The sequence below is a fragment of the Malaclemys terrapin genome, chromosome 8 (assembly GCF_027887155.1).
Source record: "Malaclemys terrapin pileata isolate rMalTer1 chromosome 8, rMalTer1.hap1, whole genome shotgun sequence".
Lineage (NCBI taxonomy): Eukaryota > Metazoa > Chordata > Testudines > Emydidae > Malaclemys > Malaclemys terrapin.
In genome coordinates this window covers 27514867-27659045 of record NC_071512.1, presented here as the reverse complement: position 1 = coordinate 27659045, position 144179 = coordinate 27514867, and the positions used below count along the sequence as shown (strand labels likewise).

Below are 144179 nucleotides of genomic sequence, written 5' to 3'. Positions count from 1 at the left end.
ATTCCTGATTTTGCAAATGGCACTCCCCAGAGATGTAAGATGCCACCTACACATATCTCTTTGCAGTACCAAAATAGCTTTACACAATTAACTGCATATTTATATAAAATACCCTGACCTATTAATCCACAGCTAGGGTGCCATAATGCGTTAATCATATGAGCAGCACCACAATTTTTTTTTCCACGAAATCTAAAAATACTCCATTTTATTTGAAATCATTGAAAGAATTGTCTAAAAGCTTTCATGGAGCTTTAAACAAGCAATACAACTGTAGAAAAAAATAAAATGTGCATATGTATACATGAATGCAATTATGATATATAGTGTCACTACTAAAACATTTTAGATTACATTTTTTACTAATATAAATTAGCATATTCATATATATGCATTATAATTAATTAGCATATTAACATATTATACATTGATGATGTGCTGTTCCTTTCCTTTTTCAAAATTAAAAAATAAAACCAAATTATAAGCACAAAGAAATAGAAGAAAATTGTTTGCATTCCTTTGTCTTGATATAAGTAATAATGACTGTTGTATTATTTAAATATCTTCTCATCTTATTGCTTTTGTTGGTTTATTTTTGAAAAATTAATAAAGAATTTTTTAAAGATGCATATACTCCATTTACCATATTTGTAAAGACTCTTAATTTGTTAGGGGGAAAAACTCAAAAGAATAAAATAATTAAAAGCATCCAAGGACTTGATCAAAAGCTATTATAGTCAAGGTGAGTTTGACTTAAATGGACTTTGGATCAATCCCTGACCCAACAGTTGTCCAATTTCTGGAAATTTTCATCATACAACCTTTACCATGTACAACAGTTAATTTAGACCTTAATATTATTAAAAAACAATAAACTATATATATATATTATTCAATGGTCTACAATATTATTCTCAATTTTGTCATGAAAACGTTATAATTTCAGCACCTTCCTTTGTACAATGTCTCACAAATTCCCTCTGAAATGTTCAGGAACATTCAAACATGTTTTCTATAATATACCATTTTTCTTCTTTTTAATATAAGATTTTGTCCCTGTCACCCACAGTCTTCTTCAATGCTTAGTTGAAGGGACGGCTGTAGCGATCGTTCACCATTTGGTCCATTCCTGTGCGGACGCAAGGGCTCAACGGGCCGAGAGTCCAACATCGGAACAGACATGATGCATCCATGTGACTGGAATCTATTTCATGGACTGCCTCCATCCCTTCATTGCTGGAATTTTATCCCGCATGTCACAAGCCACCTGCAGAATGGCATTCACCAAAACGTCTTCTGGCATTCTTGTAACATGTCTGCAGACAGTGGCCCCAGTAATCTGTAGACCAGAGTGACCATTTTGTGCACAATATACAACGTTGGCATTCTGTGCAGAAAGCCAGCCTGAGCGGCATAGCTTCTCTGTTTCACAACTGTACAGCAGTACGGAGAGGATACAGCTTGAATAGATCTGGAACTTGGTGGTTGTGCTGAGATTATGTTAATTTCATATTCATTGTAGACAACCCCTGGCAGATGCTGCATTGCCAATCTGGTGGAGAACCTCCACGTGAGAGTTGGAAGAAATGGTGAGTATAGAACCCAAATAGCAAAAGCTGGAGACTACTTCGACAGTTTCATTATTCAAAGAGATTGGGGTTGAGGGTGGACCTCCTCCATTTGCTGGAGTGCCTTGTGAAACTTATCAGGGCTCTGTACTAGAAGAACAATGTCATCTGCATAATCAAGGTGTGAGAGCAAGAGATCACTGATCTTAATGACTATGGATCTGATGGAATGCTGCATTATGAAATCAATTGCCGAATAAAACAGTGCAGGGCCAAGACACAGCCCTGCCTGACACCAGATACTGATTTAAAAGGTGATGACATCCGATTCCCAAGACATACAAGGGGCAGTGGTTCCGTTATGCAGCTTGCTAATCAAGTCCAGCAGAGTGGTTGGGACACCTACACCCTTTAAAACCTTCCATAGCATGACTTGGTCAATTGAATCAAATGCAGCCCTAAGATAGACATGTGACACATTCAGGGGCTTCTTGAACTCATAATGAATTTCCGACAACAAGCAGAGGGCAAAAATGACCTCTAATGTGGATCTGTTCCTCGTAAAGCCTGACTGTTGGGGGTGATGCTTCTAATGCAGCAGGAGCTTCAAATGCACCAGCAGAACACGTGCAAACACCTTTTCTGACACAGACAACAAGGTGATCGGCCTGTAGCTCTTACATTCGCTTCATGGTCCCTTGCCCTTATAAAGTGAGATCACAGTATTGTCCTTCCAGGTGGCTGGCAAGGTTCCTGTTCTCCACACCAGGTGAAAGATGGCCAGAAATTATTCCACTACAGGATCAAAAGCGCATTATAGCAGCTCTGGGGGAATGCCATCAGCGCCAGCTGCACGTCCATTTTTCAGTTTGGAGATGGTGTGCTTCACTTCATCAACATTGGTGTATCAGTACAAGTGTCTGAGTCCAAAACAACAGTGGCTGCCAAATCATCCAGCTCTGAGAAAGCAGCAGCTTTAGGCTGGTTCAGGGCACTGTGATAATATTCCACCCAGCATAAGAGAATGTTGTCATTTGATTTACATGGTTATAATATGCTTCATGATCGCAGGGCATTGAACTTTCGCTTCAGCTGATTACAAGTGAGCTTATCACTGAGCTGGTGAGCTTGTGGCCTTCAATTTAATTGTCTGGGAGGCCTCCTCTGATAGCCATAGTCGAAGTGGTGGGCACCCATAGCCAATTGTCTGCTCAGCGGTTTGGCAGAGGATGAAGCTGAACAGAGACCAGGCAATCTTGACGTTGCCTCGCAGATGGACTAGGGCCGATAGTCTATTGCTGATGTTGATACTAAACCTGTTGACTAAACCCAACATGTGGAGAAGTTCATCAATGTCAAACTTTTTCATTGCAGAGGACTTACTTGTTCATTGAAGTGTCAGCACCATGCAGGCAACCACTAAGTGATGATCCGTGTCCAGTGGTGATCCATGACTGTGGTACATTCCGCAATGCAATATACTCTGCAGGAGGTGGAGAAACACCTGTCATGTGTAATGATATGGTTCAACTCCTGAGTGACGCCGACGTGAGAGATCCAGGACATCCGGTGTATGCATCACCACTTAAACCATGACATGAGACTGGAATACCCTAAAAATCTATAACAGTTATTTTCAAAGTCCTCCATTAATATTACAGTAACTAAAACTTAAGAGACCAGGAGTCAAAATACATTTTCAACAGAAAGATGGATCAAATACAAAGCTATATTGTACCAGTTTGCCACAACTCTGCATTGGGCAGAATCCCTCCCAGACCTCTTCCTGGTCAGCAGGAGAGCACACAAACTGCTACAGTTCTTTAAGGGTGCAGTTTATTTTCCACTGCACATCTGGCTTATATAGGAGCCTCACTCCTCCCTACCAATTTCAGATGCTGTGCTTCTGAGGTGGGGGTGGGTTGGAATCTTGGTAGAAAATCATATACGCCTCCAAATTCAGGGGTTGAAACTATGTTCAACATTGATATAGGCCATATAAGAGAGATGAGGCTCCTTCCTCACTTCAACCTCATGGCATGATCACGTAGGGGCCAAGAAGAATCTACACAAATACCTAATATTTACACTCACAGATATTATTAATGTATTATTAGTAGTATTGCAGTAGCACTACTAAGAGCCTCAGTGCTAGACCAGAACCGCATTGTGCTAGGCACTGTGGAAACACTGAACAAAAGGGTGGGGATTGATATCACATTATCCGTGGGTTTTCATCAGATACAAAGTGGCATTACCACAAATACTTATCAGGGGTTACAAAGGATGATAACTGCAGTGTATTGATTCTAATTTAGTTTAAAACCCATACCAAGAAAGCTGTAAGGGTCATGCCAGGATGATCCATAACATGAAAAGAGCAACTATTCAAAGTTTAATTAAATGAATGTGATTATCATGCCCAGTTAAGGACTTCCTTGCATACTCTGCGCATCACCCTTTCATACAAGAGAAAGAGTCACAAGTTGGAGAGGGTTCAGAGATAAGCTAATAATAATACCTAGCCCTAAGATCTGGAAAATTAAAAAAAAAAACAATAATATACCTAGGTGACAAACTTGACTTGTTCAGTGCAGGGAAGCAAAAGCCACTTCATGGAATGGAACTCACATAATGAAGACAGTGAATGTAATGTTTATCATGACATTAGATTGGTATGTGATGCTTCTGAAGTGCTATAACTCAGTGTCAAGATATAACAACTCTCCTCTTGCTTCTGAGTAGGCGTGATTCTTAGTTTGCAAATTTGTTTGCAAACAAGTCATTGTGTTTATGATATGTGAAATCCCACCTCTTTTGACTGGGATGACTCTGCTCATAACTGGTGAAGTGTAATGTTTAGAATCGAGTTTATGGTGCGAATGCTCAAATTTACGAACTCTGAATGAGTTTTAAATAGGTCATGCAAGAAACTTCGAACCATCTATATTGTTCTTAGACCTGTGAGAAACTGATGGCAGAATTGAAACAGCAGACCTCTTCTGAATTACTGGGATATGTGGTGAAGAAAGAAATAGAGGAAGAATTTTTTTGAATCCTGAACTAGTTTGATGGAGGCAGCAAGTAAGGGAAAACAGATATTTTTGCAAAACTGAAATAAAAATGCTGGATTGCACTGTTTGAGTCACAAGAAATTCTGGCCCCACAAAAGTTAATGGAAGGTTTTAGTTCAAAGCCTGGAACTAACAGTAGGTAATGCAGTAAGGACATCAAGAATGGCAAACCAGTTCAAAACCTTCAGAAACAAACTGCATGCTGTATACAGTATTCCACCCCAAAACGAGAGAGAAATTGAAGTCAGCTGGCAGTGGAGCATCACAGCTAAAAAAAGGGTGGAAAGCCTTCTTACTATAAGTGGATTGCTTTTGATTTGCCATCAGTTAATGCTGTTTCTATAGAATCATAGAACTGAAAGGGACCTCAAGAGAGCATCTAGTCCAGTCCCCCGCACTCATGGCAGGACTAAGTATTACTTAGACCATCCTTCAAAGTTGTTTGTCTAACCTGCTCTTAAAAATCTCCAATGATGGAGATTCCACAACCTCCCCAGGCAATTTATTCCAGTGCTTAACCACCCTGAAAGTTCCTAATGTCTAACCTAAACCTCCCTTGCTGCAATTTAAGCCCATTGTTTCTTGTCCTATCCTCAGAGGTTAAAGAGAACAATTTTTCTCCCTCCTCCTTGTAACAACCTTTTATGTACTTTAAAACTTATCATGTCCCCTCTCAGTTTTCTCTTTTCCAGACTAAACAAACCCAGTTTTTTCAATCTTCCCTCATAGGTCATGTTTTCTAGACCTTTAATAATTTTTGTTGCTCTTCTCCAATTTGTCCACATCACAATGTGGCACCCAGAACTTGACACAATTCTCTAGTTGAAGCTTAATCAGTGCAGAGTAGAGCAGAAGAATTACTTCTCGTGTCTTGCTTACAACACTCCTGCTAATACATCTCAGAATGATGTTCACTTTTTTTCCCCATGATCTCTCTTATCACATTGACAAAGCCAATAGAAATAGAGAAGAGACAGATTCAAAAGAACGATCTCTCTGCTGGAATGACAACAACAACGAAATCATCCACTGAGTAACCCTTGTTTTAATGTTGGGTGGATATCCTGGATATAAGGAAGGTGGAAATAGCTCTTTGGGCAGAGAAGTCTCTTCTGGGAAATCCTAGGAACAGACAAGCATGGAGTGAAATTTTAGGCTGAAGTTTACAGTTTTGTTATTTCAATTACCAGTAAAGCTAGAACTCAGGAAGAGGGCATGTTTTGAATAAAAAGAATATGCAGAGTCTGTTCAGAGTAGGGTAGGAACTTTGCTTGATTATATGTTCCAAATGCAGCAGTGAGGATTTGTGTGATGTCAACACTGAGCTGCCAAGAAGTGGACAGAGACACATAGTTGTGGTCTAATGGTTAGAAATGGGTACAAGAGCCAGGACTTCTTTTTCTAGCTCTATATTTCACTGTGTTATCTTGGGCAAGTCACTCGCTCTTCCAAGACCTTGGTTTACATCGGGTGTTTAACATTTAATTAAATAAAATAAATTACTTCGAGACCTTTGGATGAAAGCTCACATACACACACAAAAATTATTATTATTGAACAGACAGCAAAATATTTGCCACAAAGGTTTCCCATAATGGAGTCAAGATTAAAGATTAACTTAACTGCACTGACCCTGTTAAAGGCAGTAAACTCTTTCTTTGATGTTAAGAAATATCTAAGGAGTTGAGACTTGGACTACACTCTGTTAAGCCCAGCCAGAGTAAGAATTGCACAAGGAGGGCAATCTTATGTTTATTCATCACTGGCAGATGCTAATACATTTCTGGACCAACATTTGGCAGAAATATAAACCAACACAGAGAATTCACAATCAGGTATTGAGTTATAATGCTGAATACTACTGATGGATTGATTATGTTTTTGAGCTATTTAGATAATTGGACATACTAAGTATAAAGCTTTTTTTTTTGTAATGATAATGGATCAGTTCTGTTGTGGTCTATTTAGCAAACACTTTGACTTTTTTTATCTTTAAAAGCTTGTTTACCTTCCTGTACATCCTGACTTCATCGATATTCTGTCCTTTGAATTATAGTGTCACGCTAGCGATGTTATAGAAATAATTCAGAGGGCACTTACATTATAAACCTCTGTTTTTAGAGGGCTGATACAGTAAATCAGCAAAACACAATAATTCTTTAAGTCCTTCCAAGCTCGAATAATGACATACTGGGCTAAATTCTGCCTTCAGTTACACACATGCAACACCATAAACTCTATGGCCTCAAATCTAACAAAACACTTGAGCACATGTTTAAGATTAAAATTATACGGATTTATTCATGCCCATAACAATAAGCATGTACTTGAGTGCTTTGCTGCGCTAGACCTCATATATCCAGATGTTCATACTATGTTCTTAGAAAAGTATCTGAGCACCTGATTTGCCCAAGTATAACAGAGGAAGAATTTAACCCACTTTGGTCTCAGTTCTGCAAGGTATCTATGCATAAGCATAACTTTAAACAAGAGTAGTTCTAATGAAGTTAGGCACATTCCTGAATTAAGTCCATAGGACCCAATCCTGTTCCCATTGAAGTCACTGGAAAAATGTCCACTGACTTCAATGGTGTAATATCAAGGGCACGTCATCACTACCCGCCGGATCGACGGGTAGCAATCGATTTATTGGGGATCGACTTATCGCATCTAGTGAAGACGCGATAAAATCAATCCCGATGGCTCTGCCGTTGACTCTGGAAATCCACCGCGGCAAGAGGCAGAAGCGGAGTCGATGGCAGTGCGGCAGCAGTCAACTCGCCGCCGTCCTCACAGCCAGGTAAGTCGACCTAAAATACGCAACTTCAGCTACGCTATTCACAAAGTTGAAGTTGCGTATCTTAGGTCGACCCCCCCCCTTCCCCCCGTAGTGTAGACCTAGCCCAAAACTTTAGTCTCAGCACTGGTCTACACTATGAGTTTAGGTCGAATTTAGCAGCGTTAGATCGATTTAACCCTGCACCCATCCACACAACAAAGCCATTTTTGTCAACTTAAAGGGCTCTTAAAATTGATTTCTGTACTCCTCCCGACGAGGGGATTAGCACTGAAATCAACATCGCCGGGTTGAATTTGGGGTAGTATGGACGCAATTCGATGGTATTGGCCTCCAGGAGCTATCCCAGAGTGCTCCATTGTGACTGCTCTGGACAGCACTTTTAACTCAGATGCCCTAGCCAGGTACACAGGAAAAGCCCTGGGAACTTTTGAATTTCATTTCCTGTTTGTCCAGCGTGGCAAACTCAGCAGCACTCAGCAACACAGGTGACCATGCAGTCCCCCCAGAATGTTTCTACGTTCCCCCCTATCATCTCCATCCCTGAGGTTATCGCAGATTAGAAAGTAAAAAAAAACGCACTCGCGATGACATGTTTTCTGAGCTCATGCAGTCCTCCCGCACTGATAGGGCACAGCGTAATGCATGGAGGCATTCAGTGGCAGAGGCCAGGAAAGAATTGCTGTGTTTGCTTAACAGCAAAAGTATCATGCCTCGCTAGCGATCCTGCCCAAGCCAGGTCGCTGTATCACATGCACTCCGCGCTGTGTCAGCCTTGGGTGAGGGCATGACCACTTTGTGAGCAGGAAGGCCATAAATATAGACATTGCATTTGGTAGCTTCTGTAGCTAGAGAAAACATTTCTGTGTATTTGGCAAAGTCTGTGGCCAAAAAAGAGAAGCTCTGTAGTGTAGTGGTATTCATGTTCCCCTAACATGTGAAACATCCCCGGTTCAAAACCACGCGGAAACAGGTCACTGTTCCTTTTTCTGACTCCCCTCCTGCAGTTTTAGTCTTGGAACAGACTGCGCTGTGAAATTTTACTTTGAATTATATCAATTATGAATTAAATAATATGGAAGCTCTCTCTAAGTTATAGTCCCGGGTTCCTTACCCTGTCAGCTGCTCTGATAAATTAACATTTTTGTTAGGGGCGGGGGGAAATTTTCATGAAGCCTTTTATAGGGAAATGCTATCTAGGACTCTGAAATAATCTTAACGTGGCCCATAGAGTGCAATCCTTTGTTCTGTATTTGTCATTCCACAAGTTGAACTGCTCCTTACTACTGTCCAGGCTTCATGAGCCATGGGAACAAGGAGCAGGCTGTGGTAGATGCGACCGCACGGTGCTGCCGGCTGGGACAGCAGCCTGAGGCAGAAGCCTCCAGCTCGCATGATATTCCAGGCAGGACTGAATCTCCATGAGACAAAACTTAAAGAAGAGAATGACCTGGAGTCACTCCCATTCGGTGCTCGAAGAGGATAGCAATGTCTGTCCAGGCACCTCTGATCGACCTCACCGAGGTCTGCCAGCTGAGTGGGGCTGAGTGGGACACCGCCTGGCAGGAGCCGGCGGACGGAGCCCCAAACCGGCAGCGGGCTGGGGCTCTGTCCGTCGGCCCCGCTCAGCCCACTGCCTGCCTGGGGTACCAATCATCCAGGCAGGCAAGCGGGCTGAGCGGGTCCGGTGGATGGGACCCCGGAAAAAAGGCGCAAAACGATTGTCTGCCATTGCTTTCGTGGAAGGAGGGAGGGAGGGGAGCCTGACGACGTACCCAAAACCACCCGCGACAAAGTTTTTGCCCCATCAGGCATTGGGAGCGTAACCCAGAATTCCAGTGGGTAGCGGAGACTGCGGGAACTGTGGGATAGCTACCTACAGTGCACCGCTCTGTAAGTTGATTCTAGCCACGGTAGTGAGGACGTACTCCACCTACTTAATGCGCTTAGTGTGGACATACGCAATAGATTGTATAAAATCGAATTCTGAAAAATTGACTTGTATAAAATCAACCTAATATCATAGTGTAGACATACCCTCAGACTTGCAGCTAATTTTCATCAAGGGCAGGATCCTGTAAGGTGCTGGTCACTCTTAACTCCCACTATAGTCTGAGTTGAGGACATTCTGTACCTCATGTAATCAGACCCCCCAAAATGGGATTAATCTGGGCTTTTTTATATTTGCCAAACACTCAGTTACAAGTATCTGTATACTTTCAGCAAAAACAACGAGGAGTACTTGTGGCACCTTAGAGACTAACAAATTTATTTGGGCATAAGCTTTCGTGTGCTAAAACCCACTTCATCAGATGCATGGAGTGGAAAATACAGTAGGCAGAATATATATATATATATATATATATATATATATATACACAGTACATAAAAAGATGGGAGTTGCCTTACCAAGTGGGGGGTCAGTTCTAATGAGATAATCCAATTAAAGTGGAAGTTGTAATCAAGGTGGCCCATTTCAAACAGTTGACAAGAAGGTGTTAATAGCAGTAGGGGGAAATTAGCATGGGGAAATTAGTTTCTGTAATGCCCCATCCACTCCCAGTCTTTATTCAGGCCTAATTTGATGGTGTCCAGTTTGCAAATTAATTCCAGTTCTGCAGTTTCTCGTTGGAGTCTGTTTTTGAAGTTCTTTTGTCACTTTTAAGTCTGTTCTTGAGTGTCCAAAGAGATTGAAGTGTTCTCTGACTGGTTTACTAACACGGCTACCACTTTGAAACCTGTATGGTTTCAGACTCTTTGGGGCTCATACAAAATCTTTGTTTAAAAATCAATCAGAACTATCCGTATACTAAGGTGTAAGTGCCATTGAAATCCTATAAAATACAAATACAAGTATTTTTAATTATTCAAGTCGATAGTTGTCTTTTTGGGGTAAGAATTAAAAGTAATAGTTCAATTTCAAAAAAACCCAACTATGTTTTCTTAAATAATTATTCATCACAAAGCTATAATGTATATAGTATACCATCAAATTTCAAGACATGAGCTTATCGGTCACATATGACACAGAGGAAAAGAATCAAAATACAGAAAGGCAACATACCACATTATCAAACATTTCTTTTTCCCTTCTGAGTACAATTACTTACATTCTGCAAATTCATTATGCAAACTAATGTTAAAACAGATTCTGCATTTTACCTTTGGGGTCATACAATATTCAAGAAAAGTTTTTCTTAAAGAAATTAATTTAGGATAAAAACCAAACATTTCGGAAAGGAGATTATTTTATATCATCTTCAAAAAATGAGTCTAAATGGAGACTTGAAAAAGAAGATGTTCGTATATTGTAGGCCTATTTTAAATCAGTGCTTGTCATGTATAAACAGTTTCTCAAATCCTGTAAATATGAACCACTTTCTCAATTTGTTAAAAAAATGGCTCTGTCTGGATTCTCAGTCAAATACATTCTAAGAACATACATAAGATCCCCGAATACTGTATGACTTTAACATCTGAGTTTTATGAGCATTATATTTCCAATGTTGCAATTATGTGGGTTGGAAAGGATTATACAATACTGAATCACCTTATGTAAGCAAGTTTTTAGATGAATTTCCATTGTGTGTTTTATTTTATAATCCCGAGATATAAAATTACATCAGATGCCTCATCTTTTCAAAATCGTTTTCTTTATTATTATTAATCCCTCATGCAAATCAGAAAACAAAGTTTAAAAAAAAATCATCTAAAGCAGCTTTGCTGATTTATTTATGTGGTTTATGGTTTAGTCTCTATACAATTTATTTGAACAGAGGATTCATATTCTTGGTCCATAACTCTATTTTGCTTCTTAAAGTAATGATTCTATTAGGTATAGTCTGTAGACACTGATGGTTTATTTCTATTTTGTTCAGGTTCCTTATTAAAAGAGTCTTTCTTCAATTGTAATCAGCCTGAAGCCCGCACCCCAACCCCAGCCCTGCGCTCCCTCTCGCACCCAAACTCCCTCCCGGAACATACACCCCACATCCCCTCCTGTACCCCAGCCCTGAGTCTGCTCACGGACTTCGAACCCCTCGGCTCCAGCCCAGAGCCCCCTCCTGCACCTCATCCCCAGTCCCACCCCAGAGCCTGCACCCCCAGCCAAAGTCCTCACTCCCTCCCACACACCAACCCTCTGTCCTAGCCCAATGGAAGTGAGTGCAGGTGGGGAAGAACAAGCAATGGAGAGGGGATGGAGTGAGTGGTGTGGGGCCTCAGAGAAGGGGTGGGGCAGGACCTCAGGGTAGGGACGGGCAGGAGGTGGAGCAGGGTGTTTGGTTTTGTGCAATTAGAAAGTTGGCAACCCTATCCCTCACTGTTTGGAGCCTCTTGGACACAGTGGATCTGATGAACTGGGGGATTACCATGCTGAGATCACACGCGGGGGTCCTCACTGCATGCATGAAGTGGAGCTGTGCATGGCAGAAGCTATAATGTGCAGTGGTTTTGGAAGTGGGCTGGATGTGGAACAGGCCTGGTGCATCCACAGCTATGAAGATCCACGCTAAAGAGAGGGGATCAGGAGCTAAGGCAGCTACTATAGCCATGAAGATGAAGCAGTGGCTGGGATGATTTATTTGCTTTCAAAGAACATCCCAGTGTACAGCCAGTTTTCTGGGCTGTGCACTGGCACCAGTGTGTGCCCCTAAATGAATAAGCATCTGCTAAATTAAAAAAACAAACAAAACCCTTATTGTTTACTAGAGAAGAATTCTTGCTTGCTCCTACCAGCAGAGTTGCTCATCTCAAATTAAATGAATTTGTTCAACTCAACCTCTATTCAACAATAATTCATATCACAGAACTGTCCTGGAGCATGGCAAAAGTATATATGTGCTGTTCAAAGGTGTCCAAGGCTCACTGGCAATGGAAAATTGGGTAATCTTTATGCCCTAGGTCCAGATGTCTCTAACTGAAATGCATTAAAAAAGAAAAGGCAAGTTTATTACTGCTTATAACTTGCACTGTGACACTTTGCTTTATAACATCCTGAATTTTTCACCTCCCAAGAACAATGAACTTCAGAAAAGAATGAGGAGAAATTCTCTGTTGCTTTAACAAAAATAATTTGAGAAATGATTCTCTGAAAATAGTGTTGAATAAAAAAAGTTTGGATAAAAGATAAAAAGTGCTATTCTATGTGCTTTGTACAGATTTTGATTTAAACCCTATGTAAACCTGAGACATTTCTGGGGGGAACGGGGTGGTAAGTGTAATGAATGGGTTGTCAAAATGATATAACAATGCTTAAAGCCTAGCTGTTTTTTATGATGCAGACTACTGTGCATAGCAAGAAGACGCTCCTTATCTGCCACGGGTATGTAACTCCTACTAAAGAAAAACTGCTACAGTTGTTAGCAATATTTTTTTGCATTTCGTTCAAATTCTTTTAATCAGCGAATTCATCCATATGTTTTATGAAACCAAATCCAGATAAATCTTCTGTCGCACAAACATCTAGTAGAGAGGACAAACCTGATTAACTGAAGTTTTCACTGTTATTGAATTCAACCAGCAAGCTACTTAACTTCAGCAGGTTTTTCTCTGAGCTTTCTTAATAGCCGATGGGACTTATAGTTTGCTTTCCCTCAAACTCCTGAATACAAAAAAGAACTTAATCAAAATTCAGAAGCTCACCTCTCAACACCAGAACAAAGCATTGACCTGAACATCAGTGCTATGCGGGACTCCTTAGGAACAGAGGGGCTAATAGACTACAGCATTACTCCACTGAGCCAATGTGCTGTTTCCATAAATTGATTATTAAGAGCCTAATAAATGTTCGAACTGAGAGTCTGTCACATTACTTTAAATAAGCCGCATCTCCTTTTCCCCCTCCTCTCTCTTTGCCTATCACAATTAAATAATTAATTGAATTTGGAAAATACTCAAGCACTAAAAAATGCAGTAGACATGCTTCTTCCTTGTAATGTATACCAGGAAACAGCTAGCCAAAACTGGGATGGGGGATGAGGTAGGGCTGGACTGACTCTGATGGTTTTAAGGGACCAAGTTGCACATAGCAATGCAATTACCACATTACGCAATACAAGATGTGACATAAAACAGCCTGTAAAAACCGTGGTTGTGACTAGCTAAAATCAGCCAAATGATCATGTGTGTTAACAGAATTGCATACTTTCTCTGATATTATTCTACCTTTGTAGTTGGGTTTGGGAGGCAGATTCTGGGTCCTTCACTGAAGGCCCGATTTTGCAAAACAGTTAAGTAAATATATAATTTCTAGCACATGAAAAATCCCATTCCTGAGCACGTATTTAAGTGCTTTGCTGAAAAATATTATGTTTAAATTTAATCCCACGCTTAAGAGCTTTGCTGTAGTGGGACCACTGTGAAAGGATCAAACAAGACCAGAACAAAAGGATCTTCAAGTTCTCCTTTCAATGACAAGCTCAGCTAGAAAAAATAATCTTTTCTTATTTTCAAGTGTTTCTCCTTAAAATGTTAATATTTTTAATTTACATTATAAATTATTTGGGGGTATTCTCATTCTTATTTTTTTCCATTTTAGATACATTTACTCTTAGTTCCCATTTTTCATGTTTTTTCTCCCTTTGGAAACATTGTTAGTCTGACTTAAATGCTTCAGAAAACAGGCTGGGGTATTGTAACAACATGCCATGGTATAAACACTGCGTGATGATGTAGGTCCTGACCATGCAAACACTTACGCATGTCAGCAGCTTTACACATGTGAGTAGCCCTTTGGAATTCAATAGAGCTACTTAACATGCACAAGTGTTGGTCAGATGAGTATTTAGGCCTTGATCCAAAACCCACTGAATCAACAGAAAGAGTCTTGTAGACTTCAGTGAGCTTTGGATCAGGCTCCTAGACCCTGTTGTGTTAATTTAGATGGAATATACAAGCCCAAAGAGCCAAAGGTGTTAACATAACCTGATCACTGTCCAACAATAAACGGTATTTTAGATTATATTAAAGATGGGAATAACTGTCCTTTCGGGGGAAAACAGTTAGTTGAGATGGGCTGGTGCTGTGGCTGTTGTTGTTAAAGTTCAATCCTGTTTCCTTGAAGACAAAACAAGATAAACACACATGCAAGGGGAGGGGAAAAAAGAATAGCAAAGGTAAACAATGCAGCTTTTGTCTCTGGTGTTGACTTCCATGTGCAACTTCACTGCGGGAAAACCACAGGCACAACACACAGTTTTATCAGCCACTCCGACACCTGGCAATCCTATACCAGTATCGGGAATTGCTTTTAGCTGCCTCTTTCTAGTCACAGGTTACAGCAATGTTGCAAAATATGCAGCCTTGGCTGGCTAAGCCAGATTCTTATTAGATAGAAGGAAAAAAGGAGAGAGAGTCTGTCGAGGTGGCAGTGTCATCTGGATCCCTCTCTCTGGCCCAGTGTTATCTGGGTCCCTCTGTCAGGCCATCTCTCACGGTTAGGATGAAGAAGATTCAGGGTCACAGGAGATGGTGGGCATGGTAGCTTGCTCCAATAGCTAATTTTTCTTCTCCAAGTCTCTTTCGTTAAGGACAGCAAAAGGGAATGATGGGTAGAATAGCTCATCTTTATTTGCTAAGAGGCCAATTCTGAGGACTTTATGTTGGCACAACTCCTCTCCTTTGAAATCAATAGAAGTTTTACCTGAAAAAAAGACTAAGGATTTAGCCTTGGCTTTTAATTTGTTAATCGCCTGTTAAGTATGCAGGCAGCTTTTTCTTTGCTTTACACAAAAACTCTCAAATATAGAATTAAAATAGTTCCCTCTAAAGCATTCATGTGACTGTTCAAAATTGCCACCATCTGATAAGAAGTGAAATGGAGAGCTAGATTTTCTTCTGAAGTCCCTATTGTAACAGATGATAGAAAACTCACACAGAGAATTGTGATTCTAGTTCCTTCCAACTTTTGTTTTGGTATTAAATGGCAAAGGTGAAAACCATTCAATCTTCACTAGATTTATAATTTGTTTTAGGAAGAGGTGGACTGGGTGTCTGCTTTAGTAGATAAAGTGCTAATCCTTTCACCTCTAGGACATCTATTTTTGTCTAACATAAGTTACTAAATAAACAGAATTTGGTGTTCTGTTCACAGATAGTAGTTTATATCAGAAAACCAATCGCCACACGAATTTCAGTACAATTGGCAGTCTTTGGCAAAGTAAGGCTCCGGATTAAGCTTGCAAAGGGACTGAATCATTTGTTATCCCTAGAAAGGGTGCAATCTTCAGTGCACGGTTGAGGTCAATAGCAAAGCTATGTGTTGAAAGCATACATTTATGGCAAGTTGCACTATATCTGGTGTATGAATAAAAAGTACTTCCCCGGTACTACCATTCTCCTGACTTTCAATGAGCACAATCATTCGGGGTGGGGGAAGAAGCAGTAAAAAGGAGGGGGGGGGGAGAAAAGAAAATTAAAATGTTAAAAACTCTATTATACTTTCATACATGACCTTTAAAAAATTAGACTTGAAAATATTGGGCCAGGTTGCATATAACTAGGTCTGACAGCTGTAAAGTTATAGATTTTTTTTACGCCTTTCTACCAAAATTTTAAACAATAAGCAGTCTCTGTGAGTTTCAAACTGGCTGTCAGTCAAAGAAAATTCAGAATTTTGATCAGTGCTTAAGTATTTGAAGAAATACACTCTGAGAAACAGAACATCCTCTGTTCTGTAAGCTATTTGCCCTGTCAATGAGTGAGTTCCTGCTAATAAGTCATGCAAAATGATGCAGATTGAAGTTATGCAAAGAAAATCAGCTTTTTTGAAACTACTATGTTAGCTTATTTGCCTACTTATCATGTTGTGACAGCCTCAGGATCTTGAAACTATCTACAGATATACACAAACCATTAAAAACTCCAAGAAAAGCTGCATTTGAAATAACAGCAAGTGTCAATATATCCAGGAAAACATAGGGCACTAAAATATTAATAACAAAACAGCTGTTTAACAGCAGCCTACCAAACATTTACAACATGTTGATGCTATTTATAAAAGAAAAGAGGGTTCATTATATTTGGAAAAATGATGGCCTATGGTTTCCAGGATGTTTTTAAAGCACAGATCAGAAGTAAAACATATGGTACTTAACCACATTTAAATTTTACCACTGTAGTAAGGAAAGTGACATCCCACTTAGATAAAAAGCTCTCAGTGTACACTGATTCTACCTTTGACAGCCTTCAGCAAAACAAATACTAGCTAATGCTGTTTATTCTAACATTAACATTTTTGTTACCGGTCTATGGATTGTGTGGTGGTTTTTTTTAAACAACCAACCAACCAAACACACAAAAGCAGCCAAAAAGACCCTATAATTCATTCAGGTTGATTGAGCTTAAGCGGATATATCTGACCTCTAGGCTTAAGAAGAGACTAAAAGTAATTTGAAATAATAAATTGGGATGATACAATGAATATTTACAATACCATGCATAATGAAAGGTCACTAAAAATTAATGTGAAACATACAATGCACTGAAAAAGAGATTTTGCAACAGAAACTTAATGGGGTTGCATTTTCAGATGAGCTGAGACCCCGTCCTTTCTGTTTGTGGACATAACTTGCACGTATGAAAATTGTGCAGAGAATCTGATAGTGAGAAAAGCAATCACTCAGATTGGAGCCTGCAACTGAAGAACTGTAGGAGGCAGAGGATAGCTGCCAATATGAAAATGTACTCCATAAAGTCTTTATAATCTGATTTTCTGGACTCTTTATATAAGAAACAGAATCTTTATTAGGTTGTAGGGGTTTTGTTTTGGTTTGTTTGTATTTTAGATTGCTGTTTTCTTAATGAGAAATTGATGGATGATGACATCTGGAAGAAGAAAAAAATCATATGGTTTAACTAGCTGTTTCTACAGAGGTTAACATTGGCTTTGCAATTTTCTCTGGTTGCCATTATGACTGACAGATCATCAAATAAATCACTGACTTTTCTCCCCTTCAGTTCTGATACTCTGTATCATCGAAGACACTAGGGGGTAAATTTGCACTGTGGCTCATGAGGAATTAGACACGCAAGGCCAATTAACATAAATGGGATTTGTGCACCTAATTCCCCACACATCATGTTGAAAATCTACCAGTAGTTTGTAATATTCATGTTTTCTTCTTCATTCTATTTATAATTTTTAATTATTAATTTCAAATATAATTAGTTTCTCTAAAGGTATGAAATGCCTGGTAAGTTATCTAAAATATTGTTTGAGAGCCTTTGAGCTTGATGCTTTAGAGGACAAGAGAAAGTATATGTATGTGAAACAAAGGAAATAGGACAAAGAAGAGGTTTTACATGGATGCGCTAATAATACATTGAAATCTGCCCTTCTTTTCTTAATAGCTACCAATATCACCCATGGGCTACTGTACCTGCCTTGCTTCCTTCCGCCAAAATTTAACCAAAATATATAAGTATTTATCAGCATATTCTAATTAAATAAGAAAAATGTGTAACAGTTTTAAACACATTTTAGGGCCAAATGCTTCCCTCTGCCTTTTTTGGTAAGAAGAAACCCTGACACAGGGGAATGGAATGAGAGGTGCTGCTTGCATGTCATTCTATTCTCTTATCCCTCAGACCTGCTGCACCTGCAGGTTGAGCAGTGGAATTTGTGACCAGGGGATAGACCAGGAGGTGGGTGGGGCTGATCACACAATACTGCATTCTCTTCCTCCAACTCCATGGGACAAACTAGCACAAGTCCCATCTCCCCTGTGATGTGAATACCAGCCCCACTATGTAATTGTAGGTAAACATAACGCCCATGAAGTTTGTCAGATTAAGAGCTGTGGTGAAGTCCTTCCTTTATGTAAAGGGGAAAAAATGGTTATTGACCTTTTTAACAGATGTTTTCGAGATGTGTTGCACATGTGCATTCCACTCTTGGTGTGTGTGTGCCCCACACACAATCACCAGAAACTTTTTCCCTCACTGGTACCTGTCAGGGCGCCTCAAGGATCCTCTGCTGCCATGCACCCCTGGCATCAGTATAAAGGGTCCAGCCAACCCTGAGCCCCCTTAGTAGTAGGGCAGGTTGTGGAATGGACATGTGCAACACCTCTTGAACAACAGTTATGAAAGGTTAGTAACTGTTTTTAATTCTTCGAGAGATTCCACATGTGAATTCCATTCGTGGTGACTCCCAAGCAGTTAAATGAGAGGAGAGATCTGAATTCATGTACATTCAGACTGCAGTACAGCTTGACCAAATCTGGGATCATCTCTTGAATACTGAGGGATGGTTTAATAGGAGGAGATAGTGTGCACCAATGACTAGGTTGCTGCTTTGCAAATGGACAGGGATCTGTGCTAAGAATGCAGTTGAGGATGGCTTGTGATCTTGTGGAGTGAGCAGTCAGCTTTTCTGCAGCAGAGACTCCTGCCAGATCATAACACGTGCACAAACAAGTTATCCCAGATGAAATTTTCTGTATGGAGATTGGAAGACCTTTCATATTGTCTACTATAGTTGTGAACAGTTCAGAGGACTGCCAAAATGGTTTGGTCTATGTAGAATGCCAGTGCTTGTCTAACGTCCAATGTGTGTAGCCGCTGCTCATCCCTATTTGTGTCTGGTTTGGGGTAAAATCCAGGCAAGTAAATTGATTGATTAATATGAAAATTTGAAACTACTGTAGAGAGAAACCTTAGATGAGGATGTAAATACAGCTTATCTTTAAAGAAGATTGTGTATGATGGTTTGGATGTGAGGGCGGGCAGTTCAGAGACCCTTCTGGCAGGACTGATAGCAATTAGGAACCTTGATAGAGGAAATCACTTAGCCTTGGTGTTTCAGGTGCAACAGATAGTTGAGTATTTGTTGGATGGACAAATGCATTGGTGAGACTCCTATTTGATAAACCCAGATAGAGAACCTCTTCCATTTTGACAGGTAGGTGGCCCTGGTGGAGGACTTGCTGATACATAGCAAGACCTAGCCAACTTGCTCTGAGCAAGTCTGCTCTTTGGGGTTTAACAATGGAGCTTCCAGGCTAATAAATGAAAGGATTATAGGTTGGATGAAGCAGCCCAACATGGTACTGAGAGATCAAATTTGCATGCAATGGGAGTGAGATTGGAGTCACCACTGAGTGGTCCAATAGAGTGAAGAACCATTGTTGGCAGGGAAAGCTGGGACTATTAATATAACTATTCATATAATTAATATGGTCCCACTTGATCTTTAGTAGCATGCAGTATAAGAGTGGGATGGGGGGGGGAGCATAATAAAGCTTTCCCATCCAGGGTAGCAGGAAAGCATCTGTGATGAAGCCTGGATGGTGGCCCTGTAGGGAGCAGAATTGGTGACATTTTCTGTTATACTTGATCACAAATAAATCTATTTGTGGAGTCCCCCACTGCTGGAAAATGCATTTGGCTGCATCTGGTGAAGAGACAACTCATGGTGACTGGAGAAAACGTGCTCAAGTGATCTGCCAGCTGGTTCCACACCCCTCAAAAGTAAGAGGCTTCGAGGTTGGTTGAAGGGGTTATGTAAAATGTCCATAGGTGTGTTGCTTCCTGACACAGAAAGGATGGCCAAGTTCCTCCCTGCCTTTGAGGAAAAACATCACTGCAATGTTGACCATAAGTAAAAATGAGTTTCTCCCCAATATGAGGTAGGAAAGCCTGACAGGCAAAACAAATCACCCTTAGCTCTCTGACATTGATATGAAGAGTGAGCTCAGTCGAGGACCAAACACCCTAAGTTCAGAAGGGTCCTAAGTGAGATCCCCACCTGGAGCCGATGCATCTGAGACCAGAGTCATCAGCAGTTGAGGACAGAAGAATGGAACACCTGAACAAATGTTGAGAGGATCCAGCCACCAATTCAGCTAAATTAGAACCTGTGAAGGTACTGTGAGCACAGTGTCCAGGTGGAGACATCTTGGTGAGTACACTGAGGCCAGACATATCTGAAGGGGTCTGAGGCGCAACCTTGCGTGTTGTACTCCATACGTGCATGAGGCCACATGCCCTTGGAGCCTCAGACAGTTTGGGGCTGTTGTGATTGGATGAATCTTAAGGTCTGTCACGATCAACTCTGGAAGGACATGCTCGGGTCTGGGTAGAGTCCAACACAGCCTGTATAAACTCTATTCTCTGCACTGGGCAAAGGTTAGACTTGTCTGCATTGACACTAAGGCCTTGACAACTGGCCAAATAAGATGAACGTTGGATATAACCTGAGCTTTTGACATACCCTTGACTAGCCAGTTGTCCAGATAAGGGTAGACCTGCACTCCTACTTTCCTGAGGAATGCTACTACCATGGACATATATTTTGTGAACACCTAAGGAGCTGCAGATAGCTAAATGGAAGTACCGTGAACTGGTAAAGTGAGTACTTCACTACAAATCTGAGGAACTTTCTAGGCCCTTGGTGTATCGACATGCTGCTTTATCCCCTTCAGGCAGGAGCGGGGTGACCACCCCCCTACACACCCTCCTTCTTAAGAATGCACAGTGTGGGGGGGTCCCTATCATCCCAGTGCCCCTCGCAACTGGGTTCACAGGGAATCCCTCTCCTGCTGCAGGCTCTCCACTATGTGGAGCACCTGCTTCCCTCTATAACAGTCTGGGTCCCCACTGTAGCCCTCTCAGCTCCTGCGTGGGTTCCCCTCTCTGTTTGAGATCCCACCGTAGCCCTTCTGGATCCCGTGTGGTTCCCTGGTTCAGCTGGGGCCTCCTTGCCTCAGACAGTTCTGGGTTTGGGGCTCCAGCCTTCCCTGTCCCTCCAACCTGGTCAGGCTCAGGGTGGGCCCCTTGTTTGGTGCTCCCCCTCTTTCTCAGGGGACAGGGCCTTTTTACATGGCCCCTGGTGTGGCAGTGGAAGCACCCCCTGCACTTTCCCTGTGCCATGGCCCTCCCATGGTTTGTACATGGCTTAGCCCTCACTTAGGGCTAGCCTGGGCCCTGCAAGTCCCCTGAGGGCACTCCCTCCATAGGTGCCTGGGCTTCTTGCAGGCCCAACAACTTTGGAGCCCCCTGTTGACATCAAAGGGGGTGCTCTCCCAGTTCCTGCTTTTTCTGGGTGGGGCCTCTGTGCTCCATCCCAGTAGGGACACCTCCTTTCATAGTGTCCCACTCGCCCACAGGTGAAACAGTTTTTAGGCCCCGGCACCGGCCTCCAGCCCCAGGTGCCTGGCACCTGATGAGGTTCATGTGACCTCCCCCGCAGCAGCTGAAGTAGTCTCCCTTGCTGCTCGGTGAGCCAGCCCACACAGGCTCTCCAGTATAGTCCATCTTCTTTCTCTCCACTTTTGGTCGCTCAAGTCTCTGATCCGGGCAATAGTCCCACAGTCCCTGCCCTGTCTCTTGTATTAGGGCGGACCACGTGCCCGCATTCTCCACCACTTGTGGCAGGGTGACAACTCACCACTGCGGTGCCCCCTGCTGGTTGCCCAGGGAATTAGCTCCCCAGCTTCTGGAGCACCCTCTGCAGGCCGGTGTCTCACCTGCCGCTGGCCCCGTGTCCTTCCCAGACCACAGTGCCCGTTACCCAGGGGTTCTGCCCACCGCAGTACCCCCTCACTCTGGGTCTCCCCTCCGAGGGGAATCCCCAACCCCCGATCCCCCCTTGCCTCAGTGGCTACTGCCAGTCTCCAATTAGCCCCTGCTCACTGGGGCAGACGTCACTCTGTAAACCACTCATCATCGGCAAGGGGGGTTAGACCAGCTGCCTCTGCTTATCTCTGGGCTGCCCCTCTGCAGCCCCAGTACCCTTTGTGGACCCTTAACTCGGCCTGCAGCCTGGGGCTTTTCTAGGCTGGAGCTCCACAGCTCCCTCTGCCCTTCCCCAACACTGCTCCACCCTAGGTACCCTCCTCAGCTTCCCAGGCAGCCAGGTCCTTCTCTCTCTGAGAAGCTAGAGAGAGTGTTTCTTTCTTCTGGCCCATAGCCCTCTTATAAGGGCCAGCTGGGCCCTGATTAAGCTGACCACAGCTGTGGCTGCTTTCCCAATCAGCCTAGCTTTCCCTGCTGCAGCCCTCTCCAGGGCTACTTTATCCTCTTCAGGCAGGGGTAGAAATAAATTGGACGGTCTATCCAACTTCTACAGTGCTCAACACCCAACAGTCCATGGTGATACGGGATCAAACACTGAGGAAATGGGAAAGGTGATTTGCAAACAACAGGGTCAGGAGGTCCCTGGCAGCCGCAAATGCCTCCGCAATGGTCGGCACCAAGACAGTTTTGGTATGGTGCAATGCTGCAGATGTGGAAGGAGCTTTCTGACTCCAGACTTCACAGAACCTGCCTAAGTGCTGGAATCAACTGTACCATCTTTTGCAGTACCAAATCAGAGGAGTGCTTGAGCATTCTACTCTTATCCCCATGCATAGCAGACTTTAGTGCCAGGGATCTCCCCCTTTACATGGTCTGCTTCTTATGCCTCTTCTTAGACACTGGGGATGGTGAGCAGTGTTGGGATTCAAGCACACAACGTTGAGGCATTCAGTGCTGAGTTTGACTGACTTGGCTCAGATGCAGGTCTCAAGGCTGATTCCATGAATAGAAACTTTAGCTTGGCTTCACGATCCTTCTTTGTCTGAGGCTTAAAGTCCCTTCAAATTTGGCAATGCTCTCCAATATGAGATTCCCCGAGGCACTTCAAGCAACTTGAGTGTGGGTTGCTCAGGAGCATAGCCTTATTGCAGAGCTTGAAACCCAGTGACTGAGGCATCCCTTGGCACCAGGAGCTGACCAAAACATTGAGATGGTAAAAAAAAATCTAACTAAATACTAATAACCGTAATAACAGTAACTATTTACAAGACAAGGCAACACAGTCCACTGAGAGATCTTGCGCATACAAGAAGAGCAGTTCCAGCAACCATCACAGATGGTAAGAAGGAACTGAGGTGGCTTGGGGTCAGCTGGGCCCTTTATACCGATGCCAACGGTACATGGCAGCAGAGGGTACTCGAGTCACACCGATGGATACCACTGTGGGGGGCAAAAATCTGGTAATTGTGTGCATGCACACCAAGAGTGGAATGCACATGTGTAATTACTCAAAAAACAACTCCAGAGTTCAAAAGGTAGCTGAGTCTCCATGACAATTCTGCCATTTGCACCCCTCTTTTGGCAAGAGTGATGATGGTGTTTATGATGTGGACTATCAGCTCCTTTTACACATGCCATGGAACAACCAGTACTGGATTTGAACCTTTGACTATGTGATGAAATGCTTAGATTCCAACAACTAATGCTACAATCACCCCAGTCATAAAAGGTTTCCTTCCATTAATTTTAAATCTACTCTCTCCTTTAATTTCATCGCCTGTCTTTTTCTTCTTGTTCTGTCTCTTCTTCTTTTTTTGTTATGGGATAGGATTAAAAAAATGGAGAACATGAGCAATTGTTATACCTGAATACTATCGGGCTAAATAATTCTAGACATTGCAGTCTCTCATCATACATAAATCCTATTACAAAGCAACAGAGGGTCCTGTGGCACTTTTAAGACTAACAGATGTATTGGAGCATAATGCCCTGACGAAGTGGGCATTCACCCACGAAAGCTTATGCTCCAATACAGCTATTAGTCTTAAATGTGGCACAGGACCCTCTGTTGCTTTTTACAGATCTAGACTAACAAGGCTAGCCCTCTGATACCATAAATCCTATTGTAACTCAAACCTTCTTTGTTTCCCTTTCTGGAGCTTTCTTAGTAACGTGTATAAGGATGAGGCAACCAAAAATGGTTTCACTGGTACAAGGGACAAATCATTCAATGCAATAAGGCAGTTTTGCACCACTTACTCTGGACAAACATTCCCTAAAGCCAACCTAGCCACCAACTGCATTATAGGTTGATCTTCAGGGTAGGGCAGAGCTACTGTAGCACTTTTCATGCCATATGCATTCCTGCAGTCAGTGCTGGAGGTATGGCTATAGCCAGGAGGGAAGGGGAACATGGTCAGGTCTTCCTTGTGACATTTACTGCCATAGCAGCCCAGTGGGGACACTGGCATTGGGTGCCTAAAGGAGTCTGGGGAGTGGACAAAAGTGCTGAGCAGCTCTGTGACTGTGGGATCACAAAGAGGGTCTTTAAGCCACCTTTGCCCTTCCAACCTCCTGTCTTGCACTAAGTGCTCCTTGGTTGGCCTCAGGCACCAAATGAGAGTGGGTCTTTGTTTGATATTGTGTCGCTAGTTTATATTATTTCAACTCTATTCTTTTCCTGATGCATCCCAGCTCCCTATTGACCTTTTAAAAAAACTGTTACTGTGCAGCGAGCTCTGTGTAGTAGGTTGACATAATGACTCCTAAACTTTTTCCTTCAAAAGGTCCTCCTAAACTCAGAATATATGAGAACTGTTGTTTATTTTTGCCTATGTGAACTATTCTCTCTCTATATAATTATATTACATTGCACTAACACAGTCCTCCACTATGCTTAAATCCACCTGGAGTTGCTTTAATCCTTCATAGATTTTATAAAACCAAAATAATTTAGTGTCAGTGGGAAAAAAAATCACCTCACTCTAAATCATTAATATAATAAACACCATTGGTCCAAAACTACTAGCCCTTGAGTACCCTCAGTATTATTGTTTCTGCACTCTGAGGAGCAGCTGTTCACCATAAGTTTTATTTATCCTCCATTAACCAGTTTTGAATCTATGCCTGGACTTTACCTGTTACCCCATATTTTATTTTTTCCATTAATAGGCTCTGTGGAGAATTAGATACAAAGATACAAAGAAAACATCAGGAGTACTCCCTGCTTATAGGTAAACAAAGGACAAAGACTGTGTATGTTGCTTCTGCCTAGTCAAATGGATTTGTTAGTACAATGGGAACAGATAAGAGTGGTTACAGTATTACTCAAAAGCACACTTTAAGATTGCATCAACCCCTATCTCAAGGCAAGTCAAGCAACCAGGCAGGAGAGGTGAAGAGGCTTGGCGGGAAGGTATACAATGCTAAAAGGCCAAAGAAATGCCTGTCCCTGACTGCAGCACAACCTAACTCCTTACCCCTCCCATGGGGTACAAAAGGGGTGGGACTGTAGGCAGACATTGCAGGTATATTTGGGCCTGCTAAGAAGGAGGAGGGGGGAATGAGAATGGAGAACGGGGACACAGGCAAGGCTCTGCAGCATCAGAGCTGGGAAGGGGAACACGGGTGAACACTCTGCAGTGTCAGAGCTGGGAACAGAACACTGGGAAACAGACTCTGCTGGTGTGTAGAGCTATGGATATGCTTGTTTGGAACTAACCCCAATAAACGTCGCATTGCCTGCACTTTGGACTTCTGGTCTTCTGCTTTCTGTCTGTGTGACAAGAACCAGGGGAGAGGATGAAGGGAAAGCCCTCTAACAGCCACATGGACCCAATATTCTAGAAGCCTGATATCTGAACTTAACTTGCATATTAAATTAATATAATTATTATTCAGTACAAATACACAGAACCATAACATGTTTTTTATCCAGGTCTTCTTTGATAGATGGCTAGAGACTGAAAACAAATGTACAGTTGCTCCAGGTATAATGCGATAATGGTCAGAGGTTGACCATTTTAAGAATCCACAAATAGCTCCATTTGGGCAGCAATATGTCCATGCCGATTTCACAAATAAATTGTTCTGTGTTTGTACAGCACAATAGGGTCCTGCTCAATGAGTGGTAGTCATAGCACAACCACAACATAAACAATAATACTGACTTTAAAATTAAAAATAGGGACCTGTTCCGCCCTGCGACACTTGGTGAAATCACAACCAGCTAAAGCAGGCATATTATCTGCATTCCTGATTCACTCCATTTTCAATGCCTATGATGTCATCTTTTCCAAGGGACCTCTGAATTCACATCCAGGCAGGTTATTGTTAAATCCATATATTTATTCTGCTCCTGATGGGGTTCTTAATTTTAAAATATATCTACAAAACCCTTTTCATTCTGCTTTAAGGACTAGCTCATCTTCATAAAATTTGACATAAGACGATTCATCTGAAAGAACCAAATACCCAGGCAGCACCAAAATTAACCCCAATTCTTCTACAGTATTTACTAGTTGTTATAACACCATTTTTCTATATCACTCCTGCAATTACTGGTACTCAAAGAAAGTATTTTCTAGAGATGGGTCTGAACTAAATCTTTGGCTCCAGATATTCATTTCCCCATGCTCCAATGACCCTGGGGAGACAGAGAGCCAAACCTAGACCTATTTTTTTTTCAGTTGGTCTCCATTTTTATAAACAGGCTGAACCAAGATCTTTTATCCAGACTTTAGAGGACTAAAACCTGGATCTGAATTTTGTGACTTGAGATCATCTTCAAAATTCTTCAGAATAAGCTCAACACACTAACTAACCATTACTGGTCAACACTAATTCTACTATATATGCTCCCAACAAAGTGAGAGAAACATGAGCATGATTGAAGAGGAAAGGTGCATGTCTGGCTTTGAGGCACTAGTGTTAATTCTGGGAGAGGGAGCCCCCAACAACTGCCATCTTCTCTGAAAGCTGAATTGACTCACAATACCCATCTAATAGAGGAGGGAAAGTTGAAGTTCCCTCAAGCATTCTGCCAGAGGAGGGTAGTTTTAAATTCCATTAAAAGCTCAACAGGAGCTCCACTAGTGAAGGAGGCTGTTGCACAGATATGCTAATTTGACAATTCCATAGCTGCCCTTGCCGTTGCTACTTTCCGGGACAGCGCTGACTCATAGAAATTGAGAAACTGTTGCTGCTTTCCACTGTCCTGGTAGATTTTCTGCCATTTGGCCTCTAGCATGTATACTGAGACACTTTTTTGCAGAGTTATAACCATGTCAGTCCCAGCATACGAGAGAGTCAAGATAGATGAAGTAATATATTTTATAAGACCAAAACTGTAATATCTGAATTATCTAATATCACACTTGCCTTGCTACTGCACCTCAAAATCAATAGACACACTAAAGTAGGCCCATTTCTAGTCCCATTGAAGTCAATGTCAAAACCCCAACAGAGTTACAAAGCGACTGAATCAATGGAGACCAAAACTTGGAAATTCATTTTACATTCATTTTACATTTGCTTTAAAAAATGTTAGTGATCCAGAATTGTCTTGCTATATATTTATCCAAAGTTTGTTCTTATGAAAGTTCCAAAAGGTAACAACTACTATATTCCCATTCTATGCATCAATTTACACTTGAGAAATATTGCCTCCTGCTGCTCATAAGAGTTGTTCCTCTAATTTAGATCATTAGACACATGTTGATATCTAAAATGAGTGATCCTGCTATAATTTGTACATGTATGAAATCTACCTTTCCTTAGTTGTGGTTTTCATTTATCTAATTTTGCCCAAGACCAAGAGTAATGGAAGCTGCCTACAAAGTGTAACATTATTTGTATTTCTAATCATTTTTAAACAGTGCAGAAAAAGATGAAGACAGTCCAGGCAGTCCAAGCATACACATGTGTATACAATTCCCAGTATTTACCTAAACATAAACTGAACCACAGTTAGAAAATCTAGACCATGAAACAGTGTGCTACTATAGCTACAGAAGCAGTAGCATACAGCATCACAGGCAGCAACTATGACTTGTGGCAGAGAGTGTAGCCATGAATTGACTCATAGGGCTCTATTCCCTTGTGGTCATGCATTTTTTACTGTAATGAGGACGTAGTATGACCTTCTGCCCATTAATGGGGGCCAGCTTGGACAGCTGTTAACAGCGAATAAGGAAGGGGTATTAGCCTTTTCTGTATCCGACAGGCTGTTCAGGGTTTGTAGTGAGACCTCAGATCATTCTATAGGGAAAGAAGGCAGTGGGGAGAGAAAGCATTCTCCTACCACCAGAATAATTTGATTTTTGGATGATAATCTTTTGGATTTTTACCTGACTCCAGCCCCGCTCCTATAGCTATTTTGATAGGATGGGGGATCTGGCACTGAGAGGGGAAAAGAAGAGACACAATGAAGAAAAAAGCAACATCCCACAACCACCACACGTACACACATTTTAATGAAAAACAGAACTTTCCACACATGATTTTGACACTCAGCTCCTTGTGACTTTCAAGCATCTTTTTCATTTCTCCAAAAATGAACTATGGAAGTTAGAGATAGAAAAAACGAACACTATCCATTCAGTCAACTTCCCGCTGCTGTATGAATTGGGCTCCAAGTCATTTTCTAGTGTCTTGCCCAGCCTAGTTAAAAAATCCCAAATGACTGGATTTCTGAAACTATCTCTGAGAGTCTGGTTCACTGCCTAATCTATCTCAGTGACAGAAGGCTTTTCCTGATACATGGTTTATATTTTTCCTTTCTTACTTTCATCATAATTTCCAATATGCCTCCATGTAGTTCCCTAAATAATTGATTCCACCTTTTGCTATTTATTTTTAGGGTGTTATGTTGTTCCCCCTTACTTGATGCTTAGCCATGCTATATATAGCTAGCTCTTTTAATATTTCCTTAGAAGAAATGTATAATTCATAACAAATAATGTAACAAATTTAGCTGCTTTTTTCTTGTCACAGAAAAACTGAGCAGATTGTCATTCCCTTAATTTTATTTGTAATTTAAAATTATTCAGATGTTTTTTATGATCTTTTTGGTAACCTATGAATTGCTCACAAACAGTAATCTGTCATGATTTGAGTTGCTAGGTGGAATTGGTCAGAAAAGTCACAAGGTAGGGGCTAGCCTGGTATTCAGGAGACCTGGGTTCAGTTCCTGATCTGCCACAGATTACCTTTATGACCTGAGACAATGCACTTAGGGCCAGATTTGTAAAGTATTGAGGTGCTTAATGGGATTTTTGAAAGCACCTAGGCACCTAACTGTCCTTGAAAGCAATAAGTGCCTAAGCATTTTTGAAAATCCCATGAGGTGTCTGTTTGCATCTTTAGGCATCAAAATACCTTTAAAAATCTGACCCTGTGTGTCTCAGTTCCTCCTCTGGAAAAGGAAAATGATAGTATTGTCTTAACCGCATAGAGGTATTTTGAGGATTAATGCATTAAAGAATGTGAGGCGGTTACATACTGTGGAATGATATAAGTACTTAACATGGATAGATGGTTTGTGTTCCCTGAACATAGAGGTGTATAAACATTTTCTGGCACAGAAGAGTGTCTGGTTTTCCCAAATTAATTTGTAAGAATATTCATGCACCTAACTGATGTTTTTTTAAGTGTGAAATCCATATCTGTGAAACTTGATATCTTGAAAGTTTGCAGAAAGTAAATGAAAAATAGGTGTTAGTATGGCTGAAGCCAATTCATTTAGGCCCAGATTTTCAAAAGTATTTAGGTATCTAAAGATGAAGATAGGTTCCTAGTGGGATTCAAAGGACCTAAGCAGGTTAGGTGCCGAAGTCCTATCAAAATCAAGGTAAATAACCTGCTTAATGATTTTTGAAAATCACACAGGCATTTATCAGCATCTTTAGGTACCTAAATACTTTTGAAAAATCTGACCCCTAGGGTCTTGAGCTGGAACCACTCAAGTCCACAGGAACTTTGCAATCAAGTTCACATGGTGAAGAAACAAGCCCTTAAAAATTTCAGCGAAGAGCTGTGAAACTTTCCCTCCAGTATTTGCCTAGTCCTAGCTGTAATCTAAATCATTCCCTCCAGCTCCCTGATCATGTTTCTTGCTTTTCTTCAAGTGCTCTCTAATTTATCAATATTTTACTGGCAATGTGGTGTCCTGAAATGAATGCAATATTTCATGTGACTTATAAAATGGAACTATTATTTTCCTGTTCTGAAATGGGATGCTTTTGCATATGCAGTGCAGAATAACATTGGCCATTTTTGCAGCCATTTCCCTTTCCAGATTCATATTTAATTTACTTTCTATTAGCATCCCAAGGTCATTCCCAGCATTATCACTTCACAATAATTTCTCTCAGTTGTATTAGCCTGCATTTTCCCATGATGAACAACATTTTCTAATCTCTTTTTTGTAACATACCCAGTTTCCTCAGGAGTGTTTGCAACTCCACCCAAAGCAGTATCCTCTGTGAATTTTGCTTGTGTTTTCTTCACTCACCCTTGCAGGTCAATAATGAAGATATTAAATGAGTCCTAATAGTGATCCCTGTGATCAGGGCCGGTGCAAGGATGTTTCGCACGCTAGGCAAAACTTCCACCTTGCGCCCTCCCCGCTCCCCGAGCCCTGCGGCAGCTCCCCACCCCCACCCCGCCCTGAGGCACCTCCCCCGTGGCAGCTCCTGCCCCCCCGCCCGGGGAGCCGGGCGGCAGCTCCCCACCCCAGCTCACCTCTGCTCCGCCTCCTCCTCAAGCACGCTGTTGCTGCTCCACTTCTCCCACCTCCCAGGCTTGCGGCGTCCATCAGCTGTTTGGCGCCGCAAGCCTGGGAGGGAGAGAAGCAGAGCGGGGTGGCGTGCTCAGGGGAGGAGGCAGAGCAGAGGTGAGCTGGGGCGGGGAGTTCCCCTGCGTGCCGCCCCCCCCCTTACTTGCTGCAGGCAGCCCTCCCCGTGCCCCCCTACCCCAGCTCGCTCCGCCTAAATGCCGACAACAACCGGGGTGGCTGAAGATCCTGCTGCCGCGGTCGCTGACGAAGAAAATTCCGCCCCCCCAAATGCTAGTGCCCTAGGCGACCGCCTAGGTTGCCTAATAGGTTGTACCAGTCCTGCCTGTGATATTTCACTACATATCTCCCCTAATGTGATACATTGCCATATTTCATTACCCATTGTTTACTGTCTTGTAGACAATTTTCAGTCCTCATGACAGCATTTTTACTCCATCTTAATTAATTTTTCAATTAAGATTTCCTGAGACACAGTATGAAATCTATTAATAAAACGAAAAATCTATTACATCTGCTTCATTCCCTTCATTCCCAATTTTGTAATTCTATTTAAAAAAAGAAAGCAATTGATGCCAGAAACAAGACAGTAAGTTTGTCTTGTTTTATTTTACTTTACAAAAACTAATTAAGCTGAGCTCTGAGCTGGGAGAGCCCACACACCATCACCTAAAGTCCTCTGAAATAATCATACCCCCTAGGTTTCAGATAAAGGGAGCTATATATTTATAAATCAATAGATTAATTTTAGAAGTAGTTACATAGATATCAGCAGGGTAAAATTGTTTTCTTCATTTATTTTGATAAACTACATAAAAGCTGAATAGCTAGAGTGATTTGAAGCCCATACAACTGCCTGAGGGTGTGTAGGAGAATTTCTTTTTATACTCATTCAAGCATGAACAAGCTAAAAAAGATAATTTCTTGGTTGGTCAGCATAATTCTGGATCCACATTTAACTTCACACACTAGCTGCAACCTCCACTCCAAAAGGAAACATAATGGGCCAAATTCATTCCTGATATAACTCAGTTAAGAGTCAGTCATCAAAATTATTGACTTATATAGCATCATAGGTCTGTGTGGCGCTTTACAATACAGATGAACAGGTATCCCTTCCCTGAAGACTTTACATTCTAATAGCCCAAACACTCAACGTCAAAAGGTCTACCCGCATAAGAAAAGTTACTCAAATGGGTAAATTGTTCAGGGTCAGGTCCTAATAAACTATGACTAGCTAAAGCAGTCCCCATTAGTGTAGAAGTTCAGTTCCCTTGTTCTGACATGGGTTAATACTTTTTTCAAGCCAAGTGCCTTCTTCATGTACATAGTGTAGCACAGTAGTTTTTGTTACAAATATCAAGCTGTGATAGTTGCTGCAGAAAGTGTTATTACTCCTGGACCCTTTCAGGGTTGCCCAAGGTATACAGGGTGAATCATACCACCTGCTTATAGTGCTAGGGAGTGCTGTCTCTGCTCATGGGGGAAAACTCCCCCAAAACTACTGGCGGCTGGCGACACCAAGCACCCTGCTCCAGAGTCCATAATCCCCGCTCTTTCCATCTGCAGGCTAGCAATTTTTACACCCCAGACTTTAGGCTCCCTAAGGGAGTCCCTGTGGCAGTGCAAAGTGTACCTGTGGTTAAATCTCTGGAGATAGTAAGCCCACAAAATTCTGCTTTGGTCCCAGGGCACAGGTCCCTCCAACCTGTCTGTACATCCCAATTTGTTACACTTCAGTACCCAGTCCCTCGACACCTGCAATGCACACAGAGTTGCAGCCTCCATGGAAGCAGTGCCCCCCATTCACAAGCCTCATCTCAGTTCAAAACTCTCCTTAGCACACAGCTCTTAGTCATGTCTATAGTAAAACCAAATAGCAGTTATTAGACAAACCTTAAGATAAAGATTCAGATAAAAGCCAATATAAGAAGTGGAAACATATGGTTAGAAATAATAGAAAAATATAAAATGCAGTCTAGAGCCTATACTTATTATTCCTTTCCTGTTTAATTCATTTTTTCTCACCCAATAGTCAATCTGCACAGCGCTTGTCCTGTTGAGAGAGCTGGGATTCACTTTTCATGAGACTCTCACACTGGCAATGTTGCCTCAGTAAAGGCCTCCTTTTTGATAGTTCCAGACCTTTTGTCTCTTTCAGAACTAGGGTGTTTTGTTAACTTCAGTCCACCCCAAGTTCCCCCTTTTCAAGGTCTTTTTCTTGGTCTCTTTTGTGTTTTGTAAAGGCCCCCAAGCCTGCACCTTGTCTAGACTGTAAACACTTGGCAGGGCTGTGTTGAAAAATGTCAATTGATCTCATTCTTCATTGAGTTAGCACTGAGGATCACCCCACCCCCGGCAACCAGTTTCACTTCCAGCAGCTTTGGAACACTATATTCTATATATTACATAATTCTTAAAATATCATCCATTCATGTATCCTGCAATAACCATGCCAACTAGCGAGTTCTTATCTTTTAGCAGAGAACACACATGGTCCCCTCTGTGAAATAGTGTGAAGACGGAGATCACAGGGAAAACATGCCCATCTTGGCATGTCTAGGGAAGTCCATGGATATAGACTCATTAATGTGTACCCTCCATCTGTTGCTAACATGTGGTATCTGGGTCATAACCCCCTTCCCCAAAATATCTTTTAACAATTGATACTTTCTACAAATCTTTAAAAAATATCCCAGCCATCCATGTACTAATGGGACAAAGCTGAGTAAGGCTTAAAGTCTTTGCAAATTTGGTAGTGAACTCAAATATGATCTTCCCCCCAAAATGTAAAGCAGCTTGAATGTGGATCACTCACTGGCATCGGCAAAGAACAAGAGACTCAGGACTTGACGCCTGGTGACCGAGGTGACTAGATAACTATTTCCAAAAAATGTACAAGCACACTGACAGCATTTACTAAGGCAACCCAAGCAATTTCAATGACTGTCATGGGTGGCACGAAGTAACTGAGGGAGCTTTGGGGCAGCTGGGCCCTTTATACCAGCCCACAGTGGCAAGCAATAGTAGAGGGATGTCAAGCAGTCCCATGGGCACCACTGAGGGAAAAATTTCTGATGACCATGCATGGGACATGTACATATCAAGAGTGGAATGCATGTGTACAATCTCTTGAAGAAGAAAATTCAGCTAGCACACAGCACAGTCATGTGGAATTTGCTCACCTACAACGATTGCACAAAAGCAGCTTCTCTGGGGCTGTTTTTATTTTTTAAAGTATTTTTAAAAAACATTTATATATATATATATTCTTTTAGCTTCACTCCAAATTATCATCATATTTCACCAGCAAGTACACAGAAGATGTACAGTGTATGGTTATTTTTTTATTTGATAGTCATTAAATTGATCAACTTAAAAATAGACAAGTCAATTGTGTGGATATGTAGAATAGTTATCAAATATATTAAAAACAGTAATTGTAATAATTGCCTGACTATAAATTGATTTGTAAAGGTTAGATATCTTGGTTAACTGTCTGTCTTTGATTTAGCATGCTTTGTTTCCATGCTAAATCATCTCAAGTTTGAACAGACTGATATGCAAGCAGACAAAAACCTTTCTAACTTTTTCAACATATAATATATAATTTTAAGATCATCATCAAGTTTCTGGTTTAAAGTATTAGTATTATATCAAACAAAGCCAGAAATTTAGGTGTTATAAAAATAAGAACAATACAAATATTTCCAGATTTTTTTTCAAATTTAATTTCCATACAGTTGTTTTAAAATAATTACTTCCCTGCACCATTTGCAAAGCCAAAATTGCAGCAATGTGCTAATGTCATCAAATGAGGATCTGTTCAGTTATTTTTAACTATCATTTTAAAAAGAAATGTGAGATTAGCTTCACCTACCTTGAAAGAAAACTGGTGTGACTAGACACAAGGACAAAAATGTTTAGTGAATATGAATATGTAGTTAAAAAGGAATTTAAAATAATAATTATAATTAAAAGACACTATTTCCCCATTCCTTTAGCTGTGAATGGTAACAGTGTGAATGTGAGTGGTCTCTGCCAAACAGTCCATTAGTACTGATACTTTCTAGCAGTGTTACCAGGGTTTTCTGAATCCGAATCTATGGTAATTAGTTTTTGTTTTCCAAGGCAGTTTCAAGACATAAATTAATGGGGACACAGCTCCTCCATCTGATAAATGATTGGTGCACACAAGACTGCTTTCACCTCCAAATCCTTGTTTTTACTGATTCTAAAGCACACATCCAAAATAACAATAGTTTAGCGCACTCCAGGTACAGTTACTCAAAGTCTGAGATGGTGTCTAGTGATCAGCAGCAGGTTTCTGGTGTCCAGCCTTCCTCCTCAGTGCTGGGGAGCTGGATGTCAGTCTCCTAGTTTCTCGAAAACCTCTCCAAACTTCTCCAAATTGTACATTCTAACTAATCTCTTTTATAGGTCTTTCAAAACAAAGCACATAAACTCATAGTAACCCCAAGTGGACTAAAAATTTCCCTAACAATAGCATAGAGCTCATAATTCTACTTAGTAGCAAAGCAATTCCCAGCAAAAACCCATGGTCACAGACACTAAATTCAAGGTCAGCTATCCTCACACTCTGACATTTTCATGAATATGTCACTTTATTTTTGTTAGTAACACTACTGCAGTGCAGCTGTTTTGTCTGCTTAGGGAAAGGCAAAATTATTCCTGACTATGTGGTATTCTCACATACATTTAATGGTGTCTGAGTACACAAAATGGCTGCAGTTATGTCAAGTCAGTTCTCTCGTAACAGCAGTGCCTCCAGTCTGAAAATATAGGTTATGATTTGGTATGATAAATCCTACTTTCCTAAAGAGTGCCAAAACCCTGCCCTTACATCATTGTCTTCACATGGCCCTGAGCTCCCCAACTCCCATTGCCAGGAGCACAGCTGTCACCCTTTCTGTGCTGCAGTTTGCTCTGGACCACAAGCTGACTTTTGTGAGCCTTCTTATAGTGCACACAAGGTCTAAAATGCAGGTTAATGCTGATTGAGTCAGCTCTAATTTGCACAGAAAATTTGGCTGTAATTTATTTTGTATTTTCAGGAGAAGGAGCACAGCACACTGGTTGTTCCCTAACTCCTTACTTTCCAGGATAGCCAAGACAGCATACTGTGGTCCTCATGGACTTGAACATTCTGATATAAGGGGCCTGAAGATGGCTGCCTAATAGGATAATAGCTACATATTGATTTGTATGGCCTTCTACAGCTCGTTTTTTCCATTCCTTACATGCAAATGCCTCCCTCTGCACTGTGTAATGGAGGATGAATCCAGTAATTAATGGAGGACCTACATGATCCCCCACCCCCAGGCACAGCGGTGGAGTGGCAGATGTAAGTGTGAATTATGTGTCTTCAGATCATAAATGTAATTTGTCTTTCAGTATTCTAGTGGTGGAATGACATATACTAAATGACCCACTTCCACTGACAACTGCTGGGGTATATATGAATGTCATACAGAACTGCAATAATATCCGTGGAGAAACAGCATTCAACCTGAACTGGAAATAGCAAATGTATGGGGCACTTCCACTGACCTTATGTAGGCTTCACAGCAGGACCAAAGAGGGATGAACATACCTTAAATACTGGTTCCAAATGAAAAATTCCATTCAGATAATCTGATGTAAGCACTGGCCTCCTGTGGCTACATAGCACTTAACCAACTTTAATCTTGCCCATAATGGATGGAGAGATGAACACAATGCTTTATTTGCATGTGTCATTAAACTCTTTAAAGGTAACTTGCCCAGAAATAACACATTTCATATAATTACTTGTATTTTGCTATAGTTTGACACTGCTTCAAAGCTCTAAACAATGGGTTGCATGAGTCAACAATCTACACATATTTGTAGGAAATAAGGCTAATAGAGCATCAATGCACAGCAATAATAGGTTCTGATGAGAACTAGTTGAAAATTGTAATTTTGCAATCATTTTAATTGAAACTGTAAACCTCTGTCAAAATTTGAATTTTTTCTTTAAAATTTCACTTAAGAGGGAAATTTCAAAAAATTTCAACTAGCACTGGCTCGTAAAGGGCCATTTTGAAATATTTATGGTGGATGCTTTAACTTGAACACAAGGCTGGTAGTCAGGTAAGCTGAGTGCTATCCACACTTCCACAACTGATTCAATGTCACTTTCGGCCAGTCCCTTAACCTGTCTATGTTCCATCTATAAAATGTGGAAAATAATCCCTATTCATCTTTGTAACAAACATGTTGAGAACTGTATGTAAAATACAGATCCAAAGTCCACTGAAGTCAGCAGGATTCTTTCTATTGATTTGAATGGGGTTCAGAACAGGTCCTAAAGGTGCAGAGTGTTATTTTTATCTTTTATTATCTGAATTGCTTGTTGAAAATTATATTCATGATTTTATATTTCCACATACAAAAAGCAAAACGTACTTTGAATCTAATTAATTTTATTTTAGATTAAGAAAAACAATAGGAGCAAAAATAAAAACTCCTTAACAGTAGAGAGAGTGAGAGAGAGAGAGAAAGAGTGTGTGTGTCTTTTCTGTTCTCAGTATCCAAACAAAATGGAGGATGAACATTACATACAGTGAGATTTATTAAAAGTTTATGGTTGCAGATCAATGTCACAGCTACATACAACGTGTCAGAAAGAATAAAATTAATGGAAATGTTGAAACAAAAACTAATTTTGAACCCAAAACATTTCTAAAACATTGAAACAAAATGTTTTAATTTTTTTTAATGTTTAGGTATTTTGTGGAAAAAAAATATTGGCAACATTGAAATGAATTTGTGAAACATTTTGGTGTCACTTAATCTGCATTTTTCTCAAAAAAAGTTTTGAGCAAAAAGTTTCACACAGCTATAATGGCAAGCATGCAGAAAGTTAGTTTGATGACTTTTACTTATTGTATTATCTATATTACAGAAACCAATTTTAGAGGGGGGCTTTTGTGGGGAGGGAGTGGGGCCATTTGCAATTGAAGTGGGGGACAGGAAAGGACTGTTCAGTATAAGAAAGAGGAATGGGTAAATGAAAGAAATGGAGGGAAGAGGGCAGTAGGAAGGAGAAAAGAGAGGAATGGGGAAAAAAGGAGAGAGAGAAGCATAACAGGAATGGAAAGAAAATTTGGGGAGCTGAACGCTTGAACTGGTAGGAAAGAATGATAGACAGAAGTTGCCTTTGAATTGCTGCCTTTTAGGATTCTCTGTACTGACTGCACTGAGATTTCTAGATACTTAAAACCTCTTTCTTCACAATTTAGAACCAAGGGAGTGTAGAATGATTTTTCTAAGAGCAGATCCAGCAAGGAAAGCAAGTCCCACTACATGTAAAAGGAAATATCAAACTTTCTGGCATTTAAAAGAAGAGAGGGTTAGATTATTTTAAATTAAATTTTAAATGCAGGTGAAATTCATAATTTGTGGTACAGCTGCTGACATTTTTGCTTTTCCCAAGACCCATGTAGAAGCTAGATGATTGTATCTTGATTGAGAAGGAGGGAGGGAGGGAGATAGTTAGAAACTTCCTGGTAAACTAATGTATGAGTAAAAATATTCAGCTTGCTGCATCTCTTGGTTTTGATCTTAATCTTAGCCTTTTAATCAGCAGAGCTCACTGTCAATAAAGGGAAGATTCTGAAAGGGGAGAAAGGTCACACAGGCATCTGTGGACAAAAAAAAATCAAAAGGAAACTGTCACCTTTCTACAAAGGAGTCAGATTTCTAGACAAACCAATTACTATTCTGCTAGTACTACCCAGTGGAGCCTCACCTTGTGTAATCATTGTACCATAGGAAAGTCAGTGCAAAACACTTAAACATTCTGATTTGGGAGCATTTTACATTCTGCACTGGGGAAAATGGTTGTACAAGGCAATAGATATCCAGGCCATCAGTCTCTCTGTCTACAGAAAGAACGAAGCAGGAGGCTTTGTCATCCTCAGACCTTCTTTGCCTTCCAACTACTGTAGATCTTATTGCTGTTGCCATTCTTCTTTTTTAGGCTTTTCTTGTTATTTCTTCACTAAAAACCCAAATGCGTGCTAGGAGCGATCCAGCCAAATAATGAAAAAAAGAGATGGTCCCCATCTTGAAGAGTTTACAATCTAAGCATAGATGAGGAGTCCAGGAAAAGGGCAAAGTTTACAGAGATAAAATGTGGTTATTTACGTTTGTTTTGCATGTGTTCTGGTAATTTAAAGAAAATACAATGGTTATGCTGTTAAGAGTCTAAAATGATGTTAATGGTTGCTGCATGGTTATTCAGTTAATGCAGTATTTCAACATCTGAAGATGTGTAATCTGAAGATGTTGAAATGATTCAGCAGTACCCTAGAATGCAGAATTAACTGGAAAGAACAAGCGGCTATTAGACCTATGCAAAACATTCACTTCAAAGCTCAGATCTGTTTAAACTTAAAACGGGGCTTGAAAATTGTCACATTTGTGAGATCCTCAGCAAATGGTCACAACTGTTTACCCCAAATGGACTGGGATTGTTTGAATTAGTTTTTTTCATTGCAGACTCTCACATTCACTCCCCCACTGTCTGAGACCTTTCAATGTCTTTGGATGATCTGGCTCACACACAGATCCAACTCCATCTGGGGGGCTCCCTACTTGGTCCTTATGGACAGGGCCGGCTCTAGGTTTTTTGCTGCCCCAAGCAAAAAAATGTTTGGCTGCCCCCTCCCCCGCCAGCCCTGGTCTCTCTCTCTCTCTCTCTCTTCCTCCCCCTCCCCCCGCACCCTCCTGCCACCCCAGCCCTGGGTCACTGGTAACTCGCTCCCAGGGCGGGTCATTCAGCAGGAATTTTGGATGTGCACAGAACACAGACAGGATTGGTTCCCATATGGTTATAGAACTGCAGTAAAGTGGAACAATTTTCAGCTTGTGTGATTGAAGAATATCTGGATGCATATTATAAGACTGTCTTACATAAATGAGGAAAAGTTGAGGTGCCTTTATTATTCTTTTACTGTCCTCCTTTTAAACAAATAAAACTAAAACTAAAAAAAAAAAAAAAAAGCAATGGCTGTTGAAAATAGCAATTCCAGTCCTAATAACCACTGGGAAGCATTTCTTGCTCAATTTATTCTACTTTTTCTACAGCAAGTTACAGTGGATCAGTATATTTGATTTGGGAGAAATGAAGTAACAGCTGCTCAAATTGAGCTTGAGCACTCCTGAATTTTGAGGGTGTTCAAATCTGGAAGGCAGGTGCTAGATTCCCTTTCTGAATATTAGCTAAATCTGGAAAAGAAAAGTCAATTTCTGCTTCCACGGCTCAGAAGTGGAAATCTTCCTACGTGCCTGGTACTGTATCTAAAGCTGCCCAGGTCCTAGTAGAGCCTCCTCTCCCTTACTTTTCATTTTAAATTCTAGTGGGATCCACGTACCCCCCTTGCTAGGCTTCAGATAGAGAGGTGCACTGTCCATGTAGTCCACCCAATTCTTTCTTTGGGGGACTGCCCAGGGCTGGGGCGGCAAGAGGTGCAGGGGAGGAGAGGGGGAGCACAGGGCTGGGGCAGCAGGAGGTGCAGGTGGGGGCCAGAGCTGGGGTGGCAGGGGGTGTGGGGGAGGGGGGAGAAGAGCCCAGGGCTGGGGTGGCAGGGGGTGTGGGTGGGGGTCAGAGCTGGGGCGGCAGGGGGTGCAGGTGCAGGGGGAGGGGGGAGAAGAGCCCAGGGCTGGGGTGGCAGGAGATGCGGGTGGGGGGAGAGCCCAGGGCTGGGGCAGCAGGGGGGTGCAGGTGGGGGCCAGAGCTGGGGCAGCAGGGGGTGTGGGTGGGGGAGAGTCCAGGGCTGGGGCAACACAGGGGTGTGGGCAGGGGAAAGTCCAGGGCTGGGGTGGGGTCAGCAAAAAACCTAGAGCTGACTTCGTCCCTACTGTTCACAGCAAGCTGCAGTATGAGGTTTCAGTTCCACACTCCTTCCCTCTCCCTTTCCTGTTAATTGCGGCCAAGGGAATGCTGGGAAATGTAGTTCTTTCCCTGCTCCAGGGCTGGCTCTATAAGCAGGGAGCTAACAAAGAAACTATAGCTCCCAGGGCCCCCTGTTGGTTCTCCGCTCCCATGCTGGATTCTTGCACCCCTGCAAATTTGCCGCCCCAAGCAACTGCTTGCTTTGCTGGTGCCTAGAGCCGGCCCTGCTTATGGATAGTTTGTGAGTGCTTTTGTTCTGATACAAACACTTCCGAAAAACAGTGCCCCCTCCCCGTTGGTGCTGCATTTAATACTCTCAGCTCTGGTCCTTAATAGCCAGGTAGCAGACAATCATACTTAAAAGGCTGAATCAATTTCAGCACTTTGAGGAGACATGGGAACCTATTTTAAAAAAATATATAAAATGGTCAGACAACACATTTTGTCTGGTAAGCCGGAAGACATCCTGATGATCATATACCATCTAAAATGAAGGGGAAACATTCTGTCCAGAGCCCTTGTTGCACTTAGTCTCTGCCAAAAGGTTGAGGGCCCAATTCAACTCCCAATTAGGTCACTGGGAGTATTTCCACTGATGTAAATGAGAGCTGGAATGGACTGCAAACAACTTACTACAGCTTAACCCATAATCTCAAAACACTGATCTTTAGTGACCAATAGAGTCACATCTCTTATACCGATGTTACTCTTTGAAAAGGTGCCCCAGAGAGTAGCAGTCTATGTATTCATAAACCTTGATTTATGTTTACTGTATCACAGAAATCCATACAAATAAATAATTCAAGATAAAATAAAAATAGGCAGATACTGCAAATTTGCCTAAGAGTCTGAAGATATTGTTCCCCATTAAATTCAGGATCATGGCTGTACCTATAGTTATAGTTCCACTTCTGTATAGCAAAGTTGCTTCAGGGAAATTGTTTGCTAACTTTGAAATGTGTACAAAGATAGAGAGTAATGGGAGAGGTTTACAAAGTGCAATTGTAAAAAGGGACAAAGAGAGGAAAATAAAAACAGTTGCCAAAGGAAAGAACTGAAAACCAAGAAAGCACAATATTGGCTAGGTGAAGGAGAGGAACTAATGAGGAGAGGAACTAAAGAGATGAGGAAGGAACTAATCCCCAAAATTGTGGTTATTGAGACAGAAGCACATGTCTAAATGGCATTCATGCAGACATCTCTTCCTTGCCATTCATCCAAACGTGCCATTAAAGGCTTAGAACAGACCTAGTGCTGCAGGATTCCCTACTCTTCATCTTCATCTAAGTAAGACTCTGAACAGGACATAAATGCACTGGAGATTGCTTAGGATTTCATAAACATTACTGATTAATGCACCAACCTTGCAAAGGGATCATAGAAGTGGATCCTTACATCAGCCATCTCTACTGCATGGTGGCAGATGATGAAAAAATTGGTGAAGGTAAACAATGACAGGTCAGTTCCACGGTGTGATCTGGATCTCACTGGGAGAATGGCAGTGAGCATTCATCATACATCAGGTTGTTTTGTGCTTAATATAATGGAGCTCTTTTTACCCTTAACCTATAAATAATTATATGGCAGCAGTTTGACTCAGGTGTCTTATTGTAAGAAACTAAATATTCTAATAAAAATGTGTTTTGTACACTATTGAAACACCCCTACAGTGCTCGCTATCTATTCTGTGTTCCTTTTTGGCTTTCACTTACAACATGTGGATGGGAAAATGAGGAAACCCCAGCTTTTAATCTCCATTATAAGCCAGATCCAAAGCCATGGAGGTCCATGAAAAGACTCCTGATATTTCTCATTCTCTAACAACCGATAACGGTTTCAAAAGCTGTTGACTTTTTTTTTAAACTGGATTTCACACATATAAAACCAAATCAACTGTAAGAGGCTAGAATAGCTTAAAAAGAATTCAACTCAAAGAACCATGTACCTGTAAGGGTTCCTGGTGGGACTTGGCTTTTGTTGTGGTGGTTATTTATTGTTTGCACGATAGTGGTGCCTTGGAGCCCCAATCATAAGATAGGACCCCACTGTGCTACACGCTGTACAAAAACAGCTCCCTGAGGAGCTTACAATCTAAGTATAAGACAAGGGAGAGATAGATACAATAGACAGAAAGTGGGAGAACAAAGTAACAATGAGACAGAACTGGCCAGCATTAAAAGCAAGCAGCTGTAGCACACTGGCTGCCTAACCACTGTCAAGTTTTTGAAGGCATCACAACAGAGGAGTTTTCAGGAGGGATTTGAAGGAGGACAATAAGGTGGCTTGGAAGGTATTTACGGGGAGCTCCTCCCCTGTATGAGGGGTTGCATGGGAGAAAGTGAAAGGGTGTTTGTTTTAAAATTTAACAAATGGGCAATGAATGCAGGCACAGTTGGGAGAGCTGAGGCAGGAATTGAAACCTAAATAAACCTAAAGAGATGATAAGTAGGGTGAGGATAGGCTGTGAAGGGCCTTAAAAATGAAGATGACTAGTTTGTATTTGTTGTAGTGGATAAGAAGAAGCCACTGGCAGACCACATAAAGAGGGATGATGTTGTTATAATGAAAAGCCATAAAAATCATCAGGAAGGCTTGCATAATCCAGCATAAAATTGAAAACTATTTAAAAATCTGAAAATTCACCTAAAATCCAAGTTTTGCCATGAATGGAACAGAGATTTTTCAGCTGAAAATGGAGATTAGCCTGTCTTCTTTTGAGACAAACACATTTTGGTGTTTGGCTGCTGCTCTAAAGAGGATCTGAGCATGCTTTTTTTTTTGTAGGGAGGGGGGAGGGCAGTACTGTCTACCTGTTTTCAGATGTCACCAATAGACAATAGATATTTTGCCTACTTTCCCCGACAGGACACAGTCTTCAAAAAAAACCTGCCCTCTTTCCCCAGTGCAAAACTCTACATTCTTGTTCTGGGGGCAAGTGGGACAGAAGGGCTGAGTTTTACACTTGGGAAGAAATATTAACAGATGCAGAAGGGCCAAGAAGAGCCCAATATGCAGCAATAACGCTACAGTTGTGCTTGCAAGATGCACGGGGAACAGGCTACTGAGAGGCTTCCTAAGGGGACTCAGAAATTTGTGCAGATTGTGGAGCTGAGCTCCATAGTGGCCCATCCATTAAAGCAGGAAGGGGCTGTGAGCTGTTCAAGGGAAAGGCCAGTGAGTCTGTGAACTGCAGAAAATCCTCAGCTGCAAAGCCCACATAGGGGAGAGTATTCTGGAGCCCAGTTGCTACTCAAATTCACAAGCTGTGAACCAGCTGTGTGGGTGCATTGTGCTCTGATTCTGGTTTGGAGAGAGAGGATTCTGTATTCTTCACAGCTACGTTACCTTCTGTCCCCAATAGAGAGCCCAGTTAGTTAAAATCTGACAGAAGAAGGATGCAAATTTAATCGTTGTTTGAGGATTAAGAAATTCACTGCCACAATCTGAAGGAACTCCTGTCCCAACCCATTAAAATAAAAACTAAATAGCATTGCCTTTCACAGCTACCGCATACTGCTCAGTAGCATGTTAAACCATGAACTGAACTATTGGGATCAGCATTTGAATCAGGATTAGATATAAAAGGAATGCATCAATTTACCAAACCTCATGGGGGAAGGGGTTGCCTGTTAGAACATTTTCTTCCACAAAAAAGCATGACTAATACATCAGAGAGGAAAAACAAAGAACAGAAGGCAACCCCAGACTTTTAAAACAGGGGCATTGTGTTGTGGTTAATGACTAACACTAGAAAGTGTCTAGAAAAGCTGCAGTAATAAGCATAAGGGAAACTGAAGTAATAGCAAAATCCATTCACAGTTATGAAATCTCTCTCTGGTATCTTTGGCAAGGAGGCTCAGCTGAAAAGGGCGGATACATGAAGGCTGCAGCAGCAGCAAACAAAATGCTGCACTGATTGAGTTATCATATAATTGGAGTGCCCTTGAGCCACTGGGGCACAACCAAAAATGACCACCAACTGAAGGGGAATAGTTCCCTCTGGCCTAAAGTGAAAACTCAAAGGGAGTTGGCATCAAGTTTGAGAAAGCCGTGATGACATGAAGTACATTAGCCCCCATAACTAGATGGAATTATGGGCTCTGTTTGAGAGCAGCCTGGTGTCTGTAGGTGGCATTTTGAAAAGGATAAGCCCTTTAAAGAAATTACAAGCACGAAAGGGAAGCAGTGACATAATAACTAATGCCGAACACATGGGAACTTTTACCAAGTAAGGACTGAGCAAGATCTTCAATCTTTGGCCCATTGGGGATGAACACAGATGAAAACTGTACACACCAAAGTAGCAGCCTTTTCTATATTCCCTCCTAACCATGATCTTTTCCTACAATTACCTTGCTGTAATTAGGAATCTAGTCAGAATAACAGAGACAAATGCTGCTCTGCAAACACTTCCATGTATACCGTCTGACTGCTGTGATCACCATTACAATGGCAGCATCTACCAAACAGTGCAATCTGACATCCTACTGTTCTTCCCTGCACTTAAAATGGGAAGGAACTTTGGTATCTGTGGGTAAATATTTACTTTTAATGGTGATCACTGTACCCATCTTTCTTGAGGAGCCTCTGTTTATTCTTTCAGGGATCCCCTTCTCTACCTCCTCTCAGATGTAAAGGTAGTATCCAAATATAAGGCTTTATTTTGTAAGAAAAAGGATAAAGCCAGAGGAATAGCCTTTGCTTTCAGCAACACAAATCTGGACAAAGTGAACAGATATGTTGGTTTACAGGACATTGCATAGTGCACCAAAATGAACGGAAGGGCACATTTATTGCATAGAAGGGGTATACTGCAGGCAGGGCAATACATCACTGGGTGACTTGACACAGTCAAGTCAGCTAGAATTCTCAATGGAGCATTTTGTGCCTCAGACTTTTTTCCCCATTCCCAGCAGCCCCTCCACCCCTTACCTACTTCAACTTGTTTGGCAAAGCACCTTCTAAAGTACAGCGAGAAATATCTCCTATATACTAGGGGGATAATTTCATCAGCATAATCTCCTTCACAAGACTGTTGAAAACTGTACGATGAAAGGGGAACTGTGGTGATTTACCTACTAATTAGTTGCTCTTATTAAGAAGAGTAAGATAATTGATTTTAGGATGCACTACCCCTTATTAAGACCTAATTAAGCTGTATATCAAAGACTAATTAAGTGGCATTATTCCATCTCACTGATGAGTTTTGATGCTTGATGAATAGATTTGGGTGGAAGATGAACACATTGGCATAGATTTCTAAACCAGACAAATAAATATAGAATAAGAAGCTAAGTAAAAGGAATTCTGGATTATCTAAACCTAACACACTTATTGGTATTTCTTCACTTTGAAGTGGCACAAAACAAAATATTTTATACTGGCTCAGCTTTGTAGAGAAGGGAAAAGGCAGTGCAAGTGTTCACTCTTTAAATTGCATATTTAAACTCTTCAGTAATTTCATTGGCATCAAGTATTGAGTTTGTGAAAAGGGGTGCATTTTTATAGCATATTTCTCAGTTTATTCTGAAGATCTGTGCAGCTCTTATCATTTGAGATTCCATGATAAGAGATACAATTTCAGGAGTAGGCAACCTATGGCACACATGCCGAAGGCGGCACGCGAGCTGATTTTCAGTAAAAAGAAGAACAGGAGTACTTGTGGCACCTTAGAGACTAACAAATTTATTAGAGCATAAGCTTTCGTGGACTACAGCCCACTTCTTCGGATGCATATAGAATGGAACATATAATGAGGAGATATATATACACACATACAGAGAGCATAAACAGGTGGGAGTTGTCTTACCAACTCTGAGAGGCCAATTAATTAAGAGGAAAAAAAAAAAAAAAACTTTTGAAGTGATAATCAAGCTAGCCGAGTACAGACAGTGTGATAAGAAGTGTGAGAGTACTTACAAGGGGAGATAGTCAACGTTTGTAATGGCTCAGCCATTCCCAGTCCTTATTCAAACCGGAGTTGATTGTGTCTAGTTTGCATATCAATTCTAGCTCTGCAGTCTCTCTTTGGAGTCTGTTTTTGAAGTTTTTCTGTTGTAATATAGCCACCCGCAGGTCTGTCACTGAATGACCAGACAGGTTAAAGTGTTCTCCCACTGGTTTTTGAGTATTTTGATTCCTGATGTCAGATTTGTGTCCATTAATTCTTTTGCGTAGAGACTGTCCGGTTTGGCCAATGTACATGGCAGAGGGGCATTGCTGGCACATGATGGCATATATCACATTGGTAGATGTGCAGGTGAACGAGCCCCTGATGGTATGGCTGATGTGATTAGGTCCTATGATGTCGTCACTTGAATGGATATGTGGACAGAGTTGGCATCGGGGTTTGTTACAAGGATAGGTTCCTGGGTTAGTGGTTTTGTTCAGTGATGTGTGGTTGCTGGTGAGTATTTGCTTTAGGTTGGGGGGTTGTCTGTAAGCGAGGACAGGTCTGTCTCCCAAGATCTGTGAGAGTAAAGGATCATCTTTCAGGATAGGTTGTAGATCTCTGATGATGCGCTGGAGAGGTTTTAGTTGGGGGCTGAAGGTGACAGCTAGTGGTGTTCTGTTATTTTCTTTGTTGGGCCTGTCTTGTAGGAGGTGACTTCTGGGTACTCGCCTGGCTCTGTCAATCTGTTTTTTCACTTCAGCAGGTGGGTATTGTAGTTTTAAGAATGCTTGCTAGAGATCTTGTAGGTGTTTGTCTCTATCCGAGGGATTGGAGCAAATGCGGTTATATCTTAGAGCTTGGCTGTAGACAATGGATCGTGTGGTGTGTCCTGGATGGAAGCTGGAGGCATGTAGGTAAGTGTAGCGGTCAGTAGGTTTCCGGTATAGGGTGGTATTGATGTGACCATCGCTTATTAGCACAGTAGTGTCCAGGAAATGGACCGCTTGTGTGGATTGATCTAGGCTGAGGTTGATGGTGGGATGGAAATTATTAAAATCATGGTGAAATTCCTCAAGGGCTTCTTTTCCATGGGTCCAGATGATGAAGATGTCATCAATGTAGCGCAAGTAGAGTAGGGGCGTTAGGGGACGAGAGCTAAGGAAGCGTTGTTCTAAGTCAGCCATAAAAATGTTGGCATATTGTGGGGCCATGCGGGTACCCATAGCAGTGCCGCTGACTTGAAGGTATATATTGTCCCCAAATGTGAAATAGTTGTGGGTGAGGACAAAATCACAAAGTTCAGCCACCAGGTTAGCTGTGACATTATCAGGGATACTGTTCCTGATAGCTTGTAGTCCATCTTTGTGTGGAATATTGGTGTAGAGGGCTTCTACGTCCATAGTGGCCAGGATGGTGTTTTCTGGAAGATCACCGATGGATTGTAGTTTCCTCAGGAAGTCAGTGGTGTCTCGAAGATAGCTGGGAGTGCTGGTAGCGTAGGGTCTTAGGACAGAGTCTACATAACCAGACAAGCCTGATGTTAGGGTGCCAATGCCTGAGATGATGGGGCGTCCAGGATATCCAGGTTTATGGATCTTGGGTAGCAAATAGAATACCCCTGGTCGGGGTTCTAGGCTGTCTGTCTGTATCTGTACGAGTTTTTTCATGAGGTTGATGGATTTCCATTCCATACGGCTAAATGCAGTGCCTTGCATAATGACAAGTTTCAGAGTAACAGCTGTGTTAGTCTGTATCCGCAAAAAGAAGAACAGGAGTACTTGTGGCACCTTAGAGACTAACAAATTTATTAGAGCATAAGCTTTTGTGGACTACAGCCCACTTCTTCGGATGCATATAGAATGGAACATATAATGAGGAGATATATATACACACATACAGAGAGCATAAACAGGTGGGAGTTGTCTTACCAACTCTGAGAGGCCAATTAATTAAGAGGAAAAAAAAAAAAAAACTGAACACAACGCCATCTACAGCCTCAGAAACAACCCTGACATCATAATCAAAAAGGCTGACAAAGGAGGTGCTGTCGTCATCATGAATAAATTGGAATATGACCAGGAGGCTGCTAGACAGCTCTCTAACACCACATTCTACAGGCCATTATCCTCTGATCCCACTGAGGATTACCTAAAGAAACTACACCATCTGCTAAAAAAACTCCCTGACAAAGCACAGGAACAAATCCGTACAGACACATGCTTCAAAAACAGACTCCAAAGAGAGACTGCAGAGCTAGAATTGATATGCAAACTAGACACAATCAACTCCGGTTTGAATAAGGACTGGGAATGGCTGAGCCATTACAAACGTTGACTATCTCCCCTTGTAAGTACTCTCACACTTCTTATCACACTGTCTGTACTCGGCTAGCTTGATTATCACTTCAAAAGTTTTTTTTTTTTTTTTTTTTTTTTTCCTCTTAATTAATTGGCCTCTCAGAGTTGGTAAGACAACTCCCACCTGTTTATGCTCTCTGTATGTGTGTATATATATCTCCTCATTATATGTTCCATTCTATATGCATCCGAAGAAGTGGGCTGTAGTCCACGAAAGCTTATGCTCTAATAAATTTGTTAGTCTCTAAGGTGCCACAAGTACTCCTGTTCTTCTTTTTGCGGATACAGACTAACACGGCTGTTACTCTGAAACTTGATTTTCAGTGGCACTCACACTGCCTGGGTCCTGGCCAGCGGTCTGGGGGGCTCTGCATTTTAATTTAATTTTAAATGAAGCTTCTTAAACATTTTAAAAACCTTATTTACTTTACATACAACAATAGTTTAGTTATATATTATAGACTTATAGAAAGAGACCTTCTAAAAATGTTAAAATGTATTACTGGCACGCTAAACCTTAAATTAGAGTGAATAAATGAAGACTCAGCACACCACTTCTGAAAGGTTGCCGACCCCTGTACTATTTAGTTGTGCTGTTTCTAAAAAACATTATAAGAAAACAAAACAATCATCCCCTCCCTTCACTTTAAGGACTATTTGAATTCTTCATTCTCAGGTTTATTTATTGTTATAAGGTGAAAGGACTACACACCTCTGGCTCTTCAAAAGAGTCAACAGGCTGAGATAAACACAGGGAAACAGAGGTTGCTTTTTAGAAAAAAAATATTGTGGGAATTGAGATTATTAATAAGGCTTGTGTTTTTGACACTTCATTCTCCACTTCAATGAATTCGCTCACTGTAAAATAAATCTTTAACAATCCAGTTGTTTGTTTGATAAAGAGAGCCTTACACTAAAATTTCTATGTGCAATGTAAATCAATTCATAGCTATAATCCCATCAGCCTAACCCACATTGCCAATGCTGTGTCTTCAGGAGGGTATTACTCTGACAACACAAACTCATCATTCTGTGTAATCTATGAGGTCATGACCCCACAGATTATGGTGGGCTCTCTCTCAAATTCCCTGGTGCTCTATAATGCAATGTCTTTTGGATAAATCACAAGATACCCACAGAAAGTAATGATTTCACTATACCTCTGGGATGTATTTGATTGTCTCTAATAGTTACTTTCACCGGCAGTATGATAATTTGCAAACAATAACATCAGTCATATGTCACTTTTGCACTCATTACTGGCCAAGGTATAACCCTCTAGATCCAATAATCTATACTTTTCAACATCTAAATTAAATGTCATTCTGCACTAACTGTAGGATATTCATCTGAAACTGAACTTTTGCAGGTATAAGATGTGTTCTAAATTATCTGAGGGACATTTACCCTTGAATTCTTTTTGCATTAATACAAATAGAAATGGTAGAACTGTAAAAACAACAAATAAAATTTGTCCAAATGAGGAAATAAAATATCTATAATAGAAAAATGAGCAAACTATTTTGTAAGCAATTGTTACAGAATGCACGGACATGACATAAAGGTTGCTGCCATTCTGTACGATTTGCTACATAAAGCCGTGGAGGACAATTTCTACTTGTGATTATTCACTTGGTGGGAAATGGTGGAGTTTGGCATAGTCTGGAAATTCCTATTGAATATTTAAATAGTATTATAGAAAAAGATAAACTTTTAAAAAAACTTTGTGAACAGTGTGATGTGGTATACAAGCCCCACACTGGACAACAAGGGGTTAGGCAGCTGCTCTGGGCTCAGGTAGCTCCACCTTGCCACACTGCAATAAATGAATGGGGGGAGGAGGAGCTTAAAAGGGAAGAACAGCTGCTTGCTTGCGGCAGATCTGGAAACAGAACAAACCTTCAGCCTCTGAAGAAAGGGCTGACTAAATGCAGGAACTTCTCCCAGATGACTGCTGCCCGATGGTCCATCCCTCCCAGATTCTGAAGCACCCCGAGAGGGAATCATTCCCCTTTCTTTCCTGTTACCTGTGTTTATTTGCGATAATTCCACTTCCTTTTTGTTCATAGACTACCCTGCAAGGGGAAAGATTTTAAAGTGACTGAGGGAAAGCTGCTTTGCCATGCCCGGCCACAGGGAGGTGCTAGTAGTGAGCTAATTCTTTCACAATAGAAAAAAATAAAATGAAAAATAAAGTTTTATTCACTAGAAAGAGTGTTGTTTTATTTGTAACCATATCTGTCTTTTGTTCTTGCTTAGAATTACTTAAATCTCTGTTCTTTGTTGTTAAACTTATTTTTGTCTTACTACAAAACCATCTCAGTGCTGTGTATTAAAATGAAGTGTGAGTCTTCAGCTAACTTAGGCTGATGTGAGCTCTGTCTCTTTGGAGGCAGCAAACAATTTCTGTAGGAGTCCAGTGAGAGGGTCTGGACACTGCAAGGAGATGTCTCTGGGGAACTGGGGTTCACTGATTGTTACTTGCAAGGCAAAGTTTAGACTGGCAGAGTCTTGAAGAGTTCGCTGGCAAGGCAGACAGGCTGATATGTTAGGGAATTGACACACAGCAGCAACAAAAATCCCACTCTTGCTAAGACAAAGTGGTATCATAGTGGCTCACAGTTCTGGGTGTCCTGAGCATGACATCACAATTACCTCACCCACCTTTTCTCTCTAATGCTACTGGGATGTACTTTGATTCAAAACCTCTCAATACCATGGAACCAGAGTGTAGCGAATCTGCAGCTATTAATCCAACATTGTGGCTGAAGACGGCTCTCTGTCAACATTTTCTTCTGCACTCTACCTCGGTGGATCCCTTCTCCCTATGTCCCATCCATCACGGCTTGCAGGAAGCCCCACCCACCTGGTCTCTGTCTGCTGCATGGGCTAAAATAATCCTGCCCCAACACTTTACCCCATTAGGACATCTGCAGGCAGCCTCTTTGCACCACCTGGTGACAGAGGTCTCATACATTCAGGCTTTGCCGGCATGCTAATCGTTACTCCAAGTGAGCCCTAATACTCAGGTCACTACTAGGATAGGTGAGTATTCCAGCAATCCCCAGACTGTCCATTTGGTTGTAGTAAGAGGCTTATTAATAGGTTACAAAAAATTCTTGTGAGGAAAAGAGGAACTTTGGGGCACCATGCTAATGTGATGGCCCCAGTCCCTAACTGAATACATTTCCTGTTCTGTTTCTATGACTGGAATAAATAGAACCTGAAGTCTAGGAGACAAATGGGGAAGCAGAGACAGTCTCATCCTCCATAGCCTCATTGAAGTTGTCCTTGGGAAAGTAGCTGGAAGTAGGGTCAGGGTTGAATACAAAAGCTATCTTCCAAGGCAGACTCACCTTATAACTGTGCTTGAGGGAGTTGACAGGACTGGTAGAGATGAGGTTGCAACACAAGGGCCATGCTGGGAAAGAAGGATGACGCTTCCACTCAACATTTCATTACAGGCATCAGATGAAGAGATCTTTTGTATGAGGGAAGTTAAATGCTAATTAGATATCTGATCTGACATCATCTTAAAGGGCAAGGGCTCACACTCAAAGGCAGCAAAGTAATTTGTCTTTGCTCCCCAGCGCACATATACAAATAGAAAAAGTTGACAACCCTGAATTTTCCTGTTTTAGCAGTTAATCTAAGTGCCCCACAATAACACAATTAAACCAAGTATCACACTAAAAGGATTACTTAGTAATGGCAAAATTTGCTAATTGGCAAGCTTAGTAATGCACTGGCATTGTGATGCTGTGCCAGAGACCCAACATCAGGTTGATATGCTTCCATTTCCCCAACATATGGTAGGTTTGGTTCCTTTCTGTGAGCATAAATAGGAAGGTGGACTCTTCTCATTTCCCATCCTGGACTCGGCACACTTCTGTCTTGCTAGCACTGATGGACATTTTTGTTCTCTTTTACGTGTTTTTAACCCCCGGGGATGATCCTAGTTTTGTGTTTACACAATTGATTCTTTTATATAGTTTTACATAACAATTTTAGCAATAGAGAAAGCCAGGTCCTAAAGGGGAAGAGAAATTATTTCAGCTCTACAAACAAACGAAAAATAATTTTGGGATTAACAAGCATTGAGGTCACAATTCCAGGTATAGAATTGCATCATCCTAGATGGAGCTTTCTCAGGAAGGTGGAATACCTTCCTCAATTCTTGGATGTGCCTAGGACCTTATGGGTTTCAGCTAACATCTATTCTTTTTGCACAATCAGATAGTATTGCTGGCTAATGCATGGGTAATGAAGCACCATGGCCCAACTCCTCTCTGACCCTTTTGAGCAGGGACACATCACCCCCTGCATTTCCTAGTGGACTGCAATTCAGACTAGTGCTTACACAGAACTTATGAGGTTGAGAGTCAAAGTCTCCTTTGTTTATTCTCACTTCTACTCTGCCCCTGCCTAAGGGCCTGGCAGAATCTGGCTCTTGGAAAGTGAAAAACATGTTCCTATAGGCCATGAACACAAAATGAAAACCACAAACCCATCTGTGGTTTGCAAAACCAACACCGACTGAATCAGATATTCTCAGTATTATGAGAAGTGAATGGGTTGCACTGGTGTACAGGAGAGAGGCAGGACCCATTTTTCAATTTTATATTCACTGACAAAAAACTTTGTTAACGCATAGTTAAGACTGTCTAGTATCACGTGCCCTTTCAGAACACCAACTTCAACAAAATTCAAACCTTGGAAAAACAGGAAATACTGAGTTAAGGTACATACCAACGCAACCTTAACTCTGCCTCCTCTTTGAGCACTGACCCAATATGCCCATAGCATACATTCTCACGTTCTGCCTTTGCAAATAGTGCACATTACTCAGGGAGTAGGACACATGACAATGGGAGCAGAGTGTAATGCCTTCTCTTTGCTAAGGCAAATCTTATTATTTAAGTGAGCTGAAAAGAAGCTACTTACACTTATTCTACTCTCAAACACTGAGCCCACTCCCAGAAACAACCCCACATTTGCTAAATGTTGCTACTCCTTCACCCCCTTTTATCACCCCTTCAGTCGTACCCACAAGATTCCTTCCAACTCTATATTTTCACTTATGTGTCACTGAACCCACAGACCACTCTGATATCCCACATGACTGCTGACAGCATAGGTGCTGGAACTAGGAGTGCTGGAGGTACAGAGGCACCCCCTGGTTTGAAGTGGTTTCCATCATTTACAGGGCTTACAGTTTTGTCTAATGGCTTTCAGCACCCCCACTATACAAATTGTTCCAGGATCTCTGACTGATAGTCTCCATGGAAAATAACTCTGTGCATGGTACTGACAATTTACAAAAGCCAGTGCAGAAATGAGACATACTGGATCCCTCAAGGTGCACATTAACTGCTTTCCTTTGTGCGTATCCACCCAAAGGATCAGGATCACCTCACATCATGATCACAGCTCTTCATGCTCCTCAAATTAATCCCTCAAAATAGCTACATCTAATTCAGTGCTGGAATGCATGCAGAAAATTCCCAGTAGCTATTGCCAACTTCAGGAGGCAGAGTTAAGGTTCAGTGGGCATGTTCCTAGTTTTCAGAGGTTTGAGTTTTGCTGAACTTGATGTTATGGAAAGTCATGAGATACCACTGGGCAATCTTATCTCTGTGTTAATGAAATTTGTCTGTGAATCTAGTAATAATGGAAATTATCATTGTCTATTAAAGTTTTTGCAGGAGATATCATGAGATTGGAGTGATGAAGAGACTTGAGGGAAAAATAAGTACATGGGAAATGGAGGGTGTTGATAATTTTTTAAAATGCATTTAACTTAAACCATAAATTTCACTTTACATTATCTTTAAAGAAAAAGTCTATGTAAACTTGATATTTTAGCAGGAACACTTGTCTGATGCATACTGAATCGTCTTTTTTGAATCATACTGAATATTTGAATACTTATGTGAGATAATTATTCTTTTTTGTGTGAAAGATCTAAAATGCTTTTTGTGTCTGAAATATTTTGTATTTCATTTTTTATTTTTAAAAAGGAACTGTGTTTTAAGGCATCGACGAAGCTTTTATGTATGAGATTTTTACTCCCATTTCCTTTTGTATAGTTCATTTTCCTGCTTAGTGCAACATAATACCCAATTTGTTTTATGTATTCAATTTAGTAATGCAAGCAAGGTTGCAAAGGTCATAAAACATTATGCTGATTCTATAAATTCCATACAAAAACTCCCATTGAAATTACTTTCATCACACAAAAATTCCAAGGCAATTCACAATGCTAACACACAAAGCATAAATCCAGGAGTTCATCTAACTATCCAGGACCGTAACAGGCAAGACAGTCCATGGTGACATTGCAGTTCATTGTACCATTGCCACCTGTCTCCTGTAAGAGGCAAGCTGAATTTTCAAATGAATGCAAAAATTTACTGGAACCTAAGTGAGAAGATCTCAGCACATGTGCAATGTTTCATATTGATTTTCAAGGGATTAGCACTTTAGCTGAGGAAATCTAAGTAAACAAACATTCTGGAAGACCAGTGAACAATGAACAGTAATAAGCCAGCTATAATTAGTAATAAAGGCCTTAAAATAACTGTATCCTCTTGAGACACCGTTGGTTGAATCCTTACTGTGTTCTGGAAATAATAGAATATTTTTTTCCCAGTGTAACTAAAATGGTAATTAAAAGCTGATTTATTATCAAAGACAACCTCAAGGTTATAACGTAAGTAGCTGGCTGTGAAGTATTCCCATCAAAATCATTTGAAAGGTTCTGCCCTACTCACAAGGTGGTAGGAGGGCAGAAGCCAAAGAGAAATCAGATTTTTTTTTTTTGGCTTTAGAAGGGGTTATGTATGAGGAAAAATTCAACAAAATTGTAATTAGTTAGTTTTGAGAGAAAGGCAATTAACAAGGCACTTGACAGAAGAGTTTAAGTGTAGTTAGCTCAGGGATATTATAAAATTAAGTTTAATGATCTATTTAAGGTAGTTTGAAAGACCAGAACACTACAGAGCAAACAGTGGATGCCATTAAAAAGTCACCATTTGCCAACATATATCATGATTTTATCATAATTATTTCTTATTTCCTCCATCATAGCAACTTTTCCCCAAGTATATGGAAAAATGGATACTGCTGCTGTTGGAACTGCAACTGTTGACTTCTAAATATTTTTATTTCCATTTGAAATAGTTTTATTCTGTTTTACAGTGTCTCCAAATGCTTCCATAGGGGAGGGAAGGAGGTACTTTATATAATTATTGAGATTCTTTAAAATTTTTAAATGAGGTAGTAAAAAACAGTACATCAACCCATTCCACACATCACAGGCCCATGGCCTACTTCTGGGCCTATACCACTATATAATGTAGGTCTTGTATATATGGTGCTTTATGCATGAGAAGCTGGACTTTAAATCTACAGCACAGTAGTGGGTTGTGCACTAAGTGGCTGTGTGGACACTGCTGCCTTATATTAAAAGTTTTGTAGTATGCTCTGACATATTGTATTAGGTCCAAGTGCACTGTGAGAAGCAGCAGGGTCCACATGGTCACTTAGTGCACAGCAGGCTGATGTATTGTAAATCCACACCCTGCCTTGCTGCACACTAAGTGGTCATATAGACAAGCCCTATAGGATGTAGTTCCTGATAAATATGGAGTTAGTACTCTATTATGAATTTCATAATGTGTTTTCAAACCAGTTTAACTAGACTTAATTTGGTTTAAACATACCCACAAGCACCTACCCATATAAACAAGCCACATGAGGCCTCAATCTGCAATAAGCACTCCACTGGTAGATCCCTGTACTTATGGAGAACTCAGTACAGGATCAGGGATCTGTGACATTACTGAGATGATTTCTCTGGCAGGAGACACTTCCACTCTCTGTTCTTTATCTGTTTAATTGACAAAGAGAGTCTCCAGGGCTGCTACAATCCAACACCCTCCTCTATCCATCTTCCAAGAACAATCTCCACTTTAAAGATCAATTTAAAATACTGCCAGACACACTACATACCACCCCCCACAAAAAACAAACAAATAAAAAACCAGTACCCCCACAACTTACACTAAAACACAATTAAAGTTGCAAAGTTAAGCACTCAAAAGGTTGAAATTGCCAGATTTAAGGTCACCTGTGAACTTTAATTTGGCTCCCTTATGCATAAACAGTATGATACAGTATTTAACTATATGATCACATACTTTTTTTTTACTATTTTTTGGAAATAAACAAAAGACAACTGAGTTTTATATTGGACATTGTCAGGCAACCTTAACTATAGGTGTCATTCCTGTGCTGTGTATATTCGTGAAAAACACATTTTCACAGAAATTTGCCCTAAGTGTAAGAACGCATCACAGCAAGCAGTGTCAACATTATATATATAATTTTCTAATTCTGTGTATAATTCAATAAGGTAAAAGACACAAGGATGTGCAGGAAGATAAAAAATTGGAACAACTTTCTCCTTTGGCTATTTTCCTTTTTTTTTTTTTTTTTTTGCTCCTGAGTGGATAATACTTTCCTGTCAAAGAATAAGTTGGCTTCAAAGTAAATTATATGTAGCTGATAAATTATTATATATTTTGTATATACACATTGGTCCAGATTCTTTAGCTCACTTAGGCTAGGTCTACACTAGGAGGGGGGATCGATTTAAGATACACAAATTCAGTTCCGCGAATAGTGTAGCTGAATTCGACGTATCCGATCTGACTTACCCCGCTGTGAGGACGGCGGCAAATCGACCACTGCGGCTCCCCCGTCGACGGCACTTACTCCTACCTGGGCTGGTGGAGTACACGCATCGATTCGGGGATCAATTGTCGCGTCCCGACGAGATACGATAATTCGATCCCCGAGAGATCGATTTCTACCCGCCGATCCAAGCGGGTAGTGAAGACAAGCCCTAAGGCTTCTTTGTGCCCCATATGACCCTAAAAGTGGCCAGTGATGATCAATGGCTAGAGTTCAGTGAATTTAATATAGCGGAATCAGTGCTGGCTTCTATGCCAGCTGACCTCTCTTCTCCCAGGTTAAGAAGCTGGAGGGGAATGTGTTAGGGATGTCCTGGGGAAGAGAGTGGGTGAGAAAGAGAAGGCAGGAGACATGGCAGAGTGGAGCTATGCTACATTTGATCCTCCAGTGACCCAGATGGACTTTCCATCAGTGGTGCAATAGGGCTGCTCCTGTGACTTTTAATGTTGGTGCCTGTGGGGCACTCACTTGTTTTCAATAGATTTATTGGCTAAAAACTGATAACTCAAAGTGGCGACCCCAGACGAGCTTTTGTCTCCAAACTGGTGCCCACATAAACAATGTGATTTACTTATGAAAAGAATTAATATAATTAATTTTTTGTTGGTAAATCATTACTGATGACCTTTTGGTGACCTATGATACACATATAAGATTAAAATTTTTCTCCCCTTGTAATTAGCAGTGCATAATTAATGAGTACACCAAATTTCAATATCATAGCTGAGAAAGACACATGAGCATGTGAAACCTGATAAGAAAGAATGCTGATCTTTCAATGGCTGTTGATAAAGTCAAGTCAGATTAAGAATTTTTGTTCACGTACTCTATGGCCCATAATGAAAGAGCATACCAGATTTCAAGATTCTAGATCAATGTGAACATGAAAATTAATTGTCAGCCATGCTACAGAATAATCACTTGATGCATCATGTTGCTGGTTTTCCGTCATCAATAGTTCTAATCCTATGGCTTTCTAGGGTACCGCAAACTTTTATTTTCCTTCATGAAGATGAGTTAATTTTGTTCCTAGCAGTCTCTAATAACTCTTTTTCTGAGGTCTATGTCCAAAATTTCCTAATTCCTATTCTTTTCAATTATTTCAGACATGTTTTCTTTTATTTGTAGCACTGCATTTTGTTGTGCCGCCTTTTTGTCACCACCCAGAAACTGCAATAAAGCTGCACTCTAGACGTGGACAGGAACCAGATATTTTGTTTCACAGGGAACTCAGTGATTTCACTTTTTTTTTCCTGTTCCAAATTCATCAGCACCAATGACCCACCCTCAAAATTTCCTGTCAAACAAAATAAAAACCTCCCACAGGCATGCCACCGAATCCGCGGGACCGGCGACCTCCCACAGGCATGCCGCCGAAGGCAGCCTGCCTGCCGTGCTTGGGGCAGCAAAAAAGCTAGGGTCACCCCTTGTGTTACCTTCAGGCTTTCTTCCACAGACACAGATGAAATCATGGAAAACAACATTCTCAAGCATAGCTAATCAAGTTTCCAAATGCAGACATGGGTACCTCTAAAGTACTTGCCTTGCTAGAAAGGGGTATAGCGAACTTCAGTGGGAAACCTGTGACAACCAGTCACCTTTCCCTATTTGTCCTAAGTATCATTGGCTTCTCTCTGGCAACAATGTTTCCCTTTGCTAGCAAACTACAACACCAGAGAGCTGACAGAGAAGAATTAATTATGCTATGGAAATGCACTTGAACATTAGAAAAAAATATCAGTATTTCATCCATGAAACAACAAGCAGCCGTGAAATGCACAATCATCTTGTTGCATTGCCCCAAACAATATATTCATTATAAAAATAATAGCCAATGCATGAACTTAAAAGAGTTATAATTATGCTACCCATTTTGAATTCCCTATTTTTAACCAGCAGCAGTATCAGTATGGATATGGCATACCCATTTTTACCAGGTTAATTTGAATAATGCTACATCCTTTGTGCAGGATGAGAGTGGAGAGTCTTTATTAAAAGAGACTGTGATGACTAACTATAGCAGGTGACATATAAAGAATTTCAAACAAAAATGTCAGAATTCATGTGTTGTTTTAATTTACACAAATGCAACTGAAACCCTGCTATATTTTTATATTGCATTCTGATTGGCTCTGAGAACATGAAGCCGACAATAACACAATTGATACCAGACCCTTCCCACCCCAAATCACAAAAGATATCAGCATAACTTGGAACACAGACTGATATGTTTTAAGGCCAGAAGGAACCATTACGATCATCTAGTCTCACTTCCCGCTAAACACAAGCCAAAGAATGACACCAAGTAATTTCTGAATCAAACTCAAAACTCCTGTTACCAATTTTTTTTAAAAATATAACATACTTGATGAGTTTAAATCAGATAAACACCTGTTGCCTGATTTCAGATGCATCAAATTAAGCTGAAAACGCTTTTGGAAATGTAAGAGTGATGAAAGAGGCTTATCCTACACATCTACTATCTTAGTACTGATATAGGGTCACTTCATGAATAAAGAGCATAAACCTGCCACTATGAATAGCAATCACAATTAATCCTGAGAATTTTGTTACTAGAAAAGCCAAAGAGTACAGTAGATGAGACAAGAAGTAACCGGCATTACTAACAATATCAGCTCAAATTGCAGAGGCCCGACACATCACTAAAAGGACACATACCAGACTGATAAAGATTAGGCTGGATACTTGGAATAGACAGGGCAAAAGAGGCAAAGATCATACAAGTGGAAAAATGAAACAGTAAAATGTGAAGACTATGATGCAAAGTGGAAGCTGTGGATGATATTAACCCCTTCCCCTCCAACAACAAGATTTGCAGAGGTATTTATCAAGACTGAGGGCTTGGCTACACTTGCAAGTTACAGCACATTAAAGCAGCCCCGGGCGCACTAGCTCACTCCCCATCCACACTGGCAAGGCACGTAGAGTGCTCTGACTCCGTGGCTACAGCGCTGCTGGTACTCCACCTCGGCAAGTGGAATAATGTTTGCTGCGCCCCCGCTGGAGCACCGCGGCGCCAGGTGTTGTATTACTGCGCTCTGATCAGCCTCTGGAAACGTCCCAGAATCCCCTTAAGTCAAGCGGACACTCTTCTCATTGTTTTGAACTTGCTGTAGGAATGCGGATATGCCATTTGAAAGCTCCGTTTCTGACAGCCAGCTGCTTATCTGCTCCGAGACAGCTAAGTGTGCTCCAAGACAGATTAGTGTGGAATTCTGTGTGAGAGAGAGAGAGGCGGGGGGAAGGGGCGATCTGCTGCTGTCTGACCTTACAAGACAGCATGCTGACATGCTCTCAGCCCCCCAAAAACCCACTCTCTTCCCCCCCCACATACACACAACACACTTTCTGTCACACTCCACCCCACCCCACGCCCCCATTTGAAAAGCACGTTGCAGTCACTTGCATGCTGGGAGAGCTGCCCATAATGCACCAGCCCCAATGCCGCTGCAAGTGCTGCAAATGTGGCCACGCCAGTGTGCAAGAAGCTGTCAGTGCGGACTGACTGCAGCCATTTCCCTGCTGTGCTCTCCGAAGGTGGGTTTAACTCACAGCGCGCTACATCTGCAAGTGTAGCCATGCCCTGAGAGAGAATACTGCTGCTGGTGATGAATATTGCAGTATACAGAATTCTTGCTGAGCAAGAAACAGTTTCAGCAATTTTATTTATGACACACTTTCTGTCATTCATAACCATTACCTTAGAGGAGACTTTCAGCAGGGGATGCACTCTGAAAACATTTCACAGAGAGGTGTTTGGATGTCTTCGTCGAATCTGAAAAACAGAAAATCACTAGTTAAAGCCATCAGCTTATGACACAATGGTAGCACTGGAAAAAAGTGATTGAAAATATCCACAGAAGAAATCTGCTCACTGCACAGAGAATGTGACAAAGAGAGAGGTAGATTAGTGGGTTTATCTCAGAAGTGACAGATTTCTACATTTCAGAAGTGCCATGCTGAAGTGGGTGATGGAGGGGCTCACATGAACAAGAAGAACCTGTGGTTCACTAGTAGCCATGGGTTTTGATTTTGAGTTAAACTCAGTTCTGAAATTGTAAGATTAACCCATAAAAGCAATTTTTTTTTCTTGAATCTCAGGTACTTTTTCTGGGAAGATGGAAGCAGCATTGGAAAGATATCAAAATAATTTAACAATCTGTAGACAGGTTAGGAAAGTGATGAAATGACAGATGGAATACTTACATTTCTAATCTCCCTTATACAAATTAAAAAATAGAAGCAGATTCTGCTGGCAAGTGACTTGGTCTTATATGCAGCTTGAAGGCTGCATATTCTTTTCATTCATCATTTAAAGACAGATCATCAGGAAGTCATTACACTGCAAAGACTGGGCCTCTGTACAAATGTGATATAATTGAGCACAGCAATATGCAAATATCACAGATAATAAAACAGAAAATGGTTTGCAGTATTGGACTTGTCCTTTGTGTGCATTATGGTGCCAGGTTTAATCCTGTCAGCAAAACTAAAGGAAAGAAACATGTTTCCCGGTCCCTGTATAAAATAGATGTTGGCAGCTTGGAACTGGCTTCGAAAACTAATATTAAGTTTTGAAGTTGTCCTTTTTTATGGGAAGTTCCAGTGCTTAGTGAAACTTGAGATGTCCTGTAACCAAAATTCCAGAGCCAAATACTGTACCCCAAACTTTTGGAGAGGTTTATACTTCTCAGAAAATGGAGTTCAGGGGATCTCGCAGTTTCTCAAAGAGACAATATTTAAGGCACAATAGCAAACTATCCCAATATGAAGGAGAGATAGGAAGAATAATAAGAGGCCAATATGACTGCATCAGGAGCTCTTTAATGACCTGAAAATCAGAAAGGAATCCTATAAAAAATGGAAACAAGGACTAATTGCTAAGGAGGAGTACAAAAGAATAGTGCAAGCATGTAGGGACAAAATCAGAAAGGCTATGACACAAAACGAGGCACACCCAGCAAGGAACATAAAAGGCCATAAGAAGAAGTTCTGTAAGTATATATGGAGCAAGAGAAAGAGAAAGGATAGTGTAGGCCCACTACATAGTGGGGAGGGAGAACTATTAATTGATGACATCAAGAAGACTGAAATGTTTAATGCCTATTTTGTGTCATTTCAATAAAAAGGTTAATTGTGACCAGATGCTTAATACAATTAATATTAACATCAAGGAGGAAGGAACACAAGCCTAAATAGGGAAAGAATAGGCTAATGAATGTTTAGATAAATTAGATGTACATTACATTGGCGTGGCCTGACGAAATTTTAGGGTACTTAAGGAATTAGGTTGAAGTAATCTCAGAATCACTAGCAATTATTTTTGAGAACTCATGGAGGATGGGTGAGCTCTCAGAGAACTGGAGAAGAGCAAACATAGTGCCTATCTTTAAAAAGGGGAACAAAGAGGAGTGTCATATGTACCTCCTGGGAGGTAGTTGTCCTGCTCTGTTTGGCAGGATGGAGAACTGTGTCCTGTTTTAGGAGCCACACTTTAAGAAAGATGTGGACAAATTGGAGAAAGTCCAGAGCAGAACAATAAAAATAATTAAAGCTGAGAAAACTTGTTCTATGAGGAAAGGTTTAAAAGACTGGGTATGATTTGTCTTGAGAAAAGAAGACTTCAAATATGTTAAGGGCTGTTATAAAGAGGTTGGTGATCACTTGTCGTCCATACCCTCTAAAGATAGCACAAGAAGTAATCCTCCTAATCTGCAGCAAGGGAGGTTTAGATTAGATATTATGAAAATCTTTCTCACTATAAGAATAGTTAAGCACTGGAATAATTTACCAAGGGAGGTTGTATAATACCCATGATGGGTGAGTTTTATGAACAGGTGAGATAAACACCTGTCAGGGATGGTCTAGGTATATTGGGTCCTGTCTCAGAGCAGAGCATGGACTAATGACTTCTCAAGGTCCCTTCCAGCATTACATTTCTATGATAGTTGGTTGCTGTGGCTTAAAGTTCACCTCTGAATTAGAGACAGTTACAAGTTTGGAGGTGTAGTGGTAGCATAATACAGAAGTAGCAGTAAAAGGGAGAAGTGAGTTCTAGCTCAAAGCTTATCTTTTGATTCACAGGTCAGCAAATGCTATGGCTTCTTTGGAGGCAGCATAATCAGCACTTGCAATACCCTGAATCCGATAAATAAAATAACAACTACAATGCCAGGACCACATATTGATGACATAAGCAGCATGCAAGGCTCAGTTTTCAAAGGTTGAATAATCTGAACTCTTGCACAGGTGCTTCTTGCAGTACTGTTGTATGGGATAGTGATAGGGCACCATTGTTTGGAGATATTTGCATACTGACCCCCTTGGCTGCAAGGAAGGGTCTGGCCAACTTGAATCTTTGCGTGAGCATGTTGTGTGTGCATGTGGTTAAAAACAGAAGCACAATCAGGACTATTAGTGAGTTTGATCAGCTTGTTGATATCTGAGTAGCAGGAGTACTAGTGCATACTTATTCAAAATAGGTTAACTTAGTTTGCTTAATTTCAACTCATGGGCTTAAAATTTCAATTCATCCTCAGATATTATTGACTTCATGTTTTGATTAGGAAAAATGGATAAAATGTAAAGAGAAGAAGCAGAAGAAAGAAAAAAAATCAATGAAGAAACAGGAAGAAAAACAAAGCAGAGTGAAAACCAAATAGATACAGAGGTAATGTGTACTGTGATAAAGGAAATGGAGTGGAGGAAAGAAATATCCTGATGAAAAGATAAATATACCATATCTATATTCTCTATTGAGCCCCAAATGATCTAGCCATGCTTTTGAGAAATGTTTGTACTCTTGGTATACAACAAAGGCTGCCCCATTGCTAGAAAATGTGCTTTTGTTTTATTTTAATGACCATTGAGGTTGAGAATGAAGGGGTGCAATTAATAACATGGCCTTAAATTACAAGGAAAAAAGTCTGTGAACTCAATATAGTTTTTTGAAACCCACAAATAGTTTGAGAGATTCACAAAACCTCAAACACCACATGTTTCACTCATTCCTATTACATAAAATATTGCTTCTCATTCCCTATTGTGTCTGTCCCACTTCCTTGTTGTAATTAAGTTTTATTGTGAAATTTTAGTAGCATTCCACTTAGACTCCTTAAGATAAATCTTCTTATTGACAGATGGGCCTAAACCACAAAATTCAGATCTGGAACTAGATGTTAATCACCTCAAAGAACAAATGTATTCTGATATGGGTTTAACCAATTAGACAGAAACAGGGCCGGCTCCAGGGTTTTGGCCGCCCCAAGCAGCCAAAAAAAAAAAATAAATAAAAAAAAAGCCGCAATCGCGATTTGCGGCGGCAATTCAGCGGAAGGTCCTTCGCTCCCAGCGGGAGTGAGGGACCATCCACCGAATTGCCGCCGAATAGCTGGAGGTGCCGCCCCTCTCCCGAGAGGCCGCCCAAGCACCTGCTTGCCAAGCTGGTGCCTGGAGCCAGCCCTGGACAGAAAGGGAGTAATAGTGAAATCTTCAGACTGAGTTGAGATTCTGAACTTCTACTAAAATTCTGGGGCCAAAGAGTTGAGATTCAGGCCTATTTCACATTTTAATCTGCTAATAAGAACAAAGCTGCTAGATAGTGTGAAGAAAAGCTGCTGGGGACTCACAACAACTACAGTTGCTGGTGTACTGGCTTATTTTTTGTGGGATTGCTCAAGAGTAATTTTAAAGCATATTGCTCAGAATCCCAATTAACGTGATAAAGTGTCAGGAAATCACCTGAAAATTAGTTTCTTACGGTATCTCTTAATATCCACATAAGCATATTTACGAACACTTATGACACATCTCCATCAGGATGAATCTCCTAGGAATTAGTTATGAATGATACAAAATAATAGGGCATCATGCTCCCACTATTCTGGGTCAAGTACAGCATTTACCCAATAGGGTTGTAAGATGCTTCATGTTCATTAGAATGACAAGTTTCCATTTACCAGAAGATATTAAAAAAGCCCTGTCAATATTATTTCCATCAACATCATTTTCACAAGATTAATAAAAAATTAATGAAGCAGACAGAATGCAGTAATCTGGTTAAATATTAATTTTCTATTTTCTTTAAGAGCCTGTCTGCTGAACTTTGAACACCTTCAGCTTACTGACGACATCACAACCTATGTTCCATTACTAATGCTCCCAGTGGCCTTATATACACATTGAGTGTCAGACCGCCTGTGGGGCTCAGCAACCACTCCCAGTTATTCTCTTTGGCCTGGTCTACACTACGACTTTAATTCGGATTTAGCAGCCTTAATTCGAATTAACCCTGCACCCGTCCACACAACAACGCCATTTAATTCGAAATAAAAGGCTCTTTAAATCGATTTTTGTACTCCACCCCGATGAGCGGAGTAGAGCCAAAATCGATTTTATCATTTCGAATTAGGGTTAGTGTGGCCGCAATTCGATGGTATTGGCCTCCGGGAGCTATCCCACAGTGCACCATTGTGACTGCTCTGGACAGCAATCTGAATTCAGATGCACTGGCCAGGTAGACAGGAAAAGCCCCGCGAACATTTGAATTTCATTTCCTGTTTGCCCAGCGTGGAGAGCACAGGTGACCACAGATAGCTCATCAGCACAGGTAACTATGCAGGCCGATAATCGAAAAAGAGTACCAGCATGGACCGTACGGGAGGTACTGGATCTGATCGCTATATGGGGAGAGGATTCAGTGCTAGCAGAACTTCATTCGAAAAGACGAAATGCCAAAACTTTTGAAAAAATCTCCAAGGGCATGATGGAGAGAGGCCACAATAGGGACTCAGATCAGTGCCGCGTGAAAGTCAAGGAGCTCAGACAAGCCTATCAAAAAACAAAGGAGGCAAACGGTCGCTCCGGGTCAGAGCCGCGGACATGCCGCTTCTACGCTGAGCTGCATGCAATTCTAGGGGGGGCCGCCACCACTACCCCACCTGTGACCGTGGATTCCGGGTCGGGGATAGTCTCATCAGCTACACCTGAGGATTCTGTGGATGGGGAAGAGGAGGAGGAGGAGGAGGAGGAGCTTGCAGAGAGTACCCAGCACTCCGTTCTCCCCAACAGCCAGGATCTTTTTCTCAGCCTGACTGAAGTACCCTCCCAACCCTCCCAAGCCAGTATCCAAGACCATGACCCCATGGAAGGGACCTCAGGTGAGTTTACCTTTTAAAATATAGAACTTGTTTTAAAAGCAAGTGTTTTTTAATGATTACTTTGCCCTGAGGACTTGGGATGCATTCACGCCCCGTACAGCTACTGGAAAAGTCTGTTAACGTGTCTGGGGATGGAGCAGAAATCCTCCAGGGATATCTCCATGAAGCTCTCCTGGAGGTACTCCAAAAGCCTTGCCACAAGGTTTCTGGGCAGGGCAGCCTTATTCCGTCCTCCATGGTAGGACACTTGACCACGCCATGCTTGCAGCAAGTAATCTGGTATCATTGCCTGACAAAGCCTGGCAGCGTATGGTCCCGGTGTTTGCTGGCATTCAAGCAACATCTGTCTTTATCTTGCTGTGTAATCCTCAGGAGAGTGATATCGCTCATGGTAACCTGGTTGAAATGCGGGAACTTAATTAAGGGGCAGAGGTGGCCGTTCCTACTGGGCTGTTTGCCTGTGGCTGAAAAGAAATCCTTCCCTGCAGTTAGCCAAGCGCGCGCGGGGGGGTGGGGGTGGGGGAATTGGCCCTGAGCTTTTCGCGTTTGGCTAGCAGGGATCTTCCCTGTTACCAGCCACGCGGTGGGGGGAGGGGTACAGCAATCATCCCAGAGAATTGGATGGGGGGGGGTTAGTTTGTCTTCTGCTGCTGAAGATTAACAGGAAAACCGCAGCAGTCAACGGGCTTTGCTTGGTATGTGGGAAAGGAGGGCACAGAAGCCGAAAGACAATGGCTTACCATGGCTGCATGCAAGCTGAATTCTGTTGCCCAGACCTGCGTCTGTGATCTCTAACACCAAAGTCACAGGCACTCAATATTAAGATGGAAAATGCGACCTTGTACTGAAATCACATGTGCTATGTAATGTGAATAGTGTTTTTCACCATGAAAGAGTATAAGCATTGTTCTGTAAAATGTATCATTTTAAAAACTTCTCTCCTTTTTTTCAACCCTCCCTCCAGCAGCTGCAAATTTTTCAAGCCTCCCTCCTCCGTCCCGAAGGCTATCTCAGATAAGGTGTCGGAAAAAGAGGACGCGAGATGACATGTTCACAGAAATAATGGAATGCACCCGCAATAAAAGAGCTCATTTGAATGAGTGGAAGGACACTGTATCTAAATTTAGGAAAGATGCCAGTGAACGTGAGGTCATGAGGGACGCTTGAGATGAGAGGTGGCAGGCTGCAACGCTGGGGCTGGTGCGTGAGCAAACGGACATGCTCCGGCGTCTGGTGGAGCTTCAGGAATGGCAGCAGGATGACAGAGTGCTGCTGCAGCCGCTGTATAACCTCCCTCTCCCCTCACCATGTTTCATATCCTCCTCACCCAGACGTGTCAGAACGCGGTGGGGGGGGAGGCTTGGTGCACCCTCCCGCTCCACCCCAGTGGACAGCCCAACCAAAAGGCTGTCATTATATTGAATTTGTTCAGTGGCCTTTTACTTCCCTCCTATCCTCCTCCCAAACCTCACCCAGATTACCTTGTTGGTTCTCTCCCTATGTTTATAATCAGTTAATAAAGAATACATGATTTTTAAACGATAGTGACTTTATTTTCTTTGAAAGAAAGCTGGGGGAACGGGGACGGTGGGTTCCTTACAGAGAATGAGTCAATAAAGGGGGTGGGTTTTCATGAAGGAGAAACAAACAGATATTTCACACTGTAGCCTAGCCAGTCATGAAACTGGTTTTCAAAGCCTCTCTGATGCACAGCGCTTCCTGGTGTGCTCTTCTAATCGCCCTGGTGTCTGGCTGTGCGTAATCCGCAGCCAGACGATTTGCCTCAGCCTCCCACCCTGCCATAAAGGTCTCCCCCTTACTTTCACAGAGATTGTGGAGCACACAGCAAGCAGAAATAACAATGGGGAGATTTCTTTGGCTGAGGTCAGAGCGAGTCAGTAGCGATCGCCAGGGACCTTTTAAACGGCCAAATGCACATTCTACCACCATTCTGCACTTGCTCAGCCTGTAGTTGAACAGCTCCTGACTCCTGTCCAGGCTGCCTGTGTATGGCTTCATGAGCCATGGCATTAAGGGGTAGGCTGGGTTCCCAAGAATAACTATTGGCATTTCAACAAAATGGTTATTTTCTGGTCCGGGAAGTAAGTCCCTTGCTGCAGCCCTTTAAACAGAGTAGTGTTCTGAAGACGCGAGCATCATGAACCCTTCCCGGCCAGCCCACGTTGATGTTGGTGAAACGTCCCTTGTGATCCACAAGTGCTTGCAGTACCATTGAAAAGTACCCCTTGCGGTTTATGTACTGGGTACCCTGGTGCTCCGGTGCCAAGATAGGGATGTGGGTTCCATCTATCGCCCCACCACAGTTAGGGAATCCCATTGCAGCAAAGCCATCCACTATGACCTGCACATCTCCCAGAGTCACTAGCTTTTGTAGCAGCACCTCAGTGATTGCTTTGGCTACTTGCATTGCAGCAGCCCCCACAGTAGATTTGCCCACTCCAAATTGATTCCCGACTGACCGGTAGCTGTCTGGCGTTGCAAGCTTCCATAGGGCTATTGCCACTCGCTTCTCAACTGTGAGGCCTGCTCTCATCTTGGTATTCTGGCGCTTCAGGGCAGGGGAAAGCAAGTCACAAAGTTCCATAAAAGTGCCCTTACACATGCAAAAGTTTAGCAAGCAGCCACTGGGCATTGTCCCACACCTGCAACACTATGCGGTCCCACCAGTCTGTGCTTGTTTCCCGGGCCCAGAATCGGCGTTCCATGGCTATAACCTGCCCCATTAACAGCATGATCTCCAAAGCACCGGGTCCCGCAGTTCGATAGAATTCCATGTCCATATCCTCATCACTCTCGCCGCCGCACTGCCGTAGCCTGCTCCTCGCTGCCTGGTTTTCCAGGTTCTTGTTCAGCATAAACTGCACAATAAGGCGTGAGGTATTTACAATGTTCATGACTGCTGTCTTGAGCTGAGCGGGCTCCATGCTTGCCGTGGTATGGCGTCTGCACTGTTCACCCAGGAAAAAGGCGTGAAACGGTTGTCTGCCGTTGCTTCCTGGAGAGGGGGAGGATATACCCAGAACCACCCGCGACAATGTTTTTGGCCCCATCAGATCTCAACCCAGAATTCCAATGGGTGGAGGAGACTGCGGGAACTATGGGATAGCTATGGGATAGCTACCCACAGTGCAACGCTCCGGAAATCGATGCTAGCCCCGGTACATGGACGCACACCGCCGAATTAATGTGCTTAGTGTGGTTGCATACATTCGAATTTATACAACCTGTTTTCCAAATTCGAATTATATAAATTCGGATTAATCCTGTAGTGTAGACATACCCTTAGACAAAGGGTAGCTGAGCTACTCCAAAGTGATACAATCCACCCATTAGGAAGCGCAAGCATGTGCACCATTCCTCTAGTCAACAACTGGCAACCAAGTCACCAGAAAGTAATGGTTACACTAATTCCACCATTAATATCTCCTTGAGCAGTGCAGGCACCTACCCCTCGCAGAAGGACATTTTTATCCAAATTGAGTAGTACCATACACCACCAGTAGTCCCACTGACATCAGGAGAGTATATGCAGAGTAACATGTTAATCAACCTGAGTGAGATCATCAAAATATACCCAAGGAAATGTATTGACAATCTCAAACAACAATGTACCGAATATCTGCTTTTTGGCTTTTTTTAAAGGCAAAGAGAGGTTTCTGATGTATTTTATGTGTGGATGTAAAAATGGGGATGGGATGAATCAGAGCCACTTTTTATGATCTGATACTAAATATTATGATATACTGTTGTTGGATAACACATTCAAATCTGAGTATTAAGACCCATGGCACAAAAATCTTCCCTCTTTTTGAACATCATGGGGTTGGTTACTCTGTGGATTTTGGGGTATGCATCCACGACACAGATGCTGTGCCTGGATTTATTCTCCAGTAAACCTATGGATTTGTGCTGACTTCCAATCCATACACTCCTCAGGGGAAAGGAGGTTGCTATTCTATTCAGGTTGCTATACAGCCTTCATAACCGTAGTATCTGAATGCCTTCCAACAGTGCATTAAGCAATGTGACTAATATCTGTCTCATGTGGTTTGTTCTCTCTCTCTTATCCTCTCCCCATGGAGAGAATTGTGTGTGCAGTGCAGTGTTTTGTTTTGGTGTTTCGGTAAGGGCTGGCTATTTTTTGTATATGCTGCCACGTGTTTATATTACAGAAGCCAAGGCACTTGCAGCAGAAGACAGTGATGTTTGTCAGGATCTTAGTTCCTGTGGTAGTTCATTCCACAGTATCAGCCCAGACACCAAGAAAGATCTCTCTCCTGCACAAATAAGCTTTCTCTTTAGGACAGAAATTTCCATTGTGCCTGAGGTTAGCCTGAATCTGGTGAGGGCAGGAAGACCATGACAGCTATCAGAGATACATACTGCCAGGATTAGGGCAAGTGGACAAGGGTAGGTCTGTCACCCTGTGGAGATGCTTTGGTCCTCTGTGTATCCTCTGAGAGCCACAGGTTTTGTTGTATGCCTAGGGTCATAAGTATGTTTGGATGGAAATACCTCAACATCTTCCATAGCCATACAAACTCTGCACACAGACTGGACAAGGAGTTGGGAACTCTTCAAGTTGAAATGCTAGGCTTCTAGTATAAAACCACCTCTCCCATGGGTTTCTCCATAGAAGGGAATAATACTATCCTAAATACAGTATACAGTGCAACAGAGGAGATAGAGAACCTGCCGGAGAATCAGAGTAGCCTTTAGTACTTCAAGTTAAGTAGGAGGACACCATTCTTCAAAAAGGAGCTAGTGTCTGTTGTCAGACTTCACTTCCTGATAATCAGGCTCTACAGTGATGGGAACAGTATAAATACCCTATATATAATAGAATTCTTCAGCACAGCCTGTAGGACTGGAAGTGACCTCGACAGGTCATCTAGTCCAGTCCCCTGCACTGTGTCAGGACTAAGTATTATCTAGACCATTCCTGAGAGGAGTTGTCTAACCTGTTCTTAAAAACATCCAATGCCAGAGATTCCACAAGCTCCCTAGGTAATTTGTTCCAGAACTTAACTTCTCTTACAGTTAGGAAATTTTTACGAAAGTCTAACCTAATCTACCTTACTGCAATTTAAGAATATTACTTCTTGTCTTGTTCACAGTGGTTAAAGAGAACAATTTATATCTCTCCTCTTTATAACAACCTTTTATGTATTTGAAGGCTTATCATATCCCCTCTCAATCTTCTCTTCTCCAGACTAAACAAACCAAATGTATTAAATCTTTCCTCATAGGACATGATTCTTAGACTTTTAATTATGTTCGTTACTCTACTCTGGACACAATACTCCAGTTAAAGCCTTCTCAGTGCTGAGTATATTTGAAGAATTACTTCTTGCATCCTGCTAACACATCCCAGAATGATGTTTTCTTTTTTTGTAATGGTATTACATTGTTGACTCATATTTAGTTTGTGATCCACTGTAATCCTCAGATCCTTCTCTGCAGGACACCTTAAGCAGTCATTTCCCATTTTGTATTTGTGAAATTGATTATTCTTTTGTAAGTATAGTAATTTGTATTTTTGTGCTTATTGAATTTAATCCTATTTATTTTAAACAATTTCTCCAGTTTTTCACTTTGAACCCTAATCCTATCCTCCAAAGCACTTGCAACTCCTCCCAACTTGATGATATCCACAATCTTTATAAGTGTACTCTCTATGCCATTATCCAAATCATTTATGAAGATATTGAATAGAACTGGACCCAGGACAGATCCCTGCAAGACTTCCCTGATATGCCCTTCCAGCTTGATAACTAGTCTCTGAGTATAGTTTTCCAACCAGTTATGAACCCACTTTATATTAGGTTCATCTATATTTCTCTAGTTGTTTATGAGATGATCATGTGAGACAATATCAAATCTTACAATACAATATTTACTAAAGTTGAGATATGTCACATCTACTGCTTCCCCATCCCTCCCCACAAAGCTTGCTACCCTGCCAAAGGAGGATATTAGGTTGGTTTGACATGATTTATTCTTGACAAGTCCAGTTGACTGTTACTTATTACCTTATATTCTTCTAGGTACTTACAAATCGAATGATTATTTGCTCCATTATGTTTCTGGGTACTGAAGTTAAGCTGACTCGCCTATAATTCCCTGGGTCATCCTTATTCCCCTTTTTATTGATATGCATTTTTATTTGCCCTTATCCAGTCCTCAAGTATCCTGTCCTCCGTGAGTTCTCAAAGATAATCGCTAATCAAAGAGCTCTTTTCAGCCAATTCCTTAAGTATTGTGAGATATATTTAATCAGGCCCTGCTGACTTGAAAACATATCACTTGTCTAAGTAATTCTTAACTTGTTCTTTTTCTACTTTAGCCTCAGATCCTATTCCATTTACAGTGATGTTTATTATGTTAGTCATTCAATTACTGCACATTTTTTGGTGAAAACAACCAAAAAAGGCATTCAACACTTTGGCCATTTCTGCTTTTTCTGTTATTGTCTTTCCCTCCTCATTGAGTAATGGCCTTACCCAGTCTTCCTCTTGCTTCTCAGGTATTTGTAAATGTTTACTTGTTACCTTTATGTCTCTAACTAGTTTAATCTCTCTTTTTTTTTTGCCTTGATCTTTCCAATTTGGTTACTACATTCTTGGTTGTGTTTTTTTTTATATTCATCCTTTGTAATTTGAGCTAGTTTCCAATTTTTGCATGACTCTTTCTTGAGTTTCAGGTTATTGAAGATCTCCTGGTTAAGCCTATATTTCCTATGCATTGGGATAGTTTGCTCTTGTGCCCCAATAATGTTTCTTTAAAAAATTGCCAACTCTCCTGAACATTTTTTTCCCTTAGACTTGCTTCCCATGGGATCTTACCTATTGATTCTTTGAGTTTGCTAAAGTCTGCCTTCTTGAAATCCATTGTTTTTATTTTGCTGTTTTCCCTCCTAACATTCCTTAGAATCATGACCTCTGTCATTTCATAATAACTTGCACCCAAACTGCCTTCCTCCAAATTTTCAACTAGTTCCTCCCTGTTTGTCAGAATCAAATCTAGAATAACCTCTCCCCTACTTGCTTTTTTCTACCTTCTGTAATAAAAAGTTGTCTCCAATGCATTCCAAGATCTTGTTGGATAATCTGTGCCTTGCTGTATTGTCTTCCCAACAAAAGTCTGCATAGCTGAAGTCCCCCATCACTCTCAAGTCCTGGTATTTACCTCAGAGGGATATTGTGAAGACTAATTAGTTAATGTTGGTAAATGCTTTGAAGATTAAAAGTGTGATATAAGTGATAATTAGTATTTCACTTTACAGTCAATAAAGCTTTTATCATGTTTGCAGAATTATCAGAGTACCATGCGCATACTATCTGAAGCAGCATGTCATTTATTAAGCATGCTTGGAGAAGGAACCTATACCTATGTGCCTATTGTCAAAAGCCTTGCAAACCAAAAATCATACATCTTCTTTTGTAATAGTCAGTGATCCAGAGGCCTGTGAGAATGAGAAAAGACTAGGTAATGGCCATTGTGTTCTGGGCCCTCATGTCTACTGAGACTGAATAGCCGCTGTTTTGAATGTTAACATTATCTACAGGAAAACTCAGTGACGTATGTCTACAATCACAGTATATGGATAAAAATCTGGGTGGGGAAAGTTGGTACTGAGGTTCTAACAGTTTTATTAGCTGTCCAAAGTCCAAATCTTCCATGGCAGAAACTGACTACTTATCCATCATTCTCTTCAGGGAATCCATCCTAAATGGCTTCTTCAAGAAACCTTTCTTCTTGCGGTTTGTAGTTGGAATGAAATTCTGACTTCACAGTGCTCTCTATTACCACTTTCCATGATTCTATCACATGCTTCCAGATGCTTAGTGTTAACTTGCTTTCTCTAAGCAGATGTATTATAGAGTAGCCAGACATAACATCCCATTCCCTCAAGAAATGTCTGCAAGACAGCATTTACATTTAGCTTTAGTGGGTTTACTTTGACTTATCCAGAAAAATCTTCAATACACATAACCAAGCTCCATTGCTTCTCTCACTTATTTTGTTTCCTCAGAGTCAAAATGAAAGTCTCACAAGAAATGAGCAGATTGGCTTGTTTTAAACACTGATTGACTGATGATAGGTGACTGAGGTTTGAAAATTAATGGAAGTAATTCAGTATGGAAACAACTATGAGCTATTCCAAACAGCCTGCTTTTCTGCATGGACTGTCCCACGTATGTAATAAAAGTAGCATCTGTTCTTTTAGTCAGCTTGTTCCTAAGTAGTGGTATATAAAATAAAATTTAAAATTAAACTTTTTCTTTTGTTTTCACTTTCTCTTTGTAGTGTTATGGATACATATTTCTCAAATAACCATCAGAAGGAACGGTACCATATTCACGCTAAAGGATATCCCACTTAATGATATGTGACAGCCTTCAACACAAATAACAGACTCCAAGCTGCATGGCTGTGTTTTATTACATACCATGCAATGCTGACTTATACACATAGTAGGAGAACTTGTGTGACTTCTGCAGAGATCACTGCATTAAGCCTCACTTAAAGCAAAGCCTAACGTCAGTATTAGTGATTACCAATAGTTACCATATCGGTTATACAGTATCAGCCAATCTGCATTTGGGATTATCTAACATTCACTCTTATTTTTCTGAGACTGAAAATGATTACATTTTGCCTACACTGCCCCTCATCTCCAACGCGAAATGTCAATGGTATGTGGGGTTGGGAGAAGAGAAGCAAATCTGACAGCCTGCCATTCATTTATAACAAAGTAAAAGAATAATTATATGGGAATGCAAAAACAGTTTTGCATTTCAATAGAAAAACAATGAAAACTGAATATTTGCATAGGCAGATGATAATCATTTAGGGACCATCTCTGCTCCCATTGAAGCTAATGGCTAATCTGCCTTTGACTTCAACTTTTCAGGTTTGGGCTTTTACTTAGCACAAGGAGGTAGATTCACAGGTAAATTTCAGTGAAGCTGGAATGATCACATTCATATATAAATTAACTCCCCTAGGGGAATTCTGCACCCCATGGGGGCACAGAATTCATACCTTCTGCAGATTTCTTGGCTCCCCCACAGAAAAATGGGGGAGCAAAGAAATATGTGAGGGACACACAACCCTTCCCTGGCAGCCCGGGCGCGTCTGCTGAGAGCAGCCGGCAGCAGAGAGCAGATCACTGCGGGGTGAGGGTGGAGGGGAGGACGGAGGCTATATATTTTATATAATATATAAAAATTAGATTTAATGAGACTAGTGAACTAATGTGCTCTGAAAATGTAGCCTTTAAACCTTGATTCTACAAACCCTTATACATGTGCTTTTCTTCTGTAAATAAATTTAGTCTCATGCATAAGTGTTTGTGGGATGGGGGCTTTAGTTAGGGTTACCATATTTTGTGCCTCCAAATGGAGGACACTCCACGGGGCCTTGGCCCTGCCCCCAGCCCCGCCCCCGCCCCCGCCCCAAAGTCTCCGCCCCCTCCCCTGCTTCCCGCGAACATTTGATTCGCGGGAAGCCTGAAGCAGGTAAGGGGGGTGTGGGGGGAGGAGGCGCGGCCCAGGCTGGCCCCCCCGGCGGCTCCAGCCTGGGTCGGCTCGGGCCCTGGGGTGCCGGCCCCGGCTGACCACCCCCGGCCCGCCCAGCACTGCCGGCCCCCGGTGGCCCGGCGCACCCCCCGGCGGCCCGGCCTGGCGACCCCGGACTGGCTCCCGGCCCGGCCCCCCGGCTCCCGGCCCCGCGGCCCAGCGCACCCCCCGGCTCCCGGCCCAGCGCACCCCCCGGCGGCCCGGCCCCGCGGGCCCGGCCCGGCTCCCGGCCCCGCAGGCCCGGCCCGGCCTGGACCCCGGCCCGGCCCCGCGCCCCCGGCTCCCCGCCCGGCCCCGCGCCCAGCCTGGCCCGGCACTGCGCCCCTGGACCGCGCGCCTGGCCCGGCTCCCGGCCCGGCACCATGACCCCGGCCCCGCGACCCCGGCCCCGCACCGGCCCCGGCCAAAGAGGCCCCGGCCGAGCCCTCCCTCCCTCCCTCCCGATTTTCCCGGACATGCCCGGCTTTTGGGGATTTCCCCCCGGACGGGGATTTGAGCCCCCAAAAGCCAGACATGTCCGGGAAAATCCGGACGTATGGTAACCCTACTTTAGTTTCTAACTTTTAGACCACCCTCAGACATTAAAACACTTTTCAATACCAAATTAGGCAAAGGAACTTCAGAAACTTACACATATACTAAGCTTGTACTAAGAATGAGGGGACAATTTGCTTCTATTCCCTCATTCCTCTTCATCTTCCCTCCCCTTTTTAGCCTCTATAGGCTTCATCTACAGACTAGTAACTCTTTGCATGGGGAGGGGCTGCAGAGGAAAGCTGACTAGAAATCTGGTAAATCCTATAGGTTCTGGGAAGAGGGTGTCACTCAGAATATACTGTGCCTCAAGGCTACCTCAGGAATTTTGCCTGCCAGTCAGAGCCATGTTACTTCAGAAAGGTCCAGCACGAGCCAGCTACGCAGTCAAACTGGCTAGTCAGTTCAACATGTAGTTTTTGTGTAATAAAACAAACAAACAAAAAAAATAATTTCAATATGATGACCTTATTTCTTCAGAACACATCTTAAAAAAAAATGGGGAGGGGTGAGGAAGTTAAAGGAAAGAAAAAGAAACTCTGCTTCTGATGTGCTCATAATAAAAACTGCCTTTGGAAGCCCAGTAATTTAATTAATAACTAAAAATGGAACAACAAAGCATTCAGCGTAAAAGGAAAAGAGTCCACTGATTTCCATAAATGCTCCATTTACAAAACTGTCATTCAAAGCTACAGAGCAGAGTACAGAATGTGGCATTCACACATAAATAGCAATGACACCAGTTACTGTCCAGTACAAAATCTAAAATTAATGGTAAAGCTGGAAATGAACTCAGGTTCATAGAAGCCAATAATACTTGAACAGTTTGAAATTCTTTTAAAATGCCTCTTGCACCAGACTGAAAGATTTTCAAAATTTTACTCATTTAGGAAGATTAAGAATGTTTATCTAGAACAGTTAGAGACAACTGGGATCCTGTTATCCAAAACAAGAATATAGATGGATTTCTTTAACATTAAGTCTTAGAGGAAGAAAGCTGTTAAAAAGATTTCTGCCTGTCTATTTCATTTTTTAGCTTTGGAGATGGGATAAATATTTTAATTCTATTTAAGAACTATTTACAAGATTATAATTGATGTCGGGTGACATTTTCAAAAGTGCCTAAGTGAGTTATGGGCACAAGTCTCATTAAAATTCAATGGAAATTTTGTTTCTAAGACACCTATTTTGCACCCAAAGATCTAATTCAGGAGCCGAGCCTGGCTGAGGGGATGTGTAGCCAGACACTTCCAAAGACATGGTATCTGCTAAATGCCTAAGACCCAATAAAAGCATTATGGCACAGATTTTCAAGTGTGTGTATCTGTGTGTACTTACATTGTGCATTTAAATTGCACAATGCCCAGTGAGTGTGTTGAGTGGATTTGGTGCACACACAATTGTGTTCACACAATCCTAGTTTTGGGTGAGCACACCGGGTGTTGCATACAAACTTTCAAAAATTGGGCCTATTGGTGATCCTAAACTCTAAGAAACCTAAGAAAATTTCCAACTGCTTTTAATCAAGCACAGATTAATTATTTAGAGATCCCTAACAGCTAAATAATGTGTATGAGTGGAGGTGAAAGAGATTTATCTGGTGTAGTGGGTGAGGGAGTTTATTTGTTCTTTTCTTAACAAACCTCAAAAGCAAGAATATAATGATTTGGTGAACTTGGAGACCATATGATAAGGTTATCAGAGAGGGCATATGTCAAAAAGTGTATGTTTGGAACATCTCTTAGGGTAGAAGGAGTTATGGAATGTATTCAGAATTATTTTTATGAATATTGTGCATGCTTCTGTGTGTTTGTTTATGATGGAGTTAGAGAAAAAGGGAAACCAAGCAGAAAGAGCAACCCAGAAGGAACATCCCACCACACACTCAAACATGATAGCCACATTAATAGCTGTGAAGCGGTGGCAACTCAGCCCCAAACATGGTTACATACAATAACTCCTCGCTTAACGTTGTAGTTATATTCCTGAAAAATGCGACTTTAAGAGAAATGATGTTAAGCGAATCCAATTTCCCCATAAGAATGAGTGTAAATAGGGGGGTTAGGTTCCAGGGAATTTTTTTTCACCAGACAAGAAACTATACTATATATATATATATATATATATATACACACACAGTATAAGTTTTAAACAAACAGTTTAATACTGTACACAGCAATGATGATTGTGAAGCTTGGTTGAGGTGGTGAAGTTAGAGGGTGGAAGAGGGTGGCATATTTCCCAGGGAATGCCTTACTGCTAAATGATGAACTAGCATTCGGCTGAGTCCTCAAGAGTTAACACATTGTTGTTAATGTAGCCTCACACTCTACAAGGCAGCACGAATGGAGGGAGGGGAGACATTATGGCAGACAGAGACAGAGACACACACCCTGTGTGTGTGAGAGAGAGAGAGACGTGTATTGCCCCTTTAAGTACGCTGACACCACTCTAAGTACATTGCCTTTTTAAGTTGATCAGGAAGTTGAGACAGTAGCTGTGCCCAGCAAGCTCTTCAGTCCTGAGCCCTGACGTGTCCCCACCCTGCTCTATATGGAGACGGGGTAAGCTGGGGGCAGAAGCAGGGGGGACACCCTGACATTAGCTTCCCTCTTCTCCTCCCCCCACCCCCCGCACAGCAAGCGGGAGGCTCCTGGGAACAGCTCCAAGGCAGAGGGCAGGAGCAGCACAGGGCACTGGGGGGAGGGACAGCTGAACTGCCGGCAATTGATAGCCTGCTGGGTGGTTGCTGCACAGGGAACTTAGGGGAGCAGGGAGCTGATGGGGGGGCTGCCGGTCCACCCTGGTTCCAAGCCCCCACCAGCTAGCTGCAACAGGCTGCTCTTCCTGCAAGCAGTGGACAAAGCAGGTGGCTGCCAAACAACGTTATAAGGGAGCATTGCACAACTTTAAACGAGCATGTTCTCTAATTGATCAGCAACGTAACAACGATAACGAGGACGACTTTCAGTGAGGGGTTACTGTAGTTATTTTCCCAAGGCTGAAAATATGGACATCAAATGACACTGATTGGTTAAAAGATCCGCCCTGCAGAAAGGGAGGGGGAAGTTGTCTGCTGCAGGTTGACAGAGACTGACTGAAAGTTAAGGTCTGCTGGAAGCTGGCTGTAACTTGTAACCAAGAAAATTGGCATGGGAGGAGGGGAACGGGAACAGGGGGGGGGGGGGAAAGCACCAAGTCTAAATCATGTATACCTAGGGCCTTTGGGGAAATGGCAAGCACAGGTAAGACAGTATGGGCAGAGATATTTGTTGTTTTAAATCCATTTCCCTGAGTGCTGTGTAGCATTTAGCAAATAAATCACACTTTGTTTTGAAGAAGCTGATTCTGCATTACTGTTACCATCCACATCATCCTGAAAGGAAACTCTTGATACCAAGCCTGTTTGGGGATTCTCAGGTTGTCAACAAGGGGGCTGTAACTCAGAGCCCAGTCAGAAAGTGGTTGGATCATGGGGTCCCACCTCAAAAAGAAGTGGAGACATGGGCCTGTCACTTTAAAGGCTGGGGGACTGGAGAGGGGTCCCTGAAGGGGCAGCCTAGCCAAGTACCATGACAGTAGGGTTGTAACCAAAACAATATTTGCTATCATAGCTGGTCTTCTCAAAGCCCTTTATCCAAATGGATACATATTATTGTCCCAATTTTATTGATAGGGAACTGGAAGCATAGACAGGCTACCTATGTAGCACAGACTACGGTGGGAGCTGTCAGTGTCCAGGCAATACATGATTTTCTGCAAGAGATGAAATGAGTAAGGCTCACACCTGGTGGCTTAACTAGATGTTTTCTCCTTGGAAGGTACTGGAGAAAGAGGCTCTTACGGAACTTTCACAGCAAAGATTTTCCTGTCACCTGCTTGTTTGCTTTTTTATTTAGGGGTCCCGTTTACCACAACTCCTGAAAGAAGAGGGGAGGGAGCTTTAGTTATGCCTCTTCCCTCCCAACCTGCATAGTCCACATAGTTATGAAAGTTAATTTTATAGTGTCTCTTGCTTTGGGAACCCTTATGGCTAAAAGGGGAGCATATATGAAAGAGAGCGCAATGGAACAGACCCTAACTAGCTTTCTCTTTCCTCTTCTCTAAATTTGCCATATTCTGTTGTTCAGATCATCCTCCATGTCATAGGGAGATCATTCTTTTTTCCTCTGTTGTAAGAGGTTCAGTGAATGATTAATAAGGACTTGTCTACTCAGCAGTATAATGTGCTTTGTGGAAAGGGGCGGGGGGGATTTCTAAAGTGCAGTAATGTGTCATGCATTAACTGTTCTACGTAGACCCCGCTGATGTGCTTTGATGTAGTGCTGTTTGAAACAGTGCTATGTTAAACCACACTAGGGTAACCTTTAGTGCACACCACTGCACGCTGTTCTAGCATAGTGTTAGCTATAGGAGAAAGGGATCTATATATGTAAAACAGATGGAGCTCCTTGAAAATATTATAGTTCATTAATCATCATATAATTGTGAATACTTTGGGACTGATCCTACTTTTCCATTGACTTCACCAGTAGCGAGGCTGGGCCTAAGCTTGTGCGAGCTTACTGAATTGTTGATAGAGTACAGTAACTCCTCACTTAAAGTCGTCCCGGTTAACGTTGTTTCGTTGTTACATTGCTGATCAATTAGGGAACATGCTTGTTTGAAGTTGTGCAATACTCCCTTCTAACGTCGTTTGGCAGCCACTTGCTTTGTCCACTGCTTGCAGGAAGAGCAGCCCGTTGCAGCTAGCTGGTGGGAGCTTGGAACCAGGGTGGATCGGCAGCCCCCTATCGGCTCTCCCTATCAGCTCCCTGCTCCCCTAAGTTTCCTGTGCAGCAGCTCCCAGTATTAAATTGTTTGTTTAAAACTTATACTGTGTGTGTGTGTGTGTGTGTGTGTGTGTGTGTGTGTGTATATATATATATATATATATATATATATATAGTATATATACACAAAAGACTATATAGTATAGTCTTTTGTCTGGTGAAAAAAAATTCCCTGGAACCTAACCGCCTCATTTACATTAATTCTTATGGGGAAATTGGATTCGCTTAACATCATTTTGCTTAAAGTCTCATTTTTCAGGAACATAACTACAACGTTAAGTGAGGAGTTACTGTAATGTTATTTGCTCTTCCTTTGGAGATAGGGGTTATTATTCTTAAACAAATGGATATGTGGGTTTGGGAGTTGGTGAGCTGGACATATGAGACTCAGATGAGTTTTTACTTTTAGTACCAAAATATTTCCATTACTTCTTACTTTAAAAAAAAAACCCTCAATAAATGTATCCACCCAGAAACAAAACACTATCATCCTTTTTCAACTCTGCTATAATTCCTTATCATTTGTATTGCTAGGTGTGTCACAACATAAAAACCATTATCATCATTTGCATGAATTGGCAAATTCAGCAGACAGGCCCATAATTGAAGGAGAGGAGAACTTTCAGCTCCATACAAGAAGATTGCTGGTGTTTTAGCTGTTCAGTTGATACACAAAGCAGCAGCAAAACTGATGAGTTGCAACCTTACCATAGCTGTTACCTTTTTAAATTCTGACATGACTAAACAGGCTGTCTAATTCGCATATGCAACCTAGAAATACAACCTAGATGGAGCTACTATAAGGTGGGTGCATAACTGGTTGCAAAACCATTCGCAGAGAGTAGTTATCAGTGGTTCACAGTCAAGCTGGAAGTGCATATCAAGTGGGATTCTACAGAGATCAGTTCTGGGTCTAGTTCTGTTCAAAATCTTCATCAATAATTTAGATAATGGCATAGAGCGTACACTTATAAAATTCGTGGATGATACCAAGCTGGGAGGGGTTGCAAGTGCTTTGGAGGATAGGATAAAAATTCAAAATGATCTGGACAAACTGGAGAAATGGTCTGAAGTAAATACAATAAAATTCAGTGAGGATAAATGCAAAGTACTCTACTTAGGAAGGAACAATCAGTTGCACTCACACAAAATGGGAAATGACAGTTTAGGAAAGAGTACTGTATGTTAGTGGATCACAAGCTAAATATAAGTCAACAGTGTAACTCTGTTGCCAAAAAAGCAAACATTCTGCAATGTATTACTAGGAGTGTTGTAAGCAAGACACAAGATGTAATTCTTCTGCTCTATTTCATGCTGATTAGGCCTCAGGTGGAATATCGTGTACAGTTCTGGACACCCCATGTCGGGAAAGATGTGAACAAATGGGAGAAAGTCCTGAGAAGAGCAACAAAAATGATTAAAAGTCTAGAAAACATGACCTATGAGGGAAGATTGAAAAAATTGGATTTGCTTAGTCTGGAGAAGAGAAGCCTGCGAGGGGATGTAACAGTTTTCAAATACTTAAAAGGTTGTTACAAGGAGGGGGGAGAAAAACTGTTCTCTTTAACCTCTGAGGATAGGACAAGAAGCAACGGGCTTGAATTGAAGAAGAGCAGTTTAGGTTGGACATTAGGAAAAACTTCCCAACTGTCAGAGTGGTTAAGCATTGTAATAAACTGCCAAGGGAGATGGTGGAATCTCCGTTATTGGCGATTTTTAAGAGCAGGTTAGACAAACACCTGTCACGGATGGTCTAGATAATACTTAGTCCTGCCTTCAGTGCAAGGGACTGGACTAGAGGACCTCTTGAGGTCCCTTCCAGTGCTACGATTCTATGCACTAGTTTATTATGTAAGGAAAAAAAGGCTGCTTCAGGGGCATGTAGATATGAAGTAACATTCTTAATATATTGCAAGCCAAAAGACTCAGGTAATTATGTGTCATATGTTAATCATACCCTTTGGTGATGACTTATTTTAAGTATGTTGATCACATGGCAAGTTCTGACACATCAGCTTGGCACATGTAATCAACTTTAAAATTAATTCAGAACTCTTTCAAAAGAGCCCATCATGGAAAGTCACTTGGGCAGAGACTTTGGAAAAATCTACACACTTTGCTTTAGAAAACTGATTACATGAAGCTGAGGAAGTTACCTGACTTGGGCAGGTATTATGTACACTACACAGAGGTGGAAGTTACAGTAAGTCTGATTTTCTAATGGCATATTGGTTGCATGGTAGTAATATCATAGACAGGAGATGAAAAAATCTAACACCATCGCCAATAAATAATTTATTCAGACCTTAATGTTTTTGTCTTTGCAGTACATTACTCAGAATAGACTTGCTGCTGTGCCAATCTGTATTGGAATATTCCCAATAGGAACTGTTCATATAAATCTGACCTTGCTTTTTATCAAGAAGACAACGTAAAGAGAGGAACCAGAACAATGCAACCAATGTTTAACACCTTTAGCATCTGTTTGAAAGCAAAAATGAAGACTAATGTTCTCCTAGACAACTCATTCAGTGTTTATCTTAATGAAGGGAAAACAAGCAACAGAACTGTTTAACTGAATTACAATAAAATGTATGTTTTTCAGGCAGAAGAGCACAAAATCAGTTTTGGTTTGGCATGCTAACTATGCTATACTTGAGCAGAATGTTACATATTCATTTCATTCATCATTTAAAGGCAGATAATCAGGAAGTCATTATGTGGCCTACATTGGGCAGCTATTCGATTATAGCATAATTGAGCACTCTGTAATGCAGCCAAAGCTGACAGGTTGGGAATGCATAATATCCTTCCCATGATATTTTGACGGGGGGAAAAGTATAGGAAAATCATGCTTGTCAGTTAAAACCTGCCAAGTAAGTGAGAGGATTGGAGTCTCCAGTAGTTTGAGAATAAAAAGCCAAATTTACTTTTAAAACTGTTGGGAGGCTTTTGGTTTTTTGGTTTTTTGGTTTTTTTTCCTTCAGCCTCTTATCAGTTTATAAATTATCATTGTATAATTATAATTTGAAGCAGAATGCTGCTTTCTGACCACTTGTTTTTGTATTGCTATCCATTTGAGGCAACCCACACAGTTCATGTAGTTTTACTCTACTTCAAAAACGGGACAAACGACTAGCTTCAGAATACAAACCTTTTTACACCCAGGTCTGAATTTGGTTCATTGTTGGGAGCAGGTATTAATAACATGCAAGAAAAAAAGGAAACAAAATATTTTAACAAAATAAGGGAAGGGCCATTCTTTGCAACTATTGAGTTTTTAAATTGTTGATTAATATTGCAAGAAACTACAGACTAATGTGTTGTTTCTGTGCATGGGATTTACCTACATAATTCCCACTGATATTAATGAGTAACCTGATTTAAGGCTTGATTCTACAGGTCTCATTCATACATGTTCTATAATGCATCCATACCCCATCCTTTTGGTATATCTGTCCTAAAGTTTGTACAAGCACATAGAGACTTGGATAGAAAAATAAATAAATTTATATGCTTTATATAATCATGGGGGTTGGGAGAGATTCTCTCATCAAGTGCAGGCAACCAAGGGCTTGATGCTGTAGCCTTTATGAACATAAACAGTCTTGTTCATGCAGGGCCGGCTCTAGGATTTTTGCTGCCCCAAGCAAAAACAATTGTGGCCGCTCCCTCCCCCCCCCGTTTTTTCTTATCCACCCCCAAACCCCACCTCAACTCCACCCCTTCCCCAAATCCCCAGCCCTGCCTCCTCCCTCCAGGCTCTCAAGCCTAGGAGGGTAGGAGGGAGAGGGAGAAGCTGTGCGTGCGCCGCGGCCACTCGGGGTCTCCCCCTCCCTCCCAGACTCTCAAACCTGGGAGGGAGGGGGAGATCTTGAGCGGCCGCAGCACGCAAAACAGCTGATTCGCGCACCGCTGCTCGCCCTCCCTCCCAGGCTCTCAAACCCGGGAGGGAGGGGGAGATCCCGAGCAGCTGCGGCGCGCGAAACAGCTAATTTGCGCGCCGCGGCCGCTCGGGATCTCCCCCTCCCTCCCGGGTTTGAGAGCCTGGGAGGGAGGGCGAGCAGCGGTGCGCGAGCGGCAGCAGCGGAGGGGAGTTAGGGCAGTCGGGGCACATTTTTAGGGGTGGCATGGCCCGCACCAGAATGCCGCCTCTAAAAATGTGCCGCCCCAAGCACCAGCTTGTTTTGCTGGTGCCTAGAGCTGGCCCTGTGTTCCTGTCAGTGAGAGATCTCACAGGAACATGGTCTGCAAAAGTCAGGTTTCTCTCATCAATATCAGTGAGAGCTGTGTAAGTAAATCCCCATGTATTTCAGTGGGAGAATAAGAATGTGTTTTAGTCTTCAGTTTCTTGCAACATATATATTCAATATCGCAGAAAACAGATTTGCCTGACTTCCAGACTATTTCTAAATTTCCCAGTTAATCACTTATGTAGCCCACTCAACATAAAATTATAATCTCCTGCACGGGGCCGGTGCAACCACTAGGCGAACTAGGCAGTCGCCTAGGGAGCCAAATGTTTGGGGGCATCTGAGATTTTTCTTCCCTCCCCTCCCTTCCCCTCACACAGAGTGCGGCGTGGCTGATTGGGCGCCTAGGCCTGATTTAGCCACTCCCATTGGCCTCCAGCAGGCAGAGTCCCTCCCCTGCTCCCCCCTTCCCCTTGCCTCAGCGTCCCGTCACCAGCATGCTGCGGGGTAGGGGCTGTGGGCTCCGCAGCCTGTTTGTTTTGGCTCCACGTGGAGCCAGCGGCTGGAGTGGCATGGTAGTAAGGGGAGTCCCAGGAGGGCTGTCGGGGGGGGGGGGAGGGATGCATGCATCCACCCGCATGCATCCACTGCAGGAGCCCCCGGGGGGGGGTGCCAGGTGGGTTGAAGCCCGGGCAGGCACACCCCCCCGCTTACCCCTCACCGCGCTCGGTTTCTGCGGCTTCTGGGCATGTGAGCTGCCGCTGCCCCTCCTGGAGCAGGCTCAGGGCCCTGCGCCCCAATGGCGGCTCACATGCCCGGGAGCCTCAGAGCCCGAGCATAGCGAGGGGGCAGACGGGGGGTGCATGGGGGGCCTGCATCTGCTGCAGCTTGTAGGAGCCCCGGGGGGCGGAGGGTGCCTGGCCGCAGCCTGGGCAGGAGGGGCGGGGGGGCACAGTTGGTCCCCGTTAGCCATGCCACCGCTTTTGCAGGGCTGCTGCCCCTCTGTGCCGCACCGGCTCCTCCATGGCTGGGGCTCGCCACCACCACAAGCCAATGCTCTGGCTCTTTGATACCTCCAGAAGGCAGCTCCTCCCTGCCGAACTGCGGCAGCAGCCCAAGCCCGGCAAAGCCAGCGAGTGGACTTGGGGCGGGGACCGCTGAGGTAGGGTGGGATGGGGAGGACTCGTGGTGGGGCTGTGCACCCTCCAGGAGAGTTCAGAGTGTGGGGAGGGGGGAACCTGGTCTGGGGAGCAGCCTCTGGGCATGGCTGGCCCCTGGGCAGGCTGTCCTCTGGGGTCTATAAAGGCTCATTGGGATTTGCCCCTCAATGAACCAATGTGAATGGGTGGGGGAGGCAAGGTGCAAAATATCCTTGCACCAGCCCGTTTCCTGCAGCAACCTCAAATCATTCAACCTATCTCATTTGGAAAAGCCTGTGAGTATAGTTTAATCTTGCAGTGTACCCTGAAAATCACCAGATCCAGGCTAATTCAGAACAAGAAAGGAAGTTAGTTCCAGAGTCTAGGATCCTCATGGAAAAAGCCCAGGCACCAGCCTCATCCCTTTGAAACTAGGGTGATAGCTTATGTGCTGATTGCATGTAAGGGCAGAGAGGTGATGACCCAGGTACTACTCCGCCAACTCCCAAATCGCATAGGTGTTTAAAAAAAATCAAAATCAACACCGAAGAGTCCACTCAGAAACTAATTAGCAGCCTTTGACCAAAGTTACATCTGAAAAGAAATGGCCAACACATATGGGGAGGGAGGGGAAAAAGGCTTAGCTACTGCATTAAGCATCGAAGCAATCTATCTCATGGTCCCAGTTCAGATCTTAGTGTACAGAAATCCACCTGGCAAAAATCACCATCAACACCTGGTCAACGAAATCAACAGGAGACCAGGACTTCATGGGCATGGAAGGGGCCTTCTCTCTCACTATACAGCTCTTGAAAACAGGGTTGAAATACACTTGCAGGATAGTTTGGGGAGAGGTTAAATTTCTGTTCACAGTGGACCTGTTCCATTATTTCTTACTCTTAAAAAATAATTAAAAAAGGAAATCTAAATAAATCTAATTTTCAGCCACCCGTGAGACCATACCATTTGCTAAAACCTTTTTTTTTAATTGCTGTTTGCATTAATAGTATCTCTCAGTTCTACCTCAGATGAGTTCCTGGGAATTAATAGTTTAAACTCTGCAGTAGGGGATGGTTGATTATCAAAGCCCAGGCTAAAAGAAGAGAACATGAGGGTCCCAAATGTTCTAGAAGTAGGTGAGGTCCATTGTGAAGCAGCGAAGGCAATGATAGATAGCATGCGGCTAAAGAGAATCTATGTTCAGTTTTCTAGTATAACATTATGGAAAGCTACTTGCAAATTATGGAACAATATCAAAGACAGGATTATTAAACAGTTTTTTTTTAATAAAAGGGCCCCCGGCTGCTCCGACCCTTAACTTACATAAAACAAGCTTTTACCAAAACTATGGCCAAAAGAACTGTTTCCTTGACTTTTTAAAAAAAAATTCTAATGGAAACGGTTGTTTAATTAAAACAAAAACAAAAAACCCTGCAAGCATTACCCTATAGTATTTGAAACCCAAACACTGTAGCCCTAAGCACCTGAAAGGGAAACTAACTGTAAACAGAATTGAAACCTTTGATTTTTGTTCTTCAAATCGATAAAAATGTAAAAAATACTAAATAATTAATTGGGTATAATTCTGATTCTTCTTGGTACTGAGCATCCTCAATTCCAACTGACTTGGAGATGCTTAGCATCTCACATAATTGGGCCCTATGATTTTTAAATTGACAATGTCCTTTACAAATGTTGTTGTGGAAATTGAACATCCCATATGTAAGGTACCAATGATATAGTGTTATTAGCTTATTCAAGCCCAAATTGGTCCTTGGTTACGCTAAGTGGCATTAATTGCATTGTAATACAAATACATATTAATGCTTGGCAACTTCTGCAGGAGTTCCAATATGCTAAATTTCAGAGATGTACTGTATGTATCATGTGATTGATCCATAAAGTGCATAATCCATCAAAAATATCAGTAGCCTTCTGACCTGTGTGAGGCCTGAGTGCCCACACGGGCAGGCTCCATGGGGAACTGACCTATTCAGGCAAAGACGAGTGGAAAGCAAAAGCAAAAGCTTTGCACTAGGAAGTTGAAGAGCTCTCTAGGATGAAGATCTCATGACAACTTTGGTTACCCACACTCTACAAGCCCCCTTTCTTCCCTTTCTTCTCCCTACACCAGTGTTTCTCAAACTGGGGTCGCTGCTTGTGTAGAGAAAGCCCCTGGTGGGCCGGGCTGGTTTGTTTACCTGCCCCGTCCACAGGTCCGGCTGATCATGGCTCCCACTGGCCGCAGTTTGCTGCTCCAGGCCAATGGGAGCTCCTGGAAGCAGCACGGGCTGAGGGATTTACTGGCCGCTGCTTCCAGCAGCCCCCATTGGCCTGCAGTGGTGAATCACGGCCAGTGGGAGCCATGATCAGCTGGACCTGAGGACGGGGCAGGTAAACAAACCGGCCCGGCCCGGCCCGCCAGGGACTTTCCCTACACAAGCAGCGACCCCAGTTTGAGAAACACTGCCCTACACCAACTCTACAGGATCCTATGTTATGTGGTCCTCTAAACATCTCACTGGTTGCTTAATTTAATTCCTATGTGTGGCCTAGAGGAGACACAGAGTGGTCCTGGTGTGACCTACAAGCTGGAGGAATCACTCCTAGCCCATATCATTGGGGTTGGTGTGTGAGAGGGGGCTTTCTTCCTTTTCAGCAGACGGACCTCAGATGACCTCCAACTCTCTAATTTTTGTGTCTTCAGGAAGACAGATCGGTTCCTGACATCAGGAATCAAAATACTCAAAAACCAGTGGGAGAACACTTTAACCTGTCTGGTCATTCAGTGACAGACCTGCGGGTGGCTATATTACAACAGAAAAACTTCAAAAACAGACTCCAAAGAGAGACTGCAGAGCTAGAATTGATATGCAAACTAGACACAATCAACTCCGGTTTGAATAAGGACTGGGAATGGCTGAGCCATTACAAACGTTGACTATCTCCCCTTGTAAGTACTCTCACACTTCTTATCACACTGTCTGTACTCGGCTAGCTTGATTATCACTTCAAAAGTTTTTTTTTTTTTCTTTTTTTTTTCTTTCTCTTAATTAATTGGCCTCTCAGAGTTGGTAAGACAACTCCCACCTGTTTATGCTCTCTGTATGTGTGTATATATATCTCCTCATTATATGTTCCATTCTATATGCATCCGAAGAAGTGGGCTGTAGTCCACGAAAGCTTATGCTCTAATAAATTTGTTAGTCTCTAAGGTGCCACAAGTACTCCTGTTCTTCTTTTTTTAGATTGGTTATAGGTGACTCTGTCCCAATGAACTACTCTTTCTTCCACTCTCTGGTTTACTAGTTGTTAGCTACGGAGAGAGCCATAAAAGATACCTTTCAATGAGATACTGATGTTCAGTCAGCTGGGGGGGGGGAATCATTTTTGCTTCAGAATGCCAGAGGAAGCAAAGAGCATGCTGAGTGGGTCCCCTGATGTAATTTATCAGATTAATGGACATATATGGCAAACAGAAGGGGCATAATCTAGGAATCTGTCCCAGTGAAATGGAAGGTCTCAGCAGAATTTCTGGTCTGTAATGGTGGATACTTTCCCTCTTGGGCCTGGTCTACACTATGACTTTAATTCGGATTTAGCAGCGTTAAATCGAATTAACCCTGCACCCGTCCACACAACGAAGCCATTTATTTCGAAATAAAGGGCTTTTAAAATCGATTTCTGTATTCCACCCCGACGAGCGGAGTAGCGCCAAAATCGATATTGTCATTTCGAATTAGGGTTAGTGTGGCCACAATTCGATGGTATTGGCCGCTCAGGACAGCAATCTGAACTCGGATGCACTGGCCAGGTAGACAGGAAAAGCCCCGCGAACATTTGAATTTCATTTCCTGTTTGCCCAGCGTGGAGAGCACAGGTGACCACAGATAGCTCATCAGCACAGGTAACTATGCAGGCCGATAATCGAAAAAGAGCACCAGCATGGACCATACGGGAGGTACTGGATCTGATCGCTATATGGGTAGAGGATTCAGTGCTAGCAGAACTTCGTTCGAAAAGACGAAATGCCAAAACTTTTGAAAAAATCTCCAAGGGCATGATGGAGAGAGGCCACTCAGGGACTCAGATCAGTGCCATGTGAAAGTCAAGGAGCTCAGACAAGCTTATCAAAAAACAAAGGAGGCAAACGGTCGCTCCGGGTCAGAGCCGCAGACATGCCACTTCTACGCCGAGCTGCATGCAGTTCTAGAGGGGGCCGCCCCCACTACCCCACCTCTGATCGTGGATTCCAAGGCGGGGATAATCTCATCAGCTACACCTGAGGATTCTGAGGACGGGGAAGAGGAGGAGGAGGTGGACGAGCTTGCGGAGAGAACCCAGCACTCCGTTCTCCCCAACAGCCAGGATCTTTTTCTCAGCCTGACTGAAGTACCCTCCCAAGCCAGTATCCAAGACCATGAGCCCATGGAAGGGACCTCAGGTGAGTTTACCTTTTAAAATATAAAACTTGTTTTAAAAGCAAGCGTTTTTTAATGATTACTTTGCCCTGAGGACTTGGGATGCATTCACGCCCCGTACAGCTACTGGAAAAGTCTGTTAATGTGTCTGGGGATGGAGCGGAAATCCTCCAGGGACATCTCCATGAAGCTCTCCTGGAGATACTCCAAAAGCCTTGCCACAAGGTTTCTGGGCAGTGCAGCCTTATTCCGTCCTCCATGGTAGGACACTTGACCGCGCCATGCTTGCAGCAAGTAATCTGGTATCATTGCATGACAAAGCCTGGCAGCGTATGGTCCCGGTGTTTGCTTGCATTCAAGCAACATCCGTTCTTTATCTCGCTGTGTAATCCTCAGGAGAGTGATATCGCTCATGGTAACCTGGTTGAAATACAGGAATTTAATTAAGGGGACAGAGGTGGCCGTTCCTACTGGGCTGTTTGCCTGTGGCTGAAAAGAAATCCTTCCCTGCAGTTAGCCAAGCGCCGGGGGGGGGGAGGAAGAATTGGCCCAGAGCTGTTCGCGTTTGGCCAGCAGGAATCGTCCCTGATACCAGCCACGCGGTGGGGGGAGGGGTAAAGCGATCATCCCAGAGAATTCATGGCAGAGTGGGGGGTGTTAGTTTGGTTCCTGCAGGGATCTTCCCTGATACCAGCCACACGGTGGGGGGAGGGATAAAGCGATCATCCAGAGAATTGGATGGGGGGGGGGATTAGTTTGGTTTCTGCTGCTGAAGGTTAACAGGAAAACCGCAGCACTCAACGGGCTTTGCTTGGTATGTGGGAAAGGAGGGCACAGAAGCCGAAAGACAATGGCTTACCATGGCCACATGCAAGCGGAATTCTGTTGCCCGGACCTGCGTCTGTGATCTCTAGCAGCAAAGCCACAGGCACTCAATATTAAGAGGCAAAATGCAACCTTGCACAGAAATCACATGTGCTATGTAATGTGAATAGTGTTGGTCACCGTGAAAGAGTATAAGCATTGTTGTGCAAAATGTATCTTTTTAAAAAATTCTCTCCTTTTTTCCCTCCCTCCAGCAGCTGGAAATTCTTCAAGCCTCTCTCCTCCGTCCCGAAGGCTATCTCAGATAAGGCGTCGGAAAAAGAAGACACGAGACGAGATGTTCGCAGAAATCATGGAATCCACCCACAGTGAAAGAGCTCATCTGAATGAGTGGAAGGACATGGTTTCAAAGTATGGGAAAGAAGCCAGTGAACGTGAGGACAGGAGGGACCAACATGAGGAGAGGAGAGATGCTCGAGATGAGACGTGGCGGCAGGAAGATCAGAGGAGGCAGGACGCAATGCTGGGGCTGCTGCGTGAGCAAACAAACATGCTCTGTCGTCTGGTGGAGCTTCAGGAATGGCAGCAGGATAACAGAGTGCCGCTACAGCCCCTGTATAACACCTCTCCGCCCATGTTCCATAGCCTCCTCACCCAGACGTGTAAGAACGAGGGGGGCCGGGGAGGCTCCATACACCCTCCCATTCCACCCCAGTGGACAGCCCAAGCAAAAGGCTGTCATTTTTTTAACCTTTTTTTAGTGGCCTTTTTCTTCCCGCCGATCCTCCTCCCAAACCCCACCTGGGTTCTTTCCCTCTTTTTATAATCAATTAATAAAGAATAAATGATTTTTAAATGATAGTGACTTTATTTCCTTTGAAAGCAAGCTGGGGGAAGGGAGAGGGTGGGTTCCTTACAGAGAATGAATGAGTCAATAAAGGGGGTGGGTTTTCATGAAGGAGAAACAAACAGATATTTCACACTGTAGCCTAGCCAGTCATGAAACTGGTTTTCAAAGCCTCTCTGATGCACAGCGCTTCCTGGTGTGCTCTTCTAATCGCCCTGGTGTCTGGCTGTGCGTAATCCGCAGCCAGACGATTTGCCTCAGCCTCCCACCCCGCCATAAAGGTCTTGCCCTCACTTTCACAGAGATTGTGGAGCACACAGCAAGCAGAAATAACATTGGGGATATTGGTTTGGCTGAGGTCTGAGCAAGTCAGTAATGATCACCAGCGACCTTTTAAACCACCATTCTGTACTTGCTCAGCCTGTAGTTGAACAGCTCCTGACTCCTGTCCAGGCTGCCTGTGTATGGGCTTCATGAGCCATGGCATTAAGGGGTAGGCTGGGTCCCCAAGAATAATTATTGGCATTTCAACATCCTCAACGATTATTTTCTGGTCCGGGAAGTAAGTCCCTTGCTACAGCCGTTTAAACAGAGTAGTGTTCCTGAAGACGCAAGCATCATGAACCCTTCCCGGCCAGCCCACGTTGATGTTGGTGAAATGTCCCTTGTGATCCACAAGTGCTTGCAGCACCACTGAAAAGTACCCCTTGAGGTTTATGTACTGGGTACCCTGGTGCTCCGGTGCCAAGATAGGGATATGGGTTCCATCTATCGCCCCACCACAGTTAGGGAATCCCATTACAGCAAAGCCATTCACTATGACCTGCACATTTCCCAGAGTCACTACCTTTCGTAGCAGCACCTCAGTGATTGCTTTGGCTACTTGCATCACAGCAGCCCCCACAGTAGATTTGCCCACTCCAAATTGATTCCCGACTGACCAATAGCTGTCTGGCGTTGCAAGCTTCCACAGGGCTATCGCCACTCGCTTCTCAACTGTGAGGGCTGCTCTCATCTTGGTATTCTGGCGTTTCAGGGCAGGGGACAGCAAGTCACAAAGTTCCATGAAAGTGTCCTTACGGATGCGAAAGTTTCGCAGCCACTGGGAATCGTCCCACACCTGCAACACTATGCGGTCCCACCAGCCTGTGCTTGTTTCCTGGGCCCAGAATCGGCATTCCACGGATAGAACCTGCCCCCTTAACAACATGATCTCCAAACCACCGGGGCCCATGGTTTGAGAGAATTCTGTGTCCATGTCCATGTCCTCATCATGCTTGTCACTGTGCTGCCGTCGTCACCGCCTCCTCGCCTTGTTTTTCTGGTCCTGGCTCAGCATAAACTGCACAAGAATGCGCGAGGTGTTTACAATGTTCATGACTCATGTCTTGAGCTGAGCGGGCTCCATGCTTGCCGTGGTATGGAGTCTGCAGTGTTCACCCAGGAAAAAAGGCACGCAATGGTTGTCTGCCGTTGCTTTCATGGATGGAGGGGTGAGGCTGTACCCAGAACCACCTGCGACAATGTTTTTTGCCGCATCAGGCACTGGGATCTGAACCCAGAATTCCAATGGGCGGGGGAGACTGCGGGAACTATGGGATAGCTATGGGATAGCTACCCACAGTGCAACGCTCCGGAAATCGATGGTAGCCCCAGTACATGGACGTGCACCGCCCAATTAATGTGCTTAGTGTGGCCGCATACATTCAACTTTATACAATCTGTTTCCAAAATTCGAATTATATAAATTCGGATTAATCCTGTAGTGTAGACATACCCTTTGTGTGGATTGGTTATAGAGTTCCTAGTCCTCCGCAGTCAGCAGAGAGAACCAGGATGTGTTACAGGGAGAGCTTAATACAGAAAGGGACTTTTTGGTCAGGGAGCTCACTAGTTGCTGTTTATGTTTATGTCCTCAAACTACATGGTGTCAGAAGAGAGTGAATCAAGGAGGAGACCTGCGAAAGCTGCAGCAGGAGGGAGGCACAGTCCCTCTTGGCACACAATGAAGAGCATAGCACAAATGACTCTGTTAGACAAGTTTGTCAGGTAGCTGGCTTTGCTGGATCTGGAGGTTTGAGTGGTTATGGATGAGTCATAACTATAAAGGGAAGGGTAACAGCTCTCCTGCGTACAATACTATAAAATCCCTCCTGGCCAGAGACTCCAAAATCCTTTTACCTGTAAAGGGTTAAGAAGTTCAGGTAACCTGGCTGATACCTGACCCAAAAGACCAATAAGGGGACTAGATATTTTCAAATCTTGGTGGGGGGAAGGCTTTTGTTTGTGCTCTTTGTTTTGGTGGTTGTTTGCTCTTGGGACTAAGAAGGACCAGACATCAGTCCATGCTCTCCAAATCTTTCTGAACAAGTCTCTCATATTTCAAACTTGTAAGTACAGCCAGGCAAGGCGTGTTAGTTTTATCTTTGTTTTCTCAACTTGTAAATGTACCTTTTGCTAGGGTGTGTACCTCTGTTTGCTGTAACTTTGAACCTAAGGCTAGAGGGGGTTCCTCTGGGCTCTTTAAGTTTGATTACCCTGTAAAGTTATTTTCCATCCTGATTTTACAGAGATGATTTTTACCTTTCTTTCTTTAATTAAAAGCCTTCTTTTTAAGAACCTGATTGATTTTTCCTTGTTCTAAGATCCAAGGGGTTTGATCTGGACTCACCAGGAATTGGTGGGGGGAAAGAGAAGGAGGGGGGAATAATTAATTCCTCCTTGTTTTAAGATCCAAGGGGGTTTGGATCAGTGTTCACCAGGGAATTGGTGGAAGAGTCTCTCAAGGCTACCCAGGGAAGGGACTTAACACATTGGGAGTGGTGGCAGCAAAAGCAGATCTAAGCTGGTAGAGAAGCTTAGACGTTTTCATGCAGGTCCCTACATCTGTACCCTAAAGTTCAGAGTGGGGAAGGAACCTTGACAGATGGCTTTTGGTTTAATAGAGACATCACAAGAATACCAGGTAAATTTCCTTGTATTTCCCATGGGTGATGCTGCTTATGATATCCTATGTGCCCTATCCCTCACTGATGTGGAAAAGAAAGAATACACCAAAGTGAAGGAGGCATTTGATGTCCATTTCATAGGCAGACAGTATATCATATATGAAAGGGCAAAATTTAATAGGCGGTCCCAGGAACAAGGGGATACAGCTGAGGCTTTTATCACTACATTTCATACTTGCTGAACATTCCAAGTATGGAACGTAAAAAGCAGAACTCATACAAGACAGGATAGTTGTTGGCATAGGAAACACCAGTTTATCAGCATATATTCAGTTAGACCTATAGCAAAAGTTACACACACACACACACACACACACACACATACACAATGCAAGAAACCACAAAGAAACAGTACTGTGACTTCCATGCTAGTAGCACAGGGGAGATTGCATCAGACAATATTGCCATAGTCAAGAGAAAAGTCACAAACATGAAAGGAGCAGTCAGACAAAACTTACAACATAATTAGAGTGAACAAGTGGAGTGGGAGAGTTTTTGGAACTATAGGAAGGAAGGTTGGAAAAGTTATGGAAGATGTGGCAAGCAGGGCCGGCTCCAGGCACCAGCGCAGCAAGCAGGTGCTTGGGGCGGCCAACGGAAAGGGGTGGCATGTCTGGCTCTTCGACGGCAATTTGGCAGCGGGTCTCTCAGTCCCTTTCGTAGGGAAGGACCTGCCACCGAATTGCCGACGAAGAATGAAGCGGCGGCAGTAGAAGTGCCGATCGTTTCCCCCCCGCTACTTGGGGCAGCAAAAACGCTGGAGCCGGCTCTGGTGGCAAGGCACCAAACCATAGCTGACAACAATGTCCAGCAAAAGTGGCAGAATATAGGAGTTGCCACAAAATGAGATATTGTACAATAGCAGGCAGGCCACCAAGAGTAGTGGAAACAATCCAAGAGGGAGTGTTATCATTAGATAACAATGACTCCATACTTCTAAGGACTATATCAGCAAAACAGCCACATTCTGGCAGACTAATGATCCATCTAGCCCAGTATCCTGTTTTCTGACAGAGGCCAGGTGCCTCAGAGGGAATGAACACAACAGGGCAATTATCGGATGATCCATCCCATCATCCAGTCCCAGCTCCTGGCAATCAGAAGCTTAGGAATACCCAGAGCATGGGGTTGTGTCCCTGACCATCTTAGCGCATAGCCATTGATGCATCTATCCTCTGTGAACTTGTCTAATTCTTTTTTTAACCCAATTATGCTTTTGGCCTTCACAACACCCCCGGCAACGAGTTCCACAGGCTGACTGTGCATTGTCTGAAGAAGTACTTCCTTACGTTTATAAGGCAAATTAAAACAATTTCATTGGGTGACCCCTAGTTCTTGTTTTATGTTAAGGGGTAAATAACACTTCCTTATTCACTTTCTCCACAACATTCATGATTTTATCCTCAATAGAACATACAACACCATGGTGCACAGAGTATTAATCTAATCTGTCAAAACCTCAAATTTAAAATTGATACTTGGGCAGCAGTCACTGAAATTGAAAAAAAAAAAAAAGATTATAATCGATCCTGGGATGAAGATCTGCAAAGACCAAATAAGATTCTACATGGAGCTAGGAACAATGCATTGAATATTTGTGGTCAGTTCCTTGGGAAAATAGAGAAAGAATGAAAAGTTGAATTGAATGGAAAAACAATATACATAAAACAAGAACTAAAATTATCTACTAGGGATGCCAGCAATACAAAACTATACCCAGTATAGAAATTGGAATGTATTAATAGCAAAAAAGTAAAACATATGGAGATGTATCCACACATTTTCACAGGGCTAGGAAATCTGTCAGGGGCATATAAACTAAAACTGATGCCATCAGCTACTCCCTTTGCTCTGACAGTTTCACACCACATTCTTATACCCTTGGTAGGGAAAATCAAAGAAGAATGAAAGATAATGGAAGATATGGGGGTTATTTTCCAGACAGAAGTACTGGGATGTACACTAGTGTGAAGGGATGGTTATAGTACTGACCCCAACAGCAAAATCCTAATTATTGTGGACTTTATACAATAAAAAAGCATATGCAGAGAAAGACACATGCTTCCCATAGATGACCAGACATTAGCTCAGTTATCAGAGACCAAAGTGGCCTCAAAGTTAGATGCTACAGCAGACTTCTGTCAAATCCCTCTTGCTAAAGAAACTATATCTTTAACAACATTCACCGCCCCATTTGGAAGCTCCTGTTTCAATCATCTTCCATTGAGCACATCTTCAGCCCCCGAACATTTCCAAAAAAGTATCTTTTCAATCATGTCAGGTTTGCCTGGCATCCTCTGCCATGCAGATGATGTGCTGAGATATAGCGGAGATAAAAATCAACATGATGAACAACTAGATGCAATTTTGAGGTGTTTCCAACAAGCTGGCTTCACTCTGAATGAGAAATGTGAATTTGGAAAGGAGCAGATAAAATTTGTAGGAGACTATGAAGACATGCTCTTCAGAGTGTAAGAAAAACTATAGGGTAGACTCAAGTAGGGGGTAAAATGTCACAAAGTTTATTAAGGGTGTTCCCCAGATGCCTTTTAGGCAACAGTCGTCTTTTTTTTTTTTTTTGCAACAGTCTTCTTAGTCCCTTCAGCCCTGTCCCAGATAGCACAGAGAGCCCCATAGTCCTTTTATAGTAAAACAAAGAAATAGACCCCAAATCAAACATTATGGTTGTATACCAGGCCTATCGTCCTCTGGAGGGTGCTGGGAGTTAGCAGTTTCTGCCGGGGTCCTTTTGTCAGATAGCAAAGGATAGGAGACCTGTTCTCCTTCCTGGTCAGCCAGTTAATAAGCTGTCCTCTTCACTTTTTAACTGCCCTTTCACTACCAGACAGTGAGTGCATGTGTAGCAGGGTGGGGCTGAGGGAACAGCAGTTTGTTAACTCTTGCTGGCTCAGTGTGGGATTGATATAACCCATCACAAAGATAAATAATTAGCAAACAGGAACATCAGATGGATTAAATAAATAAATAAATAAATAAATTAATGGAGATATCCTATCTCCTATAACTGGAAGGGACCTTGAAAGGTCATTGAGTCCAGCCCCCTGCCTTCACTAGCAGGACCAAGTACCAATTTTGCCCCAGATCCCTAAGCGGCCCTCTCAAGGATTGAACTCACAAACGTGGGTTTAGCAGGCCAATGCTCAAACCACTGAGCTATCCCTCCCTGTTCAGACAAACCGAAAGCATTACTCACCTTACCCAAACCCCAAGATGTTTCTGCTGTCAGAAGATTCCTGGGCATGACAAATTGTTTTGGGAAATCCTTACCAAATTTAGTCATCTAACAAATCCCTTAAGAAATCTCCTTAATAGCCATGACATGTGGATCTGGAGAGCACACAACAATTTTTTTTTTAATAAAATAAAAACCTACATCTCCACCTGTTTTGGCACAACACTCAGCAAACTATCCAACAGTAGCAGCAGATGAATCTTCATATGATTTAGGAGCTGTGTTCATACAAAAGCACCCAGGAGACCAGAGATTTGCTGAATTCATAACAAAAAGTCTCACAGACCCAAGCAGCAGCATGGAAAAATGAAGCTCTAGCAGTCACTTGGTCTAATCTCACCCAAAATGCAACAAATTGCCAGCATCCTTATTCCCTACAAAACTACCTAACAGTCCTTGGACATAGGAACAGATTTGTTTTTCTGGAGCAGACACATATATATTTTTGTCATTGATTATGTCTCCTGATATACAAATCTGACTATACTTACACAGACCTCATCAGCACTGGTCATCCCAAAACTAAAGAGAACATTGTCTAGACATGGAATTGCTGAAGACCTCATATCAGACCATGAGCCACAGGACTTTGATTTTAAACACTGTACTGGGGTTACCATCTGTCCATATTTCCCCGGACATGTCCGGCTTTTTCGTCTTTAAATAGCTGTCTGAATGGAATTGGTAATAAAGTTAAAAGGTTTGGGATTTCCCCCCACACTCCTTTCCCCCCATGCAGAGTACGGCGTGGCTGATTGGGTGCCTGGGCCTGGTTGAGCCTCTCCCATTGGACTCCAGCAGCCAGAGCCCCTCCCCCGCTCCCACCCTCCTGCTGCCTGAGCACTCTGCGGGGGGAGGGGCTGTGTGCTTGGTAGCCCGGCAGCGAGTTTTGCCTCCAGATGGAGCCAGTGTCTAACTGGCATGGGCATGATAAGGGGAGTCCCGGTGGGCAGTCAGGGAGCAGGGGGAGGGTTGGATGGGTTGGGAGATCTGGGGGTCTGTCTGGGGGCGGTGGTGTGGATAAGGGTCAGGGCAGCTAGGGTGGGGGGGTCCTCAGGAAGCGGAAGTCAGGGGACAAGGAGCAGGGAGGCTTAGGTAGAGGGTGGGATCCTGGGGGGCAGTTAGGGGCAGGGGTCCGAGGAGGTGGCAATCAGGGGACAAGGAGCAGGGGGAGGTTGGGGGTTTTGAGGGGGGGCAGTCAGGGGGCGGGAAGTGGGAGGGAGTGGATGGAGGTGGGGCAGGGCTCCCCCATCCTCTTTTTTGATTGTTGAAATATGGTAACCCTACACTGTACTAGTACTCTATCTTACACCCCCAGAGCAACGGGAAGGTGGAGAGAGCAGTGCAGACTTTAAAAAGCCTTCTGCAAAAATCATCGAACCTGTATATGGTACACCTGGCATGTTGGTCAACATTGCTTGTGTCTCAACTCTCCCCAGCAGAACTTCTGATGGGAAAAGGATGAAGGATTCCTCTACCTGTGGCACTGGTACAGCTTAAACCTGAAAACAATGTTGAAAAAAAAATTCGGGAGCAACAAAACTGCAGTGTTCAGAACTGAACAAAAGTGCTACCTCAACTGAGACCAGAGAACAAAGTTTAGTTCAAAAACTTCCAGATATTTGAAACTATTCTAAATGTGGCAGAACTCCCAGATTCCACCTAGTGGAGACTCCAGAAGGACTTCTCCAAATGAGCTGGATTTATCTTCAGTATTTCCCAACACAACAAAGGGAGATTCTGGGATCTGCAGGTACTCTGTCCGAAAGTGAACTCCATATGCAAACTCAGCAGAAGTGATAAAATGATCTGGAAGCTCCACCCCACAGACTTGATCTTTAAAATAATCTTCAAGCTATTTAAATGGCATTGATAAGGGGAGCTGGTAGCATACATAGTTTTAAGGAATTTGGAATTTGTTTTCAATTGTTGAGTGTGTGTGTACAATGTATACAAGGTTTATAATTTAAGTTTTAATATTTTATTATAAAGAGGATGTATTGAGTGCTTATAGATTTCGTGGTTTTCAACAGTTACAAAGCAACCAAGATGTGTTGCAACGGGAGCGTAACACAGAGAGGAACTTCCCAGTCATGGAGTTACTGTTTTTATATCCTCACACTACAGTTACCTCATGGAGTATCTCTGGGCTAGTAGCTGTGAGTGTTTTTATTTTTATTTTTTTTAGTAGGGCCTGTATCCTGAAATATCAAGGCCCTATGTATGACTATAAGTCTTTATTTCCCCTAAAGTTACTGTGTAACTGAACTAGAATATCAGTTTTCACATCTGTGTTGCAACTTAAGCCAATTCATTTGCAAGTCTGCATACATTTTAGTCATTATTGAGTCATTCAAATTGCTGTCTCCTTTTCAGCGTGTTGCTTTTATTTTGTATTCTTCGGTTCACTTTTTGAACTCTGACTTTTTACCTTCTCATTCTAACAAACAAACACTACAGCATGATGACACAGAGCTACATTATTCCCTCAGAGGTCATTCCTTCTCGCCCTCCATCTAAGGAACAGCATAGGCTTTTTACTATATTGCATTATCCCAGCTTCGTTACCTGATACTATAAATCTGCAGAGCTGCCAGGTCTACTGGGGATTATATCCAAATGAGAAAAGTATATGAGGAAAATTCAAATAGCATGTCAAAAATTTCCACCTTCTACATCTGTTGAACTATATCCAAAGGAACATTTTACATGAATGAGTCTTTCAATTTTTTAGCATGATGTGGGGAGGGGGAAAAGTTCTACAAGCAAATGCTACAGGAACATCTGATCGTGCTAATCATCCAAAGAAAGTAAATGGGATTTATTTCATGTTTCCTTTGCAGTTGTTCGCATTCCATAAAAAATCTGTCATTAAAAATTGATTTTTTTCTCTATAGTAGGTTTGCTGGACAATTCTGCGTAATTGTGTTATGCCTGTGTGGCCATATGTGCTCCTCTACTGTGCACTGCACTGTTAAACTGAATCACTTGTTATATTTGACAGGAGTCAATGTGTACATGAGCTCAGTGTTATCTGATAAAGAAACCTTCTGAGAAATCTTAGAGAAAACTCAATTGTTGAAAAACAATAGTGGAAGGCACAAGGGATTGTTGTTTAATAAATAATAATAACTGCAGCCCCTTTATGTAATCTCACTTGCATACCAATAATACTTCTCTCATTTAAAAAAAGAGTCTATTCTATGCAATTAAACAAAATCTCTTCCTATAAAACACCATAGAACCAGCTGTGCCTGAGGTATGAGATCCCTATTATACAAACCAGTTAGGGAGAAATTTCATGGTGAAAGCTAGAATAATTGCATTGCTCTATTTCCCCTATCTGCACACATACACTATAATTCAGACTAGCCATAACTGATCCTAAGCTGTAGTATGAGAATGGATTGTGTTTAACTGAGTTTGTTTCTGTTTTCTAAACAGAGAGAATACATGATCTGCTTCATTTGAATGTTGAGGAGAGATAGTTAAACCACTTTGGATATAATAAGAAATGAGCCACACTTTTATCTCAGAATTAAACCACACTGAAACCTTCCCTGGAGTTTGGGGGAGAGGGATACGACTTTATTTTTTTTTGAATATTTCTCTTGCTTCTTGCATTTTCTGGTTTCATCTGGGACAGGAACCATAATACTGTAAGAACAAACTTTTCTCATGGCATATTTGAAGTGGCTGAACATAGCTCTCAGATAAAATGGTTATGGTTTAATCCTAAATGCCAAAATATTCAGTGCAAGGAAACAAAACAAGTCTTAAGAAAAACCTTTTATTGACAGATTCCCAGCAGATGGGGATCTGCATTGCACTGAATCCACTTCTGAACTTCCTCAAAGTTTAGGAGTGTTCATATCTGCCACTATGTGTAAGCCCAGCTTTAGTTCCGCTGAGTTCTGGTTAAGCATCCAAAGTGCTTCCTTACTGAATATCTTGAGGCTCACCCATCATGAATGTTGATGAGATATGTCTTTTACAAAGGAAAAAGTACAGAGAGGTAGCTACACATTGTAATCTCCACTGATTTCTGTAACATAGCTATAATTATTTTGCATCCAAATTGAAATGCAATGCAATGCCATTTTCACTGGAAAAAATAATGAGATTCTGACATATGGAAGTAATGTTATGTGGGAAGGGAGCAATAGCCCTCTACAACCTCTAGATTTGATAAGCCCAGATATATCCTCAAAAACACAGTACAGCTTCTGTTTAAATTAATAGGAATTGTGATGTGTTTCTAAGGGTCGAACTGGTCCCCTCCCCATGCATGTAGCATCCCTATACCTCATGTCCTGTTGGCATTTTCCATCTCCTTGGTTTCGGTTGAGACACTGAACAACAAATTTTATCTTAACATTAGAGATGGGTCTGGAGTAAACCACAGGATCCCAACAGTCCTTGGGGAGCTACACATACCAAACTTTCCAGCAGCTCTTCTTTCTATGGCTGAATCAAACCCTTAGATGTGAGCACTGCTGCACTTTGGAGAAGTTTTCACCAGAAACTGAGATTTGCAGATCAATCCTATTTCCCTCTAAAGTTAAACTTGCCATAAATGTACCAATTTTGTCCAAACATGATACGCTTAAGCCAAGTTAAAATCTTACTTGATTCCTTCTTTCACACCCCTGATTATTCAAACACCAAAAATAAATATGTATTAAAATTATGTTTGTTTCAGCAGTTACATAGCATCAAGTTTTATGTCTGCACTGGAGTTCATTATAAAAGACACAGGGGTCTTTACTTTTCTTGTTTCTCATACAGGAAGGACTCCAGAATTGTATTAGTATTTATTATTCATAAATCACCATACAGTAGATATGCATAGTGCTTTACAGGCAATAAAATGAACAGGTCCCTGCCCCCAGGAGTGGGCTGGATACTGTGTTTGAAATACAGAGTGAATTAGACCTCTCAGACAAATTGTCCAACAACCAAAAGCCCAAAGTACTCTATTTAAAGGTGTAAAGTGGGAAGTTGTAATTTAAGTTAGATTCAGTGAGTGCTCCAATATGCAGCGTTAAGTGATTTTTAATTATAATTAACAGAATAATAACTAAAGATGTAAACACAGACAGAAATGACTGTACTATCAAACACCTGCTTCATAATTATTTGAATAACAAAATGTTTTTTAGTCTCCCACTTATTTATAATCCTGGCATGTTTTGAAATTTCTGTTTTCATAGCAGTCTGTTTAAAGTGACACGATCATCTTAAAAGCTCACATCTCCATGGGAAAATGGTGTTTACTAGTGGGCCAGCCTGGGTAGATGGACTTGCGCTAAATTCACTTGAGCTAGCATGCTAAAACTAGCAGTATAGACATTGCAGCTTGGGCTTGGGCTAGCCACCTGAGCTCAGATCCACAATGTTGGGTGGGCCTGAGAGTCTGAGTTGCAACATCAACACTATTATTTTTAGTGTGTTAGCTAGAACGAAAATAAAGTGAGTCTGCCTATTGGGGCTGGGAGGCTTGCTTCCTGCCGTAGTATACATACACCCTCAGAGACACACATGAAGGAGATCTCTGTGTGGAAGGGAGGCTTGTATGAATCTGTGTCACTGCCCATCCCTCACCCCTCTGCCCTAGGGTCCATTGAGAAATGAGCTGCATCAGGCCAGAGGAGGAGGGGATGGTGTCAGCCTTCAGGAACTCAAGGTCATCCTCTAGCCCTCAGGAACTTATAGAGAAATATTAATACAGCCCATTATCCCACCTAGAGTGCCAGAGGGCAAGTCCTAGGCTGTATTAACTTTTCTGTGGGTATCTGCAGTGGTCCATGGAAGCTTCTGTGGCCAGGGATGTCCCTGGTTACATGACTTCATGGAGTCACATTGCCAAGGAGCGGGGAGAGAAAAGGAGACACTGGGTGTAGTAGCCATGCATAGGTTCAAGCCTTCCCTGTACTGGCCTACTTCAGATCCAATGGGATCTTCTAGGCTTGTGGATGGCTTTTCTGCTAGAAGCAAACCCAACCCCTCCTCCTCCAAGAAATGGGGGAACAGTGGGGAATTTCTCTGAGGGATTCCTCATGGAGATTTTATCCTTAAAAGTCCCCTCTTGTGATTATTCATGTCAGAGAGGACAATCTGGCCAGTTTTAATCGGTAACTACTAAGATTAATATAATTGAAAAATATTTTTTCTGTTTGTTTCTCTCTCTTTTTCCAGTTTGTTTACTTTGTACATTTGACAACTGCAGCAGAGGTGAAATTGAAACAGAGTTAAGAGGGAGCAACCAGATGTGTGAAAGAAGAGAAAAGAGAGGAGCAAGATAAAAGGGTGGGCATAAGGACTTTGGTACTATTGAGATGCAGTTTAAAAAAAAATTAAATTAAAAAAACTTCAAGCTGGAAGTGAACCATTAATTATTTTACCTCTCAGTTAAAACAAAACAAAAAGGGTTTTTGAAAAATAATCCAGGCCAGGTGAAGAACTAATAAAAGCAATAATATTAAGCTTGAGGTCAGTTCAAACAACTAGTCGTGACAAAAAAGGACATGATTAAAGTAACTGAAAATCATTCGAAATTAAATCCTTGCTCTGAAGTATCAAATCTCCTTAAAATAATCAATGATATGTTGCAATACAGTGTGTACACATGGTTCTCTTTACTTTGAAGGATACATTGTCTTAATCAGATGGGTTGCTATGGCTTAGAGAAACATTCTTACTGAGTTATTTTTGAGTGTGAAGCATACCCTTACTTCCTTACTTCACCTCTCCTTCCATAAAGGGTCTATGCACCATTTTCATTTGGCATCTTTAACAATCTTATATTTGGTTTGAGTAGTACATTTTCATTTCATTCATCATTTAAAGACAGATAATCAGAAAGTCATTACATTGGCTGACACTGGGCCCTTTGCTCGATTGTATTGTAATTGAGCACTGCAGACCGTGTGCCAGATCTAATGGATAATGAATATATTATGTCAGTAGAACCGCCTCAGCGAGGCTCCTAGGGGATAGAAGCAGGGGGCTGCTACAGTGACATACAGGGTCACAGATGTTGTGCTGACTTACTGATGGAGTGATTCTGTAATTAGGTAATTAATGATGGGTACAGTACTGTTTGTCTGCAGCTCATTCTGTACATATAAAGACTACATGAATGGATGGTTCATGTTTTGGACAACATAATTTAGGAAGACTGTGTTTTGGTTCAGTGTAATCCTGTGTAAATTCTTGAATATTACATCCCAAAAATCCCTGGCCAGAAAGGCACAGAAACACAAATAAAACTCCAGTACTAGCAGCATAGTATTCTATTTTCACAGTTTATTACAACAATATTAATCTACTTGGAAAATTCAAAGAACCTCACTTCCTGTGTAAATAAATCAAATTCACATTGCTTTATAACTGTCGGCTGTGCCACAGCTTTTAGCATTTCACACTTGCAGTGTGACACACAGTTCTTGCAATGAAACTATGCCAGATCCCAAGTTTCACTGTGAATTTCACAATGGTACCCATTCTGTTCCACTGAGTGACAACAATATGCTTTTATTAAATAGAAGCATAGGTGAGAGGATTTGCATTTTTAAGCCAATATGCTTGTCTGTCATAGAAATGACTACTACTAGGAGGCTACAGCTTGCTTCAGACAAATAAAACCAGAAGGCTGAGCTCTTTTAAAAAATGATGATAAACTGCTACATATCCAAACTTGGTCTGTCTCTTTTGGCAGATTTAGACCAACTGCACAATGGCAGCCACTGTAACAAATCGTTTTGTAAAGAAGGATGTAGCTCTGACTCTTGCAGATGCTTTCATGGCCCTTAGTGCTCAGTCTAGAGCTATATAAACCTTTGGAATGTATCATCTAGATTGTGTGTTGTTTGATACTAAGAATTTTTATTTGTGTCCAAGGTAGTATGTATAAATCCTGCTGCTTTTAGTGCAACCTAAGCTTTGCCAAAATGTACATGGTTTTAAAATCCTCGAAAGCGGTGCACTGCTCACTGGGAATAGCGCATTTGATACCTAGATGTGCAACAGAACATTTTTACTATATATGTCACCTATCTCTTTAACTCCTCTTATCACGAGAGGGCTCTAGGACATCTCATGCCAAAACCCTTTGCTGCCCAATATTTAGTCTAATAATATCAGTGCTGTATCTTCAGGCTTTTTTCTGTGGCTGGTTATTTTTACATGATGCCTGAACTAGAATTTCTACTTGGGGGAGTTACTTCTCCCTTCCATTGCAGTCTTTTATGCAGCAGCATCCCTTCCAATTTACCTGCACCTACCTTTTGGACTTCACATAAGAAATGGAGAAGGCAAAGCCACTCTTCTGTCAAAGCAGACTTACAGTCAGAGAGGAAGCCACCTCAGTGACTAACTGTGAAAAGCTCTGGATAATGCAGACAACCTCAGATCCACCCGACATCGGCACACTTACATATCCTTAACATGCAGAAGCCCAGGTGCCAGCCCCAGCCTGCCCACTGAGTAGCTAAGAGATTCAAAACCTCCTCAGCCTTTTCAAGGCAGCCCTTCTGAAGTCACATTCTTCCCTTCACCCTCTGCATAGGCAAAACCATCTCAAGAGAGGTAAGGAAGACTAATTGTTTGTGCTCATATTTCAGAGAAGTTAAATGTCTCACGGTGTGTCCTACAATGGGAATTAGAGGGGCTAAAACTATTGTTCCATTCCAATCCTGAGCAAGGGAGTATCCCTTCACAAAGAAATCTAGACAGAGATATCTTCTTAGCTTCAGAGGAAAAAATAAATGAAGGCTTACTCTCAGGATAAGCTCCACATTTGCATTCACCACATCTACAGGGAGATACAATCCAGTTTTAAATCTAAAGCCCTTAAATCGCTGATTGTTCAAGCACTGAGCATGGGAAGACCCCAAAAATTAAGTCACGGTACACAAAGAGGATTTGCTGGCAAAAATAGATCAAAGCAAAGCCTTCCTTAATATTTCAGTGCTTCCAGACTTCTGGGAATTCCTAGGGTACTATTATTAAGAGGTACTATTATTAAGGGAAAGTAATGTTATTTGGACTCTAATGCCCCAAGGATATTTACCATGGTAATGAGACCAGTCATTCACTTCTAAAGGACCCTAAGAATTAAAATGCTTATTTATTTAAATAGTATCTTGAATGCAGCAGTCAGAAGAGTTTACAAGTTTGCATATCTCACCCAGTATGTAAGTGTTAAGTGCCTTCACATAAACCTACATTAACTCCCTTTTCCAAAGTTTGGTTTTCGGTGAGCCTCCAGATTCCCTGGTTCATAGCAGACCAGGCTGTGAATACTGCTTTGACCCTTGTCCAAAAATGGAACAAAAATGTGTCAGGGAGTGGTCTGTTCCTTTCACAATTCAGTGTTATTTATTACTACAATGGCAGCTCTACTTTCTGATTTCTCTGTGGCCACTCTTTGTTGAAGAATCATCCAGAAGTGTTTATTGGAAGCAAGTTTGTGCTTGAGGTGTAAAAGAAACTTCACTCTGTGGCCCTTGACCAAAGGGTCAAGTCACTTAGGCCCAATTTTTCAAAAGTGGCCTCTAATTGTGAGTGCCCAGTGAGGAATGCTCAAGGTCTGATTTTCAGGGGTGTTAATCACTCACAACTCCATGAGTACTCCACACATTTGATAGTCAGATCTTACGCATATATAATTGGCCACCCAAAGTTAAAAGCTGGTTTTGAAAATTTCGGCTGATACATATGTCACAGTGGAGTTATAACTATTAATCTGTTAACGTTCACAGAATGCTAGGTAGCTGTAACAGTGAATGAGATGACACAATGGAATTAGGTGAGAGCAAGCGACAGAGATGAGATTGTAGGGAGTAAAGAAAATAGGAAGAATCAGACGAGGGGAAACAAGGTGGAAGAGACATTGTAACATGCACGAGAAAAAAGGATGGACAACAAAAAAGGGTGTGAATATGAGAGAAGGACAAAGGAGAGTCTGCTTTTCAAAGACAGAAGAGAAGAGAAAGAGAGAAAAGAAAGAAATTAGGGGAAAAGATACTGAGGTGGAGGTAGATAGAATAGATTAAGAACATAAAGAGAAGAGGGCAAATAAATGGGAGAAATAGGATACACATAACTTTCAGGTAAGTAAATTTTAAGTTAATTATCTTTATTTTATTGGGTTTTTATGGCAACTGCCATGTAAAACTGGAGAAAAGGTTGGATTTTGAGCACTTACTATTATTATTTTCTAGCATCCAAATGTGCTTGTGGGAGCTCCAAAAATCATTAAAATACATAGTCCCTGCCTCCTGAGCTTACAGTCTAAGGGCTTACTTTGTTTTAGATTGGGTCTTATATTACTGTATGTCCCATTGATTTTGCTGCTCACTCTGTATTTCATAGTTAAATAATGGGAGAAAAAGAAAGAAGAGAATCAGAATTTACCGGATTGCGTACACAAAGCCTTTAGGGTGATTGAGGTCTTAATCAGACAAACCCAATCCTTTTGCCTGGCAGTTATTTTTATATTACCATCATGTCTAGGAGCCCTAGTCATGAATCTGGACTTCATTGTGCTGGGTACTGTACAAGTGCAGAATAAAAAGATGTCCCCTGCCCCCAGAGAACTTTCAATTTCAGTATAATACAACAGAACACAGACTGATGTAGAGAGAGAGAGGAGAGTACAAGGAAACAATGAGACAATACTGGTCAGCATAATAGGCAGTGTATCTGCATACAAGCAGCCTAATATGTTTTTGTAGGCATCACAGCAAAGGTGAGTTTTAAGGATGGATTAAGGAAGATAATGAGGTAACTTTGTGGCTATTTATGCAAAGCTCCTCTCAAGTGTGAGGGGCAGCATAGGAGAAAACCCAAAGGCGCTTCTTAGAAAACTTAACAAGTGGACAGTGGAGGCTGGCATCATGGGTCAATTGGAGATGGGTGCCGACATCTCAGTAGTGAATAAGAGGTAAGTAGGAGGGGGATCGACTATGAAGGACTTGTATGTGAAGACAAGCAGCTTATGTTTAAAACATTAGAAAAAGGAGGAGCCAGCAGAGGTATGCAAAGAGTGGGGTGACATGGTCAAAGTGATGGGAACAGAAAGTGATCTTTGCAGCAACATTCTGAATATATACAGGTGCATTTGTCAATGCCAGAGAAAAACACGATGCAGTAATCAAGACACGAGATGAGGAGAGCCTGAATGAGAGTTTTAGCTGTGGGTAGATGGGAAAGGCTATTTCTTGGAGATGTTATGCAGAAAGAATATGCAAGACAGACATAAAACCTGTATGTGAGGACATGGTGTGGTTACAGTGAAGGTAAGATTCTATTTTATTTTTTGCTTCCCTACCAAAAGAGAACCCAGATCTTGGGCTAGAAGCCAAAACAGGATAAAGGTCCCCCATACCTATCTCTAAACACTTCTTTCAAACTTGTGTGTTCCTGGTACTCCCAAGTTTTCGGGAAGTATTTTTATATTTACCAGGCCTTCCTACTTCAATAAGATATAGAAGTTTAAGCCTCTTTTAAGGTTTGTCCTATAGTTCATTATTATCATTTTATCTAGATGGAGATACTATAGTTTTATATATGTTTTCGGGCACCTTAGCCATCATGTCTGTGTTGAAAACAGTTAAACATGGGATGTAACCCCTACTTCTGCTGAAAAGGTGTGGAACTGATCTGAAAACCAAAATTTCCATTTTGCAGGAAATTCTAACATGTTGAATTTTTTTTTGTTCTGAATTGTAACAAAAAGCTTGAATTTTGAAATGTCCTGCCAAATGAAATTTTTTCAATAATGTTGGAAAATATATTATAGATATTATTTGTGTTATATTATAAATACATTATTTTAATATATTAGACAAAGTTAAAACAAAATGAATCAAAACAATAACATTGAAATGATCCATTTTAACTTTTAATAATTGAAAATTTCATTGAAATTGACACTTTCCCATGAAACATTTTGGAAAATTGTTGCATTGGAAATGTTTCAAAGAGCTCTAAGCCAGAGGTGTTTTGGCATTGTGTTCTTGGGTCTTTCCCTTGACACTAGCCTTTTAAAGTGAACAAGTATCCTTACTCCATTCAGGTAAACAGAACTGCCTATTAAAAAAATCAAGGATAACAAGAAAAAAAATATCTGGATCTGATAAACTCAGATTTTGCAACCTTGGACAACACTGACTCTTAACAGCAGCCAATGAAACGTGCATTGTTTCCAGATTTCAATAGTGTGGGACGGATTGATACCCGAAGTGCAGGTACTGTGTTCCACCTTCAGTCTCCTTGTCCTCTTGAGGAATTATTCATGTTATCACTGTATTTGTCTTTGTTGAATGGTTATTTTAATTGGTTTGAGCACTTAATCCAGCCCTAATGCCACCTCATGCTGCCTTGCCATCCTGAGCCTTTTTGACTACTGTGCTGCTTTATTTGGCAGTTATTGACACTGTGTTGTCAATTCGGTATCATGCTGACTGTTATAATGCCATCTGATCCTACCTTTCTGCTGTCTTCATGTCTACTACTGTTCCCCTTCTGCTTCCTGAACTACAAAAAAAAAAAAAAATACTCAGATACCAAAGAGAGAAATCACTGGATCACAACTTTACATAAGTGAGATAATACATTATTTTACCTAGCGAGCCCACCTCTCTCATGTTTGAAATGTGAAGTGGATAATTTATTGTGCAAGAATGACTAAACTATGAAAATAAAATAAAAAAAATAAGAATACATTTCTGGAACATCAATCAGAATATGGGAACTTTTTCCTATGTTAAATATCTCTTTTAAGCAACAGCATGCAGTATGTAGTACCACAATCTTTTCTTAATCATCCATGTTCTAAATGACATAGTCCTTGCTAGCCAAGCAGAATATACATTATGACAAAATGCGTGAGAGAGATTATTTGTAATGGATTTTTTTCATTGCTAAGGAAGTAATGATACAGCAGCTTCACAGCACAGCATCTTATTCTAGAGATGAAATGTCATTTCAGTCATGTCATTCAAATAAACTTTTTTTCTTTAAGAAAAATATTTGGCTTTTTCATCATTTAAGAAGTATAACATGTCCAAAAAGGTCTTAGACAACATTATTGCATGCCACAAATCAATCTTGTGAGTTCGAATGATGAAATGCAAAATGTCAAACATACTTTTCCCTGTCAAAATGATATTCTTCTGCTGTACCTTTCATGTACATCTTATGCATTTACCAGCTCACCAACAACTAAGATTTCTTGAAGGTACAAAGGCATTTAGCACTGTTTTTGTCGTTGTTGTTTTTAAATGGACAAAGTACAGAAAGTTTTAGAAATCTTTCATGGTACAAATCCTCCCCATTGATTTTGTACCTAAGCCAGTAAAACATGATGATGCTTAGCATGTGCACAGCACCTTCTACACAAACCATTCAAAGCATTTCATATTATATTTGATCCTGTAAGGTTCTGAATACTTCCTGAGAGTGATCAACTCCCCAACGGATCTGATCTCCTCACAGGTTCACACCAAAACATCACAGCACCCATGGTAGGGATGGCATATATTTTTCTTCCCATTTTACATATAGAGTAACTGAAGCATAAAGAGGTTAAATGGCTTACTCTACCTAAGTCACACAAGTGGCCTCTATGCACTTTCATAATATACATGTTAAACAATAATAAATCACAAGTCACTGCCATTAAAGTTTTCCAGCTCTCAACCCTATATACTAATCACTAGAAAGTTTAATTAGAAAAAATATGATTGGGGTTTTATAAATATAATTGATGTAAAATTGAATTGTCATTCGTGGTAAGTCTGGACTATATGTAAGATTGAGATTCTGCTGAAATTTTTTAAGGCCCCAAAGGAACAAAAGCACTTATTTGTGCGCCTGATTTTAAGCAGGCATCATCCCATTGATTTTATGACTTATTGCTTAAAATTAAGCAAAAAGAAGAACAGGAGTACTTGTGGCACCTTAGAGACTAACAAATTTATTAGAGCATAAGCTTTCGTGGACTACAGCCCACTTCTTCGGATGCAAGTGGGCTGTAGTCCACGAAAGCTTATGCTCTAATAAATTTGTTAGTCTCTAAGGTGCCACAAGTACTCCTGTTCTTCTTTTTGCGGATACAGACTAACACGGCTGTTACTCTGAAACTTAAAATTAAGCATGTGTGTGAGTGTTTTGCAGGATTGGGGCCTAAATGTTTAAATGATACATTTACAATTTTAAAGATATGAATAATAAAACTTCACCAAGATCTTCATGAACATTCTCAGGGGCCACATAAAAAGGATATATAAGGACAGTCTTATAAAGACCATTTTAGACTTTGCAGTTGAAATTTTTTAGCTTCACCGTCAGCAGTTTTAAAGTATAGCAGAGAATGGTTTTCTGTTTTCCTAATTATTCCATTCAGAAAAGTCCATTATACAATTCTATACTAATAGGAGTATATATTCTCACTATTTAAAAGAAAGAGTGTACATAGAAAAAAATGGATTTTTCCCTCCTTGTTGAATATGCATGCTGACTTTCTGCTATATTTCATTCTTAATTTCAGTTTTACATGGCCATCTAAAAGCATTTCACAGGTGTTTGCTGGAACTCATTAGACCATTTGGAATTCCTTCATGCTCCCTAAAAGGCAATTAAAATGTGTCTGCAAATTACCTCATGTGGTCTAAAGCACAGCTGCCTCTCATCCCCCAGTTACTACACTGCATGTCCAAACAACAGAAAAACTGCTCTGATATCTGGAGTTTACAAAGGAAAAAGTGACTTCATAGGTGACAAATCCTCTGCACACTTGTTAAAGTTTCTCTGCATTTGCCTGTGTCCTTATAAAGAAAAGCAATGTTAAGAAGTAGTTAAGAGAAACAACTAGTTAATTGAGTAGCTAATGCAAAACCATCAAGTTCTTTGGTCATTCAAAGAGCAGTGGCTGTAGTCTTATGAAGCCCATCCATCTATAGAGGCTGTAGGTAAAGCATTAGTGATTCCAAGTGGATTAGATGCACTAGGATGGAAATCCTGTTACTTGCTTCTTGTTTCAGGGTGAAGAAAAATCCCTACTGTTGGTAGATAATCTTGCAGTAATTGTTAACAAGCTGCAAAGATTTGGGAATTGAAAACTCAGTTTGAATTTCTGATATTTAGATGTATTCAGAAAGAATCAGATTCTAAAGACATTTCTTAGTTGTCACTCCAATCTTATTGAAGAAAAGCTCCCTTTAATTTCAATGGGAATTTTCCCTGAGTAAGAAATGAATAAAAGTAAGGTCTTCAGAATTTAGCCCTGTATGTGTATATACTGTATTATGTATGTTTTTGTTTAGCATATTTCACCATTTGTAAATCACCAGGCAGAATTATGGAATTCTATAAAATGAATTATCCAACTGATTCTATCTACTGGGTTTGGCGCTTTCTATCCTCAAAAGAGCTGCACAGGGTAGTACCAGGAACAGCTATTATTGTGGGTGTGGCAGCAGAAACCAAAGGTCATACTCTTGCTTGAAATGCAGGGCTCTGAACTGCAGGAAGCCTCAGTCAACACTAATCTCCAGTAGTGGGAGTTAGTCATTGGCCACAGAGAGATTGAAAATGACTCTATAGCTGTCATACTCAGACTGAGGCTCACAAGCTGTAAGTGGCTGTTTAATGTGTCTTCTGTAGCTCTTTGCAGAACATATTAAAACACTGTGTGATGTAATTATTAAGCAATCTGAGTTATTAACCAGTCAGGGTGCTTTTACTATGTTATTAACCAATTGTAGTTGATAAAATCTTGGTCTGTCATTTTGCTGTGAGAATTTTGTGTGTTTGTGCATGTATACACAGGTCCATCAAGCTCCGTCCTGTCTTCCAACAGTGACCAATACCAGGTGCTTCAGAGGGAATTAACAGAATAGGTAATCATCAAGTGATCCATCCCCATTGTGCCCATTCCCAGCCTCTGGCAAACAGAGGCTAGGGACACCTGTGATGGGTTGGATCACAGAACCCCCCCTTGGGAACAGCCAACTGATGTGCCAAGACTACTTCTGCCCCTGTTTTCCCTGCCAGCTCAGGACTCCAGCACCCTGTCTTGTTGAGCTAGACATGCCCGTCTGCTCCAACATAGATTCAGGATTGGAATTACATGCCCCAAAACTGCAGACTTAACCTGAAAGCAGCTTACAGAAGTGGTCCTGTCTTTAACACTCAGATGTCCAACTCCCAATGGGGTCCAAACCCCAAATAAATCCGTTTTATCCTATATAAACCTTATACAGGATAAACTCATAAACTGTTCGCCCTCTATAACACTGATAGAGAGATATGCACAGCTGTTTCCCCCGCCCCAGGTATTAATACATACTCTGGGTTAATTAATAAGTAAAAAGTTATTTTATTAAATACAGAAAGTAGGATTTAAGTGGTTCCAAGTAGTAACAGACAGAACAAAGTGAATTACCAAGTGAAATAAAATAAAACTTGCAAATTTAAGCCTAAATCTCACCCTGAGAGATGTTTCAATAAGTTTCTTTCACAGACTGGACGCCTTCCTAGTCAGGGCACAGTCCTTGCCCCGGTACAGCCCTTGTTTGAGCGCAGGTGGTAGCTAGAGGATTTCTCATGATGGCTCTCTCCTTTGTTCTGTTCCACCCATTTATATATCTTTTGCATAAGGCGGGAATCCCTTGTCCATCTCTGGGTTCCCACCCCCTTTTCTAAATGGAAAAGCACCAGGTTAAAGATGGATTCCAGTTCAGATGACATGATCACGTTACTGTAAGACTTCATTACCCACTTGCCAGCACACATGTAAACAGGAAGACTTACAGGTAAAACAGAGCCATCTGCAGTCAATTATCCTGGTTGATGGGAGCCATCAAGATTCCAAACCACCATTAATGGCCCATACTTTGCATAATTACAATAGGCCCTCAGAGTTACATTCATATTTCTAGTTTCAGATACAAGAGTGATACATTTATATAAATAGGATGACCACACTCCATAGATTATAAGCTTTGTAATGATACCTTACAATAGACCTTTTGCATGAAGCATATTTCAGTTACATTATATTCAAACTCATTAGCATATTTTCATAAAATCATATAGAGTGCAACGTCACAACGCCATCCCTGTATATGATATATACACACACACACACACACATATATATAAACTAAATATTTCCTGTCCTATTGTTTAAATATGAAAAAATAGTACTGCTTGGTTTTAAAATTAAGTTAGATAAGTTTATGGAGGGAATGGTTTAATGGAAAAACATGATTTTAGCCAAGGAATACTGAGCCATGGCAGGTAAATAGTATAATGGCTAACGAGAGTCAGGCTGGAGACTCTTGCCTACATGCTCGGGGTTTTACTGATCGCCATATTTGGGGTCGGGAAGGAATTTTCCTCCAGGGTAGATTGGCAGAGGCCCTGGAGGTTTTTCGCCTTCCTCCGTAGCATCGGGCAGGGATCGCTAGCAGGAGGGTTCTCTGCCATTTGAAGTCACTAAGCCACAGGATTTGGGGACTTCAACAGCAGAGTCAAGGGAAGGGGTAGGGATGGCTTTGTGGCCTGCAGCATGCAGGGGGTCAGACCAGATGATCATAATGGTCCCTTCTGACCTTAAAGTCTATGAGTCTATGAGTCTATGAGTAAATAAAACAATGAATTCACACTACTGTGGCTCTTTTGGATAATGTTGATCCTGAACCACTGAGGTCTGAGTATCACTGTTCTGTATCTTGGTGGTTAGGGAATCCAACTGGGAGGTGGGAGACCCTGCTCCAGTGCCCTTGCTTGAATGACTATTTATCCAGAGTGAGACAACTTCAACAGGAGAGATGAGGGAGCCCCACATCACACCGTCCCATAGCTTAGTAGTTAGAACACTCTTCTGAGGGATGATAGAATTCCTGTTCAAATTCTTTCTCCCCATCAGGCAGAGGGTGGAATTGAACATGGGTTTCCCACATCCAATGTGAGTGCTCTAATCACTGGGCAAAAAGTTATAAGGTGGGCACATCCCCCTCTGGGTCCTATTCAAAATCTGGCCTCTGAGCACACCTACCAGATGGGGCTGTGACATTGAGCCAGAAAGGGTTAAGCAACTAGCAGGCTAAATGACCTAAATTCAACCTTGAAAGACATAATAGAAAAGTATGTGTATGGTAATTAGGGCCATTCCACATTAGATAGACTAGAGCTTTGAAATGCAAACCAGTATTGTTAGATAATTAGAGGTAATACTAATTGTATGTGTTTACTTATATCTTGTTAGATATTAACCATGTAAACAGACAGTTCCTGTCTGTTACTATATTCTATTGATTCAGGGATCAAAAAGGGAATATTAACATTTAGATGATACCTGAATGTAATAATATCATTGTCTATATTTCTCTTTGAAGTTTGTAGTAAACTGTCTATGAACTGCTTAATGGATAATTACCCTTATGCTGATGAATGCAACTAGTTACCTGTATATACATAGAAAATAGGTGATTCTATTTCAAAGCCCAAGGACTGCATGCTGTCAAGAGGCTGCCTGAGAACTATATAAAGAACTCTTGGGCTCTGATTCTGTATTTCAGATCTGCTTAAGCTTTGTCAGGGGAAGTTTGAATCACAAGACTGAGGTCCCGAGTTCCAGTCTGGGTCACCCTGACATTGATCACCCTGTAACCTATGGAACTAATTCCAAATGAACTTTTTGCAACTCAAAAGCTCACCATCTCTACTATGACCTAAGAACTTTATTCATATCTGTATGTATAATGATCTTTTAACCAATACTCTCTTTTCTTTTTTTAATAAATTATAGTTTAGTTATTAAGAACTGGCTGTAAGTGTGTATTTGGGTAAGATCTGAAATATACATTGACCTGATGGATAATGTGTCCGATCCTTTGGGATTGGTAGAACTTTTTATACGATGAACAAAATTTTCAGTAATCCTCATCATATTTGACTTGGCTGTCTGGGTGGGAGCCAAAGACTGGATTGTTTTAAGGGAACTGTATTTTTTGGCTTCTGGGTAACCAGTAAGGTATTGTAGACGCTGCTTTGTTGCTGGATTGGTGAATCTAATTATTAGAATAACCACCAGTTTGGGGGATTGTCTGCCTCATTCTTTGCAGTTTTCCCTGATTGAACAATCTCAGGATAGGCTATGTTTGTCTTTCTTCCACAGGACAGAAGTGACTTTCTCTGTACAAAGTGCAAGCTGGTCTCCATATTGGAAGAGAAGGTTCAAGATCTGGAGAAACAAGTATCAACCCTGCATTGCATAAGAGAAAATGAAGATTTCCTGGACAGACATCAGGATATGCTTCTATGGGCACAACATTCTGAAGAATCACAGCAGGCTGCACAGCGGGGACAGAAGGACGATGAAGAAAATTGGCAGCATGTGACCTCCGGAAGAAGAAAGAGGAGCATCCATGTACCAGCAATGCAGCTACAAGGTGAGCAACCAATTTCATGATCTCTCCACAGATACTAATGTGGAGAGTGGACTAGATGATACATCTGAGGGAAGGGAGCAGAAGGAGACTCCACCGATTGGAAGGCATGAGATGCACTGTCATAGGGATGTGGGTTCCATGACCACTGCTCTCAAGAGAAGGAGGTGGGTGGTGGTGGTCAGGGACTCCCTCCTAAGGGGGACTGAGTCATCTATCAGCCATCCCGACCAGGAAAACCGAAAAGTGTGCTGCTTGCCAGGAGCTAGGATTCACAATGTGACGGAGACTGCCGAGACTCATCAAGCCCTCAGATCGCTACCCTCCCTGCTTCTCCACGTGGGCACTAATGATACTGCCAAGAATGACCTTGAGTGGATCACTGCAGACTACGTGGCTCTGGGAAGAAGGATAAAGGAGTTTGAAGCACAAGTGGTGTTCTTGTCCATCCTCCCTGTGGAAAGAAAAGGCCCAGGTAGAGACCGTTGAATCGTAGAAGTCAACGAATGGCTACGTAGGTGGAGTTGGAGAGAAGGCTTTGGATTCTTTGACCATGGGATGGTGTTTCAAGAAGAAGGATTGCTAGGAAGAGACAGGCTCCATCTAACAAAAACAGGGAAGAGCATCTTTGCAAGCAGGCTGGCTAACCTAGTGAGGAGGGCTTTAAACTAGGTTTACTGGGGGAAGGAGACCAAATCCCTGAGGTAAGTGGGGAAGTGGGATACCAGGAGGAAGCATGAGCAGGAGAGCACAAGAGGGGAGGACTCCTGCCTCATTCTGAGAAAGCGAGACGATCAGCGAGTTATCTTAAGTGCCTATAAAAAAATGCAAGAAGCCTGGGAAACAAGCAGGGAGAACTGGAAGTCCTGGCACAGTCAAGGAATTATGATGTGACTGGAATAACAGAGACTTGGTGGGATAACTCACATGACTGGAGTACTGTCAGGGATGGATCTAAACTGTTCAGGAGGCCCGGCAAGGCAGAAAAGGTGGGGGAGTTGCATTGTATGTAAGAGAGCAGTATGACTGCTCAGTGCTCCAGCATGAAACTGCAGAAAAACCTGAGAGTATCTGGATTAAGTTTAGAAGTGTGAACAAGGGTGATGGCGTGGTGGGAGTCTGCTATAGACCACCAGACCAGAGGGATGAGGTGGATGAGGCTTTTTTCAGGCAACTAACAGAAGTTACTAGATTGCAGGCCCTGGTTCTCATGGGAGACTTTCATCACCCTGATATCTGCTGGGAGAGCAATACAGCAGTGCACAGACAACCCAGGAAGTTTTTGGAAAGTGTAGGGGACAATTTCCTGGTGCAAGTGCTGGAGGAACCAACTAGGGGCAGAGCTCTTCTTGACCTGCTGCTCACAAACAGGGAAGAATTAGTAGGGGAAGTAAAAGTGGATGGGAACCTGGGAGGCAGTGACCATGAGATAGTCGAGATCAGGATCCTGACACAAGAAAGAAAGGAGAGCAGCAGAATAGGGACCCTGGACTTCAGAAAAGCAGACTTTGACTCCCTCAGGGAACTGATGAGCAGGATCACCTGGGAGAATAACATGAGGGGGAAAGGAGTCCAGGAGAGCTGGCTGTATTTTAAAGAATTCGTATTGATGTTGCAGGAACAAACCATCCTGATGTGTAGAAAGAATAGTAAATATGGCAGGCGACCAGCTTGGCTTAACAGTGAAATCCTTGCTGATCTAAAACACAAAAAAGAAGCTTACAAGAAGTGGAAGATTGGAAAAAAGACCAGGGAGGAGTATAAAAATATTGCTCAGGCATGCAGGAGTGAAATCAGGAAAGCCAAATCACACTTGGGGTACGTCCAGACTACCTGCCGTATCAGCGGGTAGCGATCGATTTATCGGGGATTGATATATCGCATCTCGTTAAGACGCGATATATTGATCCCCGAACACACTCCCCATCGACTCTGGAACTCCACCGGAGCGAGCAGCGGTAGCAGAGTCGACAGGGGAGACGTGGCCATCGATCCTGCGCTGTGAGGACGGGAGGTAAGTCGGAATAAAATATGTCGACTTCAGCTACGGTATTCCCGTAGCTGAAGTTGCGTATCTTACATCGACACCTCCCCAGTGTAGACCAGGTCTTGAAGTTGCAGCTAGCAAGGGATATTAAGAGTAACAAGAAGGGCTTCTTCAGGTTTGTTAGAGGATTGGGCCCCTTACTGAATGGGGGAGGCAACCTAGTGACAGAGGATGTGGAAAAAGCTAATGTACTCAATGCTTTTTTTGCCTCTGTCTTCACGAACAAGGTCAGCTCCCAGACTACTGCACTGGGCAGCACAGTATGGGGAGGAGGTGACCAGCCCTCTGTGGAGAAAGAAGTGGTTCAGAACTATTTAGAAAAGCTGGACGAACACAAGTCCATGGGGCTGGATGCACTGCATCCGAGGGTGCTAAAGGAATTGGCTGATGTGAGTGCAGAGCCATTGGCCATTATCTTTGAAAACTGATGGCCATCGGGGGAAGGTCACGGATGACTGGAAAAAGGCTAATGTAGTGCCCGTCTTTAAAAAAGGGAAAGAGGAGGATCCGGGGAACTACAGGCCAGTCAGCCTCACCTCAGTCCTTGGAAAAATCATGGAGCAGCTCCTCAAGGAATCAATTTTTGAAGCACTTAGAGGAGAGGAAAGTGATCAGGAACAGTCAGCATGGATTCACCAAGGGCACGTCATGCCCAACTAACCTAATTGCCTTCTGTGACGAGATAACTGGCTCTATAGATGAGGTGAAAGCAGTGGACATGCTATTCCTTGACTTTAGCAAAGCTTTAGATAAGGTCTCCCACAGTATTCTTGCTGGCAAGTTAAAGAAGTATGGACTGGATGAATGAACTATAAGGTAGATAGAAAGCTGGCTAGATCATCGGGCTTAACGGGTAGTGATCAATGGCTCCATGTCTAGTTGGCAGCCAATATCAAGTGAAGTGCCCCAAGAGTTGGTCCTGGGGCCGGTTTTGTTCAATATCTTCATTAATGATCTGGAGGATGGCGTGGATTGCACCCTCAGATGACACTAAACTGGGAGGAGTGGTAGATACGCTGGAGGGTAGGGATAGGATACATAGGGACCTAGACAAATTAGAGGATTGGGCCAAAAGAAATCTGATGAGGTTCAACAAGGACAAGTGCAGAGTCCTGCGCTTAGCACAGAAGACTCCTATACACTGCTACAGACTAGGGACTGAGTGGCTAGGCAGCAGTTCTGCAGAAGAGGACCTAGGGGTTACAGTGGACGAGACACTGGATATGAGTGAACAGTATGCCCTTGTTGCCAAGAAGGCTAACGGCATTTTGGGCTGTATATGTAGGAGCATTGCCAGCAGATTGAGGGACGTGATCATTCCCCTCTAATCTGGAGTACTGTGTCCAGTTTTGGGCCCCACACTACAAGAAGTATGTAGAAAAATTGGAAAGAGTCCAGTGGAAGGCAACAAAAATGATTAGGGGGCTGGAGCACATGATTATGAGGAGAGGCTGAGGGAACTGGGATTATTTAGTCCACAGAAGAGAAGAATGAGGGGGGGGGCGGGGTTGATAGCTGCTTTCAACTACCTGAAAGGGGGTTCCAAAGAGGGTGGATCTAGACTGTTCTCAGTGGTACCAGATGACAGAACAAGGAATAATGGTCTCAAGTTGCAGTGGGGGAGGTTTAGGTTGGATATTAGGAAAATCTTTTTCACTAGGAGGGTGGTGAAGCACTGGAATGAGTTACCTAGGGAGGTGGTTGTATCTCCTTTCTTAGAGGTTTTTAAGGTCAGGCTTGACAAAGCCCTGGCTGGGATGATTTAGTTGGGGACCGGTCCTGCTTTGAACAGGGGGTTGGACTAGATGACCTCCTGAGGTCCCTTCCAACCCTGATATTCTATGAATCTATGATTCAGTGTAGCCCCCCTGGAACCTTGGCTACAGGGGCCTCATGGATGAAATAGGTGGAGGAGCGCCTATCTTCCCTCAGTTGTGGATTTCACTTAGGTGGGAGATAGCTGTCCAGATTCGTAGAGTGAGGCAGTGCTGTGTATGCCCAGAGGCAGAAAACACATCAGGAACTTTTACCCTGAAAATTTAGGTGTTAAGTTAATTTAGGCAGCTGAAAGGTTAGGCGGCAGCAGAATGGGAGTTTTGTGCAGTGTAGAGGAGCCTGAAACTGGGACTTTGGTGCCTAAAGAAAATTGGTGGATGTTGGCCAAGCTATCTGTGCCTTGACAAGTACAACAATATAGGAAATAAGCAGCAAACGCAGTAGCAAGTGTTTGGAGGATTAGGCCCTTAAACTGCCAATCCTGCAGACCCTTATATTCCTAACTTTGTGTAGGTGAATAGTACTACTGACTTTAAACAGACTACTTCTGTTTGTAAAACTAGGCACATATTGAAGTGCAATTGAAGTAACTGCAATCTCTGTTTGTGTATATGTATGTGAGTATACACACAACCCCAATCCAAATTTTGTCCTTGCATACATTGCTACAGCTCTCATGGACACTAATAGGAGCTGTACATGTATCCAAAGGGAGAACACAGCCTATATAGAATAGACTAGCAATTCATTATGTGTTACATATAGAAAACAAAGCATTTACAATGGTATTAAAGATGTTATGAAATCAACATGGTACTTACTATAAAAGAGACCCTGTTAGATTAATATCGATTAGTATCTTACTATGCATGATATTTTTCTTTTTTTTAAATCAAGAAACAAAGATCTATAGTACCTGCAACCCATCAGGTGTTCCCAAGCTACATTCAGGTACCTGAGTTTTTTTTTTTTTTATTAAATCAGCAAATGAATATAAAGAGACTCCATATAAATGAAATATAAAGATACAAAGAAATATTTCCTTTGCTTATTGCCTGTTGAACTTGACTCAAAATAGGGGTGTATGATTATATGTGCTGTGCATACATTCTTGCTGAATGCAGCATAAATGAATTAGACTGAACAAAAGAATTGGGTCAGACCAAAGGTCCCTCTATTCCAGTATCCCATCTTCCAACAGTGCCAGGTGCCCCAGAGTGAATGAACAGAACAGGTAATCATCAAGTGATCCATCCCCAGTCGCCCATTCCCAGCTTCTTGCAAACAGAGGCTAGGGACACCAGCCCTGCCCATTCTGGCTAATAGCCATTGATAAACCCATCCTCCGTGGATTTATTCGTTCTTTTTTGAACAATGTTACGGTCTTGGCCTTCACAACATCCTCTGGTGAAGAGTTCCACAGGTTGACTGTGTGCTGTATGAAGAAATATTTCCTTTTGTTTGTTTTAAACTTGCTGCCTATTAATTTCATTTGGTGACCCCTAGTTCTTCCATTATGAGAAGGAGTAAATAGTACTTCCTTATTTACTTTCTCCACACCAGTCATGATTTAATAGACCTCTATCATATCCTCACTTAGTCATCTCTTTTCCAAACTGAAAAGTCACAGTCTTATTAACCTCTCCTCATATGGAAGCTGTTCCATACCCCAATCATTTTTGTTGCCCTTTTTTGAATCTTTTTCAATTCCAATATATCTTTTTTGAGATGGGGCACCAGATATGGGTGTACAATGGATTTCTATAGAGGCAATATGATATTTTCTGTCTTATTATCTTATCTTAATGATTCCCAACATTCTGTTAACATTTTTGACTGCTGCTGCACATTGAATGGATGTTTTCAGAGAACTATCCATAATGACTCCAAGATCTCTTTCTTGAGTGGTAACAGCTAATTTAGACCCCATCATTTTATATGTATAGTTGGGATTATGTTTTCCAATGTGCATTACTTTGCATTTATCAACTGCTTTAAACTCCATGAGCTTGTCTACAGGTACAGCACTGCAATGGCACAGCTGCACTGATTCAACTCTGCTGCTGTAGCACTTAGTGAGAACACCACCTATTCTGTCAGGAAAGCTTTCCCATCCTTGAGAGGTGGTAGCTGTGTCGATGGGAGAAGCCCTTCCATCAACACAGCACTGTCTACATGGGGGGTTATGTCGATATAACTGTATTGCTCAGGGATGTGGATTTTCCATACCCCTGAGCGATGTAGTTATACCAACATAAATCTATAGTGTAGACCAACCCTGTGTCTGTAGCCAAGGTCAAATTGCAACCCTCATATTTTGTAGCAGAAGGATCCACATGCTGAAACTAGGTAGGAATTACTTACAATAGAAAGGCTGTCTACATATGTATACATATTCATTCTGAAGAGGATGATACATAGAGCAAGTGAAGCCTTCTATAGATCAGGTCTAGCTTGAGTGCAAATTGCACAGAGAACATGGATTGGCAAGCTAAAAAATGTTTAATATTCATTAAACTGTATATCCATGGCACAGTATCTAAATATTCAAGGCTTATTTTAAAAATAGCTTTCAGAGACTCAAACTCTTCTAAGTAATTTGCAGAATTTTGGAATGTTGTAAGATCTCCGTATCTATTTATTTTGAAGGAAGGGGGTAAAAGACATTTAAAAAAAGATTTCCATAAGCCTCTTTCTCAGTACCCATGTCTAGGCTAGATTCTGATCTCAGTAATAGATCCAAAGTAATTATATTAAAGAGTCAAGTATCAGAGGGGTAGCCGTGTTAGTCTGAATCTGTAAAAAGCAACAGAGGGTCCTGTGGCACCTTTAAGACTAACAGAAGTATTGGAGCATAAGCTTTCGTGGGAGAATGCCCACTTCACTTGCGTCTGATGAAGTGGGCATTCACCCACGAAAGCTTATGCTCCAATACTTCTGTTAGTCTATTAAGAAGTGTGGATTTGCAAGTAATTGAAATCAGAATCTGTCCCTGGGTCTTTAAAAATGAAATTGAACAACTTCAGAATCTTTCCAGTGGAGGGATTTTCTGTTCACTTCAGTTGGAAAATAGAAGATTATAATGGTGGCAGTTGGGATGGCGCCCTTCCCTTGGCTTTCTCAGTTACTGTTTCTTGAAAAGATAACCAATTACCAAAAAATTGCAAACTCATGGAGGAAAAAGTCCTAGCAGACAAGGACAATTCCTTCTGTTCTCTAATTGCCTATCTATATAAACTGTTTATGCTCCCTCATATTCCATGTTAAGCAAATGAACAGCAGATGGTATCCCATGTATTTTAAAGAAAGTATTAAATCCATTATGAAATTTTTATTATATAGATCACTGCCATTCCTACCATTTTATTTAATTGTGGCTGCATATTTCATTAATTTTCTTAAGATGCTTGAAGTGCAAACATATTAAAGGAGTAATTAAAAACACAATGAAAAAAAACTTTGAAAAGCAAAAGTGAAAGAGAGAGGGAGAAATTATTTACAGTGACTTTGTGACATGCTTGTGTTAATGTTAACAAACCCTTAGAATTTGGATTCTATCTCACATCACTGCATAAACTGTCTGAATCTGAGTACTGAATGCTTGGCCCATTTCTGGTTATTCAGTCCTCCCCCCACCCCCGAACACAAATAAAATAAAAAATGCAGCATATATCCCAGTAGCTTTATATCAAGCTTTTGTAGTGGTGACCCCTTTCACATAGCAAGCCTCTGAGTGCGACCTCCCCTTATAAATTTAAAAACACTTTTTTATATATTTAACACCATTATAAATGCTGGATGCAAAGCGGGGTTTGGGGCGGAGGACAGCTCGCGACCCCCCATGTAATAACCTCGCAATCCCCTCAGGGGTCCCGACCCCCAGTTTGAGACTCCCTGATATATCCTATATAGGTAAAAGACAACTTGGAGTGATATGCTATTCTAGAGTAAAAACCAGTAAACTTACTGTTCCTCCCTACCACTGACCACTTTCTTGAAAATAATCTGTACAATGATGTAGTAGGTTTTCAATCTCTAAGTGCAATGATGAGTACACACCAGTGGCTCTCAGACTTGATGAGTTGCTTCTGCCTCAGTCGTGAAACATATATCCCCTTTAGACTATTGTACTTCCTATTAGTTGTAGCCCAGTCCAGGGCTATTAAATTTTCCAGATGCTTTTTTCAAACCAGCTATATATGAAAATACAAACACCTGTCTGCATCCAGCATGTCTGCTTCATTTCTGTTCAATTGTGATCATAGTAATGCATAACACAAAATCAAGAGGGACAGTAACATGCAGGAGAACAGAATCAGGTACACAGCAACCTGGCGAAATTAGAGCAAAAGCGGCTGTCGGCAACAAAGAAAGAGTCAGTATTAATAAATCTACACACCCTAAGAGAAGAAAGCAACAGAATAAATGCAAAATCAGGGAAGGTAACCAAGCATCTTTTCTCATTTTCTTAAAGTGAGTTTATTTGCATCTTGTCTCCATAGTAATGTCCCAATATTCCTCTCATGTAAACAAACACTCTAGTTGATGGAGGGAAGGTGTACAAGGGGGATATGGATGCTGGAAGAGGAGGTGAAGGCAACAAGGCCTCTATCTTAAGAAGTTGTTCACAGTAAGAAAAAAATTGGGACACACTGATTACATACATTAACTCAATTCTGATCAGGCACCAAAGTGACAGGCTTAAACAGAATAGAGGGTAGATCCAACCTACAGAATGATCTTCTTGATTGTAGCTCCCTTTGCTCTAATCTTGCCAGGTCATTTTGTAGTTTGGTTCTGTTCTCCTGTGTGTTTGCTACTGATGAAGAAAAACAGTTGAGTGGGTGTGTACTATTATTACATACAAAAAACCCTGCAGCCCCAATGTTACAAGAATGTTATGTAGGTTGTTAAAGTCAAGCACTTGAAAATTAGGAAATGCCAGCATTTAGGTTGCCCATGCAACCTTAATACGCCCCCCCTTGGTGTATCCATGGAGACAAACAGCAGTCAAAGTGCACTGTGGAACTTTTAGTGCACAGTAGCAGGACCCATATGGTGACTTAGTGTGCAGGAGGCTAGTGTGCTGGACATTGACACCCTGGCTTGCTGCATATTAAGTCTCCGTGTGGGCAGAGCCAACCATCGTGTGAGAAGCAGTTAATTTACTTTTCATCACTTCCTCAATCTATTGGCATTGTGTGGTCTGACCATAGTCTCTCTTTATTTTTCCCTCTGCACTAATCCCCATGGGTGACCTCTGTTACGCTGTCTGGAGTGACTCATGAGCATGAGTGCCTATCTCAGGGTAAACTGGGCAGGCAGACACCCCAAACTGGTGGTGAGTTCTATAATTAGATTTCACCAAGCCAGAATCAACTGTGAACTCCTGGATCTCTATACTAGTCTTACTGTGGAGTCAGGGACAGTCCCATTAGACTCTCCAGTCTACCTTGACACTCAGACAGACTGGACTTGGTGAAAAGTGGTCACTTACACCAAAAATCACATCCCATTCAGGTTGCTTCCAGTCCTAAGAGAACAGTCACTTGCCCTCAGATCAATTGGTATGCTATATCTTACACCAAAGACAATGCCTATACCAACCCTGTAATAAACTATTTAAAGGTTAAAAACTAGGAAAAAGGAATAAGAGAGTCATTTACAGGTTAAAGCAAGCAAACATACACACCAATGAGTTACCACCTAAATCCTAAAACTAACAGAGTTCTCAATTCAGGGCAGACCCAGGAGGCAAACCCTGGGGCTCTCTGGCTTCAGTTTAAAGTCTCTGTCTCTTCAGAGTTCTAACAGCCAAAAAGATGCAGCTTCTTCTTGTCAGAGATTTTTTATTCTCTTCCCCCAGGATGAGACAATTCACATGCAAGTCTCCTCTTCCTGGGTGGGGAACAATCAACAAAGTCTTTTGTCGTCTGATGTTTCACAATGGTTTGGCTGGTGTCTATAGGTCTTCTTTTGTCAGGCAGGAGATAGCACCTCCTGTGGGAAAGTAGTATTTCACACTTGGTTTCTATCATGACTGTGCGTGTACAGTTCCAGAGCAAACACTTCTACAGTTACAGTGTAAGGATAAGGCCTTTGTCTGCAGCCATATTGCAAGGCCTGAAGCCTAAGGCCTTTGTCTGCAGCCAGATTAAAAGAGCAGCCAAGCAGCAGCTATTAGTTGAGAAGCAGCAAGTCACATCCTCACATTCCATCTAAATTACATTAAAACAATGTAATATCAGGCTGTTAAGAAGGAGACGCTGTCCTAAGGGCACCCACTCTCACCAGATAAAGAAACAAAACTTAGGATGGTTAAAGAAAACTTAGTTTGATAGCATTTTGTCTGTCAAGAAATCACTTATCAATAGCTGTGGTTGTGAAATCCTCATTTCTTTATTGTCTTGTCATTATGGTCCCCACTTCCCTATTGTTTATCTGTATGGTCTCTGTCTGGTCCCTTAATTGTTTCTGTCTCCTACATAATTAATTTCATTAGGTGTAAATTAATTAAGGTGATGGGATAGGATTGGTTAGAGAATTTTGTTACACTATGTTAGGATTGGTTAGTAAAATTTTAGTATAATGATTGGTTAAGGTACAGCTAAAAAGGACTCAATTTTCACTATATAAACTGGGATCCAAAAGGAAGTTCTTTGGGTACCAATTCCAGGACACAGCCCCAAGATCAGAGCTGCCAGACCTCAACACTCTGCCAATGACACCGTGCAGAAACTGGAGTCCCCCAGATGACCTGATCCTGATTGGACATCAAGAAAAATTAATCTGGCTTATTGGGTGTGGTGAGCACTGTATGTGTTGCGTGTGCAGTCTGTTTTTGGTGATTGTTAATAAACAGAGATTATGTAGTATATTACTGTGTAAGGCTCTTTCACTGGTAAAAGACCCTATAAACCCGCAAAAGATTAGGCCCTGAGTCCACAGGGAAAGGGTATTTGCCTGGAGCTCATGGAGGAGTAGAGCCCAGAGCCCGCAGAGGAGGAGTTAGGTGCTTTTTGCCTGGAGCCCTAGGAACTGGGAAAGGGTTGGGGTGCCTAAATTAAGAGGATTACACCTTGAGCCCTAGGAACTGGGTAAAGGTGGGTACCCTTGAGTGTGCGGGTAACAACAGAGCAACGTGGGATATAGATAATATACGTGAGATTAATCCATGCAGCAACATACAAGTATTTCACAGAGTCTAAACACAGAATCCATTCTTATAAGACTAATACCTATTTTGAGCAAAACTAACAGGCAGGTAACATGATCTGGTCTCCAGTTAAGAGGTTGTCAGTTCTTAGCTATTGCCTGCAGCCCGTGCAAGAGTTGGCATCTGGCCTGCCAGAGTCACAACCTCATCTTCTCTTCTTATTTTATCCATATAATCCTTAAATCTGCACCTCTGCTTTTTCCCCCATTGTCCAACTCTTTCTCCTGCCTCTACAATAGCTTTAATAAAAATGTTACAAAACCTGAACTTCTGAGGTGTTTCTCATAAACTTCCTGGACCCCTCCCACCACTTAAAACTCCGCTCTTCTCTCAGTCACTGAAGCTCACAATCCTTTTAGCTTTGATTGTATCTGCAAGCATGGGGAGACACTCCTGTGCCGGTCTCTCTCTGCCTTGATCCTCCCAGTGCCCAAGCCCAGTCACCTTCTTCCCTTTCCCTAGCAGAGTGGGAAAACACACAAACTGCCTGGCACAGGGACCTGCTGTAAGCATTCCCTTCAGAGCATTTTCCAAACTCTGCCTTTTTTTCCCTTTTCTTTTTGTAATCTTGCCCATCTGCCTCTCACCCCGGCTCTCACTATACATCTCTTCTGCACTATAGCATGTGTCCTCTTCTTTCTTTCCTTCATTGACCACAATTCCCCATCCTTGTTACCCTCAACCCTCAACAGTTCTCACCAGCTCCACCCATCACCATCCACCCTCTCTTCCCACTAGCACACATGTAGGGTTCCACCGCCAAATCCTTCTCCTCAGTTCTGGAGACACATTTGGCTCAACCCTGGCCCTCACTCCATCTTCATCCTCTCAACTTCCCTCACCTGCCTCCACCACCATCTCTGCCCCTTTTGTGCCACCATTCCCAAACTCAGTCCCTACCCCTTCAGTCTCTGGAGTGCCTACCCCATCTCTAAAAAGATTATAGCTATCCACAATCTTTTCATATCTCACTCCCTCTAACTCATGTCTCTCACAGAGACCTGGATCCCTTCATCTGACAATGACTCTGCAGCTGCCCTCTCTTGTAGGCCTCTACTTCTCTCACACTCTCTACCCAGGATCAGATCATGGTAGGAATGTTGGACTTCTCCTCTCCTGCTTCTGCTCCTCACATCCAAGCTATATCTAAATCTTGCACAATCTTTCTGTACAACAATCTCTAAGATATAGCCCTTTCTTTGCAGCCACATAGCCATAATGGTTGTCTGGGATCTCATCATCATGTATCTTGATTATTTGAATATCCCTCTCTAGCCTTCACAAATGCAATCTTGCTTTGCTCATATCCATTCAGAATACTGCCACGAAGACCATTCTAGACATCAAGTTGACCATGTCACCCCTCTAATTACATTCCTCCACTGGCTCTCTCTTTTCTATTGTGTCAAACAGAAGCTTCTTGTCTGTACTTTCAAGGCCTTTCATGACCTACCCCTATCTGATATGTCATCTCTCCTTCACTGTCAAAATATCAACTTCCTCCTCCGATCAGCCCATCATGTCTGCCTCCATCACCCATTTGTTAAATTTTCGAACAAACACTTTTGTGCTTTCTCCCATGTTGTCCATCATGGTGGGGAGGAGCTCCTCATAAAAATCCACAAAGCTATCTCATCATCCTTCAAATACTTCTTTGCTGTGACATGTACAAAAAACCTCAACAATTGCTAGGCTGTGGGCTCATACACCAGTCCATAGGCACCGACTCCATGGGTGCTCCGGGGCTGGAGCACCTATGGGAAAAAAATGGTGGGTATGGAGCATGCACCGGCAGCCCCCCTCTCAGCTGCCCATGCTGTGTATCCCGCCCGCCGGCAGGCCCTGCCAATCAGCACCTCCCTGCGACACCCACCTGCCAAAATCAGCTGTTTCACGGTGTCCAGGGAGATTGGGAGGGGGAGCCAGGACGCGGCACACTCAGCGGAGGGGGCAGAACTGGGTGGGAAGAGATGGGACACGGGTGGGGCCTTGGGAGAAGGGGAGGAGTGGGGCACAGCTGGGGGTTGAGCACCCCCTTACACTTTGGAAAATTGGTGCCTGTGCCATACTATGCCACACTGACCAGTAGTGTCTCATTGTTTCCTTGTACTCTCCTTTCTCTTTGTCTGTGTCCATCTGTTGTTTCTTGCTGTCCTGAGACTGCAAATTTTTTTGGGCGGTGACCATTGTTTTGTTTCATGTTTATACAAGGACCTAGCACAATGGGGCAGGGATGCTGGAACAATTTGTATAGTAAGGGTGCTGTGAGTCACTGAACCAAACTGTAAACCCTGTATATGATGGAAACCACTTCAAGCCAGGTGGTGTGGCAGCACCCCCAGCACTCCTAGTTTCAACAATGGGGTCCTGGTCCATGACTAGATGCTATGGTAATACCAAATAATAAATAAAAATATTTCTGACTCATCTTTCTCGCGTCACATTCAACGACTCAACAAATCTCATCTGCACTCTTTCTATATGACACTTGTAAACTCTGTTCCTTCTTGGTCCCTATTGCCCAAATATTTTTCTCCCCCTCTTTATCAGCTTGCCTGGCTTTCTTTCTTCCATCTCATCAGTTTGCAGCAGCTAAAATAATCTTTGTCCATATCACCTGTGCCTCTGCTTCTGACATCCCTTTACTGCCTCTCCCACTATACATTCAAATGTCTCAACCTCATTTTTAAAGCCCTGTACAGCCTGCCCCTGCTTACATCTCTTCTCCTGTGTCTCCCCACTTCATCCCTGGCATCTGCCCCTAATCTCTTCTTTCCTTACTACTTTCTTTGTCTTTCCCTGACACTTTCACCCCCATTACCCTTTCCTATGATGCATGGAATGACATCCCTCTCCTGTGTGCCAAATACACTCACACTCCCATCCTTCAAAACCTACTTCCTACACCTTGGTTGTCACTACTGTGGCATCCACCCCTGCACTGTCTGATCCTGCTCTCTTGCATATTTTATAGCCCAATGCAGCACCCACTGAGGTCAATGGGAATATTTCCATTGCATTTAACAGAGTGTTGATTAGGTTCTCAGTCTCTTCTAATATTTTCTTCTGTACTTATAGGACTTGTTCTCTCTATAATGTGACACGCATTATATTTGACTTACCTCTTCTCCTTTCTTAATCCTCTTTCCTTTGTTTATCTACATGTTCTATATCTGTCTAGTTTAGGGTGAAATTGTGGCTGGGTTCTCCCTGGATGAAAGAGGGTGCTAGAAACTTTCACATTTTGTTTCACTTGAGTAGAGGCAAGACACAGTCTATGGAATCTCAAAAATGCCAGGAATACTCTCCAATGGTGCCCTGTTCTACTGACTTTTCAGTTGACTTTAATGGGCCCATGATTGAGGTCTTCAGGTAACTTTGGATATGTCTACACAGCAAAGAAACAGCCTACTCCAAAGGGACCAAAAGTCTGGGCTCCAGCCCCAGCCCAGAAGTCTACGCAGCAATGAAACAGCCTGGCAGCCTGAGCTCGAGTAGTCAGCTGACATGGGCCAGCCACAGGTTTTCTTTGCTATGTAAACATACCTTTTGTTAGGGAGTAAAACATATTTCAAACAAGAGAAATAAGGAGTTTTTCCTATGCCTGCATTATTGATGTGGGGAAGGAAATCCTTTGTGACCCCTTGACTGTCCCTCTTGCTAATGAAATCCCACTACATCACCAAAGTAGCATAAAATGTGTTTGAAACTGACATACTTGTAACCTTATTAAATAGAAATAAGCATTTAGAAAACATCTGGTTTATGTTTCTTTACAGTCCAATAATCATATGCCACAGAGTAAATATTTGGCTGAAAAATAGATCCTTAAAGCAGTTTAGTATTTAAGCACAGTATAAATGTTAAGCAGAATAGATGAAGCCAAGGCAAGATCAGCTTTTATTCATTCACCCTTTGCTACCAGGCTGACTTCTGATTGACAGAGAGGTGATAACACCATGCTTGGGAACAGAGAGAGAATACAGTGATGTCATAGCAAACATCATGACAATTATATTAAGAGCTAGGAAATGTGATTTTTAAGATGCTGTTTCTTACAAGGGCATAGAAAGCAACTAGAAATTCTTAGACCTTAAGAGGTCTTGCTTGGCTGAATTGCAATAATGTATTTCTATGTACATTAACCTGAAACTGTGAATAATCTAGAGGATTAAACTACCTTATCTGACTTCCCCATTCTTCAGTAATCATTGTTTAAATTCAATTACTTCACACTATATATTCAGAATTGAAAAAGAAATATCTTCACTTTTTACTACATATCAGCAAACCATCCCAAACTGCCATTTTATTTCATTAGTAATACCATGGCTGCAGATTTCTCATTATCTGAGGGGAACTTCATATTTAAACTTCTTCTTTAGATGAAATAATATTCAAAATATCCATGAAAACCTACCTTAGGTGAGATTTAAAATTACTTATGTGACAGTTAAAACATTGGGTCAAATAATTTTAAATTGATTTTTTTTAAGGAGAGGATGGGTAGTAAAATTTTGCCACCAGTAATATTTATAGTTAATATTGCTAAGGGCAACCAAGTCTCATACTGCAGGGTGCTGCTTGCTAAAAGAGTCAAGAAGGCTTTCTCCCACCAATACACGGAAGTGCAACACAAGCCAGATGCATTATGATACAATTTATATTACCTTCTTCTGGAGCACACGGAATTGATCATTGCTGGAGACAGAATACTAGCCTTGGCGGGCCAAGGGCTGAGCTGTTATGCCAATTACTAGGTTTTCAGTCTGATGGTTTGGTGACCATTGAATTGAATGAGTCATTGTGCAGCATCAATGAACTGTATTGCTTATTTAACTTCCTAATTTAGCATTTTAAAATGTGCTTTTCATTAACAGTATTTATTTTGCAATATTTTAATTTTGACTGAACTTTACTTACAGTGTCACCATACGTTTTGCTGGATGGAGAGTTAGCAAGGGAAATCAATATTTGGCATACTAGTATGCAGTACTTATAAATATATTCTCAGACATCATTTTAGTAAACTATAACAAAACAAAGAATGGTGCCCGCCTCTACTGTTTTATTACAGCTGCAATAAAAGTATGGTGGGCTTTAACAGAAGAAATATAAGTATTCCATGTCTTAAACCAAAGGGAAAATAAATATCCGACAATAAAGCTTACTGAAGGTATTCTCCTGTATCAGAGAACTGATAGCACAGTAGGACTCGCAGCAAACTTTATTCATCTCTCATTCGCCCTATGGATGAGATTTAAAATTGATTCTGTGTCAAGTAAAGCACCATGATCTGATGAAATACATGAAGATAATTTGATATCACTGCAACAGCTCTCCTGAGTTCTTATACCAAAGAGCTAAGATTATTCATTGCCATTTCAAAGCCTCAGCAGCAGTGGTTTCCAGGGGGCAGATCCAACTGCTGTTATAGTCAAAGAAAACCTCCCATTGGCTTTAATGGGCATTGGATCAGGCCCCAGGCTCTAAATTTAGTTTATCAACTACTAACGCCAATCAGCTTATTTATTAACATATCAATGATCTAGTGTACATTATCAAGTACCCAGATTCCACAGTGATGGATGCTTCACAAATGTTTTAGATAGATGAGAGATAGAGAGAAAAGAATAGATTATTTATATACAATTTATATGTATCTCCTTGTTGCCACTATATATTTACTAGGATTCCTTTGTGCTGCTTGATACCTAGTCCAATGTTAAAATTATTTAGGCAAAAGGGGCCAAACTGCATGGTGACATAACATTCATTTTATGTTAATGCCTACAGATCTCAACCTGATCAAGGTCCCATTGTGCTAGGGTACATAGATCACAATCTAAACAGACAATACAGAAAAGGGTGGAAGAAAGTGTGGGGTAGAAAAGGGTTGGGGGAGGGGGTAATTTTCAAAGTAAAATTGCCGAAAGAGAACAAACAATTATCAAAATAATTGGGAGAAAAACTAACTAATTTATTAATGAATTAATTGTTTCTCATAGGACTAGTTCAGAAAAAAACAAATCAAAAGATTGTATGCAGTATGTTGTAGAAGTGCCAGTCCCATGATGTTAGAGAGAGAAGGTGGGCAAGATAATATCATTTACTGGACCAACTTCTGTTGGTGAGAGAGACAAAAGCTTTCGAGCTACACAGAGCTCTTCTTCAGGTCTGGGAAACATACTAAGAGTGTCAAGGCTAAATACAAGATCAAACAGAGAGTTTAGCATAAGTAGGTGAATGGCCCCATAGAATATGTGCTAACTAAAAGCAAATAGAAAAGTAATACAAGGTATTAATACTTAAAATCTGCTTCTAATAAATGATGACATTCTCATATAAGACAAAAATCAAAACAAAATTTGATTAACTATAATAGAACTAGTATCATAGAAGCGTAAAACTCAAGAAGCCATGAGAATCAGCAATCGTATTATTCAATCAATTACTCAAGGCACTAAACTTATCAAAGGGTATTTATCTCATATTGAGAGAAACTAATGGTTAAGCACCATTAACAATTCAATGAACACATTAAGTATAATAATATCAAATAACCACAATAAATTCAATGAAAATAAATTATGTTAACCACTATAAACTCAATATAAAAAGTCTTTTAAACTAGAAGAAAAACAAATATAATAAAAACTAGTAAGCTACATATAATAGTATACTTGAAAATAACACCAGTGTAAACAAGACTAATAAAACAACTAGTTATTCTTCTCAGTTCTGTCTGGAGAAACTAGAATTCTAGGACTAAGCATATGATTTAAAGAAATAAGTTAAAGGTCATATGACAATTAGAGCTCAAGATTAATCAGTGGTCCCATACACATGCATAGCTGGAAATTGTTACACCACCACCACATAACAAAAGCTGGGGGTATATGAATGCAGAGCAGGTAGGGTTAGCTCTGCTTTGGTGGAATTGATAGCCTAAAATTTGAAAATGGTGAAAGATAGACAGCAAGTGGTGTATAACATGATGTTTAATTGAAACAAGGTGAGCAGTTAGAAAAGAAGGAATTAGGTGTGAAGAGGTGCTTTTTTGTTATCTTTCAATTAATTTGCATAAAGGAAATACTTCTAAATACAGATGGTCACAGAGAAAGCACACACAAATTATAAACACTAGGAAGACAAGTAATTTAAGGCGCACAATGATCTTATTAATTGGAATAAACAAAGGTAAACCTGTAACAATATAAATTACCACACACAACAATCAAAGTGAGGCTAGTTTGGAGGGTAAGGTGTTAACACATAATGTAAAAAGAACAGGAGTACTTGTGGCACCTTAGAGACTAACAAATTTATTAGAGCATAAGCTTTCGTGGACTACAGCCCACTTCTTCGGATGCATATGCTCTAATAAATTTGTTAGTCTCTAAGTTGCCACAAGTACTCCTGTTCTTTTTGCGGATATAGACTAACACGGCTGCTACTCTGAAACACATAATGTAACTTTTTACTGAGAAACAAACAACACAACTAGCATTCTAAAATTTACATATGCAGTGTTGTTGTTACCATATAAGTCCCAGGATATTAGAGACACAAGGTTGGTGAGGTAATATCTTTTATTGGACCAATTCTGTTGGTGAGAGAGACAAGTTTTTGAGCTCCTGAAGAGCTCTAACCTGTAAGCTTGAAAACTTGTCTCTCACCAATAGAAGATGGTCCAATAAAAGATATTACCTGACCCACCTTCTAAAATTTATAACACACAAATAAAGTTTCAAGTGAGATTTTAAAGTTAGAAGGTAGCTTTGCTCATTCAGAAACCATGTAATAATATTTTGTTTATCGTAAAGAAACCAAAGTGCTAGAGACTTCAGATTTTTCCACTAGTTCCAAAAATCTGCTTTAAAGAAGCATCGTCACAGTAAAACTCTTTTCTGTTTTTCTAACCAGAAGATTCTCCCCAAAAGGAGATGCACTGTTCCTGGAGGCATTGCAATACCAGGTTGATGCATAGGGCAGACAGAGCAAGTTTCTGTTCTAGACCCCTGTTTCAAAAATCAATTTAATATACAGTCCTCAAATAAAGGACATATCAGATATTAAACTGATAAGAACAGATTTAAAAATTTTATTAAGATGATGTTAAAAAAAAAAGTGAACGGTACAGAGTTTAAGCATAGAAGTTTCTGGTTTGCTACAAGGGAGACTGATCTGAATATGCTTCTCTTACCAGCAGGTAATTCTTTGTGCATATGCAAAGATAGCACAACTACAAGGGAGTGAGAGTGAGAGATACAAGGCAGAGCAGAACAAAACAATGACAAAGTTGCTAGCTCCCAGTCACACTTAAAATTAGAAATTAAGTTTAAACAAAAACAACAAAACAAAACATTAATCAAAAATGAATTTTCCCAGAGATTTATCAACATACAGTTCAAGATTTTTGAATATACACAGTAAGTCAGTTATAAGCTCAAGGCTGGTCCTTTAAGCAACAGCTAAATAACTTCAGTAAGCTGGCAACTGTTAGATCAGTCTTAACATACAAAAGTGCAGATATTATTTCCTCTCAATTACAGTGCTCTGTAGGTGAAAAACAGACATTTGAATTTATGCAGTTATTTAGTTACAAGGCGTGATGTTAAAATCCTGTAAGTAACTGTCCAATTATCACTCTTAGGAGAAGATTTCAAATCTTAAGGCTACTTTACGTTTCTATTTTTTTCCTATTACTACTATAATCTTTCTTGGTATATATTTGGAATTAAGATATCTTAATATAGTATTTCTGGAATCTGTTAAGATTATTAATTTGGAATGGCAATTCAAAGATCCAGAATAATGGTCTAGATTTATGAAACAAGAATCTGAATTACAAGGGAGTTCAGGATTCTAGAAAGGGAGTATTTTCTCTTCAAGGCCAAATTCTGGCTTCCTTCAAAGCCCAGAAATTCTCTGTGTTATTTTAACAATAAATACTGACTTTTAAATCTTCTTATGCTTTAGAACAAACTGGGTTTATCTCGCTCTTTCTTTTGTTGTCTGGGCAGTCTTCTACTATGACAACAATTTCTTCTTGGTATATTTGATTTTCAGGTAAGCACTTTCTTTAAGATTGCTTATATTTGGAACTTTGGACCTTTAAGATTCCAAAACCCAGGTTCTTGTCTGTAAAGGACTTTTAGTTAAAAGAAACACTCTCTTGGAAAAGCAAAAATCACTGAACACAGCTTATGTGAACAGTAACATTCTTCTTGGGTCTGGATTGGGATTTCTTGGTGTCTAGAACCTCAAGACCTGCAGTGAAGACTGAATCTCTCAGCTGAAGAGAATCAGATCTCTTAAGTGGGGAGAGAACAACAAGCTAGGATTTCACAACACTTTTTATGCAGTTATTCTTCCATTCAGTTTTATTGAGGGACTTGGTCTATCCCAAACGTACATGTTTGGTAATTTTCCATTGGCCCCTTTAAATGTTGTGGCGGTATTTCCTTTTATTGCAGGTGATAAATTTATCAGTTGGACAAGTCAAACTGTCATTTGACTTTAGCAAAGCTTTTGATATGGTCTCCCACAGTATTTTTGCCAGCAAGTTAAAGAAGTATGGATTAGATGAATGGACTATAAGGTGGATAGAAAGCTGGCTAGATTGTCGGGCTCAACAGGCAGTGATCAATGGCTCGATATCTAGTTGGCAGTCGGTATCAAGTGGAGTGACTCAGGGGTCGGTCCTGGGGCCGGTTTTGTTCAACATCTTTATTAATGATCTGGATGATGGGATGAATTGCACCCTCAGCAAGTTTGCAGATGACAGTAAGCTGGAGGGAGAGAGAGATACACTGCAGGGCAGGGATCAGGGCTGGCTCCAGGCACCAGCCCAGCAAACAGGTGCTTGGGGCGGCCAACAGAGAGGGGCGGCACGTCTGGTTCTTTGGCGGTGGGTCCCTCACTCCCTCTCGGAGCGAAGGACCGGCCGCCAAAGACTGAAGCGGTGGTGGTAGAGCTGCCGCAGATCGTGATCGTGGCTTTTTTTTTTTTTTTTTTGGCTGCTTGGGGCGGCAAAAACCCTGGAGCCGGCCCTGGTAGGGATAGGGTCCAGTGTGACCTAGACAGATTGGAGGATTGGGCCAAAAGAAATCTGATGAGATTCAACAAGGACAAGTGCAGAGTCCTGCACTTAGGAAGGAAGAATCCCATATACCGCTACAGGCTGGGGACTTACTGGCTATGCAGCAGTTCTGCAGAAAAGGACCTGGTGAATATAGTGGATGAGAAGCTGGATATGAGTCAACAGTGTGCCCTCGTTGCCAAGAAGACCAACGGCATATTGGGCTGTATTAGTAGGAGAATTGCCAGCAGATCGAGGGAAGTGATTATTCCGCTCTATTCGACACTGGTGAGGCCACACCTGGAGTATTATGTCCAGTTTTGGTTCCCCCACTACAGAAAGGATGTGGAAAAATTGGAGAGAGTCCAGCGGAGGGCACCGAAAATGATGAGGGGGCCGGGGCACATGACTTACGAGGACAGGCTGAGGGAACTGGGCTTATTTAGTCTGTAGAAGAGAAGAGTGAGGGGGGATTTGATAACAGCCTTCAACTACCTGAAGGGGGGTTCCAATGATGATGGAGCTAGGCTGTTCTCAGTGGTGGCAGTTGACAGAACAAGAAACAATGGTCTCAAGTTGCAGTGGGGGAGGTTTAGGTTGGATATTAGGAAACACTATTTCTCTAGGAAGGTGGTGAAGCACTAGAATGTGTTACCTAGGGAGCTGGTGGAATCTCCATCCTTTGAGATTTTTAAGGCCCGGCTTGACAAAGCCCTGGCTGGGATGATTTAGTTGATGTTGGTCCTGCTTTGAGCAGGGGATTGGACTAAATCACCTCCTGAGGTCTTTTCCGACCCTAATCTTCTATGATTCTATGAACAGTATCCTCCTGAACTACCTCTTGGTGCCCAGTCCTGGGCCCAGAAGCAGGTGGTGCCTGGTGAATAGGTGCCCCACATCTTTCTGAGGACACAGAATAGGAACAGCTCATGTATGGGTTATAAACTGGGGAGAAACCACTAGGCAGGCGGTGGGCCCTAGAGTCCCCCTGGCCAACCATTCTATGGTGCTCCTGCCAAAGGTTCCCTAGCAGGATAGTAGTGCCTTGGTTGGAGCAGCTCTGAGGCTGGGAAACAGAGGAGCCAATCTCTGATTCAGAGGACTGTGACTCTTCCTCATCTGACCAAGGAGAAGCTGCTTATGAAGGCGTTGGAGACTAAAGCTGAGTTGGAGAAAGACACAGTGCAGCCAACCTTACAGGCTTCCCCTTCAATGGTACCGACAGATGTGCAGTTTGAGGCCACAGAGGTTAACACAGCACCAAGTGCTGGCGTGTTGCTGGCGCCCCTCTATCTGCTGGTTACGAAAGCACCACTGGGAATACTGGCACCAAAAGGCTCAGCAGATTACTTGCTGCCACAAATGTCTCTGGCACAGTTGGTACCAAGATTGTATCAGGATGGCACTGTGCTGCAGATGTAGAAGGCACTCCCGGAGGCCCCAGTCTTGACCGTACCTACCTCAGTGCTGGAGTCAACAGTGATGACTTCTGTGGTGCCAACGAAGAGGAGTGCTTAGGTTTCAGCTGCACTCTACTCTCATCCCCATGCCTTGAAGACTTCAGTGCCGCAAACCTTCCTCTCTTGGCAATCAGCTTAGAGGTCTTATGGCTCTCTTCTTGGGCACTGGGGACAGTGAGCGGTGTTGGGACTCAGGCAACACAGGAGTCAAACACCTAACCGATGCCAAGGTACTCGATGCTGAGTCTGACTGACCAGGTTTCGATGGAGGTTTCAGGGCTGCCTCCATGAGCAAAAACTTTAGCCTAGCTTCACTGTCTTTCCTTATCAAAGTTTGTAGATCAGGCAATGATCCTGAATATGAGCTTCCCCTAAACACTTCAAGCAATTTGAGTGTGGGTTGCTCACAGGCATCACCTGGCACAAGCGATGCAGGGCTTGAAGCCCAGTGACCAAGGCATCGCTCAGTACCAAGTAATGGAAAAAGCCCCAAACTGTTTATTAAAGAAGAAAATGTACACTATCTACAGTGTTAACTAAGTACTAACACCACAAATCTAGAAACCTACAATTAATTTACAATGAACACAATGAACACATTGAAAGGATTTGCTAAGGCAAGCCAAGCAATTCCAACAACCACCAGGGGCAGTAAGAAAGAACTGAGGGGGCTTGAGGATGGCAGGGCCTTTAATACAGGCATGCAGCAGCAACAGAGGGTGCTCAAGCCATCCCTGAGGGAAAAATTTTCAATGACTATCTGTGGGACTCACACACACCAAAAGTGTAATCCATGTGCAATCACTCAAAGAAGAACAGCAGTCTTTCTTATGTTTCGGTTATGTTGGGGTGTGACTGCCCAATAGCACTACTTGTTGGCCAAGTGTTGTACTTCCAGCACTCCCTGCCTCAGTTTCCCTCCCTGAAGTGGGTCTCCTTGACTTTTCTTCTGTCTTTTGGGTCTTCTCTCAACCCCCCTTGTATTATAGGGTTGTATTATGAACCCTTTTCTGGGTTACCTTTGAGAGTCTCTTTCTCCAATCTGGGACAGCATGCTGGACCTAGGTTGGTTCCCCTTCCCTGCAGACCCTAGTTCAGGGCCTTTCATGGGCACCTACCTACCTACTCACTCTCTCCCTCACTGTGGTTCCAATGAACAGACTGATCTTTCTGAATACGCTTAAGACCCAGGTGTCTACTGAGCTAATTAACTGCCATCCAGCCATCTAGGTAATAATGACTTGGGGTTGGCTCATTCTCCTTAACAAAGCCTGCCACAGGTTGGCTGGTCCCTGGCTCCCTGAAGGGGCTAGCCCCTCTGACATGGTTATTTTGAAGTTTATTCTTCTTACTTCATATTACTGTAATTTAAGAAGAGTTTTATTCAATTGTGCTTCCAAAGGTTGGAAGAAATTATCTGCAATATCAATATCCCACTTCCCAATAACTAAAATATTTTGCCTATTCCAAGCATTATCCTAAATAACTTTAAAACCATTTAGTAAAATAAGCAACTATTTAGTAAAATAACTTTAAAACTATTTAGTAAAATAAGCAAAATGTCTATATATAACTCCTAATATTGTCTATTATCACATTCACCATTAAAAGTAGTAATTCATGTATATAATATTCCTATACATGGTATTGTGTAAATGTGCATTTCCATAGTGACTCATACTAATACTTAAGCATTATTCCTAAAACTAGTAAAAATACTTAATTATAAACATAAAAGATTATAATAAATTTAGCTATATGAATTCAGGTAAATTGTATATTTTGTTACTCAAAGGAACTCAAAGTTGTCGCCTTGAAAATTAACAAAAAGACCATAAATACCTTGAGTCTCAATAATTCCTTTTTTTTTTTTCAGGTTGCTAAAACATTGGTGTTTTACTTTTCTTAATGTTATGAATTAGGGATTGTTATGAATTAGGGATTAACTTCTGTAGTTAATTTACTCCTTTGCATATTTTTAAAAGGTATATTAGTGGTTGTGATGGAACCATAATGTCCAGTTTGTTCAAAGATAAGAAATTTTCCCATAACAGCTTTGGAGATGTTTATTTTAAAGACACTCGGGTTTATGGAGAAGCATTACTGGAGAAGCTTTAATTTATAGCTTCGTTATGTGGGATCTTGAGCAGTTAGCAAGGAGGTATTGTCTACACTGACATGGAGAAATCAAATTATAGTAACATTTGAGTTGGTTTCTGTTTTACTTATCAGGAGATGAATTGAAACATCTGTTCTGATAGCAAGTATATTTTGAGACCTTTTGGTATGCTACATTTTGTTTCTAACTTTATTTGTGTTTTAGTTTAATAAAGGCTTATTCAAAGTATTAAATAGAAATCAAAATGAAAAAAGAGGCAAAAATGAAGAAGTTGCTCTTTTAGGGTCTGGAATATGTAGGGGATATTAACAGGCCTTTGTTTATTTCTTCCCTTGCAACCATAAATTTCCTCTTGAAGGCAACAAGATAGTATTCATATAGTTAGAAAGGTCTGTTAGCGAAGGATGCAGGAAAAAGGATAATCAAATAATTTAAAGCATCTAAGGAATCAACTGACAGTAACTTGGCCTAAAAATCA

At 41.8% G+C, this 144179-nt stretch overlaps 1 pseudogene; it reads right to left on the bottom strand.

Moving 5' to 3' along the window:
- Window positions 1-137979: 137979 nt before the first annotated feature.
- LOC128842614 (U2 spliceosomal RNA) lies at window positions 137980-138155 on the bottom strand (annotated as a pseudogene).
- Between the last annotated feature and the right edge of the window lie 6024 nt (window positions 138156-144179).